Genomic DNA, 124,745 nt, shown 5'->3' with positions numbered 1-124,745 from the left:
GAGTTACTTAACACCAAATAAAAATATAAAAGGACAATTGGGTGGTGCATGTGTGTATGTGTGTGTGTGCGCGTGTGTGTGTGTGTGTGTGTTCACTTTCTTTGGCTGACATATATAACTTGGATACAACATGGCAGTTAAGCATTAAACATTATGGAGAGAGAGCATGAGGTATCTAATCTGGGAGTCCTTTTCATTGCTACAATTTTTGAATCTATTTTTTATTCTTTTTCAATATAATGCAGGAAAATTAAATACACTGCATAGGTTCTTAAAAAAAAAAAAAGACAAGCAAACATAATAAGCTTGGTCCCCACTTCAATTATTTCTGTAGAAAATATCATAATCTCATTCCAAAACTTAATTTGTAATGACAAATTCACATTTAGAGAACATGAGACCTCTTTCAAAACCAAAAAACAAAACAACAAAAAAAAAACCCCACCCAGGCAAACCCAGACCCTCTTTCATGTATCAGTCAAAGAATTTTATATAGTACAGGATCTAGAATAGCAGACTTTATTTCTGCTTTCAACTTGTGCTCTGCCATCAAATGGTCAATATCCAACTTCCACTTTGAGAAAAACTGCATCTGTGACAAGAAAATGCATACTCCTAACTCCATGGCCGGACCTCTTTTTATAAAAAGAGGAGAAAAGACAGACCCTGTTTTGAAAAGCTCACATTCAGCTTGGTGGAGACATGCGCATTATGTTGCTCGAAGGTTACAGCCATAGTGACTGGGGATTCTGTGTAGAATCATTGCAACTCCCCTGAATTAGAAGTGCAATGAAAACAACACATAAATACACACTTGGGAAATAAAGGAAAATACTTGCTCTGTAAGGTCCTTGGGTGTATACTTTTGTTCATTACTACCTAGCATGCTTTCAATTTGGTAGTTAAAACTTTCAAAAGCATGAATTATTTTTAATTATTTCTTAAATACAGCAGGAAGAGTGTATTTTCATTGTATTTATAGAAGATGCTTGATAAAAAACCTAATTTTGATCAGCCAGGCCTTTCAATTGTTGTATCTGAATTACTAACTCCACATATCCTAAAGAATTAGTTTCCAATGTAAACAATGCTTCTATCATGCAAAAAACACTGCATAGTCCTTGGCAGCAATTGTATCTGTCAGTGGCAGGGCAGGCTTTAAATGAATGTCAAACTAGGACTTCATGGGAGTGCTGTTGGCAGTGAAAAAACATGGAAAGCTACTGCAGCTCCTGGAGAGCCAGTCTTCCCAGGATTCCTTGACAGTAAGTCATTCTTTCCCTGCCAGGACCAGCATATTTAAGTATCATCCCCAATGAATTTGTCATCTACCTGTCACATACAGCATCTCACATTATTTTCGTTTATGACCTGTGAACAAGGCTCCAGAGGTTTGGGACAAATGAAACTTAAAGGATACATTTTGGCTTTCTCCAGTAACATCCCTTTCCCCCTGCTCAAGTTGCTCTTAAAATGTATTATAATACGCAAGTGCTTATAAATTTTATGAGTTACCTCTATGCTCCAATAAGATGATAATGGGATTAAAAGAAAAAACAGAGCTGGCAGTGGGTCAGCATGCTGCCCAGAAAAAGTGACTGGGCCACAAAACATTGGTTTCCCTGCCCTACTTAATTGTTGTGTGTCGCTTCACCTATAAAGAATGCACCAAGGACAAGGAGTGATGTGAGAGATTTCCACGTATGCTACCTTCTCCTACCTGATAGCCTTCCTGTAGGGCAAGTGCTTCTGGAAGAACTATCTGTTACTGTAATGTATTTGCAACCCAGTGTATGTACAACCCAGTTAATCCAAGAACGTGAGGAGGTGCAAAAGCAGTAGTGTCTCTTTCTCTGTCACTACAATGCAGGGTCACTTTTATTAACAACAGTAACAGCCCTATAATATTGCTACAATTGCTTTTCACATAAAGATTTTAGAAATTGCTAATGAAGAAGGCTTAACTGCCCATCGTTTCTGCGTAGACCTTAATTTACTCACTACAAGAAACGGAGACACAGTGAGATGTAGCAACTGTCCTTGCATCTCAGAATTGAGCAGTCTCAAATTCCTGAATTTCTTGTAAAATCTATCTAAACAGTCAAGCCTGTTAAAAAGTATAGATCAGTATATTTTCATATTTGTTTCAGTGCTTTTCTTGTTTGTAGCCAGGGAAATGCCCAAGCAAATGGCACTACAGTACAGTAGCAGTACTGAAAGCAAATACATAAGCACTAGAATAGACTGCCCAAGAAAGGGATGTCACTTCCACCATTACAGATTTTTAGGAATAGATTAGACAAATGTGTCAGAAATTATGTAGGTATGTATACATGCATCCTGCCTCAGGGTAAAACAAGGAACTAAGTGATCTCCAGATTTCTCCAAATCCTGTTTTCTATACAGGAAGAATTTATATCTGGAAAGGCTATTAAATTGATTTATAGTTTACAGAGAAAAAAGAACCATTAGGAAAAACTTGTGCAGTTTTTCCTTTATTGATCCCTAACCTGTGTTTGAAGAAAGTACAACTTGTGTGTGGATTAAGCCCATTGTCCAAAGAGTAACTTGCCTCATTAATCCCCAGCTGCTATGGTGGGCCACCCTGATCTCTTCCACATACAGGACAGAAATTGGTATTGAATTTTTCTTTTTTTGCACAGTTACTTTATTCATGCAACAATCAATGTTAAGGACTGCTAGCATGCTTTTTGATCCTAACACCCTTTCAGTAGGATTTTTCCTTTTTTTTTTTTTAAAACATTTCATAACTTCTAGTTTTTGTATTGATGTTTGGCTTTTAATTGTCTTCACTTTGAGATGGGGTTTTAGCCCATAGTCTTTTGACTCTGGAACCCTTATCTATTTGACAACAAAGTCGTCTTCAAGAAGTCTCAATTGTCATTCACGCTTTTTAAATATTTTTCCTCCATTTTTCCTGTAATTTTATTCAATACAAAAAATACTAAATTCTTTGAAGCACTGCAGATCCATGGAGACATATTAATTGGATCTGTTATCTGCCCAGATTGAATGTTACTTGGTTTCATTCATGATTACTAGTTATAGACAACAACTAATTTTTAGTCCAGTACTTCTTTTTTTTCCTAGTGAGTTCCAATAGAAAGTTACCACATGTTGGGTGCAATGGCTTTTGTGTTACAGAATTAATCTATTTGCTTTTAGAAATGTAATTTAAATTGTGCTGCTTGCTTAAGAGAATAAATCTGCTGTAGCATCCCAACTTTTCATTATGCAGCTGTGCATAATAAAAACCTTGTTTCCTTCTCTGGTATGATTTAGTGATGAGTTAAGATCCCTAACAGAAATGCCATGGAGGCTTTGTTAGCAATTATTTATGAGCACTTAAGATTCTGCAATTCTGAGGTATTAATACAAGAAGCAGTATTTTTAGTTCGTATAGTCTTACTCCTTCACACCTTCTTACTCATTTTGTCTTTCCTAAACAGCTTGTAGACAGCAATAGAAACATTCCAATCACACGTGTCGTGTTTTGGTAGTATCAATTCAAACGTGCTGGAAAGTCTTGCACTATCTTCCCCTACCTTTCCTGCTCTTCATTTTCTTGCTGTCTCATGGAGGGGAACTTTAAACCATGTAAGTCCATTCTTACTCAGTAGTAACAGAAAGGTTAACAGTAATGGTAGTTACAGACCTGGCTTCATTTTCCTTGTCCTTTATCAGGTTTAAGTTCCTACAGGAGGAGGCAGCCTTTTGGGAGAATGAATTGGTATGTTCTCCAGCTGTTCCCGATTCATCCCAAACCTATTAAAATGGTTTGGTGCACAGACATTCCACTGCTAGTAGGAACACATGTGCAGATGGTGGCTGTGCTGGAAATGGACTGCTATCAAACACAGATGTGCAAAAGGCAAATACTAGTTTTGTGAGAACAAAATTAATTTGTGATTAATTTGAAGAGCATAGTATTCTCCATTTGTCAAAAACATTACCATTTTCTTGTGAGGTATTGACATTTTTGATCAAATCATCGTGCTCATTGCTGTAAGTCAGTAGAAACCTGAATTTATTCATTGTTCCCTTTTCCTGTGCCACAAAGCATGCATTAATTACTTTACCATACATAGAAGTAATTGTGTAAAGCGAGGAGGAAAAAGATCAATGTCTCATCTCTGTTCTAACACTTACCTTCAAGAGAGAACTTTTCTGTCTCTTAGCATGATGGACTGTAACAGAGATTACCCATCACTTGCTACACATAGCACACTTGCATTCTTGCTTGTGTGAGCTAAAACTACCTTAAATGACAGGGATGGGAAATGGAGGAAGGAGCTGTTGATCAGCTAGTATTCAATGATGTGCAACTGTTGTATCTTCACAATATGCAAATATTTGGTTAACTTACATTGAAATGTCTTCTAGTTTATGACAGAGAATTACTGATCTCAAGGTGGATAGTGAGCTGCACAGCCAATTCAAATGAATCACAGGCAAGACACTCTTGAACAAAACATCAGGATTTTGTCCCAAGGATTTTTACAAAATTAAGTATTTTCCAGGTTTACCCAACTCTGAATCAATGGCAGAGCACTAACAATAACCACGCTGAGCAAGCGCCACAACTAACTTCTTATCATGCTTTTGAGGATTTACTTACAACCCATCAATTAAAACAGGAAGACTTGATTTCTCGGCGTGCCCTTCTGGATGAACGTTAAATTTTGCACAGCTGAAAAACAAAGGCACTAAAGGTCCCCTTTGCACTTAGTTATGCATTTATACTTCCTGCACCTGGTAGTACCTGTTTCCTTTTAGTAATTAGCACATGCCACGCTTGCATGAGAGCTAATGGTGTGATGCTGTATTTAGTCACATAATGTCAGCCCTTCAGCTTTTACTAATACAGAGTAATAATAATACACAATACTTGCAGACAGAAATGATGTACGTTCTCTCGGATGGAGGCGGCTTTACCAGAACTGATGCTAACTGCTAATGCAAAAAGTCAACTTTTGCTAATAGCTCACAACAACCAGAAACGCTCTTTACCCTTTTCCACGAGTTATACAGTCATTCACATGCAATAAAGGGTATTTTTTTTTATATTGTCTAGCCTGTGATTTTCTGTAAACATTTTGAGGCTGACCCTGGTATTTTTACACTGCCTAGCACATTGTGACTCTGGTGGTTCTGTGTTTCTTCAGTGCAAAGAACAGGAAGAATTTTGTTGTGAGTGGGTATCAAAAAAACGACCAGCTGAATAGGAAGAGTCATCTGTGGGTTGGAAATGGAAAATATCCACTAAAATAAATGACTTAGAATGGGATCTCAAAGGTATTATGATTGTTAGGCAAAATTCTATCCTTAAATAAGTGCTGACTCAAAAAGTGTTTAAGAGCCTAACTCCTTGTGTGACTTGAAACTTTTAGCTGTACTCTATGCTCTGCTACTGCTGAAAGATTTCCTGTGGCAGATTTTTCTAATAGTTTCTTCAGCCTAAATAACATGAAGATGGGAGTATCATTATTTCCTTTGGAGACATTCTGCGACTTACAGAATTCATGACTCTGTATTTCTATTCTGTTATTTACCTGAGGAACCTAACAACTTTGACCCAAGTTTGACGATACCATGATGACAATACACTCTTCTGGTTGCTCCAACAGAAGAATTGATACCTGCTCTCAAAACCAGAAGGAAAATGTTCATACTGAAAAAGGAGTTAGTGACAGCATATGCTCCAAAATAGTATGTCTCTTGCATATAAACAAGTTTATAGTGCTTCAAAGCTGTTTTGCGTTTATTTACCTTCTTTTAGTAGTAATATGCAAGCTGTCTTGCAGAGGTAGCAGTGATTTTCAAGGAAAGATATGGAAAAATTAATGCTAATCTTAATTATGTTGATGCCCATCTTAGAAATCCAGCAGAATAAGCACTGAAATGTATCAGTCTTTGACCCAGTCACAGAAAAGTATCTGCAGAGGTGTAATTTTTGATTGACGGTAGGTTTTCAGTGCCTACTTCTCATCTTGATAATGACCTAATTCTCATCTTGATAGCAATGGGACTGGTGTCAGTGAGGTCACAGTGGCAAGTACTTCCATGCAAGTTTACCTCAGCCTCTCACGATTTATTCAGGTGAAACTTGCCCACATCAAAGCTTGAACAATCAGAGTTTTGCTCTTCTTGATATTGAACTAATTACATTAACCCAAGTTCAGATATTTCTGCATTTGCTGCACTCACACTTCCAGCTTCAGGGTAGACATGTAAGAGGTGTGAGGTAATGAGAGGCTGGTACTTAACATCCTCAGTTAACATGGGGGACAACTTTATCTTGCTACCATTCTAGAGACATAATCACCGAGTCTAGGTGCAGAACGGCTATGACCTTTGTAGAAAAAAGCAAGAGTGAGTTTCAAAGATGATAAGGAAACATGAGAGCTCTGCTCCTACAACGCACTGATTGCTCATAACTCCTTTGATTTTAGTGTGGAGGTGCAGAGAAGGGGTGTGCAGCATAGTTTGACTATGCAAACACCAAAAGGGAGCACTTTGAGATGGAAGGTAAAGAGACATGAAAGATACATCAAACATGCTAGAATAGCAATTACCCTCCTAGAGCCTCCACTTTTGGCATTACAAGTCAGTTCCACAGATGCCGCAGACCTTCCACAGTCCAAACTTGCAAAACCCACCGAATTGTTTTCCTCCGAAACGCAGCCGGGAACACAGGGGGAGTCCCGCCGCAGACCGGCTTCCCCTGGAGGCCGCCAGCGCGCAGGCCCGGCCGCCCCGGCACAGCTCGGCTCCCCGCGCTGCCGCTGGCGGTAAGGCAGGACGGGCTGCAAGCGCCCGGTAACGAGAGAGCGGCTCCCCTCCAGCGCGGGGCGCAGAACTCCTCTGAACGCCCTCAGTTAAAGCCCACCGTTCTTCAACCCCCTCCGCTCTCGGGGCCACCCCACCGTCCCCGCCGCGGCTAAGCCGGGCGCGCACAACCCGCCCTCCCCACAGTCCCCCACCTCGGGCGCGCTGAGGCGATGCAAAATGGCGGCCCGCGCGCAGCCCCGGCGCCAGTGGCCGCCCCCCCGCCCCCCACCGCGCAGGCGTTTCCTTCCCCGGCGGGCGGCGCCTCTCACCGCCGCGCTGGGGAGGGGGAGCGCGGTGAGGCGGGAGGAGGCCGAGCGGCGGGGACCGGAGCGTCCCGGGAGCAGCCCGGCACCTGTCTCGCCGGCAGAGCCTGCCGTTGCGCCCGCAGCCAGGTGTGCGCCGCGCTGCGCCGTGCCCGCCGCGGGGGCGGGCGCCATGGGAGGCCCTGCGCCGGGCGGAGAGAGCGCCCAGCGAGCGGGGGCTGCGCCGCCTCACCTCCGCTGAACCCGCCGCTCCTCCGCGGGGACCGGAGAGCGACATGGACCGCCCGCCGCAGCCGCCAGCCGCCTCCTAGTCCCACAGCAGCAGCTGTGGGGCGGGTTGGGCATGGCCCAGCATGAGGAGAGCGACGGAGGGCAGCGCTACCCCGGTGAGGCGTCGAAGTTTCTGCGTGGCTCTTCCTCCTCGGGCGGCAGTCCCGGCCGGGCGGCGGGTTGCAGTCCTGCCGGGGCTGGGCCCGCGCTTGGGGCCGGGGGGTGTTTGGTGGCACCTGTTGGGGCGAGGGGCAGAGCCCGGGAGGGCAAGCGGGCCGCTCCCGGGGCGGGCCGTGCCGGCGCCGCCGCCACTTGCGCGCCGGGCAGGCGGCAGCAGCCCGCCGGCGGTGAGGGGCTCGCCGGGGGCCGGCCGGGCTGCGGCTCGATGGGCGGCTGCTTGCTCTGCCCGCCCGTGGCCACCTTAAAAAGTTAGAGAAGCAGCTCGGCGCCGCCGGAGTCTTCACCGAGTGGTTTAAAGACCACAGAGGAGGGTGAGCGTTGCTTCCGCAAGGCTTTGGGGAAAGGCATGGGTTGTGGGGTTTTGTTTTTGATTTTTTTGGGGTGGGGTGTTTGGTTTGTTTTTCATTAAATGAAGGTCCCCAGCTGGGAAACCTTTGCAGTGTCGGGGCAGCCTCAAAGCCTGTGAAAAGGAAGCAACTTTCATCTCGCTGCTTCTCTTTCTAGTCGAAGTCTAGGCAATTCCCAAAGACCAAACAAAACTACAACTAACGTTTGCTGAAGTTCTCATGATGCTGCTACTAATTTAATGCGGCCTCAGATTTTTCAGTAATATTGCTGTGGGGAGGGAAAAAGCCCTGTAAACTGCTTCGGGAGCACAGGCTTTAGAAGAACACTGTGACTCATTTGTATTGCCTGCCTGACGTAGCAAAAAGGTGGAAAAGTGGTGAATGGTTTACTTAGGATCGCTCGCCAAGCACTCCTCTCAGAAGCCAGATTTGTAAAGCTCACACTTCGTGAAGGGTGCCGGCTGGGAGTTAGATAAAAGACTTCTTAATATAAAAAAATCCCAATTTACTTCTTTTCTTTTTGCCATTAAAGTTTTGGCAGTGCTTACGTATGTAGCATTAATCTCTGTATCTCACGCTTTATCGACAGCTAGACTTCTGTAGCCTCAGGAATTCTTCACTGTCTGCAATGCTGTGGCTGTTAGAATGTGAACATAAACAATCTGAACCAAGAATTGTTTAATAAACAAAACTGGGTTTGATGCTGTCCTGCACCGAGGTCACCTGCAGTTGCACTTGATAGCAGCGGTGTGTTTCTTGGTACATGCAGCAAAAATATTGTCAAATGCATGGAGAGTATAAACCCTTATTTTTTAAAAAATATGTTACCTTTAAGAAGAAAAAAAACCAGTTGCAACTTCATAATTGAGGAAAAAAAAAATTAAAAAAAAAAAATTGCTGGCAGAGATAAGTGTTGAAGAGACAAGGTGTGTGATAAGAATTGAGCTATTAACTCTTTGAGAACTGAGCAGTATATGTAAACCATTCGTTTTCTCATTCCTGTGAGGCAAGAAGATACAAAGCCTGTTTTGTAGATAGTGGTCTTACCCTTCCTTCTAAACAAGTTCATTGGCTAAATTGCATTGCAAGTCACAGCAAACTTGGAAGAACGTGGCTTGAGTTGGCATCTTTCTGATATTTGTTTTATTCTAATGGTTTGGCATTGGTGTTCACTTTCCTTAAATTTTACATCAAAATCGGTTAAAAAGCCATTTTATTCTGGATCTTAGAAATTATAATCAAATACAACTTGTTGCCGCTGTGTGATTGAGTGATACGCAAAGTCAAAATCTGTTTTAAAGCCTCTGGTTATTGTCAGAACATGCCTTCTTGCATGTCCTGTTCAGAATCTGGGGAATGTAAGGCCGTGTGGACAGCCATACTGGGACGGACCAAAACTCCACCTGTCAGACAGAAGAATCTACCTGGGAGAGGGCCTAAAAGTAGGACTAATGTACGTTGATATTTCCATGAAGTTCAGACACTTGCAGTTCAGGGACTTCCTGCGTTTCTTTTTGGTTAGGAATCCTCAGTGATTGTTCTCTTTCCTGAGCTTACATGTAAACTTCTAGCATCCACAGTGTACTGGGCAAGAAGTTACGCAGTTCAACTACCCTTTGCATGAATAGCTACGTCCTGGTGTTAGTTTTGAACCTGGCTACAAAACTATCTGGTGCCCCTTAGCGCTTATGTTGGAAGAGTTAATGAGTAAATAATATGTACTTACTCTCATTACCACTTGTGACCTCGTCTGTATTTTCCTATCACCCTTTCCCTTGCTACCTCTCTTCTGGGATATTCACACTTAGATCATGGTTCCTATAAGACATAGGATGTTAAGACTTTACAGATATCAATTTTATTTTGATTATAATATATTTAAGTAAACCATGGGGATTGTGAATGTTGTGCAGACAAAATTGCTTATTCTTTATTGGAGCACACGGCACTTAGTATGTTTGACATCAGTTGTCAGATTTTGAACTTACCAGTGAGGCAGCTAAAATGAGTATAAATATCACTTCACTACATCCTTAAAAACAATCCTACAACAACCTAATGCAAAATGAATCAAGGAGTTCTCGCGTACATTTTTGACAGCTGATTATATCTCAAGTTTTCATTTAAAGCCCTTGATGGGTATACTTCAAAGCTTCCCACAGTTTCGCTGAACTGTGTAAAACCTTTGTAGCTTGTTGTTGCATAATTTGCTCCAGCAAGCTATAGCTGTTAGATACTTCTGCATTTGCTGGTTGCCTGTTTAAAGGATCTCTTCCTGTTGAATTTCTTGCTTAAAAAAATCAAGCCAAGTTAAAATAGCTTCAGTACCCCATGTGGAAATTTATTTTCACTTCTCTTTGACCTCTCTTGTTTGCAGAATTGTTTGGTCTCTTGAGCTGCTGTATTTACTGGCTCTTCCAAGGCTGCTTGAATGTTTACCGATTTGTAAGCTTAGTTGAGAAGAGCCATGCAATTAAACTAAGGACTGGCTGCTACTTGGGAAAATCATTGCACAGAAGTGAAGGAAGTCACTGAAGGACTTCGTTATGGGAACATGTTTGTGCTATTTACCCAAATAACATCAATGTTCTCCCTGACTGATTAAATTTCTGAACTTTGTTTTCTGGACTGCATTGTCTGGATAAGTATAAATTGTGATGAAGCAAACACCTGCACCCTTGCTTATACGGTTCCATTGTGTGTGTGTGTGTATGCTTTAGAGTCAGGTTGGGGCTGGGTGGGCTGTTGATTTAAAGAGCAATATAATGTGTACGAAGGGGTAGGTGAGCATGGGGAGGAGAAAACAGTCAGACTTACGTTAGAAAAATAAGTGAATCCAAGCAAGAAGAGCAGGAGATCCAAGTATATGAAGCAGTAATTATATCACTGAATCAGTTAGGTTAGAAAAGACCTATAAGATCATCAAGTCCAGCCATCAACCCAACACCACCGTGCCCACTAAACCATGTCCCCCAAGGCCATGTCCACATGTTCCTTGAACACCTCCAGTGATGGTGACTCCACCATCTCCCTAGGCAGCTTATTCCAGTGCTTCACCACTCTCACAGTAAAGAAATTTTTCCTAATATCCAGACTAAACCTCCCCTGGTGCAACTTGAGGCCATTTTCTCTTGTTCTATCGCTTGTCACTTGGGAGAAGTGACCAACACCCACCTCTCTGCAACCTACTTTCAGGTAATTGTAGAGAGCGATAAGGTCTCCCCTCAGCCTCCTCTTCTCCAGACTGAACAACCCCAGCTCCCTCAGCCGCTCCTCATCAGACTTGTGCTCCAGACCCCTCACCAGCTTTGTCGCCCTTCTCTGGACACGCTCCAGCACCTCAATGTCCTTCTTGTAGTGAGGGGCCCAAAACTGAACACAGTGTTTGAGGTGCAGCCTCACCAGTGCCGAGTACAGGGCCACGATCACCTCCCTGCTCCTGCTGGCCACACTATTTCTGATACAGGCCAGGATGCTGTTGGCCTTCTTGGCCACCTGGGCACACTGCTGGCTCATCTTCAGCCGGCTGTCAACCAGCACCCCCAGGTCCTTTTCTGTGGGGCAGCTTTCCAGCCACTCATCCCCAAGAAGCCTGTAGCATTGCATGGGGTTGTTGTGACCCAAGTGCAGGATTCGGCACTTGGCCTTGTTGAACCTCACACAACTGGCCTTGGCCCATCGATGCAGCCTGTCCAGATCCCTCTGCAGAGCCTTCCTCCCCTCAAGCAGATCAACAGTCCAGCCCAACTTGGTGTTGTCTGCAAACTTGCTGAGGGTGCACTCAATATCTAATGCTCCATGTTATGCCATATTTGTACACTTTGACTATCACAGTTGATTTCGTGAAGTAGAATAGTTTGTTGCCTGTATTCACGGATTGTTGTTTAGGGTTTTTTGTTTGTTCGATTTTTTTGCTGGCTCTTGCAATTTAATTTAGTGAACAGAGAGGTTCATAATGTATGCAGTTTGTATAGTAGTTATCTCAAGACATAATTTCTTTAAATTGCAGGGGATGTAAGCTTTTCAAACCATGGTAATGTGAAAAAAGAAAAGTTACTATGGCAACTATTATCAAAGTGTACATCTTCACAAGCTTTTTAGTCAAAACAATACATTTGAAACCTTAGGTATCCAAAAGGTTAGGCAATTGATGCATTGATTGATTTGGATGGGTAGTACATAATTGGCTGTTAGAAAGTTCTGAGAAGGTCTAAAAGACAAAATATCCGGGGTTGTATCTACTTGACTTTTCCCTACACTTAGGAGTGGATTGAACTGGAGTATCGGATCAGCTAGTGAATAGCATTTGCGTAGTAAGCTAAAAAGTTGGTATAGCATACGAAGTACATTTGGATTCATGAACTTTTCATGTGACTGAAAGCTTGTGGAAAAAATCGTTACGGTTTAGACCAGTGGAATATGTTTGAAATGTGTTTTCTGGCACTTACTGCCTGTCAGTATCACAAAGCCAAAGTGTATTGATGGGCTCAGATCTAAGAACGGACAGTGTGTCAAACCCTGGTGTTTGGCAGGGCTTAGGTGCCATTAGCCAGTGGTTTGAAACTTCTGGGAGGAACCAGTTTTCCCATATGAGATATTTGGCTTTTGGTTTGGGGTTGGGTTTTTTTTTTGGTGGGGGTGGGGGGCGGGGGTGTGTGTGTTTGTTTTTTCAAAGCAGAATGCAGGGAGGACCTCCTAGAGGACAACGGGCACCTTTAAGTGCTACACTTGAGAGAGACTAGGATACCAGAAGCGGGAGACGAGGCTTCAGGAACTGGAGAAAAATCCATCTAGAAAGCAAGCTGTTTGCAAGATGGGAGGAGTATTCTTCACTCCTTCACCCTTAGCCCAGAGTGTTTCAGAGTGAAGAAACTGAAGTAATAATGCACATATTTGTTCCGCCAGCTGCTGCAGAGTAATTACATTGCAAACTTCAGCAGAGCTGTAGATAATTTAACTATTCATAGAGAAAGAGAAGATACATGTAATGTCACAATAATAATCGTGTAGTGTTTTAAAGGGTCAGTAGCAGTTCTGGGAGCCAGGGCAGCAGTCCTGATTCATGAAAGGCTGCAATTGCCCATGAGGACATTGCATCTAACCTGTAGCTCATACTTGACTGCCCTCTCTTTAAGGGTCACTCAGATTTAGACTGGAAGTGGGGCACTGACTGGATTAACGGCCCTGCTGGCAGCCCATGGGAAGACAGTGTGAATGTGTATTGCAAATACGAAGGATAGTGATCCTTGAGTGCAGTAAACCCTATATATTTGCAAGTGTCAGTTTTACTGTACATGCACTGATGAAGTGCATCATGTGTATTGTCAAAACGTTGACTACATGGATAGCTTTATAGCTATTCAGATTTTGCATCTCTTGTTTAATGCAAAACTGATATATAGCTTTATAGCTATTCAGATTTTGCATCTCTTGTTTAATGCAAAACTGATATATTATACATTCTATTTCAGTGACAAATTTATTATCGGTGTTATGGTTTCCAGAAGTATGCTGAGAAATTCTGTTTAAATGACACTTAGACCAAAATTCTGAAGTGTTATGGAAACAAGTTTTGTAGCCCCCCCCAAAAATAAATTTCAAATATTTGTCTTAATATTGATATGAAACATTAAAGTACTGTGGTTTTTATAGAACGTAATTTCACTCTCAGGAAACGTATATGAAGCAAACACTGGGACACAAACTGCTTATGAAAAGCTTTTCATGCTTGACATTTTCTAGAAGCCTAATTAAGTTGCCATTGTCCTGCTTGTTCAAGCAGGGGGAAAGGGTAGTAATCATGTGCAAGAGAAGATGAGTAACTTTTAACTAAAAGCCTAAATTATGACAGGACTGAGTGTATTAAAACAAACCCAACAAACAGCCAAGAACAAACCACAACCTTCCTGCAAACTCATAATCTTGTCTTTTCTTTCTTTTTAACCAGTTACCAGTTGGGCCAAGACAACTGATGTAAATTTATCCAGCTCCTTAAATGGCTTGAGCTTCATGGGAATTCTGGACACAAGAGTGGGCAGCGGTATCCAGGGCCTTCAAAACTTGAACTCTGGGACCCCAAGATCTCTCTCGTTGCCTGAGTATGGGCCTGGCCAGCTGTCCAGTGCTGTGGAAGATTGTCATAGCCTTAAATCAGTGGATTCTGGTATTCCAACTCTAGAAATAGGAAATCCAGAGCCTGTTCACTGTAGTGTGTTAAATGTGAAGAGAAAGCAGTCAGAACCTGAAATTGTGCCTGACAGGGCTTTTCAGAGTGCGTGCATGCTGCCGTCTTATGTGCCTCCGCATTCTCTGACTTCTGAACATGACCATGCTGTGCGAAAATCCTCTACTTTCCCAAGAACTGGGTATGACACTGTCAAACTTTATAGTCCAACTTCAAAAACTCTGAATCGAAGTGATGATATCTCTGTCTGTAGTGTTTCTAGTCTCAGCACAGAACTGTCAACAACTTTATCAGTTAGCAATGAAGACATTTTGGACTTTGTAGTCACAAGCAGTTCAAGTGCAATTGTGAATCTTGAGACTGATGAGGCGCACTTCTCGGATGTTACCCTGAATTCCACTAAAGAGACCAATGATCAGAGCCAGCAGGAGTGTTGTCAAGAGACAGACGTGGACAGTAAACGAAAAATATTGGGACCTTTTACAAACTTCTTTGCCAGGTAATGTTTCTGTAAAATATATTTGTATTTTAACGGTGAGATTAGGTAAGATCATGTGAGAAAGGTCTTGTGTGATATTTTACTTTGAAAGACGTAATAGCTTGCTATTTTAATTTAAATTGGTGTTAACGTATTTTTTTCTGTTCCAAATTAAGTCGGCAAATATTGCTAGGGATTAAGGCTTTGAATCCTACTCTGTATTATCTTTATGATATATGGAAGCATCTTAAATTTTCTTAAAAGATTCCTTCTACGTTACAGGGAGTTCTGAACAAGGTTGTTTTCCTCTGAACCAGGGTTTTTTTCCTGGTTTCTCCAGTGATGCCTTTTGTGATTTTTGCCAAGGTCCTTAATCTCATGTTCCATAAATAGGTAGATATAGGTAGGATCCATACCTGTATTGAAGAGTTTTTATATCTAAGGATTCCTAAGTGGTCTAGTAGTGACGGAGTATTTTGTTGATCAATATAGGTGCGTGAAGCTTAAAATACAAATACTTGACAAACTCTTGTGTGACTACTATGATTTTTCCAAATCTGTTTTGTTAATAATTTTTTCCCTTTATTTTTGTATGGAATGAGAATATCTGACATTTTGTCACTCAATTGTTGAAATTAAAGCATTGGCCACTCAAAGCAGTTATATGACTTCTTCTAAACATGGCCCTTGTATGAACGGCAAGGTATTCTAAATGCAGATACTCAGTGAAAGTGGTGAATGAGGAAAAGGACTAGTCTACTTTTGGGGGTTTGGGTTGTTTGTTGGTATTTGCTGGGTGTTTATTTATTTAAGGCCTTCATAATGCCTCCTATTTTTAGCATGTAGTGTCTGAAGTATGATATATTTTGAAGAAACAGTTCTAGAAATAAACTTTAGACATAAAGCAGAGTTTGCTGTATCTAACCTGTTTTGAACATGTGATTGCTTCAGCTAATGTCTTTTTCCTCATGAAAACTTGGTTTTTTGCATGAGATGAATAGGCTGATATGAATAGGCTGATAAAATACTTAGAGAACTGGCAAACATCATTCGTTGAAAGGCTGCCTTATTTGCAAAGCTTAAGAGAAGCAATATCTTTAGATCTACTAAACTGGCTGAAGCCTTCACTGATTTTTATTCTCAGGTTAGAGTACTGTGCAGCAAAACTCCAGTCAATCATGTTTGAGCTGCTGAAGCTTTTGTGGACCTCTCTCTGTTTGTTGCCATGGAACCAGACTTAATTCTGAAGCAGGAGGCTTCTCAGCACTTCAAAGCATGAACTTTTGTTACCCATTCTGGTAGCACAACTGTTAACTCAAACAAATGCTGTCCTTCAGCCTGGAGGGAGCACGGTGGAACAGGCGTATTTAGGCCCTGCTCAAAGTAGAATGTTTAACTGCTTCTCAGCTTTTCTCATCCGACAAAATAAAGAAATCTGTCCAAATTCTGTTCTAGTGTAGTCTCTAGTGGTTTTGCCAGTGTTACAGAAACAGTGGTACTCACTAGACTGAGCTTTTTAACCTGAATCTTTTCAGGTACATTGAATTCCAGAGATCGAAGGCTGTCCTTACTACCTTTTAAATGGGGAACAGGTAATCTTGATCACCATGCGATGTCATGAGAATATGAGGATTAAGTTCAAACTAGGTGATTGACTTTGAAGTTCCAGGTGCTCTGTCTGTAACCTGACCTTTAATATCCTTCCCTTTAACATCCACTTTCTGCTCTGTTTTGAAAACAAGAGTAGCTCACTTTTTGTCTGTACTTGCACACCACACACCCATATTTTATGCATCCGTTCTCTTACGTCATGCGACCTGGTGGTGAGTTTCACAGGTATTGAACAAGCAGGGAGCTTCTGAGGGTCCTTTGGTGCCACAGGGAATGCTATCTATATTTATGCTGTCAACATTGTTAAGGATCAGAACATGCTGTTGCTAGTTTTTTGTTGATATTTGCAATCTGCTGTCCATGTGGTTGTAATTGCTTCCTCTAACGCTCTCATACAGTCTCTGTTCCATGGAGTTCCTGTAGCCTTTATTATGTATTATGCTCCCTGGATTCCCAGGGCTTAACTGAGTACTTCAGTAAATGAACTTGGGCCCTGCAGTGTTTTGTTTGAAAGTAACCGACTTCTAGGGGCCTTCCTAGCTAGCTCACCCTGCGCTGTGTGCCAGGGTTTGTGTACAGTGTTAGACGAGGAGGAGGCATATGGAATAGTATCTTTGAAGACCAGCTTGCTGAGAAGGGAGCTTCTTAAAGTAGTTTGTAAAAAGTGCTGCGATATTAGGTATAAACAAAGTCCCAGAGAGGAGCATATTCTTAGCACCTCACTCAAGTGAAACTCCTTTCAGCACAGAGAGTCACAGTCTTGCAGGTTAAGTGCATAAACCTTCCCTTTTGAAAACCAAGGATGAGCTATGGCAGGAGAAAGCCAAATTGCTATGGCTTTGGTCAGTGGCTGGCACACTTGTGTACAACATGGAAGAACAAGCATCCGAGTGGTTTATACACAGCCTTTCTACTTTCCATCAGCCTGATGTTTGTGGGGTAAGGCTGCAGTGCAGGGGCTCTCAGCCTTCATCTGCAGGTTAAGATCTTTGAGGGCTCCTCTGGGTAATGGCATACAAGTTTGAACCACTGAGAGCGAAAATTAATCAGCTTAGTTTTTGCTCAAGTTCTTGACATTTGGTAAAAGAAGAAACCTTGCAGCTGTGCTTGTATTGAATCTCATCTGTCATCTGAGAATGTGTTAGTTTCTCTGAACTTGTCAAGGCCAAGCTTGCTCTGGGTATGTCAGTTAAGATTTGTTGGCTGCCTGTAGACATAATACTGACAAAAATTAGATGCTGCCAGTGCTTGGTCACATGCACCTAAGCTGCTTACATATCAATTAAGGGTAAATCTTCTATAGTATCAAGAAGATGCTTAGAGAAGCACCTGCTTTGGAATGTAAAATTATTTCTTAGCACTCCCTAGATTTATTTTTCTTTGCGAGGCCTATGCATGTGTGCACATGCACTATGCATGAGGTTGTGTGTTCTGTATCAGTTGTGGCAATATCTGTGGTGTGTTATGAAGTGTTGGTGTTGGCTTGGGGCTGCAGTTGAAAATTGAGTTATAGAAGAGATCGAAGAGAGGAGAACCCTGTTGGCTCATTGCCTGTCAATCCTGGCACCTTCAAGGGCAGGTGGGAATGGAGTGCTCCTGCCCTGCCTTCATGAGTACTGTGGTGAATAAAGTTTCCAGGACTGCTCCTCTGGCTCAGTTGCTGTTTCTTCAGCAGTTTGAGACTCTGAAAGGTCTGGTTGTTTCCTCAGGTTGTTACATGCCTCTTTGGGTGTGGCAGGAAGATCCAAAGTGAGAAAAAGAGACCACTTTCCTGCTTGTTTACGCATAGCTTTCCTCTTGAAAGAGCTTAAGGCATCACAGGTACAGTGCTAGGTGGAGTACTAGTGCTCTCATTAGGCTCCAGGTTAGCACATGAAAATGGATTATTCCTTCTGAAAGCTGTAATGCTGACTGCTGACAAAGAAACCTGACATGTTGGTTGTGTCACGTGTACTTGTATCAGCTCTAAAAGGCTGGAGGTCTTTCACATAAAGCATGAGTTTGAATTAATTTCCTTCATTTGAATATATGCAGGAACTTGGTTTGAGAAACAGTGTGAGCGAATAATTGGCTGGGAGAGTACAGAGTCAGTGGCTTGTCTGTCCCTTTGCCCTAGTGACCCAGAGTAGCGTAAGTTAATGAGCTTTACCTTTGGACTTTGCTTCTGTACAGCACTGCTGAAACACAGACTTTTTAAATGCTCAGGGTTTTAAACAGCTTTGCTGAATAAGGATCGTTGTGATCTTACTGTAGAAGATCCTACTTTTCATTTATTGTTTTCATTTGTCGTTTTGGAGAGTGAGGATGAGGCTTTTTATGGTTACATGCAGAGTGACCGTAAAAAGGACTAGGACTATGTTCAGTTAAGTAGTAAACCATGCAGTTCCCTTCCTTTTGAATGGACTACAAGAATCTTCAGTCTTTACTTAGTCCACTGCTCTGAATATTGTCGATTTTTCCAGGAATCTGGATCCTCTTTCTTGTCAGGCTGCTCCTGGAAGTTTTTGGTATGAATATTCTAAGTAGGAGGATCTCAGGAAACCTCTACGGAGAATAGGGACTACATGTAAAATAAAGGTCTTGAAGAAAAATAATACATTTACTGTTTCCAAAGATTCTGTATTTCTGAGAGAAAGCTTCTGAAGCAGGATTGCATCCTATGCCATACATAGAAGCACAAACTTAGTCCAGACTGTGGTCTTACTTCTAGTCTGAGAAGAAAAAGGGCTTAAGTTTCGCCATAATAACTACTGGTTTCAGCATTAAGTCTGAAATAATGTAACTCATACATTTATATCACATACATACACGTACATGTTTTGAGGTGAATGGTCACACTTAATTGGGAGTTCTGAACTTAAGGAATTAGGTCCCTAGATACCATAGATAAGTCAGCTGCGTTGATGAATAGGATCCTTTCATAATGCCATTTGTTGCTTTTAATGAGAGGACAGCTTATTGTACTTCTCTAATTTTGGTGTTAAAAGGAAGGTAGAATAACAGGGAGCATTATACTGTCGATTTCCCGCTTTCATCTCTCCAAAAAGGGAATTCACTGACCATAGAAGGGAAGAGAAAGGATTAAAATAATTACGATTGATTAATCTGAGATATTAAACTTTATATATGATCTTGTCTCCTCTTCTGTGCATGTTTTATGTTAAATGAAGCCTATTAGAGCATAGGCTGCTCAGGAGGAGACAGGCTGAGAACAGCACTGAAATGTGTAGCAGTAGGGGCAGAAAGAGCTAGATGTGCTGTGGGGGAGGGTACGAGTAGACTGCTTTTAACCACAAATGAACAAAAACTAGCTGAGCTGCAAGTGGAGTTGTCCAGAAACTGGGAGGAAGGACTCCAGAAACCTAGCTTCTGATGTAGGGAACCCGCACGGGCACCCAGCACAGGCTGCTTCACTGCCCTGCGGGCCGGCTGGGCTCCCCAGTGCTGCGATTGCCTGAGCCCCTGGGATTCACTCTCCTGTTGGAGGGAAAACAGGAATTTGGTGGCAGTTTTGTCCCTCCCCACTGCTTTATCTGGGTGCATTTTGAGCTGATTGGCAGTAACCGGCATTTAAAAGGGTTGGGGAGAGAGGAGGCGAACGAGCTTATGTTTCAGTGATGTGGGAAGCAGCATGGGCACCGAGGATCTGTATTAACAGATGATGCTGGAAACAGTATTTCAGCAGCCCATGAGGCGTGCAGGTATACTCATCTGATGGGTGCTTTAGTCTTCACAATATGGTTTTGAATACTACTTATTTGAAAGCCACTTTCCGTCTACTTGAAACAGAAGATTGGTGGTCCTCCCCTCATCTGTACTTAATATCACATCTCTTTGTAGAACAAAAGAAAAGTTGCAGAATTTTTCTGAAATAAACATTCTCTCTCAAAGCAAATCTTCCACAGGTGCAAAGTTGGAGTTCTACAAAGACAACAGCCTTTTCTTTTGATAAACATTGAAAATTGTTGAATGATACAGTTTTCAGAATTCCTGTCCTCTAGTTCAGTGTGTCAAGTTTTGAACTTTGTCATGTGGCCTGTTCTACACTGGGTGTTGAACTGAAACTGTCCACATTACTTTTAATACCTATTTTCCCCTTATGCGTGAAATAACGTAACTTTTGTTTAGAATTACTGTTCTGTTAGTTCTTCCTTAAATTTTGCACTAGATCTTGTTTGAGATGCGGCTCTTCAGAATAAAGGGAAGTTGCTTCTTCAGATAAAACCTGCTTTATTTAAACTCCTGTTTGTGCAAAACTGTTTTCAGTTACTCAACAGTAAAACTATGAGGCTTGTTGAAGTTATTTGTTCATTATGGAAGTTAAATGCAAATCTGCTCAGCAGTACTTGAGTTTTGGGATTTTTTTTCAGTAATGGTACAAAACTATGCAGTAAGTGAGGACATAATATGATCCATTTATTATTTAAAATGAAGTCAAATGTGTATGTTTCTTTTCTAGGGGCTGGTGGGAAGCATTACAAAAGTCTCACACCAGCTAGTGAATGAGATTTGTAGCGTAGGTGGGTGTTGTATGTTGCTTGTGGCATTCAGCTGTAACGCTTTTTTGCCCCATTCCTTCTTCATCTCCTGTGTGAGGCTGCCTTTTTGGAAAGCTTGCGGTTGTTCAGTTCTACACATTCTACATGCTTGCTTTTTAATAGAAAGAGTAAGAATTACATACATTTTGATAGATGTATACAAGACTTCAGAAACTAATTCAGATGAATGAAATTAAGGTCTGTTTTCATTCTGATTCATTGTCTAATTGAAGGTTTAGTGAATTAGTGTGTTAGATGGACTTCATCTCTTCAGTTGATTCGCAAGACCTTTCCTAATATTTCCCTGTGTTAAAAGGAGCTGTGAGAAGAGGTGGATGGGCACTGAGGAAGAGGGAGAATATCACCAGCACAATCACTGCCATGTGACACTCTATCTCTCTCTCTCTAAGCAAAATACCATTTAATGTTCAACTGACTTCATGTTCCCTCCCTTACCAGCAATATCAACTGTTCTAAGTTATTGCAAGTGTAGAAATGAGAAGAAAAAATTACTCTGACTGTAAAGTGTACTTAATTCAGGGTCAACATTGTGAGGGAATGTTATGTAGGCTTAGAGATTCTGAAAAATGCAGCGAGCAAGGTGAAATTAGATGGAATAAATATCAAATCTTGCTCCTTTATTATTTTTTTCAATATTGTCTCCCTTCCTTTCCCAGTGTTACATAATCTGTAGGGAAGTTGGAGTCAACATTAACTTTTGTTTTTAAACGTATTTATAAAGGCTCAAACAAGAAACGGTCTGTTAATAAAATTCTATGTATGGATGAATACTTGTTTAACAGAAATAGTATGTGGAGACCATGGGTTTTCTGGAGCAGGAATATGTGTTTTTATGCCTTGCTCTGGATATTCAGGGTTCTGTTAATACTGAGTTTGCTAGCAGGGAAAAAAAAAATCTATGAATTCTTCTTTATGAACTGTTAATCTTAATTTGGGCATTAGTTACATTGCTGTTTTAAGGAGCTATCCATATTAAGCCTCTCTTCCTAGTCATTAAGTGCCTCAGAATTTTTTGAGCCATAGGTAAGAATAATACAGAAAAAACCCCTACAGTCAATAAGGAGTCATTCATACCTTACATTGACAACTTACAGAATAAACACAATAACTTGCAACGATCATGAGGTAAGACAAGGTATTTACTTAGCGTTTGGACTCCCCTTTGTGAGCTGTAGCCTTTTGCAAGTATAGAATCACAAAACAGTTTAGGTCGGAAGGGACTTCTGGAGCCATCTGGTGTAACCTCCTGCTCAATGCAGGGCTGACTTCAGCACTAGATCATGTTCCTCAGGACCTCATCCAGTCAATCGTGAATATATCCAAGGACAGAGTTACCACAACCTCTCTAGGCTACCTGGTCCAGGATTTAGCCACCACCACTGTGATTTTTTTTTTTTTCCTCCCCTTTTATCCAGTTGGAATTTACCTTGCAGCAGCTTGCTGCTTTGCCTCTTGTTTTTTCTCTTTGCAGCTCTGAGGATGGTCATCCAGGCTAAATGAAACCACCTCTCTCAGCATCCCTGCTTGTATATTGTAGGCCTCAGCACCCGGCCATCATGGTGGTCATCCATTGGACTTCCTCCAGTTTTTGATGTCTCTCTATTTTAGTCCAGGGGCCCCAAACTGGGTACAGATATAGTCTCATGGGTACCAGGTAGAGCTTTTAATAACTTTTTCCTCTTGATCTTGCTAATACAACCCAGTCCATGTTTAATCTTTATTGCTGCAAGGTCTTACTGCTGACTCAGGTTCAGCTTTTTGCTTAGGATGACATTTCATTATTCATTCCATTTTTGGTTTGTGTGGTAATAGTACTTCAGATCAATGAAGAAATCTGCTTTCAGACTCTGGGAATAGAATTTTAGGTTATTCTGATAACATTAGGATAACTGGGAATTTTGCCAGCTAGAGAAGAACCGTTACCTATAGCTGGTTGACTCTAATAGGTTGAACTTGGACTCAAATGTTGCTTTTGTATGAGAGTCCTAACTTGCTGAAACTCCTGTTTCTGAGAATTCTGCAGCATTAGCGTGGTAGGCTAGCACTGTGTATCACCCACATGCAAAATAGTTCTTGGTTTACTACAGCCAGTCCTAGCTGCTAAACATGCAGGATTACTGTCTGATTTATCTTCTCATGTCTTTGACACTTCAGTGCAGGCAGCTCTGATTTGTTCTCCTCTGAAATGAGAGCTACCCTGTAAGAAAAAAAGGTAAATACAGAACATTGTAGTCTTGGTAAGTAGTTTATCAAACCCTGATTTTTTCCCCAGAAATCTAAAGAGGCGTTTCAACGTTACCTTATTGCAAGCTTTCAGATATCCTGTACTGCTAACCTGTATTCTATTATTGTCTCCCTTGTCTGCGGAAATCTTTTTTCAGACCTGCAGGTATCTGTTACATTGTAAAGTGTCATTAATGTTTGTTCTTGCTGAACATACTGGAATGTCGGCAGTTGGAAAACTGTTTATAAAATGTGATAGGGATTTATAAAACATGATTTGTCATTAGTTGCGTCTTTTGTAGGTAGCTCAACTTCTAGGGTGTCTGGCTCTACTTCTGTTGGATTTGTTTATCCATAAACCAAGCATTGTTCTTCCTTTACTTTGACTTTGGCAATCTCTCAGAGATAAAATTCTGCAAACCCTGGTTTTGTGTGTGATTTTGGAATCTTACTCAAAGCATAACTTTTGAGTTGCTGATGAAAGTTTTTCACCATAGCCAAAATACTTGGGCTTTTTTGATGATACTTTGTTCTGCGCGGGTTTTTTTGTTTGTTTTGGTTTTCGTCTGTGGGGTTTTTGTTTTTTTAAATAAAAGTGTAGGTTGACTGAGAGGTCATCTGGGTTTGGGAGGGGGAGTGCAAGAACTGGCAATCACTGCATCTAGTGAATTATTTCTAGAAACCAATATTATCTGGTCATGGGTACCAACTGTTGGCTTTCACCTGTGGAGAACGTAGATTTAGGGCTCCGCAGGAGATTTTGGTAGGTCTTCTGACAAGAATTTCTTCTCAAGTCCATCAGTTCCCTAGTTACCATGTTTTATGTGTCTTATTCCTCCACTAATCAGGTGACCAAAATTGCTGTGATAGAATAAATTGCTGATTTTTCAGGGTTTATTTTCTGTGCCTAGAGTGCAAATTTGGAACATCCAGAGGTGAGAATCTTGCTTCTGTTTATTGAGGGTAAGTTGTGAAGGTTATGGTTAGTACAGAATATAAAAGGTCATTGAAGGATGAGAAGAAAACAATGTTGTTATATCTTTTGCACAAATTCCATAATAGCGTGAGAATGTTTCCTAGATAGTGTTAATTGAATTTGTACCATGCCACTTAAGGAGGCTGGATGCTTTTGCTCACAATGCAGCAAATATTTATTAACATTTTTCTTAATATATTTTTTGCTTAATAGGTGCCGTATGTTACTTGAAATGTCCTGTTTTGATGTAGGTTTCTGGATGCCTTGAGGAATAATGTCTGTGGAGACATCTCTTACACTGTGCTTATGCGCTTGACATGGGTTTACCTAATTGTTAGGATTAATATTTGCTTACTGTCAGACTCTTTAGATAAAGTCCAATATACACTCCAGTATGACTGCCTTTGCATAGGCTGAGGGGCTCAAGATCTTAGTGCTCTCTCCTCGTGTAGTTTAGAGTTACCAGGAAATTTCAGAATCTTCCTCCAGAAGCAGCTGACATGAACTTTGACTTGCCTCTGTTTTTTTCCTGACACTTAAGAATACATGAGAGTCTGATACTCATTTGAAATTGTTTTTCAATATAATTTTGTTTTACCCATTCTGAACATTTTGAACTTTCTCCACTGGCCTTGTTTTTCATCTGCTCTACTCATGAAACTGGTAAGTCGTTCCAGTCGTTAATTCACATGACTGTTCTAATTGTTTTATCTTCTGAAAATAACCTTCTTAATTGAATAACTAATTAAAATTTGAATGTGAGCATGCATATTGAAAGCAGGAAATGTATGTGTTTTTAACACTTGTAACAAAATTTACTTGCAATTACAAATTAGTTTCGGGTAAATGCAGGTAAAAAATTGCATCAGTCTGTTCATGAGTTGGGTCAGTTTGTAGTTAATTCTCATGCATGCTTCTTCACAGCAAGTGTCTTTTTGAGAGTAAGGAACCCATTTATTTGCAAATATAATCTCTATGCTAGGTCAGTATTAAAGCGGTCTACCACAGAGCAGCATATGCCGTCTCACACTTGTTTTGCTCACAACTATCATTCCATGCTGCATGCCAGTAGTTCACATACTGTGGTCTTTGGAACTTTGTCTAAGGAGCCATATCAAAATAGTTAAAACTCACTATTTTCAGATTTTCTGGAGAACCCAAATACTCTAATCATGACAATTCCAAAGTCCTAAGCACCTGTACCATTTTATTTCAGACAGCTGGTGTATCTTGGGAGTTCGGAGGGGGGGAAACACAACTGTGCTTTACCTGGAAGTTCAGGTGTGGGATCTGTGTGTGCACCAACAGGTGTCAGTGGGTGTATGTGTGTCCACCTTGCTCGACCTCACCCTCTGACAGCTACTGTGTTGGAGCCTGTCCTTTTTTCCTGTTGTTCGAGTGACATTTGCCAGAGAAACAGTTCTTAGAGTTGGGTGGCACTGAACTAGAGGTATCTCAAGGGTCACAGTATTGAGCCTACCTGCCTAGGGAAGACTTTTGAGACTTTTCAAGGAGGAGGTTTACAGTTGACTTTAAGATCTGGACTAAATTGGCAACAGAAGCCATGGCTGCACTGTCTCTGCTCCTTTTAGTGGATAGGTTTGTATGCTGAATTGGGGGGAAATGTGGGGAGGGATGGCCTTTTGAGACGTGACTTCACAGAAGTGACTAACCTTGCCTGGGACAAGCCACAGCTGAAATGTGGAAGGAGTGAATACTTGAAAGCTTGTGGAGCAGCGTCATGTGGCAGTAACTGCTGGCAGTTGTGTTACAGACTTCCTGTCTTTTTAGAAAGAAAATTGGACTGAACTAGATAAAGTTTCCGTTTCTGTGGTGATGCGGGACTTTGTTTAAAAGCATAAGCTTGAAAAAGCTGTAACAGATGCTATATGGATACCTTTAGTTTGATTACTTGTTGTTGTTGTGGTTCTAATATTTTTTCTTTTAGTTTTTTATTTGATTGAGGGATCAGCCTGACCATGACAGCACACAAGGCTACATAAATACTGGCAATATATGAATGTGCAGTATGTATATATGGTAACTATTCAGTAAGTTTATCTTAGCAGTGTTTATAGAACCAAAATGAAATGATTTTTAAGTTTTATTTAAAAATGAGGTTTTTCTGACACTGCTGAACTTAACTATTGGTATTAACTTCCTCTCTTCCCCACAAAAAAGGCAGTTGGGCAGATCAGTATAGAGTATGTGTATGTTCAATCAAAAGGTTGTTCGGTCTCTCTCCTGTATCACAGGATGCTATTTGTATGTACGTAAACATGAACTCTGGAGTTAAAATTAAATTCTCTTCAGGCAGGTAATTCCTCTCTACAGCTTAATTAAAATAACAAGGTTAAACAGCTGTTTGGTGCCAAATACTGTTTTAGGGGACTGTGCAAAAGTAATTTTCTATTTGAAATGTGATCTCAATTTAACTTCTGTCCTTGGTTTTCCTAAAATAAGCAGCTGCAGACACTTAGTGTAAAACAGTTAACATGTTCAATAGGAATGCAAATGTAACCCATGACACTTTAATTGCTCCACACTAATGATACTGCAGACATGATGTATCCTGTCAGATATTCCTGTTAATATCCCTGTTGTAAATCAGCTCTAACGGTTGTCAGGAGGACAATGAGACTGAGACAATGATCAGCATGTGATCTTTTCTTTCCAGGCATGTCAACCCTTTTTACATTCAAGATCTCAAATTAATTTTTGTATCTTGTAATTAAAGTTTGAGATCTTTTACCCTAGGATTTTTGAGCTCGTCTTTGGAGTGAAGATCTGTTTGTTTGGGTTTTTTTCAAATAGAGAATTTTTGCTCCTTGTTAACCTGTATTTTCCATTAGGTGAGATCTCCTTAAGTTACCTTTAGAGTGGCATTTTTTTGGTGAATTATATTTGCTCAGAAGTGAGACTGCTTAGTACGTTTTTTGAAAATCCTGGGGAGCTGTGTAAGCATGGGAGACAAGGAATTCCTTTTTGTGCTGTGGCAGCAGAAAAATGAAAGCTTTTTGCTATGAATTATTTGCTCTGAAATATATATATATCAGAAATCATTACTTCCTTCTAAGGGAGTTGCATATTTTAAGGGTCTGCTTTCAGGCCAGGAGTCTCAAGTAGTGTCTTTATCAGGACCCTGTGGTGTTATCCTGATTTATTGCAAAGCTCTGTAGAAATCGGACCAGAGAACATTCCATAGTATTTTTTTTTCCTGAAGTTTTCTAAAATGAGGTGCAAATGGAGCAGCATCTCTTCTGCTCCTCCCATGCCAGCCCAACTGTTCTGTGGTTTACCTTTGGCTTGCTCCAGTCTGGGGCAGATCAGGGTTTAACAACGCTGTGTGTCCTCAGTCAAAGCAAGAACAGGTTGTAGTTTGCAGTTCTATATCTGATTGTGCCAATTTGTGGCTTCTGATAACGTTATGCCTTTTGGGAGTTTTGAGATTTTTTGGAGTGCATAAAGAGTGTGGACATCAGCAAAGCACCAGAGTTTAGCCATAGACAGAGAACAGGGAAAAAGAGGAAAAAGTAAGTTGCTCTGTACAGAATGGAAATTGTGTATTGACTATGCCTGGTGCTTTCAGTTCAATATATATTTTAAATTAAAAAAAAAAAAGTGACCTGGAAATCCCTGACACAGTACAAAGAGAGGAAGAGATGCCTGGTGCCCTAGAATGAACAGTGGAACTCATGCAGACAGAGAACAGTGAGCTGAGCAAGTGCTGTGCCATCTGCTAGATGAGCTGTAGAACAGATTACTTATTATGACGCTCCCTCTAAAGGGAAAACAGATAGTTGGGATTGTGGAATTGAATTGAAAGCAAGTACGTGAGATTGAATTTTCAGGTTTACTTCATCTTAAGCAGGCACTTGCAGCAGAGGGCTGTTATACTTCATCATTCCAATTCATCTTTATTTTGCTCTGAGGATAAAGACCTACTGCCACTCTTAAAATCCCTCAGAGGAGATTGGGGGATCGTTGCTTGTATATACCCGTGCTAGCAACACCTAATGTGGATAGACAGGGAGAGAATATTGCCTGTTAGTCCTTTAATTTTCATGTTACTGCAGCGCTAATGAAATGTGGTGAAAGCCTTTTACTTGCAAAAGAGGATTTGAATGTGCACAGAACTGTCACACAGGTGTGCCTCCTTGTAGGGCTCTTTCAGGTGTCCCTGATGCTAGAGGTTCTTGTTTTCTCTCTACAGACAGTATGTAGTCTAGAATTTAGTTTGCTTGCTTCTGAAGTAGTAACAACCTGAAATAAAACCTTTTTCAAGAACAGCCGGCCTGTCTTGCATTGCGTATCCTATTTACCTGCAGGGGTTTTGATGATGTTGTCCCTGTCATGTTTTCCTTTTTATTCTTAGATATATTTTAGAACTTGCTTGGTATTTCTCCAATTTAAATTAACTAAAAATATATATAAAAATAACCTCATGTCTGTCGCTCTTTACATTGTATTTCCCTGGTAGCTGTCTCAAATGATCCTATAAATCCATCATCTCAGGCTGTCTTACATACATGTTATGAACTTGGGCAGGGGTAAGAAAATAATTGCATGCAGAAGCCCTTCAGGGTACTAAACGCTCAAACAGAGTGGATTCTTTATATTGCCAAGGTGAAGTAATTGCTGATGAAAAGAAAGCAAATTCAACTGAGATACCCTTCGTGGAAGTTGTTTTTGTGATGGTCTCTTTTTCCCAGCACCAGCACTTGTAATGGTTGCAGTGTAGTCAAACTTGTTGGTTAATGCTCTAGTTAACTTATAAATCTCTAAGTAGCATTACAGCTGTAATGATGAGCTACAGGAGAGCTTCATAACACTGAAATGGAGTATGCTAGTTATAGAGACAAAGCAAATCTTTGGTTTTGATTTAATAGCTTACCAGTAGAATTATAATTTCATGCTTTGAAAAAAGTAGAAAGAGGGAAAACATGGCAGTATGTTTCTGCATTTTCCATGATGTTGTTCTTTAGTGCTTTCCCTACAATTGTTGCCCTTACATCTTTATACTATTTCTTATTTTGTGTGGGGTGGGGTAGGGGAAAGCTGAAAGGGGTTTGTAGAAGTATAGTTACTGCTTAGCTTTGACATTAGTTGTTATTGACTGGAGTGATTTCTGTGCCAAGGTGTACAATACCTTGTTCTTATCTTTTAATATGGTAATCTGTTTCTGGTTTGGGTTTGAAGGTAACTGTACCCTTGTGATATAGAAGCATGTGATCATTTGTGTAAATATATGCATATTTAAGGATGGCGGTGCATGAAGTTTATAATTCGTTCCAGCACACTCTGACATTTGTGCCTCAATTGTTTCCTCATATTAAACATTTCTCCTGTATTCCAAGCAATATTATCTCTGTTGGTGCATTTATGATACTGTTCATGTTAGCTGATCCAAAGTGACCAGAAAAAACAACTTTTTAGTATCCAGGTTGTTCCTGTTGCAGATGTGTGTGTATTCAGCCCTTTTAGAATATGAAGCTTAATATGGTGTTATTTCCCAAACTGCCACACTTTATGAATAAAAACAATCTGTACTTGCTGGGTCAACCCACTTGGCATTAAGGTAGTAACTGTAAGTAAGGAAAAGCAGTAATGCCAGTCTGGAAGCTTCCGTGGTATGAAGGTGCTATAGCTGCCTGCTGATTGAAGTAGCAAAAGTGCTTTTGTCTCAGTGGAATTGTTTTTCTTCTTTTAAATGAGGGAGTGAAAGCCTATAGTCAAGTTCCAGAAAAAACTACCAGAAGGTGTGTAAATAATTGAGCTAACCTGGACATATTTGAATATTTGCTGAACTAGACAGTAGGACAAAAGAAAATCTGTTATTTCAATAATCCAGACATGCCGTGGGTGTAGAATGTCTGTTGTGCTCTTGGAGGAGCTGAGAGCTACTGAAAGCATGAAGACTGGTCTGTACCGTATGTCCAGTTTTGGAAAAACATAGCTGTGGTGAGAAGATGCAAGTCTGGCATATCACTTTATGATTAAAAACTAGCAACATCTATAAAAATAAGGTAACTTTCAGTGGCTTTATGTTTAGCTTTGACTATTACTACAGTGTTTAAGCTGGTTAATTTGAGACATTTTAGAGGGACTTCAGAATTAGTGTGTTTTGATAGGTGCTTTTAAGGTTATTCAGGAAAAACTATCTTTTATGAAAACAGATCAAATACAGTAAGAGGCTACTATGTCTGCAACATTTTTGTGATTTTTTTGGTAATAGTGTGTTGTAACAGACAGGTGGAGAATGTTACGCAGCAAGAGATTTAGTGTCTTAGTCTTACTTTAGAAGAGTGAGGCTGAATGATCTAGAGGAAGGCTAAAAGAGAAGGCTACTTTTAGAAAGTTACAAATGAACTTTTTTTTAATCTACTAAAAATTCTTATTTAATCAAGCCTACTATGGTGTTAATACTGCATAAGGTACCTCTTGAGGATGGGAAACAGTGCCTGCCAGCACAACCACAAGAGGTTCTGGAATATGTGATTGGCATATATAAGGTTAGCAAATTGTCTATCCTTCTGTTTATTATAATTAATCAATCCTTTTTCTTAATCAAACTTTTTTTTTTTTGTAGGAATTTGTTTACCAGAAAGCAAAGTGCAAGATTTGAAAAACAAAATGATGTGGGATGGAAGTTGTTTGGAAAAGTACCTCTCAGAGAAAACTCACAGAAAGATCCAAAGAAAATACAAAAGGTATTTGTTTATTTCTGTGTTAGATTAGTGGTGAATGTAGAAGCCAGTTAAGTTTATGATCTGTGTATAGGGCTGTAAAGCCTGTTTGTTTGATGAGTTGCACACAATTTCTCAGACAGTATCAAAGAAGGTTCTTCATTGAAATTTTACTTCCATTATAACAGTGCCATTCAAAAGAATGTGTTCTACACGGTCATTACATTGAGTACTCTGTGAAAACACATACCACTTTGATATAAAGTATTTATTGTTAAGATTCAAAGTATATGAATGCATATATGTTTTTTTATAATCAAGCTTAGTAGGTATTTTGAAAATATTTCCATTTTCTTTATCTTGTTCTAGCTTTCACTGGTTTGTGGCCTTTGTGTCATAGACCTATCTATAACGTGCTGTTTGAAGGGAAATTGTTCTGCTGGGCCTTGGCTTATTTGTGCTTAAATAGTAATTAAAAATACATAAATTCAAGATAGAGTGAATGTGATAGAGTGCCAGAAACTTGTGTTGGAACGCTGGTTTCATGCATTCCTTGTTTTCTGAAGTATTTGCTGTTTGGAGTTGAAATTTTCCATGTATGGGCCTTGATGAAAATTTCATGAGTGACTTGAAATGTTGGAACGGTATAATACAGTTCAGGATAAGTGAATGGAATAAAATTGTACAGAAAAAAGAAAGAAAATCCAGTATAGTTCAAAAGGGAGTGTGTATTGAAATTGTTTATTGAAGTGGTTCCCTGAATAGAGAAAAACTTTAAAACTTTTTGCATAGGTTTTTTTATGTGTGTCTATTGCTTATATTTGCCAGTAGTTAGATCCATGATTTGTCAAATTTAGCAGCTGTTTTTGGGGGCAGGGAGGGGGGTGAAGAAGTTACACAAAAATCTTTTCAGGCCTTCCTTCGTGTGTCATAAGAGAATAAAAAACACAATTAAACCCTTTTTTTTCCTTCTTTGCATATCACTTCTCAAGCTATAGCATTATAACATTGTTGAAAACATAACATTTCAGAGGACTGGTTCTACTACAGATAAGCCTAAGCACATTGCTAGTGAATCAAGTAACCTGCCTTCCAAAGGGGGAAATCCAACTATGTGGTCAGTAGTTTATGAGCAGCTCTTTCAGTGAGAAGAAAACATCCTCTTTCAATCTGTCTCACTCAGTCTGGGATTTTTGGATTGCATATAGGCATTTTATGTGTTTGGGGCCTTTGTTGTATTTCATTCGTTTCTCACTTCCTTGTTCAAACCACTGTGGGACTGGGAAGGTTTGCATGGGGAGAGACCACACAATTAGAGCTTCAGAACCAGCTTCTGTGTGTAAAATGAGAATGCTGATTTGAAGGACTGTGCTGCTTGGTTTAGGGTAAAATGCTCTGGAAATGCAGGTGTCTTGTGTGACTGTTCTTAGCTGTAGCTAGGCTGTTGATTTAAGTGAAGTTCAAGCAGCTTTTTGAAGTTGTCACTGTGATCAACCATTCAGACTTTATCTACAGCTTGTCTTGATATAATTAACAGTTCCGAAGTGTTCAGCAAAGATTTTTGATGACACATTCGAAGAGACTTAATAATCGCAGTACTCAGACACTTAGCAGTGTATTTTATTTTTGTCATCTGTTCTTTGATAAGTAAATAATGTATTAACATTTTGCGGTTGTTGCTGGTACTGTGAATATTTTTCCTTTAGATCCAAACTATCTTGCATCATGAGTATTCAGTGTTCCTAGAACATTACAGCTTTGAATGGTTGTATTAAATTTGTTAGAAAAAAGTAGCTATTGAAGAATTATGTGGTATGGCATCCAACCATTAGTTAGTTTCTGGCAAGATTGCAAGTCTGAAACAATTGTCTCCAATGCCTCTTGGGTAACAATAACTAAGCCTTCCTAATTTATTTGGTGCTTTTCTGAAGTTATTTTTGACATGTAGAATTTCTGAGACATGAATAATGCTGTAAACAACTAGTCCAGCCTCACCAGCACCTGAAAGCACATCCCAGTTTAGGTTACCCCTCACAGGTTGCTTTGACAATGACAGAGTAGCACTTGGGGTTGCACTGTTTTTTTCTCATTTAGAGGCATGCTTTTTTGCCCTTTGATTTGTGCCTAAAGAACTTTCATATGTGTAAGTGGAGGAGGTGACATCATATGGCTATTGGAATGATGCCTGTTGGCCAACACCAGTTCCGTCTCCTTTCTGGAAAAAAAGGGTACTAGGCCAGAAGAACAAATGCTCTGGCTCTGTTTCCAAGGCCAGAAGGGTAGGTGCTTGAAAGATCCTTATCTCATGTATTGAAGAATTTAGAGGTATGCAATGAAATGTGGGGGGGAGTTGGGGAAGAAGATGGCTGTGATCAAGGTAAATGGTTAGTATCCTAGTAAATTATTTCAGTGTCTGCACTTTTTCCTGTGGGGCATGAAACAAGGTGTCTAAACTATTTTTTTTTCATAGGCGGCTGTTAATTGTCTGCGCTTTATGTATACTTTACCTGAAATTGGGCTTGATTTTTTTTTTTTTTAAATTTATTTTTCTTTCCAGAAGTGCTGGGGCCTTCCTTAAAGCTCAGTGCAATGGGAGTTACACTTGCATTATATGAAATCCACTATAAACACTAAGTGCCCTAAGAAGCCGATCGTTTAGGGATGCAAAGTTGGTGACTGTTTTGGAGCTTGAGACTCCATATCTTGATCACAAGTGTTTCATGACTTGACTACCCCACTGTCTTATGCAAAGAGATGTGGAAAACATTGTGGAACAGTCTTACATGACCGTGTCAGTATGGGAGCCGGATCTTGAGGACTGTGCGGGGGAGCTGCGAGGCCCTGAACAATGATGACAACATTGTAATTGTTAATTGAAGGTTGTCAGCTCTAAGTACTGAGTGAAGTGTGTAGATCACACAGTCGGAGTGGAAAATGCTACATAGACAGAAGGGACTAATTAAAAAGTTAAGTATTCTTTTAACGTAGCGTTGTGTGCAACTTCCTATACGCTTCAAGAAAACCAAACTGGAGGGAGAAAAGGGAGAGTCTGTTTTTCTGACATCATGGGGAATCAGCAGGGTTTTGAACCGTTCTGTCTGTTGATCTTCTGAGCTAACATAGTGATTGGTAGCAGCAGTCACCTGTCACTCCATGCCATGAATTTCCGATTATATTACACAACTGGGCTTGTGCAAACTTGATGAGAAATAGACATTGCTAATGTGCTGCTGGCCACAGTTATCGTGGGTATTGCTTCCTTTCCGTAGTACACTGTATTCCTTCCGTCTTCTGTATGTGCAGGATTATCTGACTTTATTCATAGGATTCAGTACTCTGACAGACTTATTTCTAATGTTTTGTGCTTCTGACATGGTGAACAAAAGAATTGTGCGTTGGCGAGCCCTTGTAACTTAACTTCTCATCACTCCGCCCCTTGGGTATTCATCTGGATTTGTACTAATGAGATACTCAGTGCTGTGTTAAAGGTTTTCATGTCTATTTGCTGGTGGCAAAAAACTGACAGGCTTCTGAGAGTCTGTTACTTGAGATGCCTCAAGTTTGGGAAAGGGTGGAGATGTAGGCTGTGCCTTTCTCTTGAGCTTGACCCTGTCCCTCCTGTTCCAGTTCCTGCCTCTGTTGGTGCTGGTACTTGAAACAGGGCTTGTTTATTGAGCAAGAGCCTTTCCATTCTCTGCCTGCTCAGGCTTGACTTACTGATTCTTTTCAAGGAAAAAAACCAAACATATTCATGCTATGGAGTCCAGGTCTTCCTGCAAATTGTCTGTTCACGATGATGTTATTGTTATGTGGTAAAATACTCATTAGCCCATAGATTGTGGGAGGGTCAATCTGCCTGACTACAGGGGCTCCTGAGTAGTGTTTCTATTAGCAAAATCTTAGTCTAAATTAATTCTGAAAGGCAATTTAGAGGAAAGGTGATAAATTCTTCATTGTGATTTTTACTTGATTATGGTTTCCCATCTTGGGGAAAAAAAAAAAAAATCGAGTTGCATGTAACTTGTTTAGACTATCAGAAGTCCTTTGGATTATCTAAGATGCCATAAAATAGCCTGCCTGTAGTAGTAGCTACAGTTATCAATTTCTGTTTGTATCAGTCCTCAAGTTTCACATACCTAGAGTAATCCATCTGATCGTACCTGCTTGGTATGAAGCTCTTTGTGCACAGGAACTAAGGTGACTGAGCCACCAAGTAATCCTTTCTCAAGTCAGCTTCTTTTGCTTCTGGACAGACATCAAAGAAATCCTTTGTGCCAGGTCACTAATTAGAGACCTGTGACTATCCCATTAATTTGGCTGTAGACTCCTATAGTGAGTTCATAGGTATGTTCATGGTTTCATCTTCTAATACCTTTGTATTTTTTTTCCATAATGAGAGGAACAAAGTTAACTGCAAACTTAGTCTTCTGAAAGATATGGATGTTTGTGTACGCATTTTTTAAACTTACATGAAGGGAATAGTCTTTAAATACATTCATATTGTACATTGTTCTGATACTTTCCCCACAATAATCTCGTCTGGGATTGAAAGAAATTTGCAAGAAAGAATGCTATAGTAAGGTATGTGTTTATGTAAAGCATGGCAGGGGGAGGGGGGGGAAGTAATTGAACTGTGAAGTGGCTAAAGATTGTTCTTAGAAATACCAGTTCTTATTTCCCTCTGGCCTGCTACTTAATAAATAAATGATGAAAACTCCAGACCGTCAAACTTCAGTTGCTGTTCACAAGTTGAGTGTTGTTATACCACAGCTGAAGATGGCTGTACATATACAACTGAGGCCAGACACAATTTGTAAGGAGCAGTAGCATTTTTTTCTGTCTGACCTCCGACCAAAAGAATGGTCAGACAGGTTTTTGAGCACATAAACCTCAAGTTCTCAAGTCCTATAAAAACTTCTAACGGCACTCACTTGTTCAACTAGTGTATGTAAGACGTAGCATCATAGTCTGTTTTAACAATGTGGGAATTAAAGTCACTCCAGCTAAGCTGGTGTTTGGCCTGCTTTTACTGCTGAAAATATACATGAATATTTCTCTTTTGATAAAGAATCAGTATTGGCATAGGCTAAGGTTGGATTGCTTTGCATCATCACCAAGACGTTTTATACAGTTTTTATACAGTTAAATGTTTTAAAGCTTAAAAGCTGTCATAACTGGTAATCTCGCCTGAGAAGCTGGAAGTACATCTACAATGGAGGCTTGCGTGATTAATTTTTTTGTATCAATTATCATCAGGAATCCTGCTTGAGCAGAACTGGTTATGCCAGTTGCTTTTGTAATTGATGTGTGAAAATGCACTAAAAGTCAGATGACAGTACTTCACTGTGAGTAATAAACCAAAGTTAAATTATTTTCCCTTCCAATAGACTGTAGAGCTGAGCTAGGCTTTGCAGCCACTCTTTCTTTCAGGAGCTCCTTTCAGGATTGGCAAGAACAGCAGATGTAAATACCATATGTTTGCAACTTCCCCACCCCACCCCCCCGTGGTTTTGTTAGTGAATGTTCTTGAAAAAGAAACTCCTTTAAAAATTCAAGAAGAGGTAACGTTGTTCTCAGCATATCATTTGGTTGTCTCCTCTCATGTGATCAGTCTTCACAGAACTTGTTTGCAATTGCCCAGTCAAGATCTTATGTATTAAGATTGCTGACATTCCATATCAAAATATTTAGAATTTCTAATGGCAGTTCCTTCTGATTTTTAACCTAGGGATTGTCATCTTCCCAAACTTGAAAAGATTTCTGTTCTGAAAGCCATAGTGTGCTCTCGTGGGGGGTGGGCGAGACTTTTTTCTCTCCACCCCACCCCCCCTGAATAAGGATTCAAATAAATTAATTGCCTGGGGAGTTGGATTCCAGCCGTGAAGCCACCACTGATGAAAACAGTCTGTCCACCTTGGATGCAGTGGAAAACCACAGGAGTTTACATGCAGCTGTGTATAGCAAGTTTGTCTGTACAAGGCCTCAGGAGCAGATTGCAGGCGTGCAGTGGGTGGAGTGGCAGCATAAGAGCTAATAGCCAGGTTTTTCAGTACATCTTGCTTGTTCTGCTCTTAACCACTACAGCAAAGTCATTTGAGTCCGATTGTTCAGACTTGATAATCACATTAATACAGTATTGCTTCTATCATACAAGCTGCCAGCAGCGTGTTCCCACCGCTCCTATCAAACTGTTTTGATTTTTGGGTTTTTTTTCCAGTCATTCCTGTATTTGTTTCTTTCGAGGAGAAGGGGAGATGGAAAAGTGTCATTCTTTTTTGGTACTGATGATAGAATTTCCCAACTGGGCTGTCTTCAGCTGGAGACACAAAAGGCTCTCTTTTATGAGGGATGCACTAACAGGAAGTAAATCAGCATGATTTACCAGTTATGTTTTTTGGTAATAATTAGATCATGACTATATGTGGGATCAACATTTCAGTCAATTAAAATCAATTGTACTTAAGAGGCTCACTCTGCAGCATATGATAAAGTGAAAATGATCTCTCAAAACAGCTAGATACATTGCTTGGCTCATAGGCGATGTTTCTTTATGGTATGAATAGTAAGCTTGTAACAGTACTCAAGGGAAAAGGTTTGTAAGTTGATTTGGGTCAGTTATCATTCAGGTCAGTCTTCATTTGATTTTCCTTTTTTTAAGCTATAATCCTAGTTGATTATTAATAAAATCACTTTACTCAAAGCTGTCTTTTGGCTTGGACCTATTAGGTGGAAAAGAGTTGCAGAGCAACAGCACCCATCAAGAAATACTGAAAGGAATTACTAGAACCCATGCTTTAGGCAGATGGTGATAAGAGCTCCTGTTGAAAGCAGTGTGTTTTATCCAGGGGAAAAAAAAACAACTCAGAGAAAAGTCTCTTGACTGCTGATGTGTGGAGATTCTCATGCAGCTCCCTGTGCAAGAGCACTCCTGATGGAAGCTGTACAGCATGCCTAGCTGCCGCCATGTGTTCCGCTTCCTCTTGCCCTCTGCTGATGGGTGACAGTTGTCTAAAAATACTGAGCTTTTCTAGGCATTTGTCTTAACCATGCTTCAGATAGACCATTCAGGGCCTTTTGAAGAGGAAGTGGTTGGTTCAAGCTGGCTGCTGATTCTGGCAGGAGCTAGATCTACAATTTTGGATAAAGCACTGTCTTCTGCTCATACTGAGTTTGTCTTTGGATAGATCACTGGATAAATTGCTGTGACTAATGGCTATAGCTGTTAATGTTGGGGTGAGTGTTTGAATGTAGACTGCATTCACACTTTAAAGAGTTCTAGGCGATAAACTAGTGCATTTTTTTCTGTTCCGCGGTAGAAGTCCGAGGGTATAAATGAGTCACTTCCTGTGTTTTCCTCCTCTGGGTTCATTTCTACTTGTCAGCCTTCAAAAAGGCAGGATTTAGATCTGTCGTGGTGTGTCTGAGTTCCTTTTTTTAAGAACAAAGAAACAAAAGCGCAATTGCAGTGCAAGAAGGCATAGTTACTGTGGTTAGTCTAAAACTAAGCTATGCTTATTCTTGTTGCAATCTCTAGAAATAAAGGTGTAACTCTAATTTTACCACTTAAGAATTATAACGCAAAACTTTCAAGTTGCCTTCATACACTGCTATTTCATGTCTTTCCTTCCGATCCAATTAAAAATATTTTTATTTTATTGTAATCATATGTAAAGGGCATCTAATTTTTGTGAAAGTAAATAAAAATAAGTAAAGAAAGGAAATCTGTTTTGTCACTGAAGTCCTACATATCTTTTTTTTCAACAAGAATAAATGTACTAAATAGATTATTCAGCAATTCCAGTAGGCTGTATTACTCTACAAAGAGTGTGCCCTTGTCCTGACTTCAAGATTACCTGCCTCAAACAAATCTGCTATCATATTTAAACACATAAAGCAAGAGTAATAGCTTTCATCCACAATAAATGAAAAAGTAATTTAATACTATGGCAGAAGGATTGTTCCTGAGTATTTTAATAATAAAAGAATGTAATATGACCCACCTAGGTATCATAATCTAGCAAAGAGGCTAGCTGCTCATTGCTGCTTTTGATGCTTTTGGAACTTCTTCCCTTCTGTTATGAACATGTGAGAAGAGAGAATATGTTAAGAACATTAGGCTAACAGAAAATAATAGGCTTTGAGTATCAGTTTAACAGTTATGACAAGCTACAAAGTATTTTTTGAAAGGAAGTAAGAGTGGGGTTTTTTTCCCCTTTTCCAGTTTTGAAGCTTTTATTTTAGTTTTATCGCTCTCTAAAACTCCTCATAAATTGCCTTGGTCACAAGCCCTGGAAGCTGGAGGGATCCTAAATAGGTGTGACAGGTGGTGTTTAAGGACAGTTACCGGCTTTCCGGAAAAAACATACTAAATAGACAGAAGTATAAGCTTTGTTAGTTATTGCAGTTAAAATGTCAGCTGCTAGTCTCTACTGAAAGGTCTGTTTCAATGCAATTGGTATGTTTTAGGGGAAATGCAGAAAGTTCAAAGTCGTCCGGGGAGATCATAAAGTTTGTTTGTCTGAATTGAAACAGTTACTTTGTAGCTCAAGTTGATGCCTAGTGTTAGATGGACTATAAATTCACATGGCACAAGATTTTTTTTAAATGCAGGAAGATGCATATTCATGGGAAAATACTTGACTGCTCTTACCTCCAAAATTTCAAGCCAGGGGAAGAAAACTTTTCAGAAGACCTGATACATCGGTGGAAGTTTGTTCTCATTTGCTGTTAGATGAGAATCCAACATGCACCTGGCATTTGTGTGTCTGATAGTGCTTATAGATAGATACCTAAACACCTACATCTTTGTGTACCCGGTACGTTTTTTTCAGTGTAGTAACCCTCCACCATGCATGCTGATAAGCAAATAGAAGTCTGTAAAGAGCGAGCCTGGAAATACCGGCACATACTTCTGAATGTTGCATGGCATAAACACTTGGCAAAATATTACTGTGAGGTAAAGCTGGAGATAAATCCTTAAAGGCAGGTGTGTTAGCCTGAAATATTGTGGTGGAACTGCCTATCCTAACAGGAGACTAGAACTTGCATTACTAAAATGTAAAATTAATTGAGAAAGCTTTGCTAGACTTCAGTATGTTGGTTTTGTGTTAAACAGAAGCAAGCTCCCAAGAAACTCTACCCAAAGGTTTTCTTTGTCTGTCTTCCAGTTTATACATTCTCAAACTTCATCTAAAATTAAAGAATGGGGGGGGAGCTGAAGGTTTTGAAAGGCTAACTCTTACTATGCTCACTAGCAACAACAAAGCAAGCTGATGTTCTTTGGCTCTGCAAAATGAATGGAGTCACTGTATGTGTGTTACTGGAAACCCTGAGGATCCAGATGTAGGGATTTTAAAGAAAACAGACTGGTACTTCTTGCTTAAGTGTCTTCCCTAGATAGGAAAGATAAGTTTTCTTCTGCAACATCAGTACTAATGTGAAATGTCGGAAGAAAAAGTTGCTGAGAGATTTGGAAGGGTATGGTGCTGAGGCTATACAGAAAATTGAGGTGGAGAGATCAGTGAGCTGACATACAGTTTATGTAAAATTATATTTTTACATGAAGTCCATATCCAGTGTAATCCTCCCTGGAAGTGACATTTAAGGGATACACTGAAAGCAGGTGCTGGTAGTATTATTCTTCCAGATGTTCATTAAAAAAAAAAAGTAAAATAACCATTTAGCTTGTATTGTCATGTTCAAGCACTTAACAGATGCTTGCCCTGCCGGAAGCCTTTCTAGTAGATGTTTCCACTTGTTTGATACTGTAGTGTATCAGATCGTATCAGTATATAGGGAAACTGTGCACATGTTTTTACATGCAGATTAAATTACATCCTTTTCAGTGTTCTTAGTAGGGTTTTTTTTTGTTAATGTGACTCATATTGGAGTAACTTGTAAGAGTATGCTGCACAATCTGATTAAAGATCCCACATTTGACAATAAAGAGCTGTTCTTAAGCTGCATGGTTTATAGGTATGTTTTATCTCTGAGAGTACTTCAAATGCAGGGAACTATTCTAGGTTCCTTCCTTTTTTTTAATAAAGCGTGTAACTCTATATGAACCAAAAAGCACTTAAATTATTTACATATAGCACAAATGAAACATGAACCCTGAGGATGAAAACCATCTGATACGTAGCACATTGCATGATTAGATGTGACAGACTGCAAAACAGCAAACTGTTACTCTTTCTTGGAAGACCTAACTTGGCCTCATCTAGGCTTAGGTTTTAAATGTTCCTTAATTTGATGCCTCTGTTGCTCAAAATAATGATGCTATAAAAATACATGTATTAAAAAATCTTAAAATAATCCAGTGGCTGGAGCACAGGACTGCAAAGCAGAGTATGTGGCTTCTAGTCCTCTCTTTACTGTTAACCTTTTGGAAGATGCGTGCATTATTTTATTCATTTAACTTTGGTGTGATTGTATGGCACCACAGTTGCAAGCCCAAGTTCCGTATCACCTGTAATCCGAATAGAGAAGTAGGCACTTCTCAGGGAAAAAGAGGGAAATTTCAGAGCACTTGAAATGATACCTAAAAATAGATAGTGTCAGGTTTTCCTTGTGAACTGGCCATAGTCTCTTACCTTTATACTGCTCAAGCATTCCTAATTTAAGTATGGAACAGGAGAATACTGTGGTACTGAAGACGAGAAGGATATCCTGGTGGAAGATAAAACTTCACGCACATCATGTTATTTCAGTCATGTCATCACATGTCTATCTTCTGCTCTGGTATCCTTTCTATAATGTAAGAGGATGAAATATATATATGGGTAAAGCAAGGAGGGCTCATGGTTCTTGAACCTTTAATTAATTGTAGAACTTGCCAGATCACTTTGGCAAAGTGTGCGGGTTGAGTGTGTGAGTGTGCAACTCGGATTTCTCAGGTTGTTAGATCAGTAACTAATTGCATTTCAGAATAGTTCTGTACTGGTTTTGGAGTTATAAAAAAGCCCTCATACATACATCTTAAGGAGTTGTTTGAAAGTTTAATATCTGAGCTCAGCAGTTTGTTTTCTCTTTCTGTTAAGTTTTGAAGGATATTCTCATAATCTGATCTTTGCCTGAGGTGTCAGTCTCCTTAAATTCTCTTTGATCACTGTATATGCAAGATTAGTTTTTTATGGCCTGGTGCCATGTCAGGAATCAGATCTTAGTTTGCCAACCCCAAGATCATCAGAATTTTCAGGATCTGCTGTTTTCAGTTAAGCTGCTGAAAGAAACAGTCCTGCTGCTTGTTCCTTTTCCTTCCTTTTACTTCCACTTTTACATTGCCTCGTAGCAGACGTTACCAGAGAAACCAAACTGATCCAACAAAACAAAAGGTTAGTTTTTAGCAGTATCATATCCCCAATCTAGTGTATTGTACAGACACACAACTACTTACAGTGGCACAAAAAAAAAATGGTGTGAGGGGCCAGGAGGGCAGGGGATGTCAGTGAAGTGCTGGGTGTGTACCAGCTTAAATTTATCTGGTAAACCACTTTATAAATAAAAGGCAAGAGATTGCAGATGGACAGATGGACATGTAGTAAAAGGCTATGAAGCAACAGAAGGGAAAGTAGAAGCAATATTCAGGTAGCAGTCAGACTCAAAAACCAGGAAAAAACAATTTTGTTTGCTTGTGCAATCCTGGTCCAGTTCCTATCTCGTGCGCTGAATGAGGTGGGAATGCCAGTGGAAAAAATATCATGTAATTAAAGCTTGTGCATAACTTGTTTGAGTAGCCTCAGGTAGTCTTATAATTGCGGCAGCCTAAAAATAGTGACTGCTACCAAATGTTTGTGTGATGTGTGGCTAGCTATGGTTTGAGCGTACTTAGCTTTTCACTCACAGAAGTATCTTCCCACGTCACCAGGCATCACCCTCTCCCAATCAGTGTTTTGCAGAATGCATAGTTGATTGAGCTCCTCTTTTTGTGGATTGACAAATGGCTATTTCCTACATCCAGAAGAGCTGCAGTTTTGTTCTATTTTCAGCATGTGAAACCGCAGGCATTTGCCGTAGGAATACTGTTGTCCACGTAAGGTTGCTCTTCCTCAAGATCTGAAGGTTTTTTGTGTTAAGAGCTATAATTTTATATAGATATCTTTTGATATTTGTGATAATTTACTGCTTCAGATAGCTTATGAGAAAAAGCATTAGCATTGGAGGCTGTAGTGCTTTTCTTGAGCTATGTTGACTTGCTATTGAGGTAATTATTAGTGCTCTGACACCAGGTGCTTGGATGGCGGATGTCTCTAATTAATTGGTGGTGGTGGGAATGAAGCTAAGGTACTTTTAAACAGCGAGCTGTTCCTCATTTGACATATAGCTGCATCCGTGAATTAGATGAGAAGTTGGGGTTGAAAACATTAGCTGATAAAACAGTTAGCAATTTTGAGAAAATACGTTATCTCAGCTTTTGCAAAGCCACCTCTTGAAAGTAGAATACTTAAGTGACTTTGGTTGGTATTGAGTCTGTCTTTGCCGCTCACTTTGGGGTTCAGGATCAGGCCTTGAGCAATGCAGCCTGGCAGCTGCACACCGTAGTCAATGAGATTAAGTAATACGAAATCCTTGGTACAGTGCTGAGAAAAGGACAACTGACGGTTGCAGATGAATAGTTAATGGGATAAAATGTGGGTCTACCAAAGATGGTGCCACAGCAACTTGGGTATCTCCCCTGAGTTAGGGAATGGAGCTTTTGGACAAAGGAAAAATGGCAAGCTTACTTCATCTGGATTGAGGCAAAATATTTAACAAGATGTGATGTGGAAGTTGTCTGAACTGTGGAAGATACATCTTTTAGAGCTGTCTGAAGAGGACAGAGCCTGAGTTGTACTGAAAAGGTGCTTATGCCGTAGGAAGTATTTCAGCATAACACTGCTGCTGTTTCTTCGGGACCGGTTTAAGGGCCTGTGAGTTTTGGCTGCTCTTGCACTTGGCACTGTGACAGCGGCCGCCTCGGCACGGGGCGGGGGGGGCAGCGGCACCCGCTACGAGCGGACGCCCGACTTGGAGCCAGGGACGCGGGGAAGCGCGGGTGTGGGAAACCAATGGAGAGAGACGCCAGCGTCTAAGAAATTCGGCTGCGTCCTAAAACAGGACATGTAATTCTGGGCTGGTTTAGGCAAAGCTAACGATGACCGTAGCTAATGCACGTGAGCTTGGGCAATGTTTCAGTTGCCCACCTTGGACCTAGACCTGAAGCGGGCTGGGAAGCAGCTGCTCGAGCGGCACAGGAGGCGGACAGCTTGTGCCAGGGGGAGCACGGCGCCTGGCAGGGCAAGCGCTTGCCTCCCCGGGGCGTCCGGGCGGGGGAGGGACGTGTGTCCCGCCGGCCGGGGCCGGGGCCGGGGCCGTGGCCGGGGCCGCTTCCCCCGCGCGGTGAGGGCGAGGCCGATGGCTCGGGGCCGCGTCTCCCCCTGGGGCGCCGCCGAGCGCGCCGCGCGTGCTCAGGCAGCGCTGGGCGAGACGGAGAGAACCGATCGGGTGCGCCGGCTCCGCGGGTGATTAGCGGGGCTGGCGGGGCGGGACGGGACGGGACGGGCGGAGGCGCTGCGCCCGCGGAGGGCGGCCCGGGTAGGGCAGGGTCGGGACGGGCGGGCGGCCCGCGAGGCCGTGCGGGCCCGGGCGGCGCCGCGGCGGGGAGCCAGGCCCGCGGTGCGGGGCGGGCATGGGGCTCCGGCGCCGCTGCCTGTGAAGGACCGTAGCTTTCATGGTGAGCGAGGCCGCGGTGGGGGTGTGGGTGCGGGCAGGGCGGGGCGGGCGGCTGCTGGGCGCTTGGGTCGGGGGGAGACGGGATGGGTGGGCGCGGACTTCAGCGCGTATCTGTAAAGCCAGCCTTGTTCCCTTTTAAATCGCCTTGCTGGGTCCGGTGGAGAACGAACTTCCCGGGAAGGGGGTCCCCTTTGTGTGGGGCGGGGCGGCGAGACCCCGGCCGGGGGTGGAAGGCGGCGGCACAGGCCCACCCGGGGCTTGGGCTGTTCTGGCGTGGAGGCTGCCAGCCGGGAACCGACGGGTGTGCTTACGGCCAGCCATCTCCCATCCCGTGCAAAGCTGCTCGCCATGGAGCACGGGTCGGGCAGCCTGGTGTTTGCCACTCTGTCGCCTAGCATGAATATTAAGTATTCGACTTCCTTGGAGAGTGGTTACCTTTAAACAAACAGGGCCAAAACAAGATGACCTTGATAGAGCAGTTTGGGTATTGTAGGTTCAATTATGCCGTGCTGCCGGTCCCCGGGGAGGCTCGGAGCGTGTGCGAAGTCACACAGCCCTCTCCCGGTTCATCTTGTAGCACTTGCCCTGTGTTCTGGTGGGTTACTTGTGTTTCTCCGCAGAGATGGTTTAGGATCCCCTTGCAGGTTAGCTTTAGCTTCTGTTTCTTGAAGAATTGTGGAGGATCACCACAACTTAAGCATCTTGCACCTCAACTGCAAAGCTGCCAGGTTCCACCCAGAATTAAACTTGGTTTCGGGGGGGTGTGTTTCTGTGGGGTTTTTTGTTTATTTGGTTTGGGTTTTTTAAATCAGTGCTTTAATCTACAGCACACTGTCTTAGAACATCTTCAAACCCTAGTTCAGCTATTGTGGCTGAATGCTGGGTAGATTAAGACGAAACCTGGAAGAAAGCCTAACTGATCTGGGTGATAATGATGTATTCTAAATCATAAACGACCAGCTCATCCTAAATTGATCCTAAAATTAACTTGCAACCATATCAGGTTAGTAACCCCTAATTATGGTATAGGATTTAAATAGATGCTGAATTATTTGTATCTGTGAGAAATTCGAGTCTGGTTTTTTTAAAAAAAGAAAAAGCTTAAAATGAGCTATTGTGTGGTTCAGCCTATTGCAGTATGTCTGTATGTGCAAATACTTCTACTTGCTCAGTCAGCAGATACTCTTAATAATAAGAGTTTGTGGAGGCTTCAATGTGCTTCATTGCTGTATTGTACGTTGTGCTCAGTTCAAAATTGCATTCTCTTCTCACTGGAATAAAAGATCATTTTCATGAGCTTTTGTCTTTTGTGAATTTTGGGCATTTTGTTTTGTTTGGGATTTTTGGGGGTGGAGTGGGGGTTTTTTTGTTTGTGTTGTAATTTTCGCTTATTAAAAAACAGTTTTGTAGATACAGACAGACCACCAGACATTTTTATTCTTTTTTGACTACCACTGAAAAGGATGAATTTACTACAAAGGACTCGTAATCTGATAAAATGTGCCACTCCCATTTTTGTGCTGGTTTGTTTTCTTTACTGTAGGGTAGTGCTGAGTAGAACACGTCAGTGAAATGCAGGGTGGGCTTTTGCTCTTTAAGAGGTTGGAATAACTGTACTAATATGCCAATACTGTAACTAGCCACCCATGTTCCAAAATAAAACATTCCTTAACCAAGAAGTTCTTGGAGGAATGATGTACGTAGTGCTGGTCTGGAAGACTTTCTGCTTAGCTGCATGAGATTTTCAAATTAACTCTACTGTATGGACTAAAATCCCCATTGCAGCCCAGTGTGAACAGTTTTTCTCACCTTCCAAAAGAATTTTGCTCTGCAGTTGGCTTTCAATGAAAGAAGACCCTGAAAATAATTTTTGTAAGCCAAAATTAAACAGCTTTTCTGGAGCTTCTATTGTAATAAGCATTGGGTGCATGTGTCTTAATGTCAAGTTCTGTGATGCTTTAGGGAGATCAATATATGATGATTTCTTCATATTATAGTTTCTTCTTGTTGCCAGATGGTTTTTCTTTCACAAGTAGTGTCTCAAAGGAGTAAAACCATTAGATTTAGGGACAAGATTCACCTTGTCTGAGGAAGCAGTAATAGAGGTTAATATTTGACTATGTTAATTTGTGAAAAACAGCTAATAAAAAAATCAGTCTCCTAATAGAAACTGGGAGAAAGAATAGCCATTTGTTTCATTCCTGTCAGCACAGTGGATATATTCTGCAGTTGATGGTGCAGCTGAAGCACGTTATGATGGTGCACTCATACAGTCGTCACTATCAGCTGCTTGCAAGGAGTTACTAATGCAAGAATAATGTCTTAGCTTTCTGAACATGCTGTTGATCGCAATACCTTTTTTACTGTATTTCTTTGCTTATTTTCTCGCTGGAGGTTTTTTTCTCAGTGAACAGCTTTGTCAACATGAGCGCTATCCCTTTACTAACAAAGCTAAGTACTATTCAGTAGTTGAAATACGTTTTTCTTGGTTCTTTTGCTTGTTTTCAAATTGATGTCATGCATAGCAGTATTAACTGGTATTAATGAGCCAGACATTCCAAATTCATGACAATGTTTCCGGTCACAGCAATGCAGGCATCATAAGATTGATTGTTGAGACAGTGCCCAGTTAACAAGGAAAAAGGGGTTTTTCTGTGTCCCGAGAGCTTCACAGACCTGCACTCATGAGTCCCACAGAACTAGCTTGAAGTAGAATTGAATTGTATGACAGAGTACAAAACTACAGCCACGTTGCTCTGCATTCATGTGTGGTTTTCATCCATCCTTTTTTTTAGGTGGTGGTGGAGGAGAAGGCCTTTCTGGAAGTGGTAGGGATCCCGTTTTAGTTTCTGAATGATCCAGGCTGTTCTGATTACGTTGGAAAGGTTGGATCTATTGCCCAAGGAAGTTTTGACGTAATTGACAGGTTAGGTTGAGAGAAAGAAATTAGTACCATTTGAGGAGCTGTTTGTGCTAACAGGAAAAAGTCCACGCGCTGGAACACTGTTCATCGTGCTCATTTATAATTATTAGTTTTCACAGTATAGTTTCCTCTTTTTTTTTATTTTAATACGAATGGTACAAACAAGCTACATATGAAAGCAGGTGGTTTCTAGAAGCGGCAAATTCATTACAAATTTGAATGTAAAAGTATCTATAATATGGATTAGTTTTTTCTGTAGGAATGTAAAAGTATCTATGACACGGATTAGTTTTTTCTGTTCATTGTTTGTATATCACTGATACATTGCATACTTAATGTTTGCTGTAGTACTTAAAGCTTTGGAGTGGATGGGAGTTGTGCAAAGGTTGTTTTATCCCATTAGGTCATGGTTTTGGTACATTATCTTCCAGAACAGTGTTTGTAGGAGAAATAAAAGTAGCATGTAATGCCAAGTCCTCTAATGTAGATCATAGTGATACAGTAATTAAGGGTGGAAGGACCTCTGAGGGGCTAACTCCCCTCTCAGAGCAGAGTTTGCTTAGACCACGTTCCCAGGGCTCATCCAACTGAGCATTGAATGCCTTCAAGGTCAGAGGTTCCACCGTGTCTCAGGAAACTTGTCCCAGTGTTTGACTACCTTCCTAGTGATTTTTCTTTTTTTTTTTCCTAAGACCAGAATTCCCCTTGTAGCAGTTTGTTCCTGTTGTCTTCATGTTCTTCATACAAGCTCCTCAGAGACTTGTACTCAACCTTCACCATCCTGTTACTGCTGTCTACCAAAGATCCCTATGAAGCCTTCTTTGAAGGCTGAACAAGCACAGTTCTCTCAGCCTCTCTTTGTGTGTCGCTTGCTCCAGACCCACGTCATCTTGCCGCCTCTTTGCTAGTCTTGCTCTGGTGTCTCAGTGCCTATATTACAAACGCAAGTTAATACGTTATGCTCTGTTATGATTTAGAATTGTTGTACTTCAAGGCATTATAGCAAGTATGGGGTTTCTGTCTAACCATGATTTTAACCTTTTTTTTTTTCTCTCTCTCTCTTCCCATCGTTGGACTGTTGCATCTGAAAATAGCTTGGGTAGGAGAAGTCTTATGATGAGATTTTATGACAAGGAGCTTGTTGTCATTTTTGGCTTCAATTTCAAAACCATGTAAATCAAACCAAAAATATTTTAAATAGGTCTTATTTTATACCTCAGATAGTATCTGCTGTTTGTAAGCTAGTTCTCAGCAGTACTTTGTAAAAGCAGGCTGCCAGTCAGATGTTTCTACAAATAGAAGGAATGGAAAAAACCACCAAAACTTAGTCCTGAACATAGATTTTAACATTGTTTTCAATTCTGAGGTTGCTCTGGTTAGAAAGCTTTAAAGGGAACGCAGCTGGGCAGAGATGTGAAAGCATTACCTTGAAGACTTTTGTAGACCGTGTTTAAATTCTCATGTGCATCATCTTGATGTTCTCTGCTCTTTTAACTTGCCCTGTCTTTTGCTTCTCTAGGAATATGAAGAAAAAACTGGACAAGCTCACAGACCACTCTCTCCTAAACAGAATGTGAGGAAGAATCTTGATTTTGAACCACTCTCCACTACAGCACTTATTTTAGAGGACAGACCAGCGTAAGTTTTGGGAGGTACCACAGTGAGGGTCCCTTTAAAATTAGGCTAGCAAAGTTTTTCTTACTGTTTGTATTTGATTACTCTAACTTAAATAGATGATTTAAAATGTAAAGTAGAAATTTTTTTCAGGCTAGTGAATATGAAAGTGGGATGATTATGAGAAAAATTATTTAAGCAAAGTAACCTTATTTTATAATAAAAGCAATGGCTTTGTGTGAAAGGAGGTAATTAGGGGAGCAGGGCTCTAGTTTTGAGTAATTCTAGCTTCTAAACATGAATAAGGGATTTTTATTTTCCCTGAGAGAACGTAAACATAAAAGTGAAGCTGCTATATGCTAAAGAAATTGAGAAGCAAGGATACAGTGTCCTGTTTATACAGAGAAAGACCACACCTCCATAAATAATTAAACAAGATAATGATTGTTCTGCAGTGGGTTCAGCGTCACATTTTAAAGCTTGTCAAGTACTTGATAAGTTGTTTCACGCTTCTGTTGCTGCAAGAAGATTCTTGCATATGCAGACTAACTCCATAATGATTTACTGGCAGCTGGTCTACTATGGTTTGCTCCTGAATTAGACAAATTCAGTCATGCTTAGTCAATTTATGAATGGTACCCAGCTTTACAGGTGTGGCGTCTGCATTTTTAATGTAGCTGTGCATTGGTGTAAAGAACTGGAATAACATAGGTCTCTGTTTTCATCAACGAATCTGTATGAAGAATGCTCATATCAAAGTAGTCTAGTTGTAGGGTCATTTAAGACTTTTTGGCTTGACTGGTAGACTATGTGACAAGACTTCTTGGGACATCTAGAACAATGTAAGAGTGATTATTTGTTATAGCAGGTTTTATTATGTACAGCTGAAAACAATACATACTAGCTTATTTATTGTGTTTAAAACCTGTCTGTTAAAAATCATTCTTTATGTGAGATAATCTGAGAGGTGCAGTGTTGGGATATATTGAATTAGTGATGCATTACAGGATAGCATTCAGATTTTGCTTTCTTCCCTACTGTTGATAGACTGAGGAACTCCTAGCAGAAAAGGTATTTTTAAGATTCTAGACAATCGAATCATCACTTCTTCTGTCTGGTAGGGAAAACTGCTCTGGACAGCCGTGCTGTCCTCTGATAAATCTTTCTAAAGACTCTTTTTTCATTGTTTACTTACAGTTTGCGTACTTTTTTTTTTTTTAAACCTATTAGGCTTTAAGTAATTTCATTTTGATTTCCTGTGACAAAAAGATTTAAGACTTTCAGAGGAAAAAAGCAGTGAGATTTCTTCTGAAATGGCTGCTCTTGATTTTGCACTCACTTGTAGGGTTTAGGTAAAACTTTCTAGGAAAAATGAATAAATATTCCATAAACTGGAAAAATCTTGATAGATACTAAACATGATCTCACATGGATGGTTGATGTCGTTAAGAGACAGGACCAAGTAATTTAAGTGGTGGAATTGAAGTTAGCAGAACTTGCATTGTTTCATCTGATTTTCCTTTCCAAACTTTCCCTAATTTACACCATTTCTAAAGACTTGAATTTAAAAAAGATGCTGGTCAATTTACATAAATGAAACTGGAAAAGAGTAGATTGTTCTCTGTGGTTAACAATGACACTATTGTGAAAATCCACTTCTCTTGTTCTTGTAACGATCTTGATTTTAAAAAATATTCATAGGCATGTATCGCATGGCTACGCATACTTTATGGGTAATATGATTATGTAAATAGTAAAGCATTACTACTATTAATGGTGACTGTTGATGGCTAGCAGCTGCCTTATGTGTGACACCTTACAGGAATGTTAAAGTGAATTTTTGTGTATCTTTTTTATTAACCGACGATATAAACGGTCCTAGGAAGACAATACAGTCTTCTGCAATACAGAAGAACAAAATACTTAGTCATTTCCTGTTCTGATGCTTTGGTGATCCTGTAGTTGTATGAGGTACATAGTGGTTATCTTAATGACAAATATGATTATCTTAAGGTTGATGTCGTCTGACCTATAAGCATGTGTATTTGTGTGGCAGAGATGTTACCAGTCCAGGCTTTAATCACATATCAAAATGGCTATGTTGGTGTTGATAAATGGAGAATATAGAGGATGACTGCAGTGCCACTTGTTGCTGTAGAAGTGAGAGGGAGGAGTTAAGCCTTTAAAATAGAAAGGGGGTCTCAAAGAGCAGAGGGGAAAAGGAAGCTGGTGTGGGGAGTCATAATTGCCTGGGTGAAGAAAGTTGTGGATGTAACTCTTAAACAAGGTGCACAGTAAGAGAGAGTACGGTCTTCTATCTTATCTGTAGAGATCAGTTTAAATCAAAACTACCAGCTTGGTATATACCAGTATATTCCCTTTATTTATGAAGATCAGCCTGTGGGTTCAGTTGGTTTAATAATAAAAATGCTGAAATTACCAAACATAAGGAAATTACTCAGCATATTTTGTGTATAAAAGTAGTCGTAGCTGGTCAGTGTTCTTTCCTTCTCTTCTGCTGACTCTGGCAAAAAAAAATTCTTTCCAAGGATCTGTTGCTCTACTCTTTGATCAGACATTTTGACGAGAAGCAGTATATGCTTTTCTTCTAGAAGTATCTAGAATTTTCTTTAGACAGGCATGCCAACTGTAAATATTGATTATTATTATTTTTTAAATTTAAGGAACCTCCCTGCAAAACCAGCAGAAGAAGCTCAGAAACACAGACAACAGTACGAAGAAATGGTAGTTCAAGCAAAAAAAAGAGGTGATTCAATTTCTGGTCTTCAGAGGAGAGAAGTAAAGTTAAGGGGTATTTCTAAACCTGAAATGCAGTCATGTCAGTCTTGCTCTGCAACGTGAGGGATCTGTACCTCCCCTCAAAGAAGAATCAGTCCAGAGAAGAGAGAGGAACGAAGCCAGTTTTCATTAAAAAGCCCCATCCCAAGCTGAAAAAGACAACAATCCTAGAATCCAGCAAGAAAGAATTTTTTAATTTTTGTAACTCCTAAATAATTGAGTGGCATCTGTTTGTGTGTTTAAAAACTTACTAATATTTTGAAGTAGATCATCAGTCAAATTAGTGAAGACTAGACTTATTTAGATATCTACAGGATATTTGATAGTTTCACGTTGGGAACTATCTGTTGAGGCTGTAAGTACATAAATACATAATTTTCCACATAGGAAAATGTACATAGTTATGTTCATTTGATAATCTGTTTCCCACTTAAAATTTACAGCTTTCCTGAGATTTTGCTCATAATTTCTTGTCTTACATTGTTCACAGAAGTCTCTCAGCAACACTGTACCATGCACATCTGGTAGAGCTGACAGTGGTGGTTTCCTTATGCTGATATTTTTGACCATCTGGGTTTTCTATTTAAAAAGTAGCATTGCAATAATAGGAAATTTGGACTTAGAGAAGTGTTGTGTCCAGTGAGAGCTACTGGAAATTTTTTTTTTTTTTTTTCCAGCTGGCCAGACCCCTGAGCCATATGAAACAGTGGAAATGTGATATGAACACAGGACTTGCTTGCTTTCTGCAGTTGATATATTAATAAAAGTATCCTCTTGTGGTTTTGAACATCATACACCTACCAGTGAAGTTCTAACTTCATGTGACTCCCATGTTAGTATATTCACTTAACATGTAGTAGTCCAAAGGAATGTCTCTGTTCTTTCTTTGCACGCAGGGTAGATGGTTTGGGAGAAACGAGATGATGCTCAGGCTAGGCAAAGGGCCAGGTCCTTATCCTGTCTTCACTGGACTGGAGCATGTCATTCTGTCCAGATAAATACCCTGACAAACCTATTTTCCCTAAAGCCACTCCAGATGAACAACTTTGCAGAGTGATGTATTGTGTAGAGGTCAGGAAATCAAAGAGTGTAAACACCCTCTTTTTGTTCAGAGAAAAGTTCAAAGCCTGCATTTAGGCAGGCTTACAAAGAGCTCGTATCAAAGCTGAAAATACTATGAGGCAGTTGGTACAGTTCTGCTCAGGCACAGCTTCTGTTGGGCTTTAAAGTGGACCCATCAGGTTGTATGTGTTTGTTCCAAAGACCTTGTTCATGGCACTGCTGCTCTTCAGTTAGTTTTCCTTGCCCGGTCAGTACCTTCCCATATTGTAGACAGTGTGTGTGTGTACAGATGTCCTGTATTTCCACTGTGCTGCTATAGCACGCTCTTTATAAAGAGTGTCTGCCTGCATTTGTTAAATTGCATGTCTAACAAATTTGCTGGTGGAAAAAATAGTACTTGATGCAAGAAGAAATATTGAGCGATAATGCAAAAATGTAAAATATGTTTAAACTAAACATGAAAAATGTTTTCTTTTTAATGAACTGAAGGTTTCCAATATATATGTATTTGTGATGTATGACATTTAGATTAACCATATGCTAAGTAGCATCAAAAATGTGGCTCTTGTGATTTTCTGACAGTATATCTAAATCATAATTTACAAAGACAACACATAAGAGTGAAAAGAAAATACAGAAATTGTATTATTTTAGCCTGTGTTTTTGAGTCTGCCTAAAAAAGGGGTGGGGCTTTATTAGGAAATACTCTGACCTGTCCTACTAGGTGGGGCTGTTGGCTGTCAGGGATGGTAATTCAAAGTTACTGATGTGGTTAGATTGAAATGATCAAAGGAGCCATATATTATCCAACTCCCTTTGTCCTATCCATCGAAAATGAGCCTTATGCATAGTTCCACTTTGTCCTTCATTCACATTTGGCATCACTGTTTAGCTTGCTGCATGTCTGGGAAGTTTTTAGAATTTGAACAGTCCACTGTATATCTAAGTGAATATAGTGTGCTTTTACATGGCTGTATAAGCATGACTAGCTAACTCTGAAAATTTGGTTTCTGGTTTTATTAACTTAAAAAGGAAATTGCTTTTCTGCAGAGCTTAAAGAAGCCCAGAAGAGAAAGAAACAACTGGAAGAACGCTGTAAGCTGGAAGACAGCATCGGCAATGCTGTTTTAACTTGGAACAATGAAATCTTGCCCAACTGGGAAACTATGTAAGACAGTATGTTATACTGAGTTTTAATTAAAATTGCTGAGTCTGTATCCTGAAGAGAAGTTACAAAGTTAGCAAGTATACTTTTAAATGGTCTTGGAAGCCTTTGTTTGAAAGTCACTTTTGGACAACTGTAAAGAAAATGAGCAACATACGTGTCATTATTTTTACAAGGTGACTGGAACTGATGCAGTTCTAATTCTTATTGTTTATGTTCAGTGGAGGTTCAGGATATTCAGAAACTGTGAAACACTGAGCAGTGATCTGTGATAGAAAATGTAAAAGCAGAAAGTGTAATGCTTGAACGCCTTGCATTTATCAGGAATGAGCTTCCCTTGGCTACTTGAGCTGTTGATGTTATAATATCAGATGTAGATTGAAATACGTGTATGGTATTATGAAGCCTTTTTAATTACAGGGTGGTATACCTGCTGGGATAATGAAGTGATGGAAAGAGAAGTAGGGAAAAAGTTATTTTAAAAAACTATTAAGTGCTAAAAGATTTCCTACAAAAACACAGCACAGGCAATTGGTAAGCTACCTTTGCTGTCTAGTTTTTCATGGACTTTGCTAGTCATCTTAAAAAAAAAAAAAAAAAAAAAAACCACCATCACCACAACAACATAAACCAACTTCCACAGCACTCATAATTGCAATTTGCTTAATCATGGAATTCAGTTGTCCTGAGAATGTATGTTAAAAATATGGACAGAATTTGTTGGAAAATGCATTTCTGGAGAACTGAAGTAATAAGTATAAGCAAATTGTGGATTTACATGTCTGTCTTTAGTATTTGAAGATGCCTCCGTTGTAGCTGCTGTAAAAATAAGGACACCTTTTCCTGTATTGGTTTATAAATCCAGAAGTTCCTCAGTATTCACTATTTTACGTTTTAGTTCAGAATCTGCTTTTAGATAAATGGATTGTTGTGTTTTTTGTCACTACCACAAACTTTCATAGGTGCTTAGGTGCTATTCTGTTCCTGCTTCTGGGCTTTCAGATTGATGAACATAAGCTGCAGCCATTTCAAAGCCTGTGTTCTGTTAAAATGTCTTTCATGCTCCCACCTAAAAGTTGTTACTTGCTACCTCTTCGTGCATTTTTCTGGAGGGTTAGAGCTGCAAAGCTGGGTGGTAAACTGCATGTTTCATTTGCACAGCAGGGTGATGACAGAGGGGAGAGGGTAGACTTCCGTAACTTGTTTCTGTATTTAATCTTACATGGAGATGTTCAGTCATTAGCATAGGCAGTGGCATAAATACGGATTTCCTTTTCATTTGTTTATTTTTGTCCTCTACGATTCTTGCTGGTCAAGTGTGGTTGCAGATTATGAACATTGTGATGGCAGTGCTTCTGTCAAAATAAGCCATTAACCGTGAAGGAAGTAAGCTTTCCTTTAGAGATCGAAGCAACGTAGTACTAAAGAATGGGTATGTGCAAATCGCGTTTGACTTCTTGGCCTGTTGATGTTCATTTTGGTTTGGATCCATTCAGCAGTGGTAGGAGGACACATTTGCAATTCAGCTGGCAATGAAGTATTTCTTAGAATAATCCGTTTTACTTTAAACAGGTGTTGTTCCCGTAAAGTTCGAGAGCTATGGTGGCAGGGCATTCCACCAAGTGTGAGAGGCAAAGTCTGGAGCTTGGCAATTGGCAACGAGTTAAACATCACCCATGGTGAGACTGTTGTTTTGTCTACATTGTCTTAGAAAGAGAGTAAGGGGATGGTCTTGTATTTATTATGGTGTATCAGAACCTGAGGTGTGGGTGTTAGGACATGTTATCTATTTATGCTTTTTTTGTGGTGCTTTGACGTGCTTTGTTCAAAAATACTGTGTCTTCTAATCTTGTAGCTGCTCTAGGATTGCTGCTGTCAATTATTTGTGATTATTGCTGTCACTGTGTCTTGCTTTGATGTTAGATGGAGATGGTCAGAGTTATGACTCAAGCTTTATTTTTTCTTTTTGAAACTTAGAATTGTTGTTAATTTTGTTATGTCTGTGAGTATGTGTATAGTGTGCTTCCTTTGATTTAGAGCAAGACATTAGGTTTGTGAGAGATTAAAAGACCCCTGAGAAAACTTGTACTTTTTTTTATGTGTGTGTTTGTGAAAACAGAAATAGTGTGCTACTTCAGAGTACAGAAAAACACAGCTCTGAAAGACAGATATATGTAATGAATTCCAACATGGAAATGCGGTAGACTGCCTGTACTCCTGCTGCATTTTTCTGCTTTTCTGTGCTTGGCTTAGTTACCTTGGGTGTAGTTATTATATGGAATTTTCTAGACTTATCCCAATTATCCAGTCAGACTATAATTTTAAACATCAGTGCTCTGTAAGAAAGGTAAATGCTTGAACACAAAACTTGTGCCTCGATTACCTTTCCTTTTCACTTAAGTTATAGGTCAGTGGAACAAGTCTTTCAGAACCATAGAGATACTGTTACATGTAACCCTCCCTGGAGGTATTCAAGGAGTGTGTGGACGTGGCATTGTGGGACGTGGCTTGATGGGCATGGTGGTGTGTGGTGTGGGTGTGTGTGGTTTTGGTTTTGTTTTTTTTTTTTTTGCAATGGTTGGAATTGATGATCTTACAGGTCTTTTCCAACCTTAGTGATTTTGTGATTCTGTGACTGGGGCAGCATTGCTCCTTAGTTAGTTGATAGTCATTGATAGTTAGTACCTGGCAGTGGACGGGAGCATATACAAATAGTGGACTTGGTTTTCTCTGTTTTTCTTTTTCCAGAACTGTACGATATTTGCCTGGCTCGTGCCAAAGAGAAATGGCGATCACTTAGCACAGGAGGGGCTGAAGTAGAATGTGAAGGTACGCTTTTCGTGAATGATTTATGCTGTGTTACAGAATAAGAAATTTTGTAATATTGTTCCTTAAAATGAAATCACAGATTTTAAACAAAAAACTTCAGCTATAAAGATGTATCTGGTAACAATAAAACTTCTTTTTCTGGAAGCAAGAAATAGCTATATTCTTTCGTCTCAATGAAACTATGGTCTCTTATAAAACACACTTGTTCATTTTTTTTTATAAACTATCTCTAGGTACAGTTCTTATTTTATGCCAATTTGTAGGAAAACTAGGAAAGTTTGGGGATTATAATTTGAATTGCAACACTAACATACTTTGCTGCATCTGTAGTTTTGGAATTGAAACTCAATTTATAGCAGCAAATTGCATTTTAGTCCCTTACTGCAGCTTTGAGCTCATTTCTTGGATGTGTTTCAGAGAGCAGCAATTTATTTTTGCAGATGAAGTGGTTTGATGTTTAAAAATTGATTGGAAGAGTTGTATGTTTTTGAGAGTTTATAAATCTACATGCAGGTGCTTGAAATTGCTTTTGGTAAGTAATTATGCTGAGCAGAAAAAGGAGAACATACATACTGGCATTTATCAACAGAAAAATATTTTTGGTTGGAAGTTTCCTACTTTGTTCTCTTGAGATTGTCTGCATTTTAAATAAGATGGCATCTAGCACGTTTCCAGCTTCCTTTTGCACTTTATTTTCTGGAGTGTAGATGGTTATTTGATTGGTGTAAGCATTGGCTAGTGACATCTCTTGGTTTTTGATGGCTCAATAAGTAGCAGTAGGTAATTCCCAACTATACTTACCAGAACAGACAAAATACAAATAAAACTTCCTGATAGCAGAAAGAAAACTAATACTTTAGAAATTTACTTTGTATAAGATCCATTTCCGTTAAGGAGAATGTATTGCAGTGTCTATGATCTTTAACAACACACACAAAGAGTAAATAAATACGATTTTGGAAGGAGAGCTGACAGTAGTAGAGATAGGTGGCATCCATCAAATGCTTCTGCTTTAGGACTTCTCCCTCTCACCACAACCTTTCCACAGAGGCAGCTATTTCAGGAGCCACTGGGAAGCCTTGTTGAGGGTGAGGGGTCACAAGTTAACAGGCTTGTGTCTGTCTAATGATTTGTCAGTGAATACCAGTGAAGTGCCTGGCCTGCCTTGTCCTGTGTCTTTCCCCCCATCGCTTTGAAACATATGGAGGGTCAATGTACACTGTAGAATTGGTTTGAGTCAGGACATACTTGCCTCAGCCTGTGTGCTGAATTGAGGAAATTGTTCTGTCTATACCCTTATTCCGTAGCATTTGCATCGAAATAAATGAACTGTGCAAAAGGTAATCCTTACGGGGTGGGGGAAGAGCATTCACTGATCCATGTAATAAATGCAGTACCTTTGGCTTTTGTAGATGCTGGATTTTCTGCAGCTGACAGAGAAGCAAGCTTGGAGTTAATAAAACTGGATATCTCAAGAACGTTTCCTAATCTCTGTATATTCCAGCAAGTAAGCAATGTTAACTTTTGTCTTGACTTCTCAGAGAAATTAAGTTTACATAATCTTGCCTGTCCCTTGGTTGAAACAGCCCATTGAGTTCAAATCTGAAGGACTAGACATCTTGAGAGGAAAAAGTTCCTAAAGATTTTGGAAAACTATAAATAATCTAGAAGAGAGTAACCTCGAGGTACTATCTATACATTTGGAAGAGGCAGAAAACCAATCTGTTGGCTAATCATCATGATTCATCTAGCCCAGTTCATGCTGGTTTCTGTCTGATGAAGTGATGCAGGTGAGTTTTTCCAAGTTAGTGAATCAGCACTGCTGGCTTGCAAATACATGGTAAGTGAGAGACTGCACAGCTCAAGCAAGCAAGATTTGGTGGCCTTTTTTTGGTTCCATGCAAGACCAGTTTAACTTGTATGTTTTCAGTGTGCTTTAATGACTCATTTTAACCAGATACTTTGTCCTTCTTTACACAAATTTCAGCAGCCCTGTAAAAAGTTTAGATTGTGATAAATCAGCATTTTTGGGTGAAAAACTTTTCTGCCTTTGGAAATTCTCTGCCAGTTACACTACTTAGTGTAGCTGTTAATATTCAACAATGTGAAATTCTTTTTAGATACACATGTTATTCTTGATATGCTGTGTGTGTGTTTTGGCATGTTGTTGTCTTAACTATTTTCTTCATGGTAGAATTCTGCCTCTAGTCTAATAGACAATTAAGAAGTTCTCATTAGTGTTTTGCTTTCTTGGCACTATTGTTGAAATTTAGGCTTATGTTCCTCTTGTATAAGCATTTAATAGGTAATCGATATATTGAATGAACTGTATGCATCTGTAATAAATGTGGTATGGAGGGCTGTTTTCATGCGTTTAAAGCCAAAATTATTTTGAAAGACTTGAGGCTGTTCTAAGCCACATAGGGAAATAATGGGTCTTTCATGAGAAGTAATGGATACTGTCTGTAGCACTGAATGGTTTTTAACATATTTGTTATATACTCAGATGTATTGTCTTGTTTTTTGTTTAATTATAGGGTGGTCCTTACCATGACACATTGCACAGTATTTTAGGAGCCTATACTTGTTACAGACCTGATGTAGGCTATGTAAGTGAAGAATTATTTTTTTTCAGGGGTGGGGAGGGAGAACTAGGAGGAGGAAGGATTGTGTTAATCAGTCCTTTGTAGACTGGTATTAAATTATTTTGTGAATACTTGTGGGGTTTCTGTGTGCTTTCTTTATTCCAATACATGCTTGAGAAGCGTATATAGTGATTCTGTTGCTAGATTTAAGCTTTTTAACAGGTTAAGTAATTGGAAAACTCAAAAGTAAATATTTGTAGTGCTTGAAAATTGGAGTCACAAGAGAAGATGTAGTTAAACTGGTCCTTTGAAGTTGAGCATCTTACTCCTCTTGATATGCATTTCTGTGCCTTAGCACTGTGAGCTTCTGGAACAGTCTTTAAAGCAATGCCCATCAAGGCTACATGAGTTCCCTCAAAGTATTTGAAGTATTATGAGAGGACTGAGTGGATTTCAGATACCTCATTTAGTCTTTTTTCCCAGGACAGGGATATATACAGGAGCTTAGTCTTAATTCAGGAGCCGTTTTAGAGAAGACAAATGTAGAAAGGTAACATTCCTATTCTGTGTGTACCATGTGATGCTTGGCAAAAACTGCTGAACATGACTGCCGGGAAACTAGAAGGGCAGATCAGGTGGTGTGCTTCATTTGGCATGGAACCTGCTGTTGTGCTGGGAGGGAGCTTGTTCGTCAGGTTGGAAGGACTGTCACACCTTCGTCCATGTGACTCTGCAATGGCAGTGTTAAACCCTCTGAGTGAGCGAGCTTTGCCTAGATTCAGCATTGATTGCATTGCATACTTTGTAGAAAACTGCAACCATATCACGAGCTTATGGTAAATGAAACAAGGGCTTAATCTTAAAAGGCTACTTACTGCTTGTCAAATGAGTCATTGCATTTGTCTGTAACTGCCAGTAATTGACTGAAAAAGGAAAGAACAGGCTTTGTCTCTAGTGTCCTAGTCCAGCTTTCCACACATAAGGGTATATATGACCCATCCCTAGGAGAAGAGGGATTACTTAGAAACAGCTTATTCTTAAAAAAAAAAAATCTTTATTCTGCACATTTGAAAGTGTTGTCATCCTAGCCTGTCTTAGGAGTTTTACTTAGAGTTTTTGAAAGGAGGCAACATGGGGATCATTAGCTTCCATGCTCTGAACATGTAATACCAAAGGGTCACGTGGGTTAAAAAATCCTGCCTTTCTGAATGTTTAACAAAATTTAGCAGCTCAGTGAGTGCATTAAACACTAGTGATTACACGGACAAAATGAGGCAGTATTCTTGGAAGAATACAGTTATTGCTGAATGGTTACACTTCTCCTTTCTTCAGGTACAGGGCATGTCGTTCATAGCAGCAGTATTGATCTTGAACTTGGATACTGCAGATGCCTTCATTGCTTTTTCTAACCTTTTAAATAAACCCTGTCAGATGGCATTTTTCCGTGTGGACCATGGCCTTGTAAGTATGCAAGACAAAACTGTAATCGACATGTTGAAAATACGTGTAGGGAAAGTTTAAAAAAAAATAAAATTGATGGGCTCAGTAGCTTGGAAAATAAGTCAGAATTTATTTCAAAGCAGCATGCTTGATAAACAAAGGAAACTGAACACACGCACACATGCGCACCCCCTGAAAAATACCAAACCAAAACCCACCCCACTAACCTTTTTGAACAGGCAGATGAATGAAATTGTTCAGCTGCTATTTTATGATGCTCAGAGAATAGTTATGAGAATATTATTGTAGGTGGTTTTCAAATTGAGCGCTGTAATTGAAAGCTGAAAACACCTTAATATTAGAAGAAGTGTCTTGAAGGTGCTTTTTATCCCAAAGTAACAGGTTGCTAAAAATAGGCTGTTGCACGGAGAACCAGGTTTTCTATCTCTTATTGTAGCAGCTGTGTTTGAAAAGGAGCCTGGGGGAATCAGATGAGCAGACCGCTCTGATTTTCAGTGGGAGCTGGTTGCCTGATTCTTTCTGGAGTCTCTACAATTCCTTGTTAGCATGTACACTGGGCTACTTGTGTACCATAGCAAAATAAGACACATCTCCTGAAGTGTGTTTTTAATTTACTTCAAAAGTAATTTTTTGTAAAATATATGGCATTCTGTATTTCTTTCTCACTTATTTACCTTTTAAAACTATGAAAATAGGATCTGCTTCTCAAGAGTTCAAGTGGGAGAAACAAAGCAAGGGAATGGATGACATCAACAACAATCACTTTTGTTGCTTGAACAGTAGGAAACTAGGGATCTTATCAGTATTTCCTGCTGGAAAAGTAGTATGTAATTCCCTATTGCAGCCCCTGAATCTCATCAGTTGTAAATGCCCATGGGGAGATGTACCACAGTGCAGACAGCACTGCTAGAAGCAGTATCCATCATCTCCATTACTGTACTTGGAAAAAGAGGACATGCTCGTGCATTCAGTGTGTAAATAACGGTTCTTGCGAAGAGATCTTGGAATTAAATTTGCTAGAATAAGATTTTTTTTTTTAGCTGAAATAGTATTTTTTGGTATGCTCTTGGATAGTGCCGTTTAGTTCTATTAGCCTAGCTGAATAGAGGCTACATGATAAATGAATGCTCATAGAAAAGTAGAGATGGTGATACATGAAATAATATTAACATATAGTGAAATTAAAAAGCCATGATTAACACCACAAGGAAAATTTTATACCTAATACTTCAGAGCAGTGTCACATAAAGTGAGACAGTTTTCACTTCCTGTGGTTAATATACTGATCTGCTGTCTACCCTTATCTTTTTGTGTCAGTTTTACAGCTTCATAACCAAATGCTGATTTGTCTTAACATACAATAAATTAAAAAAATAAAACCAGCATGAGTTGGTTGTGGAGATGATAGTAATTTATACCGCTTTATCGTGACTTCTTTTGTTGGTTACAGTTTTATTAAACTAGAAATTTCTTTTAATTACTACTAACTAAATGTCTTGTTGAATGTTGATTTGATCAAGGTAAATACTTGAATGGCTATTGCATTTCTAATAGAGCTGGCTGCATTACTATCAATAGATGTGATTGTAGCAGTTATGTGTAAGATCCCTTCTCTAAAGTACTTTGAAATGCTTTAGTAGAACTCTCTTACTGTGCTGCTAGCATGTAAACAGATAGTTTTGAAAGTAGGACTGTCTGTTGCATTACTTGCTTCCTTCTTTATACTCACAGATCTCATGTGATGCTTGGATTTCACGCATTTAAAAATTCATATTGGGAAGCTGTTTCAGTTGTACAGTTTTCTAAAGTGGGTTTCTAGATTTCTGATTTCGTGTTTGCCATGAAGCTGTTTCTCAGTAGCTGACGGTTCAGAGATTTTTACGTAACTTTGTATGGCTATTTCTGTGGCATACACTCATCTCTGATTGGCTTTCAAGCGTTATACTCTTACTGACTACCAGGCTCAATGTTTTATTCGCTGCTGTTAGTGAAGGTAGTCCACCATCTGTCACCTCATTCAGATGAAATGGGAAAAATTTCTAAAAGGAAAACAAATCTGTCATCCTTTAAAAGGATTTCAGACATAAGGGTCCAAAAGGCTCCTCTTTTCCCTTTATTGTCGTGGTGTTTTGGGGAGAAACATGCTGATACAACTCATACTTTGAAGTAATCACAGCCATTCTTTATTGCTTTTATTGGGATATTGTAATTAAAATTACTGAAGCATTCAAGGACTTTGCTTAACTTTTCTCCCTATAGTATTAAGAGGACAGGGAGGGGGGAGTAGGGGAGCTAAAAAGCCTTTTGTTTTTAACTCTTAGTTGGATTAGAAGATTTTCTTTTTCCATACCCTCTGTTATGAAATTTGACCTAAATATTCAATTTTAAAAATAACATTAAGGTCTTCGTGTTAAAAGCAGTACAGTTCAGGAGTTATGGTGTCAGATGGGAGTTACAGTCTGTTTCTCTTGCATAGGTGTTTTGTCTTGATCTTTGGCTTTTCTGTGTGAATTTTGTCTCTCCCTCTTTGAAACAGAAATGCTTTTATATAATTTTAAAACGTATGGTATAAAAGAAGCTTTGGTATTAGAATATGATTTAGATTGGAACCAACTGGACACTTCACTCTTGCTGTGGACTATTAAATTATTTTAGTTTTGTATTTCAATTTATAATCCATTGGACCTTGGATTTTATTCAGTCTAATATTAAATGACTGCCACAAGCATAAAGCACCATTCTGTTAACATAATTATTTTGACAAATCAGCAAATAAGTTATCTCCTGCTGGTATTCTTCTTTCCAAAGGAAGCTGGCCATGACCCAAAACAATAATTATATTGTTTAGTGTGAGAACAGTATACAGGTTGGATCTTAAACTCTATGTGCTTGCAGATGATGTCCTTTATGTAAATGTTTAGCTCTTTATTATGTCATGTAATTCATACGATCCTGTTTTTGAAGAGTATTAATCCAACAACAGATAATACATTCAAGCCTATTAATACAGCTAACTGCTTTTTTCTTCCCATTGTATTTTCCCAGATGTTGACTTACTTTGCTGCGTTTGAGGTATTCTTTGAAGAAAATCTGCCAAAGTTATTTGCTCACTTCAAAAAAAATAACTTAACTCCAGACATCTATCTTATTGATTGGTAAGACATTGAAAGTATAATTAATGTGCATACTCGCATATAGCTCCATGTCGGTGTTCATGACAGAAGCTGGAGCGCGCTTACCTCGTTCAGTATTCTTTTAAGATAAAGGCTTTATCTTTTGTTCAGTACTTGAATTTGTCAATCCAAATCATTCCCACACACTTCTGTGATGTTTAACATTTGCCTAACCTTTGTTATTGTACTTCAGTTGACTTTGAAACTTATTTTGAAATACAGCTGTATAGCAGTGTTTATCCATATTTAGTACATATTTGGATTGATCTTCTGAGAAAATACTAGTTTTTCTGCTTTATGTGCAGGCGTGTACCAGGGGTGTACATCCAGAAAGTATTGCTAGTCTTGTATTTGAAAGTTACAGTTTGTCCACTTGCACAGAACAGGAAAAGAGTAGTTAAAACACAGAGTTTCGGTCCATACAGCAAAAAGCTAGAAGCTACAGAAAAGCAAACACCAAGGCTTTTAAGCAGGATGAACTTTGACTCTTGGGGAGTATCTCACTCCTATGTTAGGTCATCCCAGATCCTGTTTAGAGGATCCCAGTACAGGTTGTTTAATCTTGACACAGTCCAATTGAATAGCTAAAGGGCATTAGCATCTTTTTAATTACTGCAGCTATTCCACTTAGCAGACAGGCAATTACAATCTTTTTATTTGGTGAAACTGCCTTCCTTTTTAGTTCTAGTGTAATTAGAACCTTTTTCCTTAGAGAGGAAAAAAGACAAGGATCTTATTTGCACTCCTGCCAAATTTCAGTGTGGTATAAGGCACTCCAAATGGAGTATTTGCATTTGTGCCTATCATGCTTGGGTTTGGGGCAGCTAAAATGTCTCTTCTCAGCAAGACTTTGTTGTTAGCTTCAGGATGATATGAAATCTTTTTTGTGAAAAATTGATTTACGCTTAAATTGTTGACAACTTCTCCTGTTCTCAGGTATCTGACTAAATAAAAGTAAAAGATGGAATTCCCAGTAGTAACAGCATTTATTTTCTGAGATTCAGAAGTTACTATTTTTTAAAACATTTGTACTGTTAATGCAATTCTACCTGAACCAAGCTCTCAATACCCTCGTGATCTTTTAAGACATAGTTGTTAGCACTGAACATGTTGCTGATCTATTAGACAAAAATCCATGTAAAGTAATTCAGTCCAGTCCAGCAGCTAGAAGTTTGAATGCATGAGTTTTCATAGGATCATAGAATTGCTGGGGCAGTGGAAGGGACCTCTAGAGATCACCTAGTCTAAACCCACTACTTAAAGCAGGGTAAGCTAGAGCAGGTTGCTCAGGAGCTTGTCCAGTCAAGTTTTGAATATCTTCAAGGATGGAGACTCCACAACCTCTCCAGGCAACATGTTCCAGTGTTCAGCCACCCTCACAGTGAACAAGTTTTTTATTTTCTTATGTGTAAATGGAATTTCCTGTGTTTCAATTTGTGCTCTTTGGCTCTTGTCATTTCAGTGGATACAACTGAGAAGAGTCTGGCTCTGACTTCTTTACACCCTCCTGCCAAGTATTTTTACACATTTAGGTCCGAGCCATTTCTTTTTCTGGCTAAATAGTCCCAGCTTTCTCAGCCTCTTCCTGGGTATCAGATGCTTCAAGCCTTTAATTGTATTCATGGCAAGCTGGACTTGCTCCAGTATATCCAGGTCTCTCTTGTACTGGGAAGCCCAGAGCTGGCTCTCCAGTGCTGAGTAGAGAGGAGGGATGACCTGTCTTGGCCTGCTGGCAGTGCTGTTCCTAATGCAGCCCAGGAGTTTGTGGACATTCTTTGCTGCAAAGGCATGTTGCTGAATTACATTCAACTTCTTGTCCACCAGGACCTGTATGTCTTTTTCCGCAAAGCTGCTTTGCAGCCAGTTGGCTTCCCACATGTATTGGTGCCCAGGCTTCTTTCCTCCCCAGGTGCAGGACTTGGCATTTCCCTTTGTTGCACTTCATGAGACTCATGTTAGCTCATTTCTCCAGTGTCTCAAGGTCCTTATGGAGTGGTGTATCGACCACTCCACCCAGTTTTGTATCACCTGCAAACTTGCTGAGGGTACAGTCTGACCCATCATCCAGGTCCTTAATGAAGACCTTTAAACGTATTGGATGGGTATCAAACTCTGGAGTACTCTTACCAGTGGATTGGCTTGAAGCTGTGCTTCATGCCACTAATGACAACCTTCTGAGCTTGGCAGTTCCAGCCAGTTTTCAGTTCACTTCACTGTCCATTTATCTAGTCCATACTTCATCAGTTCATCAACAAGGATTTTATGGGATACAATGTTGAAAGCCTTGATAACATCAAGATAAAAAACATCCGTTGCTCTCCCCTCATCCACAAAGCCAGTCATCTCATTGTAGAAGGCTATCAGGTTGATCAGGCATGATTTTGCTTTCATAAATCCATAATGACTTCTCCCAATCACCTTTCTGCCCATCATATGTTTTGAAATGATCTCCAGAAATTTTTCTTCCATTACTTTCCCAGGAACAGAGGTGAGGCTTACCAGCCTGTAGTTCCCTGGATCCTACTTCTTGAAGATAGGAGTGACATTCGTTTTCTTCAAGTCCTCAGGAACCTTCGCTGATCACTGGAACCTTTCAAAGATAATTGAGAGTGGCCTCACAATGACACCAGACAGTTTCCTCAGCACTCACCTGTGTGTCTCACCAGGTCCCGTGCACTTGTGTATGCCCAATTTGTTTAAATGTTCCCTAGCGTGATCATCCTCCGCCTAAGGTAGGGCTTCTCTGCGCTAGGCTTTCCCAGTGGTCTGGAGGACCTGGGATTTCTGAAGGCAAGTCTTCTCAGTAAAAGCCGAGATGAAGAAGGCAGTTGAGTACCACAGCCTTCTGCATGTACTTTGTCACCATGTACCCTGCCCCATTTAGCAACGGGCTCATGTTTTCATGAGTCTCTTCTTTCTGCTGATATACCTGTGGAAAGCCCTTCTCATTGTCCTTAATATCCATTGCCAGATTCAACTCCAGATGGGCTTTGGCTTTCCTAGCGCCTTCCCTGCATATACAGACAATGTCTCTGTATTTCTCCAGGGTCATCTGCCCCTCCTTCACTCTCTTATATGCTTCCTTTTTATATTTGAGTTTTGTCAGGAGGTTCTTGTTCATCTTGTTCATACTGACCTCCTGCTGCCTTTGCCTGAGTTCCTTGATTTTCATATGCCTCTTGCACAGAGGATAGTGTAACATGGGCTTTGTTTGACTTGGCTTTTACACTGTGATTAAATTTTAATGCAACATGTGTAGGAGAACGAGGGGGTGTGTAATGGATAGGCTCATTTCTCCCAACATTTAATGGAAGAAATACCATCGGAAGGAAGGCTGAGAATATTAAACTGAACTAGATCTATGCACAAGCAGGAAGATGGTAGAAAAAATACTGGAATAGGATAGAAGGGAAGGAGGAGGGCAGAGGCCGGTATGTTCAGTGATAAGAGGAAAGATGTTGAAATTGTATTGCCTCAGACATTGTTGTGAAAAGCCTGTGTGTGGAGGAAGCAATTGAATAAAAGGGATATCAGAATAGGAAGACTGTAAATGTGATGGAGAATAACTGGATAGACAACATTAAAATCACCAGGTTATAATCTTTTTAATGGATTACTGGTTTAATATTAATCATGCTGTCATAAATAAGGTGATTTTTTTTTTATGCTGGAGAGACGAAACCAAGTGTCTTCATGGTGCAGGCGTGTTAATATCATTCTGTTGTCTAACTTTGAGCTTTACATTGTAAAGAAGAAATCTTGAGTAACAACACCAGAAATTGGAGATTTAGAAAAAGACTGTTTTGACAGAAGGTTGGAGGTTTATATTCCCCTCAGCAATTTTGCTTTGATAGATTAGTCTTTATTGTATTTTCTTGAGTAAACGTTTATGTGATCAGTTGTTCTCTCTGAGCACATTTATAGGGTTAAAAAAAAGGGGAAAAATGACTGACTGATGAGCAAAGAACTGATGTGTTGAAGTCTGAGTGTGTGGGGCACATCAGACCCCCCTTTCATTCCTTCTGTGGGTATTGTTAAGAGCATTTGAAAGAAAGTCCTGCCAGGAGTGATTGTGGATGGTGCTTCTCAAGGTCTTTTATAAATGGACTGACAGCCCTTAGCATTTCTTGCTGACTACCTGCATCTACATTAAAGCTGTTTATTTTAATCCCAAGGACAATTTACTGTGTTCCTCCCCATCACAACACTATGATCTTGCGCAGGAATGTAGACTAGTTGAGGTAGTCCTGCCCAATCCTATATTAAACTTTTTTCACACTTTTCTTGAGCTCAACAGGTTGTCCCACTCTCTTTAATTTTGTTAGACAGCGGAGTTGGTATTTAACTGTGTAAGATTTAGGTATAATATTTAAATATATACGTGTGTGCATGTATGTGTATTTGTATACCTCTGTGTGTGTGCACATACCTGTGTGTACTTTCTACTTTAAAATACTTTGATCTTGTAGGAAGCAGATTCAGATTTTTTTTTTTTTTTTAATTTTAAATGGCCACTGGAAACTTAGCAAATTGGACTTGCATGTGCTCTCCTTCCATTATTTCCAGGAAGTAATATAGAAAAGATGTAAGGAAAAATCAGGTGGGTCTGTGTTCTCACAAATGAGTAACTATTAAAGCTAAGGACTTTGGAAAATGTTGTTTCTGAGGTTGCCTGTGGCGCATGGCTGAGAGTGAATTTGCTATAGTACAGATGTCACTCCATTAAAAACAGAACTGTTTCCAGAAAGATAAGAATGTGGTTTCAGTGTGTTTAAAGTCAGGGAAGAATGTGGTACAGTGTCACTCTGAATAGATATAACTTTTGGTTGTAGGTAAAAATCTCTATAAAACAGTCTTGCTTTAACAACATTACTTTTATTTAAATGCACATTTGTTTTGAGCTCCAAAGGGATGCCTGCTGCTATTCGGTGGCTGGCATGGTTACTGTGCAGGCATGTGTGCAGTAAATCTCAGTTGGTGCCGGCTCTGGGAGGGCTCCAAGTAGCCAGTGCTGCACAGACCAGTTGCTGGGAAACCCTCCTGCTCCTGCCGCAATTACAGTGGAATCAACTAGTCTCCTTTGTGCTGCTTCCTGTAACCAGTGCCGCAGGGAACGGCACTAAAATTGGTATGCTTAAATCATGTTTGAAGGGATATGTTCCAAGAAAAAGAAAAGCTGTGCACATAGATGGGTCCAGCTATGCAGGTGATGCAATGCTGCTTTGGGTTTTCTTGGGGCTGGTAGAGGATTTAGGGAGGGGAGCCCCCTAGCCAGTTCAGTTCCACCACTGCCTTCTGTGATGGGACTTAAGAATTTAATTAAAAGGTACAGTGTCATGATTATCAGCGGATACCTGCCAGAAGTAAGGCATCACTTTTAAAAAGGACCCATATGCTTCAAGCCCAGACTCCAACTGATAAATCTCATGGTAAGAATTCAAAAGCTAGACAGGTGTTTATTTTTTTTTGAAGAATATAAAGGGAATCAGGTGTGAGAGGGGTGTAAAGAGCAACGTACAGTCAGGTTCACAGAGAATAGAGGAGAAATAGTGTGTCTGAATAGCCCAGTTTTGGCCTCTCGGCTTTGTCAGCTGATGTACCGCAGGCTCTTGTGAGCAAAGCAGAATGTGGATTTGCCAAGGACACACGCTATCTATTTATGGCCTGCTGCTGCTATACAAACACCTCTTTATCCCTACTCAGAAAAATGATTTTGGCAATAATTATAGCCAAGGGCTTTGTTTGTTCTGATGGATTGATCAGTGGTTCTTTAGTATTACATTGATTGTGACTGTGCTCCCTGAACGCTAACTTTCTATTGACACCATTGGCTTGTTATGATAAAGGTCCAAGCCACTTTGTGTGGACATTTGTAGTGGATACTTCCAGTGAAGTATTTAAAAGCTTGCTGTCTGTTACATTAAGAAAAACATAGTCCATGTCATGCCAGTAACTCTCCACCCCCCAGAAAAATGAAGCTTAGGATGATGCTTTAAATGCATGCCTCCTTTTCAAAGGAAAAATGGACTGTAATTCTGTCCAAAGGTTTCTGGTGACATCTGGATTTTTTGAATTGGAGTTGTTCGCAGACTCCAAAAGATCAGTCTTCAGCCCAATTTACAGTGTGCTTATCCTTATGTCACTGCAGGTTAGGGTGGAATCAAGTGAAATATTGCACTGCTGTGTAGTACTCCTAGGTGAGAGAGCAGGGCTTTTTGGGTGCTTCTTACTGGTTGGAAATTTCTCAGAAACTCACACAGTATTTGTATTATATTGATACATTTTACAATGCAGTCAGATTTGCTGAGCGCCAAGAAGTTGCTCTGTTGCAGTCAATATTGTACAGTACATAAATATTTAAGTTTTTCTTTTCTTAATAAGGAACAAAGTAAATCCTTCCCCTTTTTTTCAGCTGTAGTGATTTTAAAGTTGTACTAAATAAACTGTTACCAACAAGCTTATTGCAATAACTCTAAAGGTGCTAATGAGAACAGAGATGCCACTATACGAGAAAGTAATGCATGGACACTTAGAAAGATGCAGTCGTTGTCTCAAAGCAGATGTAGCTGAAATTGATACAAAATGTAACAACTAAAAATTACTACCAGGATGAAGGAGAGAGGATCCAAGAATAAGTTTAGAAGGTAAATTAGTTCATCAGTTTCCACAGCTGAACTCAGAAGTTGCAGAAATATTTTTGTGCTCTAACAGACATGGGAAAAGAATGTGTAGTGCAAGAATAGGTAAGATCTGATTTGCATCAGCGTTGTGCGTGAGTTGTCAATCCACAATCTGGCATACCTGTCTTCATTGCTGTTGCTAACAATATCTTATGAAGACATTTTAATTAAAAAAGAAAGGAGGGCAGGGGGAAGAAGGAACACAGGAAAGAAAACACAGAGCCTATGATTATCATGGTAACAGTGCTTTCCTTTCTTGATAACATTATGGTCATACGCTTTCCCTGTGAGTAGCAAACCAGCCAGGATTTCGGGCATCTACCACAAAGTACACTTTCATCATAAGCAGGGCTGGGAGGAGCAGGAGCATCCGGTACTTCTGGGTTTTTTCTCCCTCCTCCAAACAGATAGCAGCCTGCATTTGCATTACTCTGATACTAGATATCTCTGAGCTAGTTAGCTGTGTTGTCTGCATCTGGGATTTCTAGTGAGTTGGAAGAGAGCTGCAGGCAGAAAATCATCCTGCAGTACAGCGAGAGCAGATCATGTGCAGGCAGTGTGCTAGTGCTGCTGAGAGCCACTGCTGTAACTGTTTTAGTCTAGCAGCTGCTTTATTACTACAATAAATTTCAGTTGGGTTTCAGACCAGTAGCTCAGATGTCTAATAAAAAATGTCTTTCAGTGGAAAATGTTTGAAGGGAGCGAACGCTGTATCCATTCTTAGCAGTAATGATTCATACTGTTGTTTCATTGCTTATTTTAGGGGGCCCAGTCTCTGTTCTTGGGGCTTGATGCATTTAATTCCATGCTAGTATTAATGAAAGTTAATTGCTTTACAAATTTCCTGCAATTTGCACTTCCAAATTATGAAGAGATTGATGTCAAATACCTTATTTGATGTGACAGCTTTTTTGATGCGAGTAAATCTTTTCCTACAAAAAGTAGTGTTCTAACAAATAGTTCTGACTATTTCTTCTGACAGTTAATTTTCTGCATAGTTGCAGATTTAATACACGTGGGTTATTGAGGCTAGGTCTGAATCATGACAGAATAATAGCTTTTGTGAATAAAAACAGATCAAAAAAAAATCAGCGTTGTTACTTATCTTTAACCAGGACTAGTTTCTGGCTGAGTGTTTGCCTGCTACTTGGTGACCAGGAAAGGACTCGGTTGAATTGCTTCCTATTACAGTATTCTTTTTAAATGGAAAAGCTGTTGCTGTTTCCTGTGCATGTGTGTATATAGACAAGAAGTCTTAATTCTGCTGTGTAGGTATTCTGTAGCAAGACATTTTTATATGGCATGTGACTGTACAAGAATGTTCAAAGCATATAGAAAGTCTGCAACGCATGATCAGCCAGTAACCCAGAGAGGGGGCTTTTATCATGCTATTCTTACACGTTCATGTATGTATGTAAAATACATACATGCACAATAGTGGTTTTTTTCATCCCAGACTCTACCTCTTATTTGCTTGTTTTTATATTTCTAATTTAGCTTTTTGGCGAACAGCATTTAAACGATTTCCACTTATTATGAAAACATTGCAATAAGGTGTAAAAATACGAAAAGGAAAATCCTAAGGATCCTAAACCTGCAATTTACTTGTCACCTGAATTTGTGCAAATGGTTTAGTCTTGTCTTGCTGCTTGTAAAATGAATATGTTTTCCCATTTTCCTAAAGAGCGCTGATTCACAGAGAAAGCCGGATACTTGATGACACATCATTCAAATAATCTTATATAGTAAAAAGCAGATACTGCAGAAAACCTTTGATTATTAGAATTTGCTGTGAAAATATATTCATTCATATTCTATACCTATATATCTCTGTGTGTGTATATATATGGTCCATTGTATTTTTTTAATGTAAACCCGAATTTCCTAAATAAAAAATTGGAGGGAACAGCGGGGAGTCTTAAACACAAGAGAACTACTGTTTGATTCAGCACACTTGAAAAGAAATTTTGCGTTAGAAGATGTGGAAATGTTTTATTTAAATTTGAGGCTTTGCTGACCTCTGCCGGAGAAAGAATTACCTGCAGAGATCTTTTATGCCGTGTGTGTGCAGAGAAATGTTCTCTCTCTAAATTCTGAAGGAAAAAAATCACTGTAACTCTTTGCCCTGATATACTGTAACATGATTCCAGGAAACTTAATTCTCTTTACTTGCTGTTGTGACGTTGTTAGTGGCAATGAAAACTGCTCTGCCTTGTAGCGAAATGTTGGATAGAGGAGGGAGTAGGGAGCATCTTCATGTTCCTGGCTGCAAGGCTGTCAGCATTTTGATGACGAAGGAAGAAGTGTGCTCTTGGCTGTTGATGAAAATGCAGTTTTAGCAACTGGGAGGAGGTTCTTGATTCTGCTGTTACCTTTACTCTTTGGGGAGCACATCCATTCAAGCACGCTGAGCCACCATCTTACCACAGCTATCTATGCACTCTCTCTGGGTATCTTGCCTGTTTCTTTCAACTCACTAGAGTTTGAACTGATCTTTCCTGCAAAACTCATGGTATTATTACTTTGCCAGTCAATCAAGCCTGGAACACAGAGTTAATTTTACACAGCTCCTTCATTTGATCCACAAAATTCCATTTGCTCTTCAAAAAAGGTTCCTCTTTTTGTGTTCTCGCAGCTAAAACTGTATCAGTCGTCAACTCTGAAGTGGTGATTAAATACACCTTTGATTATACCTGTGGCCAGTGCATGTCCATCAAAAAACCATGTATATTGTTTCTTCTGGTGTGATCCGAGAAAATTAGACTTGGAGACCCAGACTGGTAGCAAGATGCCTTAACTGTTGTACAATTTTATGTTGTTTCATGTATTGCTATGCAGCAAATAATAGAAGTACTTTTGAAATAAAAAAGTATCCAGATACAAATATTTGAGAAGCCTCAGACTTAACTAATAATCAGTCGGTGTACTTTTGTGAGTATCCAAGACGTTTTTTCTTGTGCAGTAACTCTGAAAATTTTACTCTTGTTTTTCAGGATATTCACATTGTACAGCAAATCTTTGCCACTAGACTTGGCATGTCGTGTCTGGGATGTGTTCTGTCGTGATGGAGAGGAGTTCTTATTCCGTACAGCCCTGGGAATATTAAAACTTTTTGAAGATATTTTGACCAAAATGGATTTCATCCATATAGCCCAGTTTTTAACAAAACTACCAGAGGACTTGCCTTCAGAAGAATTCTTCACATCTATTGCTGCCATTCAGATGCAAAGTAGAAACAAAAAGTGGGCTCAGGTAAAGAGGATGTTGATCTTTGATAACAGATGATTGTACCATACTCACGAAAATGGGGTTTGGCAACATCTGGAAAAATGTTTTAGCAGAGCTAGTGTTTGATTTTACAGGCAGGTAGGACTATGTAGCTCACTCCTTGCTTTTACTATGCATTCAGGGGAGTGGATTCCCTGAGCTGCTGCTTCTCTGGAAAGGGAGAGCTCAAGTCAACGTTCAGAATTGCAGTGTTGGGTGAAGTCAATGAAGTAAAGTATCATATGGCTTTTTTAACTTCTTAATTACAAAGGCTGCTAGCAGCATTACAATTTGGTATTTAAAAGCAGAAATTCACTCTTTGGGAGAAGATGACAATTTGTCAGGACACATCATCATACAGTCATTATCTTAATATGCTTGAGGATCTAGTTTGCCTAAATTTGGGCTGTAAAGAAGTGGCTACATCTCTGACTTCTTCACTGGATTTGAGAACTGAATCCTTTACTTCAAAAATTGTAGTCTCATCACTGTAATTCCAACTAAATTCTAGCTTAAAGAAAAAAGATGGAAGTGTGTCATCTGAATGTGGAAGTTGTTAAGTGGCTGCAACAGCCATCATGCTGGAGAGTTAAGTCAAATGTATTCCATAGCATTTGGAGTGTAAACTCATTTTTTTTTTCCCTTGAAAGAAGTAATACAGCCTGCTTCATGAAATACGCTGTAATAGAGCTCTGTCCAGTTTATCCATTCTTTTTTGCAGTAAAACTGAGAAGTGTTGTTAAATGTAGTGGGTTTGGGAGTTTATGGTTCTTTCCTGTAGTGATAATCTGCCTGTAGATGGGGGAGACTGCCAGCTTGCTATTTCAGATGAGGATTTTTAACATTTGCAGTAGATTAGATTGTAGCCTTCTGAGCCTTATGTTGTGTATAAGGGGGAGCACAACCTGCACTGCCCAGCTGAGAGCAGCACACTGCCAGCATTTCCTCCCTGACATGGCTTTCCTCACAGCTTATTTTGCATTTACCTTCTGGTCTTGGTCATAAGTTGCTAGTCCAGATCCAGCTTTGTTTCTATCCTTAAGAACATTTTTCAGCCAGCAATGTCTTTACAAGTAACCTGCCGGTCTTGTTCCTTGTTCAGGTGGTTCACTTTCTTTGAACATGTGGATGAGGGTCGCATAAATTCTCAGCCTACTGCTGCTTCCTTTGCAGAGAAGGGGTGATAGGGGTCCTATTCTGCCAAGTAACCCAAGTAATAGGCTTGCTTAGCCAGTGATTTTCAGTCTTTGACACCTGTGAAGGTTTAGTGGTGATTATCACAATAGGAGGAAGACTTCAGAGTAACCTAGCCAAAGCAGTCTTCCACAGTCAGCTTTGTTCTGACTGCGCTGGAATTTCCAATTGTTTTTGCTTGTTGTGGCAAACTGAAGAAAAAACGCTGCTGAACTGTGGTGCAGATATATCTCAAAACACAGTTAGCACTCTGTAGGGTTGGTATTGGTTGACTTCGTACCTATCTTGACTTCTGCACCAACTGGCTTTCTTCACCAGGTGGTTCCATTGCTGAGTAATTTTCCATCAGGAAAGCCACTTCACTCTCCAGCCTGCCATCCTTTTCCGAGCCAGAAGTTGGTAGAGGCTATGAGTTTGCTCACATCACTCCTCAGTCACCGAGGTACCACTGTTGGAACCAACCTAGAAATATTAACAAGACAAAGAGTGCATGGGTTTATGTTTTTTGTTACTAAGATGCTACCCGTGATGACCTCTTATCTCTCTTCATGTTTTGAAAGCTCAGCAGGATGAGTTTGGATGCAGAAACCTGAACTTTGCACTTCTAGGAGAGAGAGGCTTTTGGTAGTGTGTGACTTGGTTGCGCAGGTGGACTCATAGCAGTGCTGGGGCTGTGGCAGCACGCACCCATGCAATATGCTTGAGAAGTGTAGCTGCAGTTGGGATGCTCGCTAGCTGGATAATTATTTCTGGCTGTTGTTGTAGGAGTGAGATGCTTTGCTGTAGTACCCGTATGTTTTCTGTAGGGAAATACCTTTTCAAAGTAGCAAAATAAATGTCCATTGTGATGGATGCACTGCCTTTAAGATAAACTCTAGGTGGACTGACTGACCAGGGGCATTAGTTCCCAGAGGATGCAGAGTGCTCTTGAGCTTAGCAAAGTGGGCTTTGTGTTCTCATCTCTAGCATCATCTCCTTTGGTTACAGTAACTGTACTGCATAATCAAGCAGCAGAGCTTGAGGTACTACTTCTTTGTAGGGGTATATTTGGTCAAATTCAGCTGCGCATCTCAACAATAGGTGTATTTGGCACTCAGAAAAACACCCTCTTACTGAACCTTTCATCTTGCTGCACCATGGTAATTATGGTCCTGGTATCCTATGGGTCACATTCTGGCTTGATGATACGTATAGGACCTCATCTCAAATGTTACAGGCTGCTTATGAATCCCAATCCCACAGTCCTGGTTCCCTCATCAGACAAGTTGGTTTATGTTTTCCATCTCACTCCATTTTCCTTTGGTCCCTGACAATGTGATCAGGAAACTAAAGACTGAAGGGAGTCCTGGTGAATCACAGACATGGCACTTGTGATAACAAGGACTCTGGTGATCAATAGGAAACCTGCAAGCTCTGTTTTTCTTCTGGAATTACCTACAAAGAACTCCAGGGCCTTGTGCTGATATAGCCTTAGCTTGAAATGTGAGTGGCTGTTGATACACCCACTTCTTCACTATCAACAGCAGAGAAATAGAGATGGGAGAACAGACTAGACTGTTGGCTTAGCATTTCTGTAATATCTATGCTTCAAATCTTAGCTCCATAAAGTTTTCCAAATAACTAAAGAATCTGAGCTCTGTTAGTTGTCTTAATGTCTATGTTTTTCTGCTTTTCTGGATCAATATTTTGGTGTCATTCTCACGTTCCTTAAAAAGGTTAACTTTTTTCCACCAAGGACATTGTTACTGTGGCACTTGAAACTCTCATAAGCCCATTTGATTGAGTAGCTTTTGATTTAGCCTGAATCCCTGTGAAGAAGACCTCCCTGAAATCTCTCTCCAGTTGTAGAAATTGCTGAACAGACAGACAGCTGTGGCTCTGTTCAGACCCATGTTGAACTCTTCTGTTGCAACAGCTGTGGTTGCTTTCGCATTGAAGCATAGGCAGTGTTGTGTGGTTGCCCGATGAGTGATTTAGACCCACTGTTAATTCCGATGGTGCAGAGATTGGTTTGAAGTTGGTCAGAGAGAAAAGAAGGTTGCTTACTTGTAACTGCAATTCTTTGCGATGAAATGTCCCCCAATACCTTCAATTCCAGGGTGATTCTTGGGGATGCTGCTGGACTTCTTCAGCAGAGACTAACTATAGGGCAGGGAGTGCGTTAAGCAGCATGAGAAACTGGCTGTCCTTGTGCCCTCTACACAAGGGCTAACAAAACAAAATTGTGCATCGGATAGTAGGAAATACAAATTATCAACGTGGATGCAAATGCAGACTTGTCGCTTCAGAAAAAGATATAAGCAGCTCTGGAGACAGTGACATGCTCTAGGCAAGCACCAATCAGCACTGAGGTAATTCTGGTCTGAACTCCTGGATAAGGATAATGTACTGCTCAGGCTGCTCACTTGCTGTGTTTTTAGGCAGTCTATTTATCTTGAGAGTTATAATTTCCCCTCAGGCAGCGTCCTTTAATAGTGCTAGACTTGTGTAATCTGGGTAAGAATCTCATCCCTGGGCTTCAAAAGTGTGCGTTGGGGGGAGAATGAGTTTAAACCTTTGTTAAATCCATTTCTATTTACCATGCCACAAGGACTTCTGGGAGGTCTCCATCAATGGGGAGAGGTTCTCTAAATTTGATTACATTTAATAGTTAAAATAGTATTGTTCAAAGATAATTAAATTGGAAACTCTTCAGACAATGATTTATTGAGTCACTTTTTAAATCGAATACTTTTTTCTCTTTCATTCCTTGAAACGTCTAGATACTGGCTGCTCTGCAGAAAGATAATCGGGAAATGGAAAAAGGAAGTCCTTCACTCAAACGTTAAAATGATGGTTGCCTCCAGTGACTCACAGCGAAAAGAGCTGAAGTGGCAGAAGTATTGAGTACTGTTTGACATGTATGAGCCTACAAATCAAAGTGTTATTTCAGAGTTTTGTTTAGTAGTAGGATAGCATTAAAGGGGAGGGAGGGAAAAAGAAGGAAGGAAGGAAATTGGAGGATAAAACCCTTATAAGTGAAATGTAGGCTTAGCCTTAAACTTTTAGTGGAATGAGCATTTGCTGTGGACAGCGTTACACATTCTGTATTTCTGATGAGGGCAGTGAAACTAAACAATATTAAGGGGTTTTTTTAAGTTTTTTTTTCCTTTAGTGTTTTAAAATATTGGGCATTCAGCAGTGTCAGTTGCTTTGAAAGCTATTCCCCAGTTTCATTCTTAGGCAGGATGTATTTCCCATACCCATAACAGTAGCTGGATCTGGATTTTATATAACTGGTGCTGGAATCTATAGTTAAATGTTGTAAGGACCATTTCTTTAGAAATGCTTCTTGTTTTATAGGCTGTGGGTCCCATTTACCAAAGAAATCACGTAGACATAGAACTACATTCTTTAATAAGAAAAAGTTAAGTAGAAAGTAAACTTGGAAGAGAATCCACGTTAGCAGTGCAAACCCAATTACTCTTCAAGATGCCTTGGAAATCTGTGTTTCCAATCTGGATGCATGTGGGAGATGTTCCATTAATCAGACTAGATTCCAAACTCACGGCGGGGCGGGGGGGGGGCCCTGTTCTAGAATTAAGCTGGCATCATTTCCCAATTGTACTGTCTTTCCTCTGTTTAAACACAGGGTCACATACTACTAAATGTATGTTTCCATGTCTCTCTCTTCTGGGGCAGTGCCGTTTCGGGGTGTTCTTGCCTACCAGCTACTTACTCCTGTGCTGCCTCTCCAGCCATGCTGATAAAACTGTGGGCTGAGCAGATAAATTGAGAAATGGTTAAAAGCAATTTTATAGTTACTTTAAACCCAGCTCTGCTCACTGGCAAAACTGAGGAGGAAGGATGCAGGGGAGAAGTTATTTAAGCCAGCATTGCTGCTGAAAAGAAAAGGCTCTGTGGGATCTCCTGAAGCTGCTGCTACCACAGTCGGAAAGCGTTATGTGGAGCTGATCTTTATGTAGTGACAAGTGAAAGAAGTTGGGGAATGTGCCAGACAAATACCATCAGGATAAGTACAAGCTGTCATTTCCTAGTGTTTTATCCAGCCTCTAATACACGGGAGCAAGTTACAGAGACTGCAAACTCTGGTTGCATAATTCTGTTATACAGCTTAGATCCCCTCTGCATTCAGATGAATGTTGAACTGTAAATCATCAGTGCCTCTGATTTACAAGAATGTTTATTGCATAGTGTATAGTGTAAAGTCTATTTTATAAATAATGATCATTGAAAAGGGAAACTAACTAAAGCAATATTTGTGTTAACTGTAAACAGGCATTACTAAATCCTCTAGCTATATGGTCAGCGGGTTCCCAATGCTCTTAGGTCTGTTTTATGCTGATTATTTTGGCATTGTCTGAATAAAAAAATGAGAATAATAGTTGCACACTGCTCAACTCAACCTATAATGTAAAGGACTGTGGGACATAAATCAAAATACTGTCCTTTAGTACAAACATTGTTTCGGCAAGAGATAGTTTGATAGTAATATTAAAAAGAGTGAGAGCAAGATTCCCTGGTAAGTGAGGACTCATAATCACTTTGGAAGATGTGTAATGCAAACGCAGCTTGCAAGTCTGATACCTCATTGGCCTCTTTTCCTGTCCACTTTGTGTACCTGGCGTAATGGATGTGTTTTTTTGTTGGCCATCTTAATTCCTCTGTAAGACTTCTAGGTCATCACTTACTGAAAATAGACATCAAGATGTTGATATGAAACACATGTTAATTCTCCCAGAATTTGTCTTGCTTTGTTCCTTTGGTGACTGGTACTTGTATGCTACATTGCTTTGAAGTGCAATAGAAAGCTGGAAGGTCAGTAAGTGTTTTTCAATATTACGTTTTCTATTACTACAACAAATACGCCTTTCCATAAAGGATATGAGAGGCCTACCATCTGAAACATTTGCACTATGCTTTTAAATGGTTTGTTAAACATAGAGACAACTTTTTCCCCAGTATACGTTTTTAGGTGGTACTGTAACTGACTTTGTGATTTAAGTCTTCATTGCAACTAGATTTGTATTTCCTTTTAAACCAAGTCTACAAGTGTGGCTCATTTGTCTGGTTAAAATGCATTCTTTAGCTACTAGGTATCTTTGCAGCCGTCGACAGCCTGTTCTCCTTTTTCTCTTCTCACTAAGATGTTGAATGTAACAGTGAAAATGGGCATAGTTGTGGGAAAAAGGCCTGCTGCAACACTTGTGCACTGTTTGTTACTTGCAAATGTAATTATTTTGTTTTGTGATTTGATCTTTCTGTTCTTAGAAGATGTATATATTTTCTAAATGATTTCTTTCTGTATATAAGGTATGTTCTTTAATGAAGAAAAGCAATGCAATAAGGAGCTTTGCACAGTTGTTTTCAAACAAAATAGATTGGAAAAAAAAACCTCACCTGCCTAAAGATGCAGTTGTTTCAACTTCTCAGTAACTTGATCTGAAGGTAACGCTTGAATTTTGATAAAAACAGAGATGAGTAGTAAGGGCATAGAATTACTTGCCACTCAGCTTTTTAAGTTTCTTGCAGCATACCAAATCTCTTAATTAGCTATTAAGGAAGATTTCTGTAACAAATTCAGGGATTGCATAAAAAATTTTGACAATTTTGTTGTTCAGGTGCCTGAGAGTATCTGTAACAAGATGCATGAGACTTTCTTTCATTCAGCAAGTAAATTACAAGTAGATTATTCAGCAAGTAAATTATTATCAAGTAAATTTTCTTTTCTTCACGGGTTTAAGGAAAAATAAAAATGCCGCAATAAATCAGAAGTCTGCAACTACCCCACTGTACATGCAGCAGATTAGAGAAACCAGAAGACTTCAGCCACGTTTAGAATTCTGTACAACGTGCACTTTATAATAAAGCCGTTTTGCAACTTCAATCAGCAACCAATCATTAACGTTATTCCATTTAGTAAAGAATTTCATTTGGGAAAAAAGGTACCTTGTAACAGCTTATTTTTGAATGTTCTAAAGACTAGGTTGACATATAGAGAACTGTTGATACATCCCCTGTACATCATGTTTAAATTGGTTTTATGTAGTTAGCAAGTTTTTGTTGTTTAGATATGTGTATCGAACTGGAACTTTTTTCAACTGTAAATACATGGTTTTGTTAAATAAAGTCATGTAAAGTTATCTCAATCACCTATTGTCAGTGTAATTGAGAAACCAAAAATTCAAGTACCTGTCTGTTTCTTTACAGGCTTCTTTAGCAGTTCTTGTCTGTCCAAAATCAGGACTTTGGGACATTTAAGTATTGGAGGTGGAGGACTTTTTGGTGATGCTTTCCAAGTTCTCATGTTAAAATACCTGCTATATTACATGTGACATTTAGAAGATGTATTACTTACGGTGCCCATGGTTTAATCTATTTCATATGCCTTACTCTGGACTAGGTCTGAGATCTGATAAATTTATTATGGAAAATGAATGTAAATACATCTTTGTGAGATGCGCAGAACTCAGAAATGCTTGAATACCTTTTCCTTTCTTTGCCTTAGAAGAAGAAATCATGGTTTATTGCAAGTTTCATATTCACAAGGCAATTTTTGTGCTCAACTTAAGGTAGTATTCTCTTAATTCTTACATAGGCATAACTTCAGAGATTAAAGTGGAGAAGCTTCCTGTTGCTTACTTAACTGAAAAGAGGTTAAAGCACCAAATAAGAGATGGATAACCGCAGCGGAAAGAAGACAGTATCTGTGCAACAAGGCTACTTGGGGAGCACAGATGAAGAGTTGGCTGCCACGGTTCTAGTTTCTCCAGTAAACACGTCTCTTACTTCCTTGTACTGAAGTATCTTACTGTTTGATTTGCTGGATTAGAACGTAAAATCAGAATTGCTTTATGTAAGCCTGTACCAATTTGATACCGATAGAGCTTTATAGCGTATATATTACAGGAGTTGCACAAAACTGTTCAAAACCAGATTTACTTTTCCTCACCTGTTTTCCCAGTACTAATTCCAGTCTGTTTGAAGAGAAGTGAAATGCTTTCCTGCATGCCAGCACATGAGATTAGGAAATAAAAAGACATTTGTCTTTACTGCTTCCTGACGGAATGTCTTCCTAACTTTATAAGAGGAAAATGGAGGAATCTTCATCCTCAGCATGCTTTGGAACGTTGGGGTAGCAGTGGGTTGTCTCAACAACTCAGCGCTAAGAAAAAAAGTCCTGGAGACAGTGTGTGAAGTTTAAGCAAATGTCTTAGTAGTATTTGTTTCAGTAGAAATACTTCATTCAGGGGATATACTGTCAGCCTCATTTCCACCCTTAATTCTTGCCTTCTCCAGATGTCAAACATGAAACAATGAAAAGCATCTAAGATCCACTTTCCCTGCTTCTCCTCTCTTTATCTGTCTACATTTGTTCCTTAATAGTGTTTAAGAAGTTAAAAGAAGGTTTATATGTCTTAAGCCAAAAGCAGCAAGGCGTGCAATAATTTTCCTGGCAGGGATTTGTAAGAAGTCAAAACAGGGCAGAGTAACTTCTCTTAGGGAGATGAATGCTGATCATCCTAATTATGAAGACAGTTTCGTGGAACACCAGGAGGCTACTTGTGCGATAGCCACTCTTTCAGCAGGAGCAGAGCTCACTTTTGGTAACAAGGCTTAAGGTGAAAGGTACTGATTTTGGTGTCACTTTTTTAAGATAAGTGGTTGGCAGTTACGCTTGTCTCCTTCTACTGTCCAGCAACAACAGACAGAGGTCGATCTGCTGGTATTTTGTGAAAAGTTTTTGAACGTTAGTTGCGTAATGTTTCTTCATGAATAGTGTTTGAGCTACTGAAGATACAGAGTATGTCAGGTGTTTGCAGAACAAGAGCCTGCACTGTTCTGCTGTGTTTATGCAATAGTTCTACAGAACTGTAAGGACCTTAGAATATAACCAAATCGCTACTGTGGGATTGCAGTAAGAGTAAGAAATTACTGATCTCTCCTCTCTTTTCGCTATGACAAAATAACAAGATTTAAACCTTCAGTGGTGTAATAACCACTTAATTATGTTTTGTCTTTTAAATATCCAGGCAATTCAAAAAACCTAGTTCAGAGATGATCTAAAAGAGAAAGGTGTGAGCCATTCCTTAAAAGGTCTTTTATGTCAGTTTATCTACTTTTTGTCCCCATATAGGTGCATTCAGTGACTTGTGTACTTTTTTTAATAATGCTACAGTAGCAGGAGCAAGAGCTGTGGGATATAGATCAGTCTCATAGCCACTGTTTGCCATGGGGGAACTGGAGTTTAAAGAATATACTGTTTTGAAAGGGGAAGCTGCTTCCTGTAACTAAAGCTCTGTGAGCTGTACAGTCATAAATGTGTAAATGTTTGTCGCCCTCTCCCCTCTTTTCTTTGGTCTATTTTTTCTGGAATTCTGATACGTTATAGTTGAGGGGAGTGCAGAGGGGACCGAAACAGTGATGGGCTTACGCTACTCTACCTCTTCACACACCATGAATGAGGACAAGGCTGAGGACCTCCCAAAACTGTAAAAGCTGAATGAACAAAAAAATGAAAAACTCTAGTTTTGAGTGATAAGGTTTATGTATATATTTATACTATGAAAATAGTTCTTAAAGTAATAAACCTTTCTTCTTGGGCACCACCAAGGCAAACTTAGCAGCCAAGTGTATGTACAGAACAGGTGAATGATTTAGTGCTTCTGTAGCATATTGGCTGTCGGCAAGTCACGTCAGGTATTGACAATAAGCTGCTCTCCAGTTCTCAGCCACATCTATGACAATGACACCTTACGACATGCCCAGAAGGCAGGTACATTTATCGTACAGATGAAGTCAATACTGAATTATAAAATTCATACAGAGAGTGGCAGGATCAGGATTTGAGTTAGGGTATGGCGAGTGCTCTGCTTCTACAGTATTGCCATGGCCTTGAAGGACTGAATGCAAAGATGGTTTTCTAAAAGCGGAGACTTTTGACTGAGGCTTTTTTGTTTCTTTAAGACAGGCACCTGTATATGGTTTCATTCAAAATGAGTAACTACTGTAATCTCTTCATGGAATTCATAATACTGACATGTCTCTTAGAAAAGGCTTCAGGAGTATGTGTGTAATGTATTCCCCAGGGCTTACCAAAAAAAAAAGCATGTTAAAAATCAGAATTACAGAAAACTCCTTTGTTTATTTCTTTTCCATGCCTTCTTTTCTTTAGCCATCCTCAGCAAGGAAAGAGGAATTGGCTTCCTTGATTTTTTTCTGAATTCCCCTACAAGTAAGGATCAGACGAGCATGGTGATGTTTCAGTGTTTCCAGTCGCTGACTTAGCAGCTCTACGCTACCCACCATTTCCTCAAAGTCCCGAAGCAGTATCTCATTTCCAAGCAACCCACGTTTCTGCTGCAGTTTCAGATTGTTTCTCTGCAGTCTGTCTCTGGCCTGTTTGCTTTTGGTCAGAACGTCTCTCTTCTGCGACAAGATTATCTCAATGTCCATCAGTTCAACCTTTCTGCCTTGATTTTCAGCTTCCACAAACTGTAGTTTTTCCTTGAACTGGCTGAGAATATGTACTGCGTTCGATACCTTCTTTTTGAGCTTCAGGATTTCATCACTGAGGTCGCCAATCTTTTCGCTGCGTTTCTGATTCTCTTTCTTCATGTCTTCCAAGTCCATAAAATGTTGACTGTCGACCAGTTCTCCCTGAGCTTTCAAGATGGTTTCAAGAGTTTGGATTTCATGCTTCAGCTTGATGTTTTCCACGCGGGCCTAGAGGAGGAGAAATAAAATAAGAATGACTCTCATTTCTTTAGTCCTTGCCTTGCCAGGGAGGAAGTGCTTCTGTTTAAAATAAGGCATGACAATAATAAAAAGCTTCAAGGGGAGAAAAGCATCGTACATGTGTTGTTTAAGACCGAGTGGTAGATGTCAGGGGAAGAAAGTACCCTCCCTGGCTGTAAGAAGAGCAAAACGCTGGCCTCGTCAGAGACCTTTTTGACAAGAGAAGATAGGTAGAGATGGGACAGACAAGACCGCAGCCACAGCTCGACCCGGGGCCTCAGCCTCACCTCGCGCACTTGCTGTTCTTTGTCCCGTTCCCTGGCCTGGATGCGGTCCACCGCCTCGGCCGCCGCCTCCCTGCCGCCCAGCCGCCGGCCTAGGCTGAAGACGGCCACCGCCTTCTTGCGGGCCTGGAAGGCGGCCCACTCGGCCTGGGCCTGGGCCTGCCGCTCCTCGCCGCCCCGCCGCCGGGCCGCCACCCGCTCCCGGCAGGCAGCGGCCGCCCGCTCCCGCTGCTCCCGCAGCTCCCGCAGCCGCCGGAGGCGCTGGCCGTACAGCTGCGGCCCGCCCGCGCCCAGCTCCGCCCGCGGCCGCCTCTCGCCCCGCCGCAGCCGCAGCAGCTCGCCCAGCCGCAGCTGCAGGCGGGCGCTGGCCTGCCGCAGCCGCTCCCGCTCGCCCGCCAGCCCGCGGTGCTGCTCCAGCAGGGCCGCCCGCTCCCGCCGCTCCTCCGCGCCCTCCTCCGCGCCGTCCCGCTCCTCGGGCGCCTCCCCCGCCTCCTCGCCGCTCCTCCGCTCGGCTCCGCCGGGGGCGGCCGGCGCCAGGGGGCCCGGGGCCCCTTCAGCCCGCGCGGCGGGAGGCGCCTGGCCCGCCGCACCGTCCCCGCCGCTCGCCGCCTCCTCCTCGGCACCGCCGGCTGCTGGCGCGGCCGCGGGGGGCCCCGGCAGTCCTGCTGCGACCTCCGGCTCTGGCGGCTCCTCGGGCCCCGGCGGCTCCGACTCCTCCAGCCCCAGCTTCTCTGGCTCGCAGGGCCCCGGCGGCTCCTCGGACCTCGGCCCTGCCGGGACCTCCGGCCTCGGTTCCGCGGGCTCCCCCGCCCCGCCCAGCACCTCGGGCCCCGGCGACTCCCCTGGGGCACCCGGGCTCAGCTGCCCCCGCCCCGCCGGCCCCTCGGGCTGCTCCAGCTCCGGCCCTCCCGCCGCCGCCTCCATGGCTGGGCGGCTCCCCGCTTCGCCCGTTGCCCGGGCAACGGGACTCGGCCCCGCCGGCCGGCCGGAGGGCGGGCCGGCCCCGCCCCGCCCCGCCCCGCCCCTCTCCCCGTGGCGCCGGCTCGGCCGCGCCCCCTCGCCTCGGACTACCACTCAGCGACGGGGTCGCTGGGGGTAGCCTCTCCGATTGGTCGCGGGAAAGGAAGACGGAGCCCGGTCGGCCAATCCGAGCCGTTCATTCGTTTTGATAACCCTGGCGCCCAGGCGCATTGGCCCCATTGGCCGGGTGTCCAAGAGGAGGGCCAAGCCCTCTTCGTCCATTGGCCGTCCGTCGTGGGGCTCCGCCCGTCGGGCGCGCTGCCATTGGCGGTGCTGGCGGGGGGGCGTGTCGGCGCATGCGCACGGCCTGTCGGCGGGCGGGGTAAGATGGCGGAACTGGGGAAGAAGTACTGCGTGTACTGCCTGGCCGAGGTGAGCTCCCTGCGCTTCCGCTGCACCGAGTGCGCCGACATCGAGCTCTGCCCCGACTGCTTCTCGGCGGGCGCCGAGATCGGCCCGCACCGCCGATGGCACGGCTACCAGCTCGTCGACGGCGGCCGCTTCACCCTCTGGGGCGCCGAGGCCGAGGGTGGCTGGAGCAGCCGGGAGGAGCAGCTGCTGCTGGACGCCATCGAGCAGTTCGGCTTCGGCAACTGGGTAAGGGCCGCGGGGCGGGCTGCCGGCGGCGGGGTCCGCGTCGCGCCTGACAGCGAGGGACCAGCGCCCAGTGGGGCAGCGCCGCCCCTCAGGCCGCGGCGGGCCGGCCCTCCTGCGGCGGACGCTCCCCCGTGCCGAGGGTGCATCGTCCCTGCTCGGCGTGGCGGCCACGGGTGCGTGGGGCAGCGGGCCGCCGCTGACCGGCCTGAGGGAGGCCGCCGGCCCGGGCTGCGGGGAGTCCGCAGGCCTGGCAGCAGCGGGGGACGTGCGCGGTCTTGGCGGGGGGCCCCGGTGTCACGTCCTGCTCTGCAGCCCCCTCCTCTCCCCCCCGCAGCGCGCTGCGGAGACAGCAGCCTCTCTGGCTGGCAGGTGCAGGCGGCTCCGTGCCGGGCCGGTGGCCTTACGTGGGCTACATGGGGAGAGCTGCTGGTCAAAGGAGCGCTTCAGGCTTCTCGGACCTGTCGCTACCTTAGGTTCCGGCATATGCCCTCCCCCCAGCCTGGCTGTGTTACAGATCTTATACCCTCTTCTTCTTGGTTTTGGTCTTTTCCTTCAGGATGTCACAGCTGTAAACTTGCTGCTTGCCTTCTGTCTCAGTATACAGTCAGGCTCGTTTTTAAAAAACAGTAGTAAAAACCATCATCATTTGATTCATTAATTGTTACTTGATTATGTCTTGCTTTGTTAAATGTAAAGACTTCTTAAAAATCTTAAAGTTTATGATCGTTGTAGCTTGGGTTAGTTCTTAAATAACTAGAAAAGAGTAAATGTTATCTTTCTTACTGTAAATACTGTCTTTCTTTATTTCTATGTTGCTCTAAAAGTACTTTGGTAGTGCAATATAAGTGAGCAAAATCCAAACGATGTAGTGATCTCAGTGCTGGCTTGGGACTTAGAAAGCTTCCTGGTGATGGTAAGCTGACTTTTTGAGAGAGTGATGGATGCTCAGGAATCACCATGCGGATCCAGTGTCTCGATGGTGTTCCTGTACCCAGAGGATCTAATGCAGCTTGCCTTCGTGATGTTGCTGGTGCTGTTTTCATGGCTTACATGCCTCGTGCACTTGTGAATACTTATTTGGACCTACAAATGCAGATCTTACGGAAATGTGGCTAATTTAAGTACTGCTAGAAAAGTTTAGGTATTGCGAGTTGGCTTTTGAGGAGCAGGGAAGGAGTCATGCTCTTACCTGAGTGCCTGTCATGCAGGAGATGTAATGGGAATCATTTTATCGCTCCTCCTTATTTTCCATTTAGGAGGACATGGCTGCTCATGTGGGGGCATCCCGAACGCCTCAGGAGGTGATGGAACACTATGTGAGCATGTATATCCATGGCAACCTGGGAAAAGCCTGCATCCCTGACACTATTCCAAACAGAGTAACGGATCACACGTGTCCCAGCGGCGGCCCGCTTTCTCCTAGCTTGACCACGCCGCTCCCACCGTTGGATATATCTGTGGCTGAGCAGCAGCAGTTGGGATACATGCCGCTTCGGGATGACTATGAGATTGAATACGATCAAGATGCGGAGACTCTCATCAGTGGCCTTTCGGTGAACTATGACGACGATGATGTGGAAATAGAGTTAAAAAGAGCTCACGTAGACATGTACGTAAGGAAACTCAAGGAGAGGCAACGGCGGAAGAACATTGCACGAGACTATAACTTGGTGCCGGCCTTTCTGGGGAAGGATAAAAAGGACAAGGAGAAAGCTCCCAAACGAAAGATCACAAAAGAAGAGAAGGAGTTGAGGCTGAAACTGAGGCCTCTGTACCAGTTCATGTCTTGTAAGGAGTTTGAAGACTTCTTTGAGAACATGCACAAGGAGAGGATACTTCGAGCAAAGATTCGGGAGTTGCAGCGGTATCGTCGAAATGGAATCACCAAAATGGAAGAGTCTGCAGAATATGAGGCAGCCAGGCATAAACGGGAAAAGAGGAAGGAGAACAAAAACATAGCTAGTTCCAAGAGAGGGAAGGAAGATGGTAAAGAGGGTGAATTTGCTGCCATTGAAAACCTGCCTGGCTTTGAACTCTTATCGGACAGGGAAAAGGTGCTCTGCAGCTCTCTAAATTTGAGTCCTGCACGTTACGTGACTGTGAAAACTATAATCATTAAAGACCATCTCCAAAAAAGACAAGGAATTCCTTCAAAGAGTCGCCTTCCCAGTTACTTAGATAAGGTACTGAAGAAAAGGATTTTAAACTTTCTAACAGAAAGTGGCTGGATATCCAGGGATGCTTCATGAAACTCAGCTGATCTGAAAAAAACACAGCAGAGGCCCATTATAGCCTCGAGGACTCCGCTATTTTTCCCTTCCCTCCCCAAAGATACAGAAATTATGTCACTTAAAAACAAAAAAACCCAAATACATAAACCCCTACAGTATTCATGATCCGTGGTTCAAATAGACTTTTGCTTTGGATCATGGAAAATATTTAATTGTGAAACTTCTACATTGGATTTCACTGCTTTTGGTACATAATTAGAACAGATTTCTTTCATGTGAATTTACTCAAGTCCAGTAGTCCCAGAGTAGTTACTTTACTCCTTACTATTGGACAAATGAATATCAGTGTAATCCTTGCTTTTGTTTGAAGGTGGGAGATAATAGTTTCATTTGCCGGAAACTTTCTTCTGCCTTTGTTTTGGTTTTTTGGCATAATGCTGGCAGCAAAGTGAAGCTTACAAAAGTCCTGAGCTCAGGAGCACAGGGAGCGGGGATTTTTGTGACCATCGCTAAGCTTTCAGAACATTCTCTGTAGTAACTACAGCCAAGGCGCTGGGACAGCAGGGTGAGAGTTTGTCGAGAATACAGCAGGGATGAACCATGGCAGGGAGTGGAAGGAAAGAAATGTGGTAGGTGAGATGCCTTCAGGTACTTGTACTGTGGAAAGGGTTCTTGAAGAGCTACCTTCACAACCAGCTGATCCGGACATAGCTTTGACTTGAGTTTTTGCTGAAACAGACCCCACTGAAGCTTTGATGTTAACTAATTAGTAGCCAAGTTGCAGGAGTACACAGCAGCTGTGGTGCTCTGCTCCGAAGGAGGGGTCAGCACTACTGTGAAGTGGCTGATTTGGGCCAGAAATGGGGTTTGGGAAAATAGGCAGTGAGAGGTCTTGCAGTGGTTGGGAGCCTCAGGCAGCAGAATCACCGTTTCTTCTTGTTGGGGAAGCCTACTCCTCCTTCTTTGGGATCTGTAACTTCTGAGCTTGTATGGGCTGAGGAGGTGTAGCTGCCTCCTTCAGAATTTGATTGGGAAGGACAGGGAAAGGGAGCAAGAGTCTCAAACGGAGAGTGATCACTGAGATTGGTTTTTAAAAACAAAAATGAGAAGTGATAGAGATTAGGTCAAAACGCACAGCTAATGCGCTCCTGTAGTACAGAGCTGTAAATCAAGCCATTGCAGGGTTCTAAGTACACATACCTTGAAACGTACTGGACTAAACTCGTTGAAGTTGGAATTACTGACGTGGTAGGAGAACTGTGAATGCAGCCCACTGCAGTGAGAACAGTGCACCTTGAGACGTAACTCATAACAACTCTTAACAACTATGGTCTGGGTGCTTGACAGACACCAGCTGGTGGTGTAACACAGCATGTAACAGAAATGCCGGATCCACAGTACTGTTTTAGTAATATCTACCAATGAAGGGAAAGATGTTGAAAGACTAGAAAAGGATTTTTATGCTCATTTCATCCTTAAATTCCCGTGCTGGTATTTAACCAAATGAATAAAAAATAGTGGTTGCCATGTGGAAGATGGCACAGTGTTACTTGTGCCTAAGGCTCTCTACTGGTTGTGCCCAGAGCAGGGAGCTGTGACTGGAGGCCAGCTGGGCAGGTCTTCTGGAGTGCAGGTGTGCCAAAACATGGAACTTGACTGGCTTCAGAACAAGTGCAAGCACCGGAAATGTCATCTTGGTCTGATGCTTTGGGCTGTTGTCAGTGAGGATACCACAGAATCTTAAAACAGTATTACTTCTGCAACTTGGCAGAGGTATACTGATCAGAACTGGGTTTTAGTTAATATATCCAGCATTACCAAAATAAGTGTTACCAGTGAGTTTAGAATAAAAGGGGTACAATTACAAAGCCAGCATTTCCAAGGAAGAAAAAACCCAAACTCTAGTGCCTTTTTCTTTTGAGCTTGTGATGTTATGCCCCTTCAAAAAAGATAAGGGCTATGTCCTCTCGCATGTAATAACTTTGTTTGGCTTAACTGTAAGCGGCTTGTTGTGGAATACTCAAGACAAAACTGTCTCTCCTTGGCAGCAGTGAAACTAACTGCAATGTGCTGAGTAGCTTTAAGAACCACTTCCACCCTATATGCATGTACAAACAGCACACAAGTTCATAAGGTATAAACCCTTAGTTATTTTCTCTGTCCTACTCCTGTGGAAAGGAAGCTCAGCCTTTCTTTCTAGTATTTCAGTTAGGCAATTTGGTTCTTCCTGTAACTTGTTACTTAACTGCCATAACATACCATAAGTGTTTTGGAGCCTCGATTCTGCATGTAGCTGGGAGTTTAAAAGAATTGGGGTTTTCTTCTATTATTTTTTTTCTCAGATCTGTGATTTTTGTATTTCTACACTGTTTTGGCACATCTAAGTCTAACTGAAGCAATAGTCTAAAGCCCACCTGAACAGTAACTTAAAAAAAAATAAATCTAGGCACCAATCAGTCATTTAAATGTTGAAGTGAATTCTGCATTTACACTTTGTAGTTTAATTCCTCAGCCCCTCCAAAATGTTTCTTTGGTGCTAGACGTAACTTATTGAACATCAAAATGAATGTAAAATAAAGTATTTTTAATGTATGAAATATGGATATCAATATTTATTTTATACTTGCAAGCAAATTCAAGGTGGTAAATGTTTGCTTTAGCAAATACTAGTCCCTTGGAAAGGGCTTCCCTAGAAGCAATGTCTCATTGTCAGCTATGCTTTTAATTTTAAAGGTGACTTGCACTAGAGGATGCTGCTGTTCCATATTTTCACATGGAACTGATTTAGTCTAAGCATTCCTGTGTTATAAGCTGCTGTTTTCTTGTTTGTTTGTTTTTAAGTTGAGATGCAGTTATGTTAATCGAGCAACTTATTAGAGCTAGGCTGCTTCTTGTCTGTGGTGAAGGGGCTGAGAAAAAACATGGCAAAGAGCTCTTCAGCTTGTATCTTGTGTTGATCTGGAAGTGCTTCCTGTACTGTACAAATAACCTAGCCTTCACGTTGCTAATGAAAAGGTGTTTTATATGCTTAATGCTCTTGACTTTTCTAATTAAAGATATTACTAATGATAGTATCTGTCCTAACAGCATTGATACAAGCCTATGAAAAAGCGACACTCTATAAGCTGTTCAAAATACTGATCTTCTGCTACTGATAGAGGCAGCAATAAGTCTGTTTTAATGCTGTATGTTTACTTCAATCAGTCCAGTCCCAGTGATGTTTTACAGTAATATTTGCTTACTAGGTAAGAAGGGAGCATTAATCTCCATTCCATGTGTACTACCCTGTGCAGAAGGGCTTGGTTACAGAGTATTCTGACTACAGACCTTCCTGCCTGATGATGTTCCCTTGCAGTTCCAGCAAGCATTAAGAACAGCATTAGTAGGTTTGCATGAGTCTTTGACCATAAACTGCCTTGTAAATCACACAAACTAAGCACTCTGCCATTATTCTCTTGTGCGGCGGCTGCATCAAATTTCTTTGCAACTGTAACGGACTTTATTAGCCTTTTGGTTTACTATCTCTTCTTGCAAAATGTTTTTGCATGTGCCCCAGTTGCTCTTAAGTGATGACACATTAAATACTGTGAAGGAAGGTACCTGGTGAGCATGTTCAGCTCATCAGCTTCCTTAAAGGGAATGTTGCACTCATTTGAATAGTGTACTGGTGTAGCTGTACCAGACACACAAATGCCTGTGCTGAAATAGTGTAAAACCTAACTGATGTTGTGCACACTCAGCATTTTACTAGGTTTTTGTATTGTATATTGGTAAATAAACTTGTATTAAAGCTTCTTTCCATTATTGATTTAATGGTAGCGTAGCTTGCATAATAAGGAAAATGGCTTAAGTCTTTGCAGTAGTAAATGGTGATGCATTTTAGCTAAATGATGATGGGTGGAGAAGTGGTCTTTATGAAATAGCTAAACCAGAGGTATTGGTGGTAGCTTTGTTGGCTGCTCTTATGCTTAAACTTCAGAACCACCTCCCTCCATTCTTTGATTTCTTCAGTGCTTCTTAGTGTAGTATGGCAGAGTGCACAGGTGGTTTGTGCTCTCAGTAAAGACTGAAGCTCTCCATGCTGAAAGCCTCTCTGGAAGGGCAGGCCAAAGAAAAGGAACCACTTAAATAAGGTACTCACTTACCAGCTTTAAAGATACTAGTTTGAGTCTTGTGCTGAACACTTAACAGTAACTTGTATTTAAAAACACCCAGCATGAAGTAAAGTAACATAGTCCAAAAAAGACTGTTTGTGTCAGGTGCTGGGAAGCTCCTTAACAAAATCTTAATCTGCTAGAGAAGAAGCTGTCCCTTTGTTTTAACTGCCCTACTGGAAAAACTTCTATACTAATGAAGTTGTTATTTGATGTAGTTTAGATCCAGAGGGGCTGGGAGGGGGCAAAACAACACATGACAGTTCTTTAAAGGTATATAAATGGACGCTGGTCCCTTTATGACATACCAGTTGAGCACAGGTTCCAATCAAGGTGCAACAAAACTTCTTCAGTCCTACTTCACACAGCTACAGCATGCTCTAATCCAGATGGAAGGAAGTCACTTTCAAATTCAGCTTAAATATATGGAATTCCCCCCTTTCTTTCCCTGTAGTTTTACACTCAATCTTTTCATTTTGATCGCTGTACTTGATTAATTTTAAAAAAAATTAACACACTAGTTGTCTTTTCACATGCACCAAAAATTTTTTCTCCCTCCCCTGCCCAGTCAAAGCACTGAGTTTCTTTCTGAGAGTTGAGAAAGTATGAATAAATCCTTAAACATGAGTAACCCCTAAACAGTAGTATGCACTTAGGTTATTCCTAGTTAACTGTCTGATTCCCATGAGGCAAACCAGCACTGGAAAAAGTCTTAAAGAACAAGTAAACACTTCTCACCATGAGTAGGTCTAGTGTCTCTGCATCTGAACCAAAAATAATAATCAATACTTGACCTTAAGGTAAGAAGCTCCTTAATCCAATACAACCAGAAACAAGGATGAAAACTTCAGAAGTACCGTTTACCAGGTCCTTACAACATGCTTAAGTTAAGTTTGAAGTTTCTGTCCTGTGTGTTAAATGTATGGGCTTTGAGGATACAAGAGGACAGATGCTTTGTCAGTTGTGTCATTTGCGAAGTTCCATCCACTCCTATCCAGGTGACCAGGCAAATGTAGGACAAAGCATTCAGTTAATCATGTACTGTATTTTAGCCCGATTCTGCAGGATTGGGAGCAGCAGGTGGAGTTAGACATGGGAAGAGCTGCATATGGGAAAAGTTCTGTTGCAACTTAAGATCCAAGCTGAGTAAATGCAAGAAATGAAGATGAAACTAATTTCACATTTCTGTTTGAGCCACTTACATGCAATTATTTATGTAATTCTAAAAGACAGTATATACCAAACTCTCAGCTACTCGCTTCTTTGGGTATTCTGGCTTTCAGCAGGGTTATAACTACAGTTTGCATAACAAACTGATTGTAAAGCTTGGAAGTTACAAGACTATCAAAATTGTTTAAACCAATTTATACAATATTAAATTAAAAATCCAGAGATAGGATAAATTCTATTGGTTCTTCAATGCCATACAAGTATTAGATGGTTTTCTTGAGTCAATGTTAGTACAGAACAAAAAGGGTTGAACAATTACAACAGATGTCTACTCTGCATTGCCTTTTATTTACAGATCAGAATTCACAAAGGTTTCAATTTCAGTTGTTGAGAGAGATTATTTCTGAACAGACATAAAAGGGCATTTACCACATCAGTGTGTAAAAGCTGATGGACACTTGCAGAAAATGGGTTATTTGTACTACTTCACCCACTTCTGCAATGTTAGATTCTACAAAACAAAAGGAAGTGTTTGAACCACTATTTGGATTTTCAGTCTACACACAGTGATAAACGTGAGGTTGCAAAATTCTTGTGAGCATTTTGTTCCTTTCAATTTAATGCATGTTCGGTAGCAACAGTTGTAAAAAACGTTAGCTAATCTAAAGTATTAGAGGGCTTAATGGCTCTTGTATTTCACACTTAAGAAGAAAGCTTACGGAACAGTGATGTTGAAGGCCACTAAGCAGGAGAATTTCATCAGTTGCTTCATTTTCACTGGGAGACCTCAACCAATTCATTTAAACCTCTCAGGGGGCAGAGGAATGAGGAAAGCATGGTGTAAGAGAAAAACCATCCAGCTGTTTAATAGTTGTATGGCATTTTAAATTCTCAGATTAAGCAGCTAAGCGTCTTTCACAACACCCACCAAGGCAGGCCGCAGTGTACGCCCATGCAGCTTATAGCCGATCTTGGATACTAATGCAATAGTGCCAGGCTCCTTCCCTTCCATGGGAGCATGGAACAATGCTTCGTGTTCATAGGGATCAAACTTGGCTCCGACAGGATTCAGTCTGAGCAGGCCATGTTTTTTAAACACTTTTTGAATCTGTACTTCTGTCATAACAAGACCTTCATATAAGCTCTTCAGGTGAGGATTTTCATCCTTAATTTCTTCTTTTGGAACACTTTCTGTTGCTTTCTCCAAAATGTCTGCAACTTCTAGTAAGTCCTTACAGAAGCTCTGAATCCCTAAGAAGAAATGAAAGAGAAGGGAATGGGATTAGTCCACAGAGGCAAACAAGCCTTAAAGAAACCCAAACCAACGCAACCCCAAAACCTACAGCAATAATCTGTAGTCTTTTAGATTTTTTAAACATGATGTGTGATACTGTAAACATTTGGGGTAAAATGTCCTTCCCAATTTTACTTGATGATATAGAACTACAACAGATACCTTGAAATCCTCACCACCTCTTCTAGTTCTATGGAAAAAAAATGTATTTCAACTTAATGCTTAAAAGAGCTAAAGCTATGCTGAATGACCTGACATTAACAGTTAAAATTCTAACCGAAATCACCAAAACCTTCAGATGGCTTAATGTAATTTCCTCATGTCTCTCCCATCCTGGAATTCACCTAAAGTTTAAAGCATTATGTTGCCCTATTACTACCCTTTAATCTGATGTGCTAAAAATATTTGCAGAAGTCAGGCTGATGAGGAGGGATTCTTCCTTGAATGAAAAGAACTCACACCTCTCCTCCCACTACATATCACTTTTACAGAGTCAGAAGCTGTGCTCGGTAAAGACTGAGCAATTCCTAAGCTAACAATAGTCCATATCCTGAAGCTGTTCTCTGGCTCACACTAAAAGAATCTGGCTTAATCTCACTTAAGGCAAACTGTCTCTAGAAATCATGAAAAATCAAAATGATTCAGTAGAATAACACATTTCTACGTAGAGGTAAGCCAATGACAAACGGCATTGCATTTTGGTAGCCTTGTTCTTTTTTGTTTTAGCCACGGACAGCTTTTTTAGTTCTAGCTCACATTTTACATGGTTTTTTTTTCCTTACCAAGAAGCACTACGAGCATTACCAGAGGACAAGTCTTCTGTTTAAACAAAAAACACCTATGGAAGCACCTTGCAAGATCTATAGGGATCACCTAGTTCTCAGGAAGGGGTCACTTTAACAACTGCAGAACTCCATAGAGACTCAAGCTCTTTATAGAAAAGTACCTAACAGTGGCCAAGTAGTTCCAAAAATATGAACAAATGAATCAAGGTTTTAATTTAAAACTAAAACTGTGGTTAGGGCTGAAGTGTCCCAAACATAGACTGACCAGTTGTCTAGTGATCTGGATCAAATCAAATAACCAAACTCTTCAGCAGGTGTTTGGTTTGGGCTTTTTGTTTGCATAAGTTATCTCTGCAGGTATCTGTGACTGCATCTCTGTGAATTTATGCAAGTCTCAGAAATGAGCTTCTCTTCCTTTCACAGAAAAAGCAGTCACATACAAATGATAAAACTTACAGTCATGCAGATTGTCTGTAATTTCGTTTTCACGAGAAATTTTATTTGACTATTTATTTCTGTTGTAGCACCCCTGAGCTCAGACATGACTCGAAGTTCTGCACCAAGCAGCATATTAGTGAAATGATGCTTGTTGAAACTCAACTTCAGGATGAAGCACCCAAACATCCATGAAAAGAAATGCTTTTTCTTACAGTACACATTAACTGAAGACCCTGTATTCAAATTAAAACTTCTGTATTCAGAATTAAACTATACAGCTGTGTATAGTGTGTGGCAAAAAAGCCAACTCATTTTTCAAGCCAGAGTGATAGTCAAACACTAGGATGATATAGCACTCTTCTGCTGCAGTATTTGCATACATTTTCTGTTTTACAGATTTGTGTTTGAACTGTCGAAAAGCTAAATCAGATGTCAGTAGCCTGGCTCTTGAAGAAAGATGTGTTTCTAGTACTCCTTGTAGCCAGTGACTGTACATTCCTACCACTGAAAAGAATCCACCCATAGCCTTCAACAGAACAGAAAAGGTATTCAAATATAAAAGGCTAAAAAAAAAAAAACAAACCCCAAAAACCACCAAACCAAAAAAGAACCAAACCCAAAACAAACACCAAGAACAAAAATAACCAAACCAGAAGAAAGCTAGTATTCCGTGCTCTTCAGTTTTTTGCAGTCAGTTCTGAGACCAAAGTGTGTGAAAAAAGGCAAACTTCAGGCTGCAAACCTTACTGAAAAATCTACTAGTGCAGTACATATTGTAGGAAATCAGACACGAAATTTAAAGAAAATTTGAAGTTGTTGACTTTAGCAGTTTAAGTCTTGCCCTTGTCTAGTCAGTTGATTACAATTCTGATGCAAAGTGAGGAACCGTTCAAACCTCTCTGCCTCAAATAAATTTTTTAACCAAGTAGTCAGAATCACTGGGAAGTACAACTTGTCAAAACTGTAGGCCAGTCAGCTCAATTTTCCAGGCTTTGCTTTTCCTGGGTCTTACAAGTATACACAAAAGGAGCCTCCACTGACCGTATAACTTTGCCTCTTCTACCAGTTTCTGGCTTCTTTGCCTCACATTTTCTGCATCTGCCAAAGCACGCTTGTACTTGTCCTAAAGAAGAAAAAAAAAGTAACAGAAGAGATTTAATTCCTGGTGGTTTGGTAGTTGACAATAATTCAAAACAGCATATTCAGTATAAAACAGCATTTTAAACAGTTACGTAGCCTAAACCCACCATCTAAAGACAACATGCCAATTATGACAGCATCCTTCCTACCAAGGCAGATGTTTGCTTCACTTTAGTGCAGACAGAAGTGAGAAAGAAGTGATGTACTAAGAATGAAATTCAATAAACTTAGGCACTTCAGGTTGAGTGCTTCCCCACCTAACCCAGAATTCCACGTCCGGCTTCCACTCTGAATATGCTTGACCTTCACATGCTAGTGAAGAATCTCAAAACAGAATAAAAATAGTCAACGAGTTGACTGAAGAGCCACGTAGCCAACAGCAAATGCTGTCAACCGAGATGTTAAATGACATCTCAGTTTTGTCCTTCAGTGCTTTGGGAAGGGCAACAGAAATGAAACTCAATTCACTTATGATCCAATAGGTGCTGTTTCTATAGAAGGTTCTGGGCTACCTCTCAAAGTCTCAAACACTCTAGAAAGACATTTTATATAAAGCACTTATCCAGAAAAGCAACACCTTTGTTTAATCCACGCCTCCCACCTCTCAGGGCATCCTTCACCCTCTGCTGTAGTCAGACATAGAAGAGAATGCAAGATACATTAGGCCAGACAGAGGGAACGTGACACTTCAGCCTTGTGTTTGAAGGGCTCTCCAACAGAGAGGGTTTGAAACTTCCACTTCTTAAGTACATTATTATATAAAAGCTAAGCATCATTAACCCCAACCTGTGAAAGGTCAACAGCTGTTTTCAGAAAGCCTACTCTTAGCACACAAAAATAACACACATCAAAGACAAACTCAAACCCTTCCATGGGCTTCCAAAAATTATTTCTCCACTGAGCAAAACCTAAGTGAACTGAAGTCAGTGAAACTCAGTAACAAATTCTCAGGCTGGAGAAGGTCCAATTCCATCCAGAAATCGGAAAGAAACTATTCAAAATCTTAATTTTTGGACCAGAGGTCTTGTAGTACATCTACTCTTAAGTTTAAAGAAATTATCAAATTGCAGGTTTTTATTCAACAACTAAACAGCAGTCACACAACTGTATCCAGATTGTGCACATAACAAATGCTCTTAAGTATGCAGTTTGTAAGGTATGCAACCGGATGACCAAAAGATGCTTACAGTAACTTCTTTCAGTTGTTCTTCCAGTTTGGCCTTTTCTTCAGTTAACATTTTTTCAGCAGAGCTGGGTTCAACCTTTTGCTCATTTTGGCTCTGACTCTGGTCCTCTTCCAAGTTCTGGCCAGTATTTTTCTGTTGTGTTGCCACACAAAGCAGTCGTGGAGAAGTCCTAAGGCAAAAACGTGGACAATATTAATCACTTGCTTACTTTGTAAGGTATTAGCATCTTCTGGATATACTGGACACTATTTGACATGTCAATGTCTACAAAATTCTCACATTAAAGCACAAATTAAAACAACAGTTCTAGGTCTGTGAAAACTGTTTGCTGAACCTTTCATCAGAAGTAACTGAACTGAGCCCATCTAAACTGTTGCAAAAAATAACTTTGCTGCAAGGTACAATCACTGGGCAGCAGCTTGTAAGTGTCCATTATATTCAGTTTATAAATCTGCAGCACTTTTAAGGGGAATATGAGCTCGTTTTCAGCACAGTACTCTATCAGGAAGCAAATCCAGTTTACGTGATACAATCACCTGCAACAGTCTCCCAGAAAACACACTGAGAACAGTCATTTGCCACCGATTGCTAGAGAGCAACGGAAAAGCACCTTCTGTATCACTCCTGTATTTCACTGCTATATCGCAAACATTACATCAAGAACGGGCCAGTCTCCATGAAAATGACTGTTTATCCCTTCCTAACGTTTCTTAGGTTGAGCTAGCTGAGCTGCCTGAGCAAGCAAACCGGTTCACGGATGAGGCGGGTGGATCAGTGCCGCAACGACAAAAGGTCTCGGATCCCTGCACGCCTCATCAAGTCTTCGGGCCTGAAGGCCTTCAGTCTCAAGACCAGACCAGGAGGGCCCCGCAGTGCCTGGCCGGGCCACTCTCCCGGGGGAGGGTAAGGGAAGCCAACAAAGGGCGGCGGGGGATGGGGGGCCGGCACCAGCCCGTCCCGGCTGTAGGAAGGGGCTCCCCAGCGCAGAGCCGGAAGGCCGGGGCTTGAGGGGTGAAGCACCGCAGCGCGGCGGGGCTGGGCCCCGCTCTCCTCCTGGCCCGGTTCGGCCCGGCCGATGGCGAGGCGGTGAGTACGGACCCGTCCCGATCGCGGTCCGACGCGGCAGCACGCCGCGACCCTCACCTCAGGGAGTAGCTCAGTAGCGGGTACCACGGGCGCAACGCGCTCCGCACGCACTGGGCCACTGCCGCCATAGCGCCTTCCTACCCAGCGACCGCCTCAGCCTGCCCCTCTGGGCCTCCGCGAGACCGCCGCCAATCAGCGAGCGGGCAGGCTAAGAGTGACGCGGCCGAAGACCAATCCACAAGGCGGAGGCACTCCTCAGGCCAAATAGGCGAGGTGGGAGGAGGAGCTTGCAGTTCTTCCGGGGCGCTGTGGAGAGCTCCTGTGAGGAGCGCTCTCCTCGCCCCGCCTCCTGGCGGAAGGTGACGCGCGTGCGGGCGTGGCCGCGGCCGAGGCGGGGCGCGCGGGCGGGGCTCGGGGCGTGAGGGCCATTTTGTTTCGTGAGGGAGGCGGACAGGCGAGGCTGCGTCGGCTTTGGCTGTGGGTCTCGGTGGGTCCTTGTTGCCCCCCCCGCGGGGTGTTAAAGCATAGTGTCGGGAACGAGAGCCTGCGGGTGTTGGCAGGGCACTGGCTAAGGTCAGGCGTCGGTATTTTCCTGTCAGAACTGGTCAACGGAAGCTGGAGGCAGTTTGATGGCTGCAGGTGGTCCAGTCTAATGATACACATCTTTCTTGTGCGAGTTGTGACTGAAAAAGTTTGAAGCTTGCAGCTTTTTTTTTTCAACTGCTGAATAACCCGGTTATCAGGAATACTTTGTAGCATCTGTCAACAGTTTGTCTGCAAGCCTCCACACAAGAGTTTTTCATCGTGTGTCTATACACACTCACGCTGACCGCTGTATATGCTCTTGCTGGATAATTGTGATCTAAAATCTTGAACTTCCATTAAAAGCAATAATGTTGCTAATCCACTGCTTCCAAATTTGGCCACCTGCTTGTGCAACCTGTTTGTGTGAGTGTCCCGTGTAACTGGATGTTACAGAAACCCTGCTCCGTGATACTTGGATGACTTCTTAACTTCGGCAGTGTTGTCAATTAGTTTGTCATTATCCTGTTAAAAGGGAAAAAAAAAAATCAAAGTCACACATTCATCTTACAGTCCCAAAGTGAGTGGTAGGTTATTCACAGATACCTGAACACCAGCTGTTAACCTGATTTTTGCATGCTTTTGTGCACTTCCCAAACAAAATCTGAAGGACAGAGAAGATACAGGTTCCATAATGCAAATTCAGTAAACATTATATTCAAGTGTATAATTAAAGTATTACTAAAGAAGAAGCTGCAGAAGACATTTCTGGCATGAGAATCCTGCAGAAGTTAGGACCTTGCTAAGTTCAATCAAACTTTGGCAGAGTTTTCAGCATGGGCTTTATTTGGCAGGTTTGCTTGTCTATGATGTGTTGCTTCATGGCTTCTGCAGGAAAGCATGACAAACGGTATAACGAGGCCAGTGGCCTCATACCGTGACAACTGTTAGATCCCAAGGAGTCTCGCTGTCTCTTACAGTTACATGGATGTGGATTTCTCCTCCTGTGAGAAGATTTGGAAGAGCTAGACGCATACAAATAAATGTTCTTGGGTGACAGCAGGCAACAGATAAGAACCAAATGGTTTTGCAGTCCATGGTTTTTATACTTTGGTCATTGCTGTTTTGTCATGTAACACTGGTACATTCCAACAGCTTGCCTATACAGAACACAGCAAAGAAAATGTGTCTATGCCATGTGCTGTCCATACATGGAGTGGCTGTAGTGCTGTCAGCATCTGCTTTCTGGAAAGTATGTAAGCCACAAATTCCAAGCTTCATCCTCAGAAATACTGAAGGAAGTAGTTGAGGAAATCTGTTAAAAGATGCTGATAATACTAAGGAAGGATCAGAGAGAACAAGGAGAAAAATAGAAATAGTCATAAAGGATGATACCCACAGAAAGCCATGAGCAAATGAGGCAGAGAAGGTAAGTGGCTATTTAGGTCTGATGTTTTTAAAATGTTTCCTGGAAAGATTATTGGTTCCTTACAAAACCTAGACAAGCAGTCTGCCTGTCTCATCTTTCTTGTCTGCTGTTTTTCCCTGACACCCTTAGCACATAGCTTCCTATTTCAGCCCTTCTTCATTCTCTGCTGCCTACCATCTCTGGAAGTAGGGCTTGATTAATGATTGATCACAAAATCACAGAATTGATAACAAAAGGTTGAGAAAAGCCCATTGCCAGCATGTCTCATTAATAACTAAGTAAAATATATTGGACTCAAGATTTCTGAAACAAGTTGGTTGTTGTATTAGGATCCATTTACCCCAAATGACAGTTCATAGGCCTTTTGCAAGCGAATTTTCAAGATACTCCACAGTGAAAATGAATTTTGTTGTGATTTTCTTAACTTGAACAGACGTCAAGAAAAACCCACAGCTAGCACAGATACTGATGGGTCAAGACTAAACAGCATATGCAGCACAAAAGAAGAGCATGCAAGTTTACGTAGAGCTTGTATGCATCATGACTGATGTTGGCTGTAAGGACTGTCCCACTTTGACCAAAAAAAAAAAAAAAAAAAGACTTTTTCATGCTTTGTCCTGACTTGCGCTATTGCAGTCTGTTCTGTTTTAATTGCAGTGCCACCTAGTGGGTTGGGTTTTTTTTAAACTCAACTAATGAGTATTCAGCATCTGTTGCTTGACCTGGTTGGCAGTCACAGATGTTCAGTAACAAGCATAGTTTTGTTCTTGAGCAGTCCTCTCCATATCAAGCGGTCTTTTGCTCTTCACATAAATACCAGGTTTGAATATGATTTGATGATAAGCAATGCTTATCCTGAATTCTAAAACATTAACCAGCTGCTGCTTTTCAACTTGATGTCATTAAAAGTGACTCTAACCTCTAATTTCTGTGGACTAGTGATAGAATCAGGTAGTCTGGATATAATGCCTGGTTCCTCTAGTGATTCACTTTGTGGTCTTGTGCAGTATTTAACCTCATGTCCACATTTCTGCAACTACAAATTAAGGGTAGTAATCTTTCAGTACCTTACAAGAAAGTTGTTTAGAGAGCACGAGGGAATTTCTGTGATATTTTGAAAATTCAAAATGTCAGCTGAATGATAAGTCTCTTTTTTAACATTGCATTTGTAGTAAAGAGACTTGTAATCCTTTGAGATGAAAAATGCCATAAATGCAAGATTTGTGCTTGAAAAGTTAAATGAAAAATCAAGGCATTTCTGTTTCTCTAAAAAAAAAAAAAAGCTAGTTCTTTCTCCTAATGCTAAGATACAGTCTATTGATAGTCAACCAGCAAACAGAATGCCATTACATTTGTGTTTCAAGTATGAACTATATTATTAATGTTTTGAGGGTAAAAGCAAAGGGTATCGTCCCTTTCCGATCACATACGTTATATGTCATCCTAATCAGAACCAAATACTGACCTATGGTGGGAGCAAGTGGGGAAAAAAAAAAACAAAAAATATCTTTGTAAATATTCTAGCAGTGACCTTTCAGGCCAGTTACCAGGAAAAACCGAAAGCCAATTAAAAAATGTTAATTTAGCTGTCAGACTGTTACTGAACTATATAGCAGTGAAGACAAACTTGTTATTCATACCTGTGCCCTTTAGAAAAGATTGCATATGAGACCACTTAGCTATAGCATTCCATAGTCAATTGTGGGAAGATGTCTAGTGTAAAATTAAGGGATTGAGCTTTGTGTATAAAATAATAAAAAATTTTCCTCTATAAGGATTATTGAGACTGAGGATCAGCTACACCCTGGATCCATTTCAGACAGAGGACAGTAAAGATTAAATCATTATTTGAATCCAGAAACTTTAAATCCTGAAATGCAGGTTGGGGCATGTGGGGGAGAGAACCTTACTCTCTTTTAATTAGGGCAGTACTAAGATGGTTAATCTGTATGTTCAGAATTTATAATTTTTAATGCAAACATTTTAAGAAATCTCTCCCAAGAGAGAATGTGTAATACCTACTTACTGCCTAGTTTCTCCTTAGGTTGAAAATACAGAATCATACATCTTGCTCTGATTATAGAGAGTACTCTTTGAGTTCCCATAGCTTTTTGCTAACTAGTTTGAAAGGTACATTTTGTAACTATCTTGTTGCCTGGAGAATGTTGTCGCTGTGTTGGAAATCTAATAGCTATAGCCACAGGGCTCTGAAGAGAGCTAATTAGAGCAATTTAGAATAACAAAAGTTCTGTTTCTGGGAGGACACCGAAGAGATCCTTCCAGAAAGCAGCATGCCACAATTTCAGAGACAGTTGATTGTAATATTTCTGCATAAGTCATCTGGTATCCCAAGGATTTACAAATCTGGCTATCAGTTACGGTTTGTTCTCTTAGCCCTCATGTTATCAGGGGCACTCATGTATTTCTTGTAACATTTCTGGAGGTATAAAAATGGAAAAACTCTGTCAATCAAGCATTGTCTATCTCACTTTAGTCTGGTTGCCAAGCTGTGCAAATGCACAGTAACAATCTTCTATCATGCTAATGTGGCTTTCCACCTTGAGACAAATTTATTGAGCTTTGAGAGAAGAGTTTGCAAATCAGTTGTGATTCTCTTAGTGTGGTGTCATGGATTTTCTTAATATTTTTCTTAAAAATAAGTTTTTGCCTTTCAACTTACCAGAACAAGTTGATAGAACAGGTCAGCTCTCTTTTGTCACACTCAGACTTGCCAAGAAGACAGCAGTTGTTGGTATCTGTTTCTGTACAAAGGCTAACAATGGAAGTGCTGTTATTGGAATGGTATTTTGACATTCAGATCTACATTTTTCTTTCTTTCTTAATTTTTCTTTAAGATTTGATGAATTAGTTGCTGTAGGCCCATTTCTGCTGCCCTTGTGTACAAGTGATTTGTATTAGTCAAAGGGAATGTTGTATGGTGAAGGACTGCCAAGCCAGGTGCTAGGCAAATAGGCTGCCAGTAGTGCTGTAAAAGCCTGAGGCCCGGCTATTTATTGCTCAAGTGTGACTTCTGCAAATGTTTCTGCCTTGCTTTTTACATATTTTTGCTGATGACTGACAGGATGTTGAACTGCATGGTTGGTTGGGCCGGTGCACGGAGCTCTGTTCAGGCATGATGTGTTAGTGCTCTGATTCACAGTTCAGTCTCACAGGCAGGCAGTTCTTCATGCACCCAGCTGTCTAACAAAGGAGGAATGCTCATTCTGCTGACGTTGTGCAAGGGCTGTGAATACAAGAAGCATAAAGCAAAATTTAAAAGGGTTATCTTCTGCTTTTATTTACCTCCTGTAGAAAGCAGCAAGAGCTTTCAGTTGTGTTTCTACGTGTAATTAATGAGTGGGTGAACACTCCTGTGGGACCGTTGCTGCGCTTCATTTAGTCCTAATCTGACTAGGTGAGTCTGGCCAGAATGCGGACAAAGAGTTCAGCTAAAAATGGTTGGAGTGGGAGGGAATAAAAAGCTTTCAAAAATCTGATTTCCATATAAAGAAAATCTACCTAACAGCTTTTTGGTGCTTTATGTGGCGGTCACAGTCTCCGAACCTAGACTTAAACCTGTCCCTAAAATGAGTGCTTCACACTTTGTTCCCTTTCCGCAAGCATCTGTGCAGGCACAACTTCAACCCTGTACAGGAGCTCACGTCGTTATTAAAGTTAGACTGGTGAAATTTAAGGCGGGGGGGGGGGGTTTGGTCAGATTTTCCTCAAAATCTGTTGGGTTCTGTTGCTGATATCTATAGTATAAGTCCAGTTTTTGGAGTTTATTTGAATGTAAAACCTGGGCCACGTAGGTACAGACAGAACTGAATGAAAGTCCTTGTTTTACATCCACAGTACTTGCAGCTTGTTCGGAAAGTAAAAGCATGACTGCTTTAAGTTTTCTAATAGTTGTCACCCCAAGTACTTTCACTGCTGTTCTAAAGGTCACCTCAGATTTATGAATCACCTCAGGTTAATGTGTTATTAATCAATCAGAAACTGGTTGAAAATTATTGTTTCAGCACTGTGAATTCTCTTGTACTAGATGCTTACAAAATAGCAGGAAGGGAATCTGTACTTCCATGCTATGTGTTAAATAGGAATCTTGCTGCTGTAGCTGAAACCACATAGTCTTTCCCTCTCACTCCATTACCAGCTCCTGGTCTCTGCACTGTTCTCTGATCTGACTGGACAAGCTGCTTCTCATTGCCTTTACAACCCATTATTGGTCTTTGGATTTTGCCCAGGCTTATGCTGTCTTTTCTCCTTCTTCCTCTTTTACCTTCTGCTCTGTACTTTCCATCACCATGTCTGCTCTGTTTAGAGTGGAAGAGCCTCTTTAACACACCGCTTCCATCTCTGTTTACTCACTCATTCTTGGGTTTTGCTGAAGCTATCCTTGCTTAAGATCTCATAATGATTTGTGATCAAGAACACCTTCACCTTTTTGATATTAAACATTGCTTCAACAGCACTGTGTTAATTTCTAGAGGTGGTGTGACTGGTACCCCCTGCTCTGGTTCATGATATTAGTGTTGGTTGTTAATTATGTTTATGCTGTAGTAAAGCATTAAGGTGGAGAATCCCTGCTCTGTCATGGCTTCTCTTTTAACTCATCTTTATTACCGAACAAAGCAGACTCTTCCATTTCAAAGAGCTTATAGCTTTTTTTATGACTAGTGCTGTCTGTAGTTTATTAGACCACCTTTTTCTGCTTGCTTAATTTGTATTTTGTCTATTTTTAAAATGGTATTTCTATTGTGTCTTTTTAAATATGTGTTTATTACTTTTCTATGACTCCCCAAGTGCTTTGGCTGGCAAAGTCTTAATGAATAAAATTACTGTCATGTTATAGCTATAAAAATCCACTCCCTCCTTGGAATGGGGTGTGCAAGTTTGAAGAAGCTGAGGAAAATGAGAAGTGTAGGTACCTTGGAGTTATTTTAACTAAAATGGGATACATACAGAGGAAGAATGTTTGTTAGATTATTTTACAGTTATGAACTGTTAATGTGTTGATCCTTCTAATTCTACATTATGCACATAAACCAAAGGGTATATCTGTACTATTATTACAATGATGTTTGTGGACAGATCCACTCAGGCTAATTTTGTAGAAGTTGAATGCTGATAGTAGTCTGGAAGAACCAAAGAATTCTGTACATGCTTGAAAACCTGCTGGAGTGTCACAGGACATTGTCATGGTAATTAGCTCTGAGCTGGTTGTGCTTCTGGAAAGCAACTAGTATCTGAGGCAGCTTATATCTCATACAGCTCTATACTACTCTGCTGACACATTAGCGACTGTCTACATATTGATTCGACAACTTTTCTGTTATTTGGAACAGAAGGAGCTGCTTTGGACTGCTGGTTGTGGTTTTTTCAATAACAATTGTTAGTACCTTAGTACAACACCAAGTGCATAGAAGATGTACAAACAAGAATTTGAGGCTTCAGAGAGAACTCTGAGAGCTGTAAAGTAGATGCTGTACTCTTCTGCCAGAAGACGGCATGACAGTCTCAGCGGATCTGTTCTCCTGGTTCTCCACATTGCAAATAACTGTTTCAGAGCCAGATTTTCAGTCAACTCTAGCTAAACTATGTAGATCGTGTAAGCGGTACGCCAGCACAGCTACAAGCAAGGTCAAGCAAGAGTGTAGCACAGAAAATATTTATGCATTAATGGCAATTACCTTGTTACAGCTCATGGTTTGTAAGGAATAGACTCCCAGTTGGGGGCAATTCTGAGGCAGCAAGCAAATTAACCCAGCTTTTTACTTTTCAGATATTACCTGCCTTTGTAAGGGCTCTGCAGATCACTAGGTACGTGCAAAATGCTGATAAAGTTAGGTGATGACTTAAGGCAGTCTCAGCTTTTCAGGCAGAGTCACTGAGTGGGAGAGACAGAATACATTTATCTTCTTCTGTTTGCACAATGTGATGGGTTGACCCCGGGGAGCAACAAAACACCACCAGCCACTTGCTTATGTCCCCCCCCAGCAGGAATGGGGGAGAGAATCAGAAGGGCAGAAGCAAGTAAAACTCAAGGGTCAAGATAAAGGCAGTTTAATAAGTGAAGGAGAAAATGAAAAAAACCCACCAGGTGATGCAAAGACAATCACCACCTCTCACCAACAGACTGATGCCCAGCCAGCCTCTGAGCAACGACTGCCTGGGAAAGACTCCCTCCCCAGTTTTATTGCTGAGCATGACATACGGCGTGGAATAACCCTTTGGTCAATTTGGGTCAGCTGTCCCAGCCATGTGTCCTCCCAACCTGCCGTCCACACCCAGCCTGGCTGCTGTGGGGGCAGAGTGAAAACCAGAGAATGCCTTGGTGCTTTGCAAGCACTGTTCAGCGATAGCTAAAACATCGGTGTGTTATCAACACTGTTTTAGTCATAAATCTAAAACACAGCATCATACAAGTTGCTGTGAAGAAAATGAACTCCATCCTAGCCAGACCCAGTATATACAATAATAGACCTAACCCTATAGTGGGATAAACACTGTGCTAACTATAAATACAACTGGACTGCATTTGCATCTTCTCTTCCTATTTTCTTTAGTTAGTGTTAATGACATGTATCCAGTTGACATAGAGAAATACCAATATCTTAAACTCCAAATAAATTTTATGAAAGCTGTTAGCAAAAATTTTCAAGTGGAATGGCTGAAATTGTGCATCTGATCTCTATTTATGCACATAAATACTTTGGTTTTCAGACATGTACTTCACTTGCAGTTCCAGAAAATCTGTAGTAGTCTGATCACACTAAGACTGCATTTTACAGGGGTTGTATATTCATAATTTTTTGCTTGCATTTTGTGATATATTTTCATTGTATATTTACAATATACAACAGATGTGAAATTCTAGTTTAGGTAAATCTGCAACCTAGATAAATATAAGCCTCTGGTTTAGAGAAATCAATTCCTGTAGAACCATCTCTGTTTTCTTGTAGAAAAGTTTGTGCCCTGTGGCAAAATCTCACTCTGTTTAAGGACTTCTTGTAATGTAATTTCTAGCATTCCTCCATTTGTCCTGTAAGTGCTCCTACTTTATTTGAACTCCTGTTTTTATGTGAAATTTTACATTTCTTTTTGGAAGAGAAGATCACTTGGAGCAGAGAAGCTGAGGTGACATGTAATGTGGGATGGAGGTGGTATTAGGCTGGAAACAGTAATTAAAATCAAGCAGTGTTTTGGCCTAACAAAGGGTCAAGGGATAAGTTGAGCGTCAGGCTTCATTTTCTTTGGCCAGTGATACCACTGTGGAACTTCTCTATCTGTTGCTTGGGCTGGCAGCAGATTTCTCTGTTTTTTCCACCACGTAAGTTACAAAGTGAGTGATTTGGGTGCTAAATATGTGTAGTCCCCTTGTAGACACCCCACCTACTCCACCTGGCCTCCAGCAGCTGTTCCAGAAGTGCACAAGCCTTAGTAAGTCTTATTTTGTTTCCACGAGCCCCATGCTGATGTCTCATTTAAAATGTTTTTAGATACTTGTTTTTAGGCACCTGAATCACTCTTCAAACATCAGTTCTAGTAAATAAGTCTACAAAAATCCTGTAAACCTGAGTTCTACACCTAATATATCAGCTATACCGTTGCAGCTGGCGTATAACCTCCTCTGTGCATGTCAGAAGAAGACCCTATCAAAGATATTTAAAGCCCAGCACACATTGGTGCCAGAGATGAAGTGTGTATATAGTACATACAGAAATACGTGTAATGATCAGGTTAACATAGTGTCAGGATACTACCATGTCTGTTTGATGAGCCTATTGATGTGTATCACAGACTGAACTGAACACTTAAATTTTATTTCCTTGTTTAGAAAGCACGTAATGCTAGTAATGGCATTACAAAGCTCTCTTTTCAGTCATGTCAAAGTTGGTGCATTTGTTCCTACTCGTTAAAAAAAAGATAATGTTGATTTATATGATTTAACCATAAATACTTACCTGGTGTTTGGACCATATTGAAAATAAATGCCATTGTATTTAATAAGAAATGCTGCCCCATATGCCACACAGAAGTGGCAGCTATTGTACAGCAGGTTGGAAAGATCTTCTATTATTTTTCTAAAGTTCTGAAGTGAAAAGAACATGCCTGTGAAAATATTTAAGTAATATATTCTTTTTATACTGTACCTTGTGTTCTGCAAATGCCTCTGAAAATCAATAAAACCAAATTCTACCTAATGTATTCTGTGTTTTGCAAGGAGGGCAAGCCTTTTCCCCTGATTTATTAATGTTTGGAAAGAAGTCATTGCACATAAAAATCCTATATTAAAAATAGTAATTCATGATGTTTTAATATCTTTTTCCCCTACTTAAAGAAGAGTAGGAAGTATAGGAGTGATATTTTTTTTTTACTGCTGTGAAAATATTTCTGGTTTTTGACAGTAACTGGCATCAAGAATAACAATAAAAAAAAAAAAGCCATACTGAGTATTCCTCCTCTGATGTTTTATGTCTACTCGGAGAAGATAGGGTACAGACAATTGTTCAGCTGCAGTAAAGTTCTCATTTTTATTGTGCAGAGCTAAATTTATCCTTGCTGTGATTTTTCTGAAATCAGCGGAGTTACTTCTGCTAGTCATCAGTGACCTGCTCTGATTGTATTGCTGTTCTAGGAGAGACTACAGCGGAGTTTCTTCCCTTCAGTTGAATACACGCATACATGTAAATTGTGTTTACCTCTGTAACTGTTTGTATGATTATAGCCAGCACAGATAGAAGAGCACTGTAACTTGAATCTGTGGCTTTCAGGTGGATGAGATAAGCTTTTGTCTTTTCAGAGGAAGGATGCTGTTCCGTATCACGTACGTCATCTGAAATGCTTCGCCACATACCTGATTAGGCAGAAGCCTTCGTTAGAAGCAAATTGGGGTTAGTACTCATGAGATGTTCAGGCTTGATATTTTCTACAGAGTATGCAGAAATCAAGGCGGGGGGAGCTTTGATTTTTTTTAATAAATAGTGTTGTACCAGAATATTTTGTGGTTAAAAAAGAAATAAGTGGTGCAAAAGAAAATAGGCTGATGGGAGTTTTTCCAAAGCTTCTATTTTAATGAAATAAATGTGTCAGAAAGGAATAGAAGAATATAAGGTTTACACAGAAGTAGGACCAAACTGAGATTTGACATCCAGTTTCTATTTTGAGATTATTCATTTTCTCCCTGTTAGGCTGTACAAACCCAAATTGAGCAAGTTCTCTTTAAACTGAAGATTCATAATTCACTTCCAACGTTTAATGTTCCAGTCTCCTTTGGATTGATGTGAAAATCTGGATTTTTAATAGAGTTGATTCATGTTTTTTTCCTCCTCCCTTGGAAGTATCATGTGTCCAGAAATGTATATGGTTCATTTCTGTGCCTGCTTATTTTTATTTATTTTTAATGGATTATCTCACTCTCATCAGTAGCATATGTATGATACAGGTTGCCATGGTAAATATGAATTTTTTATTAACATGGTAAATATTAATTTAAAACATGAGAAGCTGGTAACTGAGACGTTAACACTGCTTTGGAGATTTTCCTGCTCCTGAGGTGATAGAAATTATATATGGGGTTAAAAATGTGCAGAGCAACATGTCTTGCGAAGGACGTCCTGTAGTGGTAGTACAGCAGCCTGAGGGCACAGAAATGTAGGCTATTTGGACTGTGAAGCAAAGACAATAGGAGGTCAGACATAAGCTGCTGAAAGTTAATACTAGAGATGACATGGAACCAATGTTCAAGTTTTAAACTCCTTCCTTACATTTCCAGACCATTTGTGGGCAGCTCTTTGCATCAGAGTATGACCAATTGGCTCAGCTGAATCCAGTATAATAAAGAGAGTGTGAGATGTGGTCAGCTTCAAGGGAGGGAGTGGCACAGGGCTGGCCTCTTGAAATGTCATTTATGACTTTACATCTAACTGTGCTAAACAAGTAATTTTAGGCAGATTTTTGAAAACTCCCAGTTACCCAAATTTCCTTGAGCTCAATGGGAGTTACCTGCCAGGAAGTTCTTGAAAATATACCTTTCTAGACATATCATATCTCTAAAGCTCACGTCCTTCAGCCTCTGTTAGATTGATTGTGAAATGAATCCGATGCTGCTCTCTTTCTTGGGAAATGAGGAAACAGAAGTATTTTTGGTGGTAGTTTTGTCCAATGGAAATTTTTTTTTCTGCATAACCTGTGATTCCCAATGAATTTCTATTCATCCATGAAGTCCTTGGTGTTACGACCGAGTGTTAATTTTTCACTGTGGATTCACTTTTGGAGCAGAAAGTTATGAGGTTGTTTTCTTGCCCTGGGACTTTGACTTGTATTTGATGCTGTCACTGAAGAGTGATTTTAGAAGGAGCTACATGATGAGAGGTACTATCTTTCAGCTGATATGTTAAATTGAGGTCGCTTCTGACAATGGCCCTCTTAAAAATCACCTCTGTGTCTTGTCAGACATTCCATTTCCCAGTGAAATTAATTCTAAAAATCAAGGACTGTGTCTGAGATATTACGAAGCCCATAATGGCGGCTCTGTTTGCCCTGTCTTCATTGCACTACTGGTATTTCACTTACTATTTTTGTCAGGACTTATATTATAAAACTCTGTTCTATATCACAAAGCAGCATATGTCATGCTAACTCCACTGAGCAGAGTAAGATTACTACATGAAATCTTATATCATCTTGTGATATATATACACACAAGATTACTCAGAAAATAACTTGTCACCACTGTAGACACTTCATGGTTCCTGGAAAAAACACTCCATACTGAAGGTCACAAGTATATATACACTGATTTAACAGCTCTATTCACCCTTTGCTAGAACAGTGCTGCTAGCAGAATGACAGGAGCCTAGTAAAACTTCATACTTTCAAGGAAAGCTTTCTGATCCCTTCTGTTTAAAGCACCAAAGTTCCTTATAGTAAAAGGAAACAGAACTTTTTAACTACATTATTTTGTGAAAATAAAAGCACTCTCAACTCCATTTCATCTTGGACACTATTAAGACTCCAAATGTGTCACAAATGTTGCCATATAGCACACGGTAGTGATTGCAGCATTAGATTTGAAACTTTCAGATTGTTAATTCCTTGGTTTGAATCATGTTAGGGGTATTATTTTTTTAATACTGATAAACAGTTCAAATAGTTCAGTGTCTCTGGTTCTTTCAGCTGAGATGTTAAAAAGCATAGTCCTCTCAGATTCTTTGTAGTCTGAAATCTTATAACCCGTTCACAAGAACAGAACTTAGGAAAGCAGATTTGGGGTGCATGCCTCTCCTCCATACTCCTGTTCACTGTACTGCATACTTTTCTGCTTGATGCATTTCAGTAGTGATTTCAAAGGTAAGAAGGCTTCCTTTCTGCTACTCTCATGAAAAGCCGCTTAGATTTTGCCGATTTGTACCTATTGAAATATAACCTTTACTATTAGTGTCCTGTGCCTTTGAGGTGGCTCCCAAAAGCCCAGGTCTTTCTGTTGGTTTTGTGCATTGCCAGCTGAGATGGTTGGATTTCCAGACTCACCTTTTATGTGTTCTGACTTACTGTGTATCTAGAACTAAAGTTCGTTTTGGCTACGTGATGCTAGTTGATTTCTTGTCTTAAAATGCTTCACAAAACCAGGAAGTTTCTTTTATTTCTGTGGGATGTGTTTGATAAGAAGCAACAACATTTCACATTCTTCTTTTGTCCACAAAAATTACGTCCTAAGTGACTTCTAACAGACCCACATTCAGTTTTTCACAAGGTTCTGATCTGGCTTTGTGTTAATTGATTTCTTTAATGGTTCCAGCGATATCTTACAACAGAAGAATGTTACATGCCACCCAGTGCTGGTGTGCTCTTTGTAGTCCAAAAATCAATAAATGCACTTAAAACCCTAAACTCTAGAAACATTATTATAGATATAGGTAAAGGTCACTCTCTCGGTCAAATTCCTCTCTCTATCCAATTTCTAAATAAATTATAAAGCAGCATGCAATTTGTGAAGTCTAGAGACAATGTTTATTTTTATGTATAAATTAGACTGTAAGGGTTCCCTTTTGGAAATGGCATGGAAAAATTTCAGTGAGCAGAATTCCCTACCTGCTTAATAAGAATAGAGGTCTCTCCTGGTGTATTATGTAACAACAACTACAAATCCAGAAACATTATTGTGCTCACTGTCAGCATCTCCATGTGGAATTACTTCTTGAGTGTAGAATGGCAGCAGAGTCTCTCAGCACTTTTACAATAACCAAGCTGGGACCTAAATTGGTATTCTACCACTTTTGCTTAAATTCTAGCAATATATAAAATAAATAGACACCTTTTGGTATTTTTTCAAGCCCTGAATGTTGAATTAAAATGTGGATCTTCCTAATTATGTCAAATGCTGTCATGAAGAGTTCACTTGAAAGCAATGGAGACATTACAGAGAAGGGTTTGGCTTAGTCAGCTTATTATTTCTTTCACTTAACTTGAGTTGTAATGTGAAATTGCTTTAATAGCTTTGTTGCCATTTTAAATGTTTTACGAGCTTTCCTTCTCCACAGAAATTTTAGTCACCACATTTACTTTAGGAATTTTTCTTTAATGAAATCAGTATTTATAAAAGTTGGCAACCTTGTAGGCAAAATTCTGTGTTTATTCTCAGGACAGATATAGCATAGACAAGAAGAATGTAGTGCTATTGTTAGATAGGAATGGTCATCTGGATCAAGCTGCATCAATTAAAGTCATCACCACAGCCCCTGGAAATGGCAGCGCTGTGTCCTATGCTCTGCATTGTGCAGGTGCTCTCAAACCATGTCCTGGCAAAGTCAACTGAGACACCCAGCTTTGCATTGAAGGAAAGGAGAAGCATTTACTTGTTTCTTCTAATAGCAAAAGTTTGTGGGCAGTAGCCTATGGCAAGGGATAGTAACAAGCCACTGTAAATTATTGATACCTGTCCCAGCATGCTTCCTTGCAACATGAATGTGAATCGTGACCTCAACTTCCATGTAACTTATTCAATGACACTTCAGTCTTATTTTGGAATAGAAGAACAACTTCTAGCATTACAAATATGCTCATTTTTTCTGTAAGTTTGCACTCAAACTTGCATGCAACTCCGATGCATGTTGTCTATATCAGTATAATGTGAATGCAAAACACATTTATTGTGCGTTAATAACACTGAACACTTGTGCCTTATTTTAAAATGCTGAAAATTACGCCGAGCTATGGACTATGGGGGTTTGGGGTCTTTCCCCAGTAGGTGAAGGGATTTGTGCTATGTGATAACTAACATGTAAAAAACCTAATGTTTATATGGTATGTACACAGCCTGTTTTTCTATAGCAGACTTAATTTTTTTGTTTTTAAGGTAGCATTTACAAGTAATTATCATTGTGCTTTTTGAAATGTTAGCTTCTGCACAAGAACTGGCCTACCTGCTTTGTCAGTTTTGGTTCGACTTAAAAGGGCACTATTGAACCAGTATTTGAATCAGTGCTAGTCAGTGGATGTTGATGAAATGTGGGTAGACCTGATATGCAGAAGGTGGGTAAAGGGACAGATCTACTCTTCAGCTAGAGGTTAGCACACCTGATGCAGAGCATCAGATTGGTAAATGTGTGATGTGGTGCAAAATCAGCCAGTGTAGCTCCAGCCACGACTGGCATGGTTTAAGGTGAGCTTTGACCTTGTCCTGAAGAAATGAGGAGGACTTACACATTGTGGCTTGTTGGCTTTGGTGCAAGGAGAGTAACTCCCAGCCAAGAGATGGCAACATGCAGCTTTAGGGCAGTGACACTGCCTAAGGCAGTTTTAGGGCAGTAACTGCTCCAGACAGCCGGTAAAAATCTAGTTTATATTTGTTAGTTTTGTACCATAAGAATATAGATATAAACTCATAAACTCAAAGAAGAAGGTGCAAACAGATATGGGGCTCTGGAACTTGAGGGCCAGGCTAACGAGGACGTGGACGAAAGTCCATCTGCGGGGCTGCCTAGGGCGAGACAGCCTGCCCCACGCATCACAACCACCTCTACCAAGGCAAAAAGGAGGGTGGTTGTTGTAGGTGATTCCCTCCTGAGGGGAACGGAGGGCCCAATATGCCGGCCTGACCCGACCCACAGGGAAGTCTGCTGCCTCCCTGGGGCCCGGGTGAGAGAGGTCACAAGGAAACTCCCCAGTCTGGTATGGCCCACCGATTACTACCCGCTGGTAGTTTTGCAGGTTGGCAGCGAGGAGATTGAGCAAAGAAGCGTGAAAGGGATGAAGAAGGACTTTAAGGCGCTGGGGAGACTGATTGACGGATCGGGTGCGCAGGTGGTGTTTTCTGCAATCCCTTCAGTGGCAGGGAGGAACACTGAAAGGAATAAGAAAGCAAACATGGTCAACGCGTGGCTCAGAGACTGATGCCACCAGAGGAATTTTGGATTCTTTGACCATGGGGTGGTCTCCGTGGCACCGGGCCTGCTGAGTGCAGACGGTGTTCAGCTGTCCCCAAGGGGGAAAAGAATCCTTGCCCGTAAGTTGGCAAACCTCATCAGGAGGGCTTTAAACTAGACTCGAAGGGGGAAGGGGATGAAGCCAGGCTACCCAGAGGTGAGCCTAGGGGTGACGTGCCATTGTCGGGGGCAAGACCGATAGCCCAGCTCAAGTGCATCTACTCCAATGCACGCAGCATGGGCGGCAAACAGGAGGAGCTGGAAGCCATCGTGCGGCGGGGCAGCTATGACGTGGTCGCCATCACAGAAACATGGTGGGATGACTCGCATGGCTGGAGTGCTGCGATGGAGGGCTATAAGCTCTTCAGGAGGGATAGGCAAGGAAGGAGAGGCGGTGGGGTGGCTCTGTACGTCAAGGAGTGCTTTGATTGTATAGAGCTGGATGATTGTCACGATGGGGTTGAATGCTTATGGGCAAGGATGAGGGGGAAGGCCAACAAGCCGGATATCCTGCTGGGGGTCTGTTATAGACCACCCGACCAGGGCGTAGAAGCTGATGAAGCATTCTACAAGCGACTGGCAGAAGTCTCACAGTCGCAAGCCCTTGCTCTTGTGGGGGACTTCAACTTACCGGATGTCTGCTGGAAGTACAACACAGCTAAGAGGAAACAGTCCCGGAGGTTCCTCGAGTGTGTGGAAGATAACTTCCTGACGCAGCTGGTAAGCGAGCCTACAAGGGAAGGTGCCCTGCTTGACCTGCTGTTTACGAACAGAGAGGGTCTGGTGGGAGAAGTGAAGGTCGGAGGCCGTCTTGGGCTTAGCGACCATGAAATGATAGAGTTTGCAATTTTTAGCCAAGTAAGGAGGCGGGTGAGCAATACCGCTACCATGGACTTCCGGAGGGCAGACTTTGCCCTGTTCAGGACACTGGTCGGGAGGGTCCCTTGGGAGACGGTCCTGAAGGGCAAAGGGGCCCAGGAAGGCTGGACCTTCTTCAAGAAGGAAATCTTGAAGGCGCAGGAGCAGGCAGTGCCCCTGTGCCGTAAGAAGAGCCGGCGGGGAAGACGGCCGGCCTGGCTGAACAAGGAGCTTATGCTGAGGCTCGGGGAAAAAAAGAGAACTTACCACCTCTGGAAAAAGGGGCAGGCAAGTGAAGAAGAATACAAGGACCTCGTTAGGTCATGCAGGGAGGGAATTAGGAAGGCGAAAGCCCAGCTAGAGCTCAACCTGGCCACGTCGTGAGGGACAACAAAAAAAGCTTCTATAAATACATTAACAACAAAAAGGGGGCCAAGGAGGAACTCCATCCTCTACTGGATGCGGCGGGGAACATTGTCACGAAGGATGAGGAAAAGGCTGAGGTACTTAATGCCTTCTTCGCCTCAGTCTTTAACAGCCACACCAGGTATCCTCAGGGTATCCGTCTCCCTGAGCTGGATGACAGGGATGGAGAGCAAAATAGGCTCCCCATGATCCAGGAGGAAGCAGTTAACGACCTGCTATGCCACCTGGAGACTCATAAGTCTATGGGGCCTGATGGCATCCACCCAAGGGTGCTGAGGGAGCTGGCGGAGGAGCTTGCCAAGCCGCTCTCCATCATTTATCAACAGTCCTGGTCAACGGGGGAGGTCCCGGATGACTGGAGGCTTGCCAACGTGACGCCCATCTACAAGAAGGGTCGGAAGGAGGATCCGGGGAACTACAGGCCTGTCAGCCTGACCTCGGTGCCGGGGAAGGTTATGGAGAGGCTCATCTTGAGGGCGCTCACGGGACACGTGCAGGATACCAAGGGATCAGGCCCAGCCAGCACGGGTTCATGAAAGGCAGGTCCTGCTTGACCAACCTGATCTCCTTCTATGACCAGGTGACCCGCCTAGTGGATGAGGGGAAGGCTGTGGATGTTGTCTACCTGGACTTCAGCACAGCCTTTGACACTGTTCCCCACAGCATTCTCCTGGAGAAGCTGGCGGCCCGTGGTTTAGACAGGTACACTCTTCGCTGGGTAAAAAACTGGCTGGATGGCCGAGCCCAGAGAGTTGTAGTGAATGGGGTGAAATCCAGCTGGCGGCCGGTCACAAGCGGAGTCCCCCGGGGCTCAGTTTTGGGACCGGTCTTGTTTAATATCTTTATTGATGATCTGGATGAGGGGATAGAGTGCTCCCTCAGCAAGTTTGCAGACGACACCAAGTTGGGAGGGAGTGTTGATCTGCTTGAGGGTAGGAAGGCTCTGCAGAGGGATCTGGACAGGCTGGATCGATGGGCTGAGACCAACCGGATGAAGTTCAATAAGGCCAAGTGCCGGGTTCTACACTTTGGCCACAACAACCCCAGGCAACGCTACAGGCTTGGGGATGAGTGGCTGGAAAGCTCCCCCGCAGAAAAGGACCTGGGGGTGTTGATCGACACCCGGCTGAATATGAGCCAGCAGTGTGCCCAGGTGGCCAAGAAGGCCAACGGCATCCTGGCTTGTATCAGAAATGGTGTGGCCAGCAGGAGCAGGGAGGTGATCGTGCCTCTGTACTCGGCGCTGGTGAGGCCGCCCCTCGAATCCTGTGTTCAGTTTTGGGCCCCTCACTACAAGAAGGACATTGAGGTGCTGGAGCGTGTCCAGAGAAGGGCGACGAAGCTGGTGAGGGGTCTGGAGCACAAGTCTTATGAGGAGCGGCTGAGGGAGCTGGGGTTGTTCAGTCTGGAGAAGAGGAGGCTGAGGGGAGACCTTATCGCTCTCTACAACTACCTGAAGGGGGGTTGCAGAGAGGTGGGTGTTGGTCTCTTCTCCCAAGTGACTAGTGACAGGACTAGAGGAAATGGCCTCAAGTTGCGCCAGGGGAGGTTCAGGCTAGATATTAGGAAAAAGTTCTTTACCGAGAGAGTAGTGAAACATTGGAATAGGCTGCCCAGGGAGGTGGTAGAGTCACCCTCCCTGGAGGTATTCAAGGAGCGTGTGGATGTGGCATTGTGGGATGTAGCTTGATGGACATGGTGCTGTGTGGTGTTGGGTGGGTTGGTTTTTGGTGTGTTGTGCCTTGTTGTTGTTGTGTGGTGGTTGGCTTGCATGGGTTGTTTGTGTGGGGTTTTTTTTGTTTTGTTTTTGTTTTTTTTTTTTTTTTTTCAGGTTGGACTTGATGATCTTACAGGTCTTTTCCAACCGTAGTGATTCTGTGATTCTGTGAAACTACACAGGTGTAAGCCAGATTAGATGTAACACAAGAATATCATCATATTCATGCATAATACTTCAAAATATCATTCATTAAGCCCATGCAAGTCACAGAGATCGGGGGGGGGGGGGGGGAGAAAGGGTACTACTACATTACAAAAATTACTAAGCCTCACTGTCTAAATCAACTCAGGCATTGGAAAGAATAAATGTCATGGAAAGTCAATAAGACTTGGCTCCTGGGTAACCCATGTTATTTTAAATGTCATGCTCTGTACTAAATAGTGACTCATTTTGTACATGTTACTGAATCTTCTTGGGAAATGATCTAGATTAAACTAAAGCCTGTGAAAGGAGCAGTCACTCCCTAGCCATCCATTTCTAATTTTTTGATTCTGATTTTTTGATTTAGACCCCTGCAAGGGGTCTAAGAGAAAAAATGGCTCATAAACTAAAGGTGACTCGAATGCCTAGTAAAGATCTATGGCCAAGAAACCCAAAAATGTGTCAAATGCTGTATGAACTCTGAGACAGGAATGTTATGTACAGAGGCAGACACGCTTGCAGCTCTTAAGTGTAGTTCGGGTCTGAAAGAGAGTTTCATATGTATTTACAGGTTTTCAGGACGTATTTCACTCAAGTTGTATTTACGCTAAAATAAACATCTTTATTGAGCTGAATACTATAGTGTTTTCCAGTTTTTCCTCTCTCTAAACTCTGCTTAAGTGTCCTCAAAGTAACACAGGTGGTTTTGATTGTCAAATACTTAGTTGTTAACTTTGAATTCCACATTGTTTTCTAGAGGAAAGTTGTTTTTCTGGTTCTGTCAGAACAACCAACATCAGATTGTATACGTGCTGGTCTCTACTCTTCCTTCGTGTTAGTCTTGTACTCAGTGCAATCAATGGCTCTGTCTAACACATACTGAAAGCAGTAGGAGGTATTCTATTGATTAATAGGAGTTGGACTTCTCAAAGAAAATCATCCTCTGAGGTCAGAATCTGGCATTCGGTTTCCTTTCTGCAACTTTAAGTATCTTTCCTGATTTTTTTGTGAACATGAGAGAGATTTTAGAGAACCATCTTTAAGACTACAACAGGAGTTGAAGAAATAGAAATACTTTGTCTTCTTTCTGTTCTAACCAGATACATGCTTGATTATGTGTTCTCCTGTATGCCACCATAGAAAACATCTGGCAGTTAATAACTCTGTTTCAAAAGCTGTGTACCTCGACTGCAAATAGCATTCCACGTGGAAAACTGGCATAGCAGGTGTCAGCTCAGGATACTCAGAATCCTTCCTCCCTCTGCTTCTGAGTCAGGCACAGGAAACGTTGTAAGGATTTTGTGGTTTCATGTTCCACTGTGCTGTTTTTCATTCTCGTTACTCCTATTTTACCTCACATCTAGCCTCCACAAGTTTCTTAAATGAATGAGGTCCTACAAAAATGCAAGAAGGAGGACTAAGAACTGCAGGCTTGGTAGTGTCATCTCAGTCCCTGAAGAGATTATGGAGCAAGTCATGTTGGAAGCTACTTCCCAGACATTTGAAGAGTGAGCAGATAATTGAGAACAGCACAGATTTACCAGGACAAATGATGCCTACCCAATTCATTACATTCTAGAATGAAATGAGTGTTCTGAGGTTGAAGGAATCTGTTGTTTACCTTGACAAGGCTTCTGACATAGTCTCCTGTACCATCTTTGTAGCTAAACTGGTGACACATGGATCAGGTAGTGGATGAAAAATTGGACTGTTGGCTCAAAGAGGAGTGATCAATGGTTCGGAATAAAACCGGCAGGCAACTACAAGTGATCTTCCTCAGCAATCAGTACTGGGGCTGATACTGTTAAACATCTTCATCAGCATGAAGGGGCAACATGCACCCTCAGCAAGTTCATGAATGATGCCAGATTGTGTGTGTGGGAGGGGAGCAGTTGATATGCTAGATAGGATCAGAGCTTCCATACAGAGGGATCTCAACAAGTCGGAGGAATGAGCTGGTCGAAGCCTCATAATGTTCACAATGCAAACACACTGTTCTGCCAAGACAGATTAGTACAGGCTGAGGGCCAACTGGCTAGAAAGCAGCTCTGCAGAAAGACCTGGGCGGTCCTGGTGGGCAACAAGGTGATCATGAGTCAGCAGGAACACCCTCAGAGCAATGAAAGCCAATTGCATACTGGGCTGCCTTGTCAAGACTGTAGCCAGCAGGTCAAGTGGTTATTCCCCTCTATTCATACTTACAAGACCTCATGTAGAGAAGTGTGTTCAGTTTTGACCTCCTGTGCAAAAGAGATATGAATAAACTGGAGCAAGTCCAGCAGCAAGTGAGTAAGATGATTAGGGAGCTGCAGCACAGGAAAATTAAGGGAAGTTAAGGCAGTGCAAGGAGAAGTTAAGATTGCTGTGCTTGTTTGCCCTAGATGAGTTAAGGCTAAGGGAAGATCTAACTGCAGTCTTCCACTACCTCGAGGAGGGATAGAGACAGGATGGAACCAGAACTACACAGCAAATGTACAAGACGCAATGGATACAAGTTGCTGCATAGAAAATTCAAAGGCTTTAGGAAAATTTCTTAGATATAAGGTAGTTTTATTTCACAGGGAGGGTGTTTAAGTACTGGAACAGGTTTCCCAGAGAGGTTGTGGAGTCTCCATCCTTGCAGATACTGTAACTTGTTAAGTCCCTGAGTAATGGATTTCCCTTTGGAACTCACGATGTTTTAATGAGGAGGTTGGGCTTGTCAATCTTCAGAGGTCTTTTCCAACCTAAACTGTTCTATGATTATGCCATTCTGTAGTAAGTCTTCATCTCTGGACATGACATCCTTCTGAAATGTAGGAGAGGTGTAGCGAGGAGATGGGAAAGAAGCGTGAGGTTTGGAAGTTATTCTGTGGGCTTTTGTAGAAGATTTTTTAGATCTTCAGTTAGTCCTTGAGTCAGCTCTCCTCCTGATTTCCATGGGTGTATCAATCCTTAGAAGTATCGCAGAGCTCTGTTAATGCCTGAATAGCAGCATGGTCCAGCATACAGGACACAAGACTGCCACTCTGAGCTGGCTTCTGGACTTGACCATCCTGCTGAGTTGATAATATACAACTCACTAGTTTGTTTTCCTCTCCCATTCCTTCCCTATTTAGACTGCAAACTTTTAGAATCAGGAAGTGAATTTTTACTAGCTGTTTAGCATACAGCGTGCCGGGACCTCATATTGGGTAGGTCTGTAAGTGCTATTTTTTGTAAAACACCTTCTGAGGTGAACAATGCTGTAAAAATACGAAGTGTTACAGCTGGAATTTCCCTCAGACTACATTTGTTGTGAGAAAATGAAAGTCCTCAATGCTGTACTGCTCCCAGTAAGACACTTAAAAAACCTCATATTATGAATGGAAATGTTAGCAACGGTGACTGGAGATGGGGATTGAATTAGAGTAATCTGGGAAGAGAGAGGCTGAAGAGTCTTGTTACAGTTAATGGGGCAAGGTAAGGGAGAAGAATCTGCATTTGCTTCTAAGAGTCTTCTTGCCCCGTGGCTCTCTTCTCTTCCCTCCTCCCAAAATAAAAAGCACAGGGCTTTATTTGGGGCTGAAATCCTTATGTGACTTGGTGGAAGACTTTGTGTTGATTCTGTAGTGTTAATTCCTGCAGGGTACAATGAACCCTTGACTTCCAATTAATGTGTATGTAAAGTGCTTGCAGGATTTATGAGCCAGAATTAAGAAAAATAACTCATGTGGACTACTGCCATAGGCTCTCGAGATTCTCTTGTAGCCAGCTTTGCTGCCATTAGAATTGTTTCTGGCAAAGTACTGCTGCTTCCTTTCTTTCCTTTTCCAAAATGGAAGGAAATGTCTGATCATGCCGTGTGCATGTGCTCCCTGCAGTGTCTTAGAAAGACAGCTGGGACAACTGTTGAAATGAAGAGTTCAGAGACCCAGCAAATCGTTCTCGTTGTGTTACCACCTGTGAGGCAATAGAATAGCAACCATAAAGCCCACTCCATGGCCAGCGGCAGGTTAACTCACTTTTGGAAGAGAATCTCCAGCTGCCACAGAGGTGATTTAGTAGCTCTGTGTTATTACTTTCTCCTGGGACATGCAACTGTGGGTATGACTGGGACATGATATGGTGCTTCAGCAGTGTTAAATGCCTGAATAGCCCCCTTGGCTCCCACACACAACGGCTGCTGAGCTAATTTCTGACCATTGGATAAGGGAACTGTGAACAATATTTGCTGATTTCCTTACCTTTCCCAAACTGAAAGCTTACATCTGAGACAGCTCAGGATGGGTCTGAAGCTTTTAAAAATATTTGTTCCTAGTAATTATTTGTCAGAATTCACCCTTTTCTTTTTTTTTTTAAAAAAGAAAAAATTATTCTTACTTACTGAGAGTATAAAGCTGTGATTTAAATTACTCTGGAGATGGTATTTCTAAAATTAATACTAGTCTTAGGTTTACATTAACTTGTCCTTTGTTCAGTTTTGCTCTGATAGAGCTACTGTGAACATACAGCAGGTGACTCAGCTTTGAATTTTATTTTGTTACTGCCCCTGCTTGTCTCATTATTCCTCATGAAGTTCCAGGATATGATCCATGAGTAATTTGTAATTATATGCAACCAGAAAGGCAGTGCTGGTCTTGCAGATAGATCACAGGATTTGATGGCAGGAGATGTAGGTTCTTTCAGCTTCATTACCTTTGTGGCCTCCAGCAAGTCACTAGATTTTGGTGTCTCACAGTACCTATCTGCTTAAGTGGGCTCAGAAGCCCTTCCAAGTACAATAGAGACTCAATGGTTATACAGATTTGGTGAACTTTTAATGGACTGTTGTGTGGAAGTTAATGATATGATTTTGTAAGTCTCAACACAAAATTTAGAGCTCACCCAGGTAGCATGTTTCTGGTGAAAACATTGCTGCTCTTACTTCTGTTTTTGGAAACTAGATTAAAGTGCATGCAAGGGAGGAAAAATAGCAACAATGCCT

General features: G+C 41.0%; 4 protein-coding genes across 4 annotated transcripts; 2 read left to right on the top strand and 2 right to left on the bottom strand.

Moving 5' to 3' along the window:
- The first annotated feature begins 7,458 nt into the window (after nucleotides 1–7,458).
- Nucleotides 7,459–78,606, top strand: TBC1D14 (TBC1 domain family member 14). The gene is made up of 14 exons (XM_059817569.1): nucleotides 7,459–7,501; nucleotides 13,860–14,595; nucleotides 30,533–30,653; nucleotides 48,782–48,900; nucleotides 51,561–51,643; nucleotides 53,788–53,905; nucleotides 55,475–55,581; nucleotides 56,651–56,731; nucleotides 58,144–58,238; nucleotides 59,269–59,340; nucleotides 60,649–60,777; nucleotides 63,823–63,932; nucleotides 73,624–73,882; nucleotides 77,854–78,606. The coding sequence occupies exons 1-14, from the start codon at nucleotides 7,459–7,461 to the stop codon at nucleotides 77,917–77,919; spliced, it is 2,139 nt and encodes a 712-aa protein (XP_059673552.1). The 3' UTR covers nucleotides 77,920–78,606.
- Nucleotides 78,607–84,247: 5,641 nt separating this feature from the next.
- Nucleotides 84,248–86,355, bottom strand: CCDC96 (coiled-coil domain containing 96). Its single transcript, XM_059817871.1, has 3 exons — nucleotides 86,257–86,355; nucleotides 85,117–85,935; nucleotides 84,248–84,817 (listed from the first exon to the last, which is right to left on the bottom strand). The coding sequence occupies exons 1-3, from the start codon at nucleotides 86,353–86,355 to the stop codon at nucleotides 84,263–84,265; spliced, it is 1,473 nt and encodes a 490-aa protein (XP_059673854.1). The 3' UTR covers nucleotides 84,248–84,262.
- A 105-nt stretch (nucleotides 86,356–86,460) lies between these two features.
- Nucleotides 86,461–89,021, top strand: TADA2B (transcriptional adaptor 2B). Its single transcript, XM_059818109.1, has 2 exons — nucleotides 86,461–86,730; nucleotides 87,987–89,021. Exons 1-2 carry the CDS (start codon nucleotides 86,461–86,463, stop codon nucleotides 88,977–88,979), a joined length of 1,263 nt encoding a protein of 420 aa, XP_059674092.1. The 3' UTR covers nucleotides 88,980–89,021.
- Nucleotides 89,022–94,614: 5,593 nt separating this feature from the next.
- Nucleotides 94,615–100,349, bottom strand: GRPEL1 (GrpE like 1, mitochondrial). The gene is made up of 4 exons (XM_059817836.1): nucleotides 100,273–100,349; nucleotides 99,130–99,298; nucleotides 97,844–97,925; nucleotides 94,615–95,536 (listed from the first exon to the last, which is right to left on the bottom strand). The coding sequence occupies exons 1-4, from the start codon at nucleotides 100,341–100,343 to the stop codon at nucleotides 95,190–95,192; spliced, it is 669 nt and encodes a 222-aa protein (XP_059673819.1). The 5' UTR covers nucleotides 100,344–100,349; the 3' UTR covers nucleotides 94,615–95,189.
- Nucleotides 100,350–124,745: the final 24,396 nt, after the last annotated feature.

Source organism: Gavia stellata, chromosome 5, assembly GCF_030936135.1.
Source record: "Gavia stellata isolate bGavSte3 chromosome 5, bGavSte3.hap2, whole genome shotgun sequence".
Taxonomy (NCBI): Eukaryota; Metazoa; Chordata; class Aves; order Gaviiformes; family Gaviidae; genus Gavia; species Gavia stellata.
The sequence above is the reverse complement of the archived record's forward strand: the minus strand, read 5'-3'. Positions and strand labels throughout refer to the sequence as shown.

What these genes read in the sequence shown, in the direction of transcription:
- TADA2B (XM_059818109.1), top strand. Translation starts at nt 86,461, where the DNA reads ATGGCGGAACTGGGGAAGAAGTACTGCGTGTACTGCCTGGCCGAGGTG. An exon ending in AGTTCGGCTTCGGCAACTGG is followed by an intron (nt 86,731 to 87,986) that starts GTAAGGGCCGCG and finishes TTTTCCATTTAG; the next exon opens with GAGGACATGGCTGCTCATGT.
- TBC1D14 (XM_059817569.1), top strand. Translation starts at nt 7,459, where the DNA reads ATGGCCCAGCATGAGGAGAGCGACGGAGGGCAGCGCTACCCCG. An exon ending in CGGAGGGCAGCGCTACCCCG is followed by an intron (nt 7,502 to 13,859) that starts GTGAGGCGTCGA and finishes CTTTTTAACCAG; the next exon opens with TTACCAGTTGGGCCAAGACA. An exon ending in CGAGTTAAACATCACCCATG is followed by an intron (nt 55,582 to 56,650) that starts GTGAGACTGTTG and finishes TTCTTTTTCCAG; the next exon opens with AACTGTACGATATTTGCCTG.
- CCDC96 (XM_059817871.1), bottom strand. Translation starts at nt 86,355, where the DNA reads ATGGACGAAGAGGGCTTGGCCCTCCTCTTGGACACCCGGCCAATGGGG. An exon ending in CGAATGAACGGCTCGGATTG is followed by an intron (nt 85,936 to 86,256) that starts GCCGACCGGGCT and finishes CCGGGGCCCGAG; the next exon opens with GTGCTGGGCGGGGCGGGGGA. An exon ending in AAGAACAGCAAGTGCGCGAG is followed by an intron (nt 84,818 to 85,116) that starts GTGAGGCTGAGG and finishes CTCCTCCTCTAG; the next exon opens with GCCCGCGTGGAAAACATCAA.
- GRPEL1 (XM_059817836.1), bottom strand. Translation starts at nt 100,343, where the DNA reads ATGGCGGCAGTGGCCCAGTGCGTGCGGAGCGCGTTGCGCCCGTGGTAC. An exon ending in CTACTGAGCTACTCCCTGAG is followed by an intron (nt 99,299 to 100,272) that starts GTGAGGGTCGCG and finishes TTTTTGCCTTAG; the next exon opens with GACTTCTCCACGACTGCTTT. An exon ending in AGAAGAGGCAAAGTTATACG is followed by an intron (nt 95,537 to 97,843) that starts GTCAGTGGAGGC and finishes ATTTCTTCTTAG; the next exon opens with GGATTCAGAGCTTCTGTAAG.